We start from the raw sequence: 121896 nt of genomic DNA, 5'->3' as shown, positions 1-121896 counted from the left end.
TATTTTGAACTCACTACATTTTGGACATCATATCGTTTTCAAGTACCTACTAAACCAAATCATAATTATTATGTTTGAGTTGGGCGGAAGAAAGATGTCAACCATAACATATTAATCAGTAATGAACCGGTATCTCAATTTTCTTCTATTTAAATCATACGATTATCAAAAGTTCAATATTGATTTTACAAAAATAGGCATGTACTACACACTATAGGTGTATATTATTTAATATATATTTTACAAATATCGGTACATCATAGATCTGTCATAGTACGAGGGACTTATAAATAATACAACATACAGTACCTTAGGTTAGGTTAGCCTTCGGCTTGTAATCTTTGGAAAACTGGTAACACGTTTAGTCTGAATGGAAGCGATAAGGTTCTTCATCGCAAGTAGGTACTCTTTTTATACTCATTTTCGGTAATGTTGTCGCAGTGCTCAACACTGCGAACGGTGACATGAAAACGGTTTGATCGAGAATGTATTCTATTCAGACCTCCAATTTTGGTTTTAAGTCTTAAAACTTAATATAACATTTACTTTTTAAATTTTTTGTTTCTAAACTATAATCTGATATCTATGTAAAATAATATAAATCTCAAACCTATATAGGTTGTATACTAAATACAATTATCACGACAGAGATAAAGGTATAAGTCTGCAGTTTATTGTTCATAGTGATATCCTAATAGATGCTGGGTAAAGATTATAATATCAATTATGGATTAATTTCACTGATAAGACTGATACCATGTATAAAAGTTTGACTAAAGTATTTAATTCTTTAACACAAATTTATTCTCCAATTACGAACCTGTTGAATGTTAAAACAAATTCAGACTTAATGATTTACAGGATTTACTACATGTAAACATAAAATAATATATATATTTACATTAAAAAAAAAAAAAATTATAAAGGAAATTTCTGGGAAAAATATGTAACTATAAAGTACGATTAAAATCAATTTAAATTCAAGTCCATTCATTGAAATGAATAATGATGAGATTCACTAAGTTTTTTATTGTAAGGTCATGAAGTCAAAAAATCTACACTCAATTATGAAAACATTAAATGTACAATTTTTATTTAAAACATATTATATTATGTACATTACTTTCTTCTACAATATATTAATATATATATATATATTATAAATAGTATAAATAATTTGTATGCATGAATAATAATCTTACTTGTATATATGTTTATAATAATATTATCACTTAATTTACGTATACAGTTTGTTTTTCGTATAATATTGGGCAGTAAAAGACTAAAAGAGACAAAAAGTCTAGTATAAATAAAATGGCTTACAAATAATACGATTTATGTTTTTATCAAAAAAAAGTCATTGGAATAATATAATATATTGCACGAGTTTGGCGAACAACTCATATTTTTTTATATATTTTTTTTAAAAAAAAAAACATGAGTTAATTATAGTAATTTCGGATAACCGAATGTTGTCTTTTCCTTTTTACATTAATTACAGTATAAAAGGGTTCCTTAATGCTAACACAAAAACAAAAAAATACACAACTTAACTACTACGACTAGTATACGCTTCTTAAATTTAAAGTTATTTACAAAATGAAAATAATATAAATTGAAATTGAGTTGGGGAAAGCACCAGAAAATAAACCTAAGGCCGACAGGGTAGCTATACGTTTTTTGTTTCAATTACCTAGTCAACTCGTCAAACCAGTCGAAAACGTCATATCGGTAATTTGGTTTAACGACGGAGTTACATTATATATTTTACTATTTTTGGTGTGAACCACGTAGCTAGGTTACCTATTATAAGCAAAGAGACACGTCTATTTTCGATGCGATGTGTTCCCAATGCCGAGTCCGGGTTTTAAATGTGGTGGGCGGTTCGTCTGTTCGAGTAGAAAGTATATTTTACAGAAATAATAATAATAATAATAATAATAATAATAATATAATAATATAATAATAATAATAAAAGTACATAACGAGATCATATTTTATGCTTCTGATGGATCATTGGTTCGTCATCATTCCTCCTGCCCGACCCTTTAAAGAGGACCATAGTCGCTGAGCCCCGCGGTCGAGGGCATCATGTCCTCGGACGGGTCTGGTTGCTCGTAACTAAGGGCAGGAGTGGCGTACTGATGTCATACGTGGCTAAGCGGCGCCTGTTTGATGATGTGGTGGTGCAGGCTGGACGACGGGGCCAGGTGGTGGGACGAAGGCAGCGTACTGCCCGGAACGGACGGCGCCGGCATGTACTGTAGCTGCTTGCGTTGTTTGCCCGGGTTGACGAGCACCGGGTTGGGGCCGCCCTTGGACATGCGACCGCCGCCGTTTCCGCCACCAACGCCGCCGCCTCCAAACAGCCGACGGGACAGGCGTTTCCACGAGCCGACCGTCTTGCCAGACCATATCCACACGCCTGACGTGACGCCCATCACCAACGTCATGAAGTATTTGAGCATGAGCATGGTGTACACCGGCTTGGTGTCGAGGTTCGGTTCGGAGCACGGGCACGCCAAGTGAGCCACGCGGTCGGGCATGTACCGGGCCTCGTAGTAGTGGCACCCGATGACGACCGATGCTGGCACGGTGTACAGGACGCTGAACACGCCGATCCTGATCATGAGCTTCTCCAACTTGTCAGCCTTACTTCGGCCCACTTGTTGCTTGATGACATTCCGAATGCGGAACAGCGACACGAACCCGCCCAACAAGAACGATATGCCCAACGCTAGGTAGACGACGAGCGGTGCCAAGACGAACATTTTCAGGTTGTCCGGGTTCTGGTTGCCCACGTAGCACACGCCGGCGAACGCGTCCCCGTCGACGGCCGACATGACCAGCACCCCCAGCGACTTGACGGTGGGTATCAGCCAGGCGGCCAAGTGAAAGTATTGCGAGTAGGACGCGATCGCCTCGTTGCCCCACTTGAGACCGGCGGCCAGGAACCACGTGAACGCCAGTATGACCCACCAGATGGACGAGGCCATGCCGAAGAAGTAGAGCAACAGGAACACGAGCGTGCACGGCGTGGGCCCGGACGCGTTGTACTTGACGGAACCGTCGGGCTCGCAGGCGACCGCGTCGTGACCCGCGTACACTCGGATCAGGTACCCGAGGCTGACCATTAGGTAGCAACCGGACAGGAACACGATCGGCTTTTCCGGGTACTTGAACCGCTGCGTGTCGATGGTGTACGTGGTGAGCGTCATCAGCGTGGTGACGCAACATATGCTCGACCACAGCGCGATCCAGGTGGACGCGAAGTCCTTCTCGTCGTCGGTGAACATCACTCCCCGGCACGGCATCGCGCAGTTATCCACGCCGGCCACGGACACGCCACTGCGGTTGTACCGGACCGATTCCCTGTCGACGGGCACCAACGGCGGCCGGCACTTGCACTCGCACCCGTCTTCGTCGCCGACACCGCCGCCGCTGCCGTACGCGTATTTCTCGCATCCCTTGGCCCTGCTGCCCGGCTTGCACTTGTTCGCGGGTAACCCGGCCGGTTTCTTGGTCGGTTTCACCGATCCGTGCTGCTGTTGCTCGTACACGTCCTGGGCCATGCACAGCTCCGGGCCGCCGTGCACCGGCAGCTTATCGCACTGCATCTTCTCCGGCCACACGAACCCGTACCGCTGCATGACCGGCAGACAACCGTCGCGGGCCCGTTCGCACACGCTCCGACACGCCTGCAACGGCCGCTGGTACTCCTCGATGCAGATGGGCGTGTACACGGAACACAGGAAGAACTTGAGATCGGCCGAACAGTTGATCTCGACCAGCGGCCAAAACTGGTGCACCTCCATGCCGGCCTCCTCTTGCGTCTCGTGGTTTAGCTGGTTGGGCATCGACGTCATGTTGTACCCGATGCCCCGGCACATCGGTATGGTGATCTCTTCGCAGCGCCCCGAAACCGGGACGGCCGCCACGCCGGCCACAGCCCCGGCCGACGCTGCCGCCGTGTTGGTCACGGCCACCGGCTGCATGTTGCAGACGGCGGTGGCCGCGATCGCACACAACACGGCCACCACTAATGTCGGCGCCGCGCACATGTCTGCGGCACCTATCGGTACGGTAACGTCCGGCACTCGAGTCCGCAGTCGCAGTCGATTCCAACAAAAACGGATCCTTTTCACGCTCGAGTTCTGCGCAGAGACGACGATTCCGAGTGGTTACGAAACTTCATGACCGTAACTCGACACCTGAAACACACAGACGAAAAGACCATGAAATATTTTCATTTCGACAATATAATAATATTGTGACGCGGGCAGAGCTGGTATAGGTATGAGGCCCGTACTTGTAGAACACATTTTCGGAGGGTTTGAACTCTTTACCCTATCCCTTAGGCACGGCCTTGGTTAGAGGTATATTGCAAATAATATCGACCATCGCATATAGCTCGTGTGCCTACAGCCGGGTTTCTTCTATACCGTGTCGCGTAGAGATGAATATATTCAACTATATTGTAGACAACAACGTGTTAAATACGCTATATTAGATTACCCGTACAGGAAACACGACACGGTTTGGTTGAAAGTGACGGAAACCCGCGACTTAATCCTATGCGATTCGCTGGGTTCAGTAAATAATAATACAATCTACGCGCGGTGTATGGTTTGGAATATCCACGTAAATGATATACGTTTCGTGTCAGAGACGAAATGGGACGTTAACACGATATTCACAATATATACCTAGAACACGGTATCTACATTAATAATAATATAATATGATATCATCGTGTGTCATAGTCTATTACTGTATAGGAGAAATCACCAATCGGATCCAAATTATTTTTAAGTGAAAGTGAAGCATCTTATTCCAGTTTTTAAACGAGTTAAGTAAGAAAACCAAAGTAACTTGTCCTTAAGTTGAATAATTTTTGTCGGCCATCTACCTTTAAAATAAAACGTTTGTGATGGATTTAAAATTTTTCTAATCAATGAAATATCGACGATTTATTATTTATTTATTCAAATTATCAACGTAATATAACGTGCAGACAACTAGCCTTCGTATTCAAGCCCTCGTTCAACTATATCGCAAAACACGCGTTTTTCGTATTCGTAGTTGAAATATGCAATACTATACATTATACATAAGTTGTACAAAATCAAAATTCGTTGACAGCTATTAGTTTTGTTACCAACTATGTTTGTAAAAGGACGCTGCAAAATAAACATACCAATGCATATACGTGGTAGCCTTAGCGATCGCTATTTTATATTATTGTATTGTACACAATGATTACAATGTGTTGGATTCCACGAACGATCGGGTCTGAGAAAAATACACATGCCAGAGATTAGTATTTTAGCGCAGTGTTGTTGCGTACGTTTCACGCGCGGGTCAAACGTGTCAAAATACGAGATACCTCGGACCGTATCGAGAACAGATGTATGCATTCATATGATTTATTTTTGTTCAAAATGCGCGTACATGTTATATATTATGTATAGTGTATACATATATATATATATATATATATTATTGTGTGTACATTGAAGTGGACAGACAAACTCCAGAACGATTTCGGTGAACATTGTTATTTAAAATCTGCGACGTGAATGCATCATGTCGGTTTTCACTTTTTCACCCTATTCCGTTCTCGGGGGTAAACCGTAATACCGGTTGCAGAGCGTTGATTGCTATACGACAAGGGTAGTACGCGATGACGGCGAAATCGAATAATTTTATTCCTATATATATTGTGCCTAATACATATGCAGTATCTCGGCTGAATGCCGAAAACGAAACCAGAATAAGGGGCTCGGTAATTGCAGCGGAACCCAAACCCAAACGATTGAAAATGACGAGTCGTCGGGCTAACGAATTTAGTCACTATATATTCTAAAATGTATATATATATATATGATGACGAAACTTCGTTATCCTCTTCGCATCACCAACGACGACCGCGACGTCCGTAAACACACGCATATATGTATATATGTATCATTCGGAGACTCGTGAAATGCGTATAATCCCGTTTCTGAAATTACAAGCCAAATCCTATATTCGCGGTGAACAGCGAACAAATAACAACACTCTACCCCCAGTCATCCGCGCTATATATATATATATGCGTGTAATATGTTTAGTCGTGGGCGTCAAACACACACACACACACACACACAGGTACGACGTAAATTTCATTTCACCCTGTTTCGGAGGCAAACAAAACGCGTCGACAATAATGTAATAATGCGCGTATACGATATCTGCCGCCCGTCTGTCGTGTCTAACGACGTGGAATCGTCATATTATATAGCTTTTGTGTGTGAACGTCGGTGACGATGTCCTCTGCTGTTCATCACACGCGTTATAAAACGCTATAAATAATATTTCTATACGACTACGTGTGTATGAAAAGCCTACACCTATATACGATGACGACGACGTGTGCGCAGTGGAAATCACGAGTTTGGGCGAGTTTCACTGCGGTGCGGAGATTTTCGTCGTCGTATAATAGCTATAGTATAATACACACACACACACACACACACACACATACACACACACTGCAGTGTAAGATTATTATTACACCCGACATATACCCAAACGAATCGATTTTCGAAAAGAGAAAAAAAACCGTACACATACGCTTACGGTGTGTACATCATATTATTATTATTATATACCTTCGCGACGACGGACGACGGACGACGACCAGTACGTTCAACTCGACGTGTTTGAGACGTATATTGTACGTAATATTAAAGTAGATGAGGTATCGTGTGTTGTGTTGTGTGCGCTTATTAACAGTTCGCGTGACAAATCGTCAAGACTACACTGCATTACACACACACACACACACGTACGAGAGGGTACATAATAATGATATTATTTATATATATTATATAATATATAATAACGAAACACACGCGGCTCACAATAGACGAGAAAAATAGATCGAAAAGCGATTTCGATGTACTCTCGTACGTGTACACAGTACGCGCAGGCCGTGTCTTCGGCCAATATCGCTGGCTAGGAAATAATATAACAATAATTAACTCTCTCGTCGCTATATTATCCTTGTGTGTGCGTGTTGGGTACACGACGACGACACACTGCACACAACTGCAGTGTTGTAGCAGTTATTCATTGTCGTGCGCGCTCCTCCGGTGGTGTACAGGCGCGGGCCCGCGTGATACGGTCGAAATGTTTTATGTGTAGCGTACGAACGACCGACTCTATCGTTGGCGTCCCCCACGTATTATCTCTTCTAGACGATCTCGGGGTCTTTTTATTATTATTATTTCTTTTTAAATAAATCGACTTGTCCGACGTGTCCGTCCGGCCGGCGGGTTATCGGGTTCTTTGTATCTCACGTTTTCCACCCGCTGCGATCCACCACACACTCCCTGCAGCCGTCGCCGCGCCGTGTACGCGATGTGCACAGATTTAAAATTATTAAGGACGCGCGCGCGACGTACGATTTTAATAAAATACATCACATTTATTATTATTTAATCGACAGCCCGGCACTGGCAGTCGTCTACATCAGTCGTGGTATATCTAATATATCTATATCCCTCCCGAACACTCTTCGACTAAATTCAATATATTAATAATTTAAAACGGTTATACAACACGTGTATAGGTGTCTTTAACTCGGTTTAATTGGAATGCCGCTGCCATCACCAACGTCTACCCGATAATAAGGCACATAATATAATATTGTCTCGAATAGTACCGCCGTACAGTCCACAATATTGACTGGCTGGCGACCGTATGGCGTACATAAAAACGTCCGTTTATTTATTGTAATAATTATGTATACGCGTCCTTTTTGCTGCGACCTTAAGAATGTGATTAAATGTGCCGTAAACGAACGATCTGATTCATAGAATACAAGATCACAAGAGTGTATATTATAATAATATAAACGCTTCAATAAAAGACGACGAGAAAAAAAACCGTATTGGAATTATTTGTAAACCGAAAAAAATTACCTCCTGCGGGTAAGTAAACATCGGGTAAACTGAAATTTCACGGTTCCGTAGCATGGTACCCGTGTTTTAAGTCACACGTATCATCGGCTGTGTACTCGTGTGTATTCATCGCGAACAACTGAGTTTTAAATCGTAAAATCCAATTCGAATATTATATATTTCACCAATACCAAACAAAAAGTGGATTTTAATTTTCCTAACGATAAACAAATATCGTGTTTATCACTCGGAACGGACTCGCATTATTTTAAGTCTATTAATAAGTAGACAATTATTATTATTATTATTATTATTCGTTTCACTAAACACTACGTGCGGAATAACTTTGCGTGGGGCGAACAGAATTTTTCCACGTTCAACTGTTTTCAACCTTCGCCATGATTAGCATATTATATAAATCGAATATTTATATATACAAATAGGTACACCACTCGGGTTCGAAAGACTCGAATCGCGCCGGCCGTATTGTTTTTTATATTATTATTATTATTATTATTTGTTTACCCATTGTGGATGGAGAATATTATACGTCAACGTCGTCGTCGTCGTCGTGTATTACTTACGTACATAGCATATTATAGTAATAGGATTCTGAATATAAAATCGTGTATTGAACAGCAAAAAAAAAAAAAAGGAAAAGGAAAAGAAAAAAAAGAACATATTATAGGACGGTATATTTTATATACGATGCAGTCCGAAACGGGGACGACGTTTCATTCATGGAAACGACACATATAATATATTATACGCGTACTTGCGCGTCCGCCCGAGAAAGATAGAAATATTATAATAATATAAACCACCACGATTTGCTCCCGTCTGCTGTATTCAAATGCGGTTAGCCTCGCGACCGTCGAAAACCCGGTAACCGGTGTACGCGAAACTTCTGCATGATAATCTCGTTCGCTGTGCTATAATAACTTTACGTCTTCTCGCAGCATCTGTCGTCTCGCCGCGCATAATATATATCTGTGTACAATACACATTATATTGTAATGTACTTTCCGGTGTTGAAAACTATACAGCAACTTAAGACGGGGACAGCAATCGGCTGCAGGTTACGAAACCGCGGTCATCGGCACATCCCGCACGCGTGTTACATCGACAATATAAATATGACGTTATTATTATTTATGTCTCATACGACGTGCTCGCAGCACGAGTTTGCCCAAGTTCACCTCCCGATTATTTTAATACGATTTTATGTTATATTATAGTATTCGGCGATACACTTGTTACACAGTATTATATTATTATAACGTTTTCGTATTTTGAATCGCGAAGAATAAACTACGTGTTCGTACGAGTATTCGACGAAGACGCACTGCAAGTCAAAGTGAATCGGTTTCGCGGGACGAGTAATAACGCTTTTTCAGCTGGACGTGTTGTAATATGACGCGGGAACAGCTTGATGATATAATAATACGAGTAGTGAGTACTGTAGTAATACCGTAACGGGTACACGACGTCGACGCTGTAGAGTAGTATATCATACGAGTACATAAATGTCTAATTAACGTCCCGTCATAAGCCTTTTAATGTCGTTCGCGTGCCAACAACGGAGGGCGTTCGCAGAACAGACGGCTATCTACTCTCGATAATAAAATACGAGCGAACGTTTTTGAACTCTGCCAAAACGCCCCAAAACCATATAAAACAGTAGTATCGTTTGTTCGAAGACTGTCCGATTCACAGCAACGGACGTCCATATAACGTATGTTGGCATTTCGCATTCTGTATAACATATTTATTTTCATCGGGCACGGTCGTTTCGATTTCGTGTTTTGTTGGTTATAACCGAACGGCCGCAGCGTGACCAGTAGTACAGCGCGCGTATAATAAATAATAATATTCCACATTTCTACGCCAATGCGACGTCGGTTTTGCTCACGATATTATACTATAAGGCGCGAGGCTACCGGCTGATAATTGGTAACCTCTGTCGGTGCAGCACGATTGTTTAACACACACACACACGCGCGCGCGCACACACGATGCACCCGAGAGTGCAATACGGGACGGTCGCCGTCTGCCGCGGCCACGACGTGCATTTTTCTTTTTTATTATCTGATTCACGATGCGCAGGCAGTTTTTTCTTTCTGCCTATTGTCTGAACGGGGGTCACGCGCCCGTTTCGAGTTATTCAAATCGTTCATCGTTGGGCAGTAACTTTGTTTTTTCGTATTTATATGATAATAATATGTTGCGTAGGTATATACACTGCAGTGTATGCGTTGTTTTTTTGCCGCTCATCGGAACTATTCGATGACAGTCGATTTCTTTTGGGGCGATAAACATTTTTTTTTTTTCTCATAAAAAATAATATCATTATGCTTAGTGATTATTCATATATCTTGTATAATACGTATTATAATGGTGGCGGCGTTTTTCGATAGGGGAGGTGTCGCGAAAGACAATAATATTGCCCCGACCCGGCGGAGACGCGCTAAATATCATAATGGGCACGGGGTCCGCGTGTTTACGTTTCACCGAAACCGGTTCTCGTGTTATATTCCACGTCCCCGTGTGTTGGTTTAATAAATTAATCGCGCGCGAGCGAGGGTCGTCCGGACACAACGGGTGGCCCAAAACGCAGTCCTTCTATATATTATTATATCGTACATGGGTGTGCACCACGGAGCGGGGTAAGGCCACGTGTACCGTGCACGGTGCACAAGATTTTCATCCTTGAGAGGAATTTCGTACGGGGTTCGGAGATTTATCGATTCGCCAAGACACACCTGAGTATTATTATTGTTATTGTATAGGTAGGCACCAGCTTAACCGTACGCACACGCCCGCGCCAGACAACAGGACACACAATAATACGCATATAGGTTCCTGTGTATTTTGAGTGTGTGTGTACGTGCGTGAAATGTAAACATTTTTCACTACCTGTCCTGCGACGACGAGTGTGGGCTCGTATATACACGCCGAGGAGCGTCGTGGAAGACGCCATAGGGCGTTTTATTTCTTCTTCTTCTTCTTTTTTTTTTTTTGTATACATAATAATATTATAATAAAAGATAACGCGTTCATAATGTTACACTTACGATTTCTGAATCACAACAATATACGAATCGAGAAACTGACGGGGGAGTAGTGCAGAACCGGCCGTTCTCGGAACACTCGGAAACCACCACGGGCCACAGCTGTAATATTATAACAATAATATAAGACGGGTATACCGTATACCGTATACCTACGTACATTACATTTTAAACGTCGTTCGACTATTCAAGACGTCGTTAATATTTAAATGTGTGCGCGGAAGAGTAGAACGCGGGACGGCTCCCATTGTATGATACCGATAGATAAGGTTAAGTGATATAGGACGTCATAACAACAAACGTTTACAGCTGTCACGGGAATATAATACGGACGGAGAAGTTAAAAAATAAAAAAATAAAACACCATTATATATACAATAGCCATTAATCATCCTCGGACAGAGGTTTCATTTTATCTATATTCACGACGGTTATAACTCATAATAATGTATAATATATTAATGTATGGATATAATATTTGAGCAGACATTGGTCCGAACACACAAACGATATATTTTCTAGAATATAATAATGCAACAGTATCGGCGTCTCGAAAATCCCAGGGTAACGACAGAAGTGGGATTGTTTTTCATTTTTTGGCGTCATGCGTGACGGGGGAGGCCGGGGATGGTGGGACGACGGCGACAAATTTAATAACGACATAATATAATATATATAATATAAAAAGGAGTTTAAGTCCCCTCCACCCCCTCGCGTGAATGCGAGTGCATTCGGAATGTATACAGTGTGGCGCGGTTGTACCTTCGTCATTCCGAGGTGACAGCTGTCTAGGAATCATTTGTAAAACGGTTTTTTCTTTTATCTCCTCTTGTATACAACGAGTTTCTTACCTGTCACGTTTTTAAGGATTGGCATGTACGTGCATATATATACACTAGTTTTATTTTTTTCTCGTTCTAACACCAGTGATTGTGTTTGAGTTATTAGTGTGTATTTGTCAATTGTCATAAGTATAAGTGAACACAATCGACCGACGCTTAACAAGCTGGAGCTAGTTGTAGATAGGTAAAATGAATACGTAATTATCGTCCTATTCCCGCGTATCGTACGTACATATATAGGTATGTAGGTACCTAACCGGTAAACGAAAACAACCGCGTCGGTCCTGAAACACTTATTATCCGCAAACATGTATAATATATACGGAAGCTTAAGTGTGATTTTTGACGGCTATTTAATGTTATACGTCCCGAGAGCTGCAGTCCATGTATTATATTTTTAGTTTTCTAAATAAATAAATATTGTATTTGTAATTTAGTAAATTAAAAAAAAATTATAATTACAGTACTATATACGAAAAATATTAAAATATAATGAACCATGAATGGAATTTTCAAAAACGATATCAATACTGTATAATATATTACGTAAACCTATTATTTTGATATGTTGAAAATGTAATTAATACAAATGTATATTCAGCTAACCATCTCTTGTTCTAGTATACCATGGTAGTACTTTATTGTATATCTGCTATATCGTTATAAACTAAACAATTTATACTACAATAATATTGTTCGTTGACTCTGCATGATGTATAGTAAACTTGTATTGGTTTTTGGTTAATTAGTAGAACCCGAAGGCGCCTAAATAGACTATGTACGAATCATGAAAGAACAATGGTTACACGATTGTAAAACATTCAAAGACACATAATTAGATCGTTTATATTTTTAACTTTCTCGTGTAAGCGCGTGTTTTTTGTTAAAGAAACACTTCTAATTATAAAATAATAGAAGTAGATCGTTAGTACTTGTTTTTTAGTATCACAGACTACAGTAGTAGTAATATCTATTGACATTTTGAGTTATTATTGTTACGAAACCAAATAATATAGCCGTTAGTTAGTACAATATGCGTTTATATGGAAAGCTGTGGAGTCGTTTACTTAAAAATAAGCCTTATAATGTTATTGACTCATAGTAAATATGTTTAATCGACTATTCAGTATAAATTGACGGAAACAACAGTCCATTAATTTGATTAAGAGTTTAATATACTTATTTAATAAAAAAAAAAATTGTTTTGTTTAAACAGTTAACTATATTTAATATTTACAGGGATAAATTAAAAAAGGGTTGTCTTGGTATTTTGAATCAAAAACAGGAAGTGAAGATTGACAACTACTTTGAAAAACCCTAACGACATGTCATTTGGCAATTATACAAAGTCAGACGGGTGCCACAGACACAACTGTGTTATGTTGAACCAAAAACAGTTTAAGAACAATAATTTTCATTTAACCCATTATATATTATTATGTTTGAATACAAATTATGTTCATCAATGCAGTAATTTTTCCACTTTAACTAATGATTTCCACTTTAACATAATAAGTAATAACTATAAAAACGTATCATGAATAACCGTATGAAATGCAATAAACTTTATAAGTTCTTTTTCATAAAAACAGAAAAAACAATGGAGTTTAAAAAACTTAAAACGTATTTTTTAACCATTGTAGTAGAGGTAAAATTAATAGGTATTGCACAATTACAATTTATGGGTGTTTTCTGTACTTGAGTAAATATAAAGCACCTACCCCGTAAAGACGGAAAATAATAATTGTTTATCGCACAGTACTCGGTAAATCACACCAACGACTAAATAATTACAACAACTATAAACAATTCTATTATTATTAATTTGTTGAGATTTGTTTTAATAGTTTATAATAATTATATTATTTTTGCGCGTGTGCACATTAAAAAGAAACATATTTTCAGAAACTCAGTTTTTTGTTTTTCAACAAACAAAAATAAAAATAATTTTATGGCGACTTAATAGCAGAATTGATTTTATAGCAAAATATTAATACAAGGGTCAATAAAACATGTATACCACTATTAAATCGCAATAAATTCAATAACATTAAATAATATAATATAAGGTTTGCCCACCGCACCTGTACCTTATCATATAGCTACTATATGGTATTTTTCAATGATATTGCTAAAGTTTACTTTAGATTTTAATACACTTAATAAATTATTTTTTATCTTTAAACAAAAATATACAAGAGAGACGTAATTTTTTATTGACTTTTTACCTTTTCCTTAACAAGACCAATTAGCTACAATTTATTGTTTTGAAATAAACATTCACGCTATTATATATATAATATGGTATTATATGATGGTAAAATGAATATTGTTTCATATTTATTTTTATCATAAATAAAATAAACGGTTTTGATTACACTTCAGAAATTTGTTTCAAACTTATAAAATATAATATTTATTTCTCTTTGAAATGATAAAATAAGCATACAACTATGAGTTAATATTTAGCAAATTGCAAATAATAAAATCATATTTGTAATGCAAATATTTATTAAAGATATTCGAGAAAAAATAATACGAGCATTGACGGAGAAATAAAACAACCCAATTTTTTCCAACTCAACTTTGAAAATAGAATACATTTTGATTATATTATAGACGCTAATTTTTACTAACTAAATAACGTAGAGTTTTTAGTAGAACTGTTGTATTTTATAATGAAAGTAAACTGTCTAATCATTGATTATTTAGATTAAAATATTATAAAAACAAGTTTAGTAGGTATAATGTATGTACCCACTACCCACTACCCATAGTAATTAGTATAAATAATAAATATATTATTATAATATACAGTAGACAGTAGTCACTATAGTCAATAATAAAATGTTGAGAGTTCATCATATAGTTGTTTTAATAATATAGTTCGAAATGCGTGTTTGTATTTTTCACACACAATTCGTTAAAACTCGGAAGGTAAAACAAATAAACAAATCAGCATTTAAATGAAACATAAAACCACAGCGGAGCAATCTCGCCGACTGGTCAGTGATTTTTTGTTATTCTCAATTTTATTATTGCAATGTTGTTATTATTGGTTTTAAAATCCATTTCGTAGAATCTAGTTATTGTTGAGTTTATAACGTATTTCATCCGCTAATATATTACATAATTATGATGTAAAATACAAAATCAAAAAAACCAGTAAATTGAAGAGTCGTCGTAAAAACGACTTGCAATGTATATACTATTATTATTAAAAGTAAACAGAAAATTGATTTAAGAACAGCACAACGCATACAATTTTTAACTTTTAGTGTTGTATCTATATATATATATTATTATTTGATAATAGACAATAGTAAAATGTTATCGCGAGCGATATATGGGGCGTATCAAACATACTCGATGCACACGATATTATTATTTATAATATTTATAGTGCTTAACCGAGTAGGTACGTTTCACACGTGCGACTAGTGTGTATTCTAAACCACATAAGCATATTAGATATAGGTGTATTCGATTTGACTAGAAAATGTTTATAGTAATAAACCGGTTTGTGTGTGTTAAAAAACCCGAAAATCCCTCGTCTGGACGGCGACTCGAGAACAAGACCGTTCGAAACGATAGACACTCGGTACACAATGTATTATAATCATATCGGTTTGCAGTCATCGCACGATTGACACGCCACACGCAGTTTGCACGTCTACGACTACAATAATGCGTGTAAAGAGGTTCGCGTATATTATTATAATGTATCGTTTTGGTTTTCGGACGATAATCTATACATGGTTATTCACTCACCGGCGGTGGAAGGCTACAGCGACCACCGACCCTGTTGGACGGTGCAGAAGACGATCCTGCGGCGTCGTCCCGCCGCGTACACTCGAAACGAACTCATTTGTGGCGCAGAGAGTCGAATGATAACGATGCGTATTAAAAAAAAAAAAAAAAAATACAATAACAATAACAACTAAAACGACGACCACTGTGTCAACACGTAGTCGTATTAATAATATTATTTATCGTACAGATCGCACGCGGCGAAAAGTCAGAGGATCGGCAGTGTTAATTACTATAATATTTTGATAATATGATAAAATCGATTTAGATCGCGCGGGCTAAACACGGTTTCGAGCGACCGGATTCGACGCACTAACGCACGGCACGAACGACGTCGGACGACTGGTGCGCGCCGCGTATACATACAACAACAGCAGTCGTGGTCTCCGACCGGTCGTCTCCGATTATTACTACTATTACACCGCGTGCGTGCGTGTGAGGCACGTCGTTGTGTGTATATAATAGCGTAGTTGTTGTAGTGGTCCGCGCCGTCGCCGATATATTATTTCACCCGGTTAACGAGGCGATTCGAAATCGTTCGGGAAACGAGTCTGCCGCCGCATGAAAACGGTCAGGAGAACCTCTTGTGCGTGCGTGTGCGTGTCTGTGTGTGTGTGTGTATATATTATATTACTCGCGTACGCACATTGTTGTTTGGAATGACGTGGTGGACCAGCTGGCTGGGGTGTTCGCGGGAAGATCGGCGGAGGAGGGGGGGGGGAGACGTGAGGCTGTGCTCTACACGTAGAGCAGAGCGATCGTATGTGTGTGTGTGCCTCGGGCTCAGTGGGCGGCGGGGTGAAGGTGAGAGGTGAGAGGTGAACGGCGCAGATGGTTTTTTTTTTTTTTTTAGAAAAGAATAATAATATTATTTATATTTATATGTGTTTCGGATACGCGGGCGTCTTATTATTATCGTCTTTTGCCCGTGCTTGCTCCGTCGATCATGATGACGTATCGATCGGGTCGATCGGACTGCGCGGATCGACGACGACGAGACCACTGCGGCGGCGGTGTTAAATACGCGGGCGTGCGAGCGTAGTGTTTGGAATTTTTGACGTTTTTTTTTTACTATTCTTTTTTTTTTTTTATGCTGGCACTGTTTTACGCTCCGATTGATGAAATCGAATAGAAAAAAAAAAAAAAAATAAACACGCGCCGGCGTAAAAATACCTTAACGACGACGGGTCGCTGCGAACCGTCACTCAATTATACGATATTATTATTGTATATATTATAATGGATATAAATGTGTGTTTGTGCGCGCCCGTGTGTGCTCGTGTGTGTACCATTCGTGGCACGGATCGTGTACACAAATCGCCCACGAAAAACCATTTATCGGCGGACCGCGCGAGAGACTACAACTCCCGGGCCGGCCGTCGACGGATTTAGTCTCCAGCGTTTTCGCTGCTACCGTACGCTGAGACGGAGAGCGTATTGACGATGACGCGCGTGTGTGCAGTGTTTACTTACCATATAACCTATTACCGAGTTACGATGCGCGCCTGATAAACCCCGGCCCGTTATGGTGCCGTGTGATGTGTGGTGTGGACCGTGTGGTGCGTGCGCGTCAAGTGTAAACCGAAGAAAGTCTTATGGGTTTCTCGTTTTTGTTTTTATTTACTTTTTTTTTCTCATCCTCCCGGGTGTGGGGCGTTCCATGGGATTTCGGAGTACGATATATGATATTGTAATAATAGAAACAATAATATTATATTATAAGAAACAACTCAAGTATAACATTTGTTATTTTAATTTTTAAACGTATGCCTATATCTGTATAGGAACGATACTGATGCGTGTGAACGCTCGTCGAGGCATTGTCACGACGATTGGACATCGTTAAGGGCGCTCGCAGGATACGTGAGAAAAAGATTGCTATTTAATGTGTATAGTTATGTAATACAATAATATAAATATATATACTCGATACGATAATTTCGCATTTTTATAAATAATACGAATTGAGGAATGATATAATAGATATAGAGAGGTAAGTACTAAAATACTAAATGTAAATAAAATGTTTTATAACAAGATTAAATCTACACAACGCGGCCATACGTTAAGTGTCCGATGGAAACATTTTTGCCATACGATGGGTATTATTGCCTTAATGGTTGTTCTTTTGTAATGACGCATAAAAAATGAATAACATCGAAATCGGACACATTTAATGAATTACCTTGCATGCAGTGGTGGATTTTTCTTTTGTATATGTATACCTCATCGCTATATATTATTATCTGTCGTCTGCTTACAAAAATTGAAATCACACTGCCGTACCTGTATTTTAGGGTTATCTTGGCTAAGATATGAAACGGCAATAATTTATGACACGGGGAAACCTGACAGATTCATTAGTAATTTATGCAGACATGACGAAATAGATGAACGGCGGTGTTAATGAGCTCTTAGAATGAACCAAAAGATAAAGTTCTTTAACTTTATTTAAATACCTGCTTTATACTTGTTCGCTCGATATCGTAAACGTGTCGTAGACAATTAATATTGACATCACTTTAGGCGCCAATTTAATATGTAGTAGGTATAGGACAGTAAGTTGTTAGGTTTAAAAAATAAAGTATCCAGAATTTTGATGTTGTTATTCCGATAAGTGTGTAGTTATATAATAATTCGGAGGTGCGACGACGTGTATAAAATAAAATCGTCGGCTGATTACTAATGTCATTCGATTGAACAATAGTGTTATTAAGCTTAGTAATATTTTCACGATTTTTGAATATTATGTGTATGATGTTGTTCTGAATATTAGGTATTGGTGTACGTGTAAAATTTTGAATCTAAATAAATGGATTATTTATCAGGTACGAATACGATAACCAAAACTAAAATTTAAATATAACGTACTGTTGTGAAGTCGTCTGAAATTTTGTTCAAAAAAATGTACACGTGCAATGTGCATAAACAGTCGTATACGGATTACGTTCGTTTTCGTAGGCGAGTCGTTTGACGAAATCTTGTTAAAATTAAAACCATTAACAAACAAAATTATCTCAAAACATTAATCATTGTTCGAAGAACGTGTTTTGAATTCATTACTCCCACACAATATTATAATAATTATATAGTGGTATTATATAGTTGTGTGTGTATATATATATTATATACACAATATTCAACTCGTATAAATACTCGCGGATAAACAATGACGTGGCGTTTAAGCGGCATAGGTATACGACCATTGTTTAATTGATTCTGATAGGAATGTCGTTACTTGTTAACTCATTAGTAAACTGTACTATAAACAGTTGTACTAAACACTACATTACAATATTATGCTATTTTGATTGACGTGGTATTAGAGATCATAATTTCAATGATAACACTGATAACTACTATTATTTATTATTTATTGTCCTCATTATATGGAGTGTGATAGTGATTTTTGTGACATAATACATTTCCAAGTTCCGACCAGTGATTATTACAAGAAATAATGTCGTACATTGAAATCATAATGTAATATATTGTACGTATACAGTAGAAGTATTAATGCATTTTGGTTATTTAAATTTTAGTTTCTCTTTTTTACCTATTTTCACCTGACCAGTAACAATAACATGCACATAAATTTTCACGGAAGCTTTACGTTACACGTTATACGTGCACGCTGCGCATACTTAAGTTTTTAACTACAGTTTGGTTTACAGCTTAACGAAGTATTAATGTATAATATAATAATTTTTTTACTTGCGTTTTACTGCATTAACTGATGATTATCACAGTATAAATGTGGCGGGTAGTGTTTTAATTAAAAAAAAGAAATAAAAAGTATCCCGGGGGCCTATTTACCGAATAGTAGGTATTTAACCAGAGATTGTATTGTGTGTGAATAAAAACATCGACTACAATAATACGATAATATTTATCACTATTATTAATTGGTGAAAAAAAAAATCTTGAGTGCTAATTAAACTGTTATCATTTTTCTATTGTTCGAATCGCATTATAATTATATTACAATAACGCCGTGTGTATTGCTCTCTTCCCTATCACCATTGTATTTAATTAATCAAAGCTCGTTAGCTACTGAGGTATACATAATTTACCGTTAAAATTATATCGTGTAGAAAATATTATGTACCTCACATAATAATATTATTATAGCGATAAAAGTATTTGTTTAAATACTCCATTGAAATATTTTTATTATATTCTTATATTATTATAATAATAGTCTCGATCAAATACTCGAGTCCATCACCTATGCCATAATTATTTATAAATATTTTTTTATAATTATTATGTCCTAGAATAGCATTATACACATCTCGGAATAGTAAAGTCGTGTTTGTATATCAGATGATTCGTAAGCGCACAATCAATAACGTATAGTGTATATACGATTTACACGAATCGGAATATTATTTCCTCTGAAAAACAATTTTGAAATAAACTGTGTGACGTGGGTGTTTGCGCATCTGGTTCATAGTTCTATCGCGAGTTATCCTCAGAATAAATGGTGGACCTTTGTAAATAATAATAATTGATGGACGGAAATCACACAATAGTTAATTTTAATAGGCCGATTGTAATATACATAAATAGTCTGTTATTTTTAAAAACGATTTGCGACCAGTGAACATTGATTAATTAATTATATAAATTAGTCTCCCTTCTTTCGAGGAGACGTTTCGAAAAAAATAATGCTCTTACACGGGTACAAGTGGCTACAATAAAAATACTACTTGGACATTAATCATGGTTAACGGATCAAGTAAACGCAATTAAATAATATGTATTAAAATGTAATAATTTATTATAATAGTATAATATTATTTATACATTATACATTGACCTCCGTTCGTAAATAAAACCGTATAAATGTTTTTAAGCATCTTGGAAATCGACAAAGACATATCAGATTCCGTTTTTATTATTTTATTTTCTGTATAAACGTTTATGGCATACTTTTATTGCTTCCAAGTAGACAATAACTAAAAGGCAATAGCTATAATATATATATTATATGTCTATAATCTATATAGAAACTTATTTTATAGTAATTTTGTGGGCACAATAATATTATGCACAGCTGATATTATTGATACCATCGTCGTAGGAACCTTTAAGATGTTGCATAATTTATTGTATGAAATTATATGCCATAGGTACGATACAAATAAAATTATTAAAAATTAAGGTAATTGTACCGTGAACTATTGGTGAGTTTTAAAAACTGCAGTATACTTATAGATAACATATTTTATACGTTTTATTATATTGCTGATTTAATTTTTTTTTTTATGAATTAATATTATCTGTTGAATATTTTAATATGCTCGTGCTAAGTGCGCACAATTTGAAGTTGGATACGTTAATTTTTACTTAACATTCATAAAAAATAAGACGATTTTGTAAATATTTGTTGGATACATTTTCTACTTGTCATGAAATGTTTCATACGTGTCAGAGTTAATTATTTTATGAACGATGCTAATTTTTTTTATTAATTTGAAAAAAACAATTATGAAGAAGACGTTAAAATTGTTCTTATAATACCTACGTTTATTAATTGTACACAAAGCATATTACATAATATTATTACATCATATAAAATTGATCCTTTATAAGTATGTCTGTGTTTTAATAAACCGGAAAATGTATTATCAATATCTTTATATTTGAAATCAATTTAAATTTACTTGTATATATTATAGTATCGTAATATTTAGTATAGATAAATGTAATATTCTTTTAATTCAATTTTACGAAGAATTATTAGAAATGTAAAACTAAACATAGCATTAAAATGAAAAATTAAATTCACTATAATACAAACTATTTCATTGCGTTAAAATTATGAATAGTTGTTTTTTCGGTAAACTATTATTGTTTAAATTGTGTATTTTTAATCTACTGAATGACAAAATAATACAAAAAGAATTTTTGTAATTTTATATTTTTTCATTAAATTATTATTTAAAGGTTTATTTTACCGTAAATTTTTTTTTGTTTCTTGACACTTTATTTTTTGGCTCTTGGTTTTTAAGTGAACGTTTTTTGCAGCCAAAAAACTTTAGCGTGACTTTGTCTTCATTACTGGCCCAAAAGTACTGCCGCGAGTAAAGTAGTTTTAGTTTCTTTTCTTGTAGGTAGATACCAACGGTTTTTTAGACCTAACAATGACAATAATAAACGGCTTACTGGTGGCAGAACAATAGTTTTCTTTAGGGTCAGACTACTTGAAACTAAAAAAAAAAGTATATATTAAGTTAACTACATATAAATCTTTGTTTGTGCTTTATTGCTTTTTAAAAAATAACATCCATTTCAGACTAGAGTATTAATGTGTAATGTTAATAACTTTATGAACGAGTAGAACAAAAACTCAAATAATTAAAATTTATTTCTCAAGTTATAGTTTGTGTTATTTTCATTATGTAACCATTACATACACATTTTAATGAATACCTGCTGCAGTGATACCTAAGTTAGTAAGTGATTAATTACCTTCATTATTGAAAATTATTTTTAAATCTGCCTTACTTTTCTTGTCTAAACTTTTAATTATTATACCTAATTAATCATTTGACTTATTCTTATTTATTTTTTAAAAACTATTTTCTACTTAGATACAAAATTAAAAACAAAACAATATATAGTTACTGCTGAAAAAAAAAACTTAATTTAATTTCATCAGTCATAACTCAGTACATGCTAAACATTTATAATATACCTACTTATGTCTCATTGCTATATACATTTTTCTTATTACAATTTTCATCTTTCTTTTAGAAAAATAAAAAAGTTTTGACTGATTTTTAACAGTTTTTGTGAATAACTATTGATGTAATAAATAAAATTATTTATTGATTGCAGATTCTGACGAAGCGTAACTATAATGATATAACATATTGATTTTATTTTTTCACTGAATTATGTTTTTCAGGTAACGTGATTTTTTATATATATATATACATTTTGGTCGAGCATTTTCTGATATTTTGCTTTTAAAGTTAAATAAAAATTTAATTTGAAAACCTCATCTTCATTTATCTTAGTTTTTCTGTCTCTCTCTCTCTTTATACATATATGTATATATATATTATATATTATTTTTAAACATGTTTTTTAAACCATATTGTACTTAAATAACAATGCAAAATACACGCGTCTACTCGATATGATATATATGCCGATAAATCATTATTTCGAAATTGTCATTATAAGTATGTAACGAATAATCTTACAGTTAAACCAATATTATATGTGCTAGTTTAAATATTAGTATATATTTGGTAACTATTTTATCCAATGTTTGTACTACGCATTAATGTATACATACACATCTCGTAGAGTAACAAAACCATTCAACAATAAAATTTCGTTTTTCGTTTAATGAATGTTAAATAACAATTTAAAACGATGACTTATTCTCATGGTGTGTATTAACGTATACACAACAATTAAACGAGCATATTGTTATTATTATTATTATTATTATTTTTACTATTATATTCTTTTTATACTATACACATCAGGTATGTACCTACACAAGACCACATACTAATAAATCAGTAAGATATAATGCATATAATATATACATACGGTGAGACGAAAAAACAAATAATAATTATGTAAAATATAGCCGGTGGCCGGTTGGACCGGCCGTACGAAAAACTCAACTAATTGAACTCGATAACTATCGTATTCCGAGACTAGCATGGTTAAAAACGGCTAATTAAGTTTGATAAATACACCATGGTATGTTGGTAATCGGTATCTTGCAGTAATGTAATTTATTCTATTAACATAATTATACACGCGTACGTTCGCTATAGATAGGGGGAGGAGTTTGAGAGAGACGGAAATATTCACCTATAATATAAAAATGTGTGTGTTTTAGTAGTTGTTCGACAAATATTTCAAACAAATAATACATGTGTAAGAATATTTTACAACAAGAAAATATTTTTATTGCAGTCTCTATAGTTGTTAGTGTTGATGTTATGTAATTATAGTCAGTGTACTGGACACGATGACAGATGAATCGAGTTTAATTGCAACGCTCGAGTGCGGTGATCGACGGTAAACTAATGGATCACTTCATTTTTATTCAAAAAATTGTACAAATTAAGTAGGTATTGGTACTGTCTCAACAGTCAACCGTACACTAAAATAAACACCAATAGAAATAATTATTATTATCGAATGTAGTTTATTATAAATTTAAGAAATTTATACGAACTACGCACGCATGTTCGCTATGACATGATGGAGCGCTATACATAACAATTATATACACACGAATATCAATTTTATTTACTTCTAATTGTTAGATATAATAAGTTAGTTATAATAAAAAAATAATATTATATATTCCGTATTTTTGTAGTCAAGTTAGTAGGTTTTGCAATTGGGATCATTGTTTTCTTTGAGCATTCCTGGGGGTATTGTTTTGAAATTTAACACAGATCGTAATATACTCATACATTATCCATTAATAATTAAATTATAGCTCCCTTGTGTGCACTAAAAACTGATAGTAATTATTGTTCTACGCGATGCTATTCAGTTAAACGATTATTTATTAATTACAAGTGCCATATAAATGTATAATTCATAATACATAAGCATTTTGATATTGAGGTAAAGGTTGTTATAAACTTATAACTCCAATACAATTTGATTATAAGTTAAATAATGAAATTAGTTTTGATAACTTTTTCTCGCACAATTATTAATTATTATTATTTTTTCTTTATTTACCGATGTTGACAACAATTCATTAAATATTAGTATTATTTTTCTTATCTTAATGTTATAGATATAATATTATAGGTAGTAGGTACGTTGAACTGTTTAAGAACAATAATTTAGTAATTATTATGAAAACATAAAACGTTAAATTGTGTATAATTACTGCACAGTAATACAATATAGGTGTGTCAAAGTGCGTGTGTTTACTTAATCTAAATTTATAAACTATACCTTTTATGCATGAGTTTAAAAGTATATTATACTACGGTTATGATTTCACTATTCTGCCCGAAAAGCTTTTATGCTTATTTAATTTAAAACACGTGTATAATATTAATTATTAAGTGTCAAAGAAATACTATATACACTTCAAAAACGTATAACGTTATTGAATGTACTACACTCTTAGAGTGTTTAGAGATTAAATGCAAATAATGACTTTGGAGTACTTTAACATTGAATCATTAAATATTTATATTCTTGGTGTGAAAACTGAAAAGCAAAATTAGGTGACATTTTCTATGTTTCTCGACCTGGTATTAAATCGATTACATATAGGTAAATATATAAACTGACAGTTAGTTTTAATCGTTATCTAATGTCCCTAAATAAATACTTGTACGTACGTATAATATATAAAATGTATTAAATATTTATTAGATAAATTAAACAAAACAATTTATAAATCGGGTTAGAGTGTGATTACAATATTTAAATCAAAAATTTGATGCTACCTATAATAGGTTCACATATAAAGCAAAGACAATTAGAGCTAATACCTATAATGAATTGTTTAAAAAAATCAAAAAAAAATCTTATAATTATTAAAAATTAGGTTGTGTATAATTAAGATTCACATCTTATCATCGCATTATATATTACGCGTACCTATACAAGCATAAAGCGATGTTAACCGAAACTTAAGATGTACTGTGGGTGAAATTCGTTAGGCTTAGACGTTAAAATCGAATAAGACGCTCATTGTAGTCATTTCTGTATAATATTTATACGCGCTTGTATTGTATTATTTAATACCACCACCGTCATCGTGTATATATATATATATATATATATATACATACCACAAACTAATTGATTCTAACGCTGCAGCGCATACTAAGTTCGGCGAGTCCTCATCCATGAGTCAACTCCCCTTCACACACACGCACACGCACCCACACACACACTCTTCCTATCACAGCAATCCTATCCCTCATATCCCAACGCCAAGTGGCTCCTCCATTTTGACAGCGATTATTATGAACGGTACCCAGAAGGCATCGTGTTATATATATATATATATATATATATATATATATATATAATCATATATCCACCTGCACCCCTTACCCTTTACGATAGGGTTTTCCGCCCCTCGACGCGGCGAGCTTCCACGCACACCGCGTCATTGGTATATAATATTATCAGCTATAGTCGTGACTCGCGACGCTGAAACATCATATTCTAATGCGGTTTATGCACGCGCAACGCGCCTATATCCTTGCCAAATGCAATATTTCACGCGCGCGATCCTCATCTTGCATTCTCGCAAGACTGCTGTTTGCCACGAATCCCACCGCCGTCTGACGGTATTATATAAGAACACGCGTTCTTTGTCATTTGTATATTATTAGTATTGCCATTATTATTCTCGTGACCCCGCACTTCTCTGTTTTCCAGTCAGCTCAATCGTTTCGGTATATACTCTGCACTACTTTAGGGCCCCAAACATCCCCTGCCATGCCTACATAGAACTATACAATCGCAACATACGATCTATATGTAATATTGTATTAATCCAATAAGGTATCGTACAAAAAATCACAATAGTTTGGACTACGTAATAAAGTTGCTGTACGAAGACGAGTCGAGAATTGGCTATTTTGAAAGAAATTTAATGTAATATGCGCATTATAATAATATCGCTTAAAATGAAGAAACGCGAACAAAATTTACTATAAAATCGACTGACGACAATTTTTGGTTTCGAAACAAACATGTTTTCGAGTTTGCTATATATTGTTTCGTATCTTAAAACCAATAGAAAGTAACGGATTTTTGAGAACACAATCGACTGTGCGTATAATATTGTATATTTTATAGTTATTATTATATTACATTGCATTTATTATATAGCCGCATGTTACTGTACACGAGTCGGTTTCGTCCGATGGCGATGGCGGTCCTGGTCAACATCAAAAACTGTACGCTGAGAGAAAAGAAATAAAACAATAGACGGAAAAATATAATATAAACAACTATTAATGTGACTGCCACTGGCTATTTGGTTACTACTTATATAGTTATATTAGAATATTATTTAGACTATAACAAGTTTTGAGGTTAATTTTAATAATAATATATGTATATAATGTATACATATATTTTGCATGTGCAAGAATCAGTTATAGTCACGGCGGCATCCGGTTGAGAGTATTTTCACTATGCTATTTAAAAAAGTATTATGTACATGAAAACTTAGTTTGTATCTCGTAAAATTTTTGCTGCCGCACCTCAATTTAAAAACTCAATTTAGAATTGGACCAGATTCTCTTGAATCCGTTAAATACGATTTTTACATACAATTTGTATCTATTTACTGGTATTGCATCTTATTTAAATATATATATTTACTTTAATAGGCGATTTGGTGAAATAGTGCAATATGTATTTGTAATTAATACATAATATTATACATGTTTCTGTTTGTTGTGTCAATTGAATATACTATATAATATCTATGCGATATGAGATATCTGTTAATACTTTAACAAGCAATCGGACTTAGATATTTTAAATATTCATTTTTTGATAATCTGGAGGATATTTTAGTATAATACTGTGTTTTTATTCTTATGCATATTATCTACTTATTAATATTAAATATAATCTTGAACACCAAAGGCAAAGAAACAAAAATTTAAAAAAAATGATAACTTTCATATACTCACAAGTCAGTTGTAATCTAGATGTCGCGAAATTTCCCCGTAAAGAAAACCTGAAAAATCAAACAAAAGTTACAGTAAGTATATTTTAAAACGATAATATATAGTGTATTTTAAAAATTTCAATCTCAATTACATTATCACGTGGGATATTTCTAAAGACTATATTTTTTGTTTAAAATCACCTTTTTGAAACTTTAAAAAGTATTATTTATGTTGACTTCTGTTGATAATGTTGTATGCGTATTAAATAATAATATGTATATTACATAGGGTTATATAGGTCTCTCATGAGTCTTGAGTCTGGATTGAATGGTGTACGTCATAATGCATTGAGTATACAATAGTGTACAATAGTATGATATGTATGTTATGTATTTTTTACCCATTCTCTATAACTAGTGTATTACGATTGTTGTTCAGGTCTATATATATTATATTTGTATTTTGTACGCACAATAATAGTTACATTTATCTAAAATTCGTATAAAATATTACTGTGGTGGAGAATAAGTTACCTAAATGTTAATATAATTGTAAAAACATTTATTATTGTACACGTGAATTTTTATACTATTTATATTTATAATTTAATTTAAAGTACTGAACACTAAATACTAAAAACAATAAATTTTTGAGAAATTTAAAAATATGGTCAAATAAAATTGTATTTAAAACATTAATAAACAAATAATACAATTTTATTTAAAATCTGTTAAAATGTGTTTGTGAATATATATAATATATATTATATTATATAATATATATATTCATGACATTCTATTTATAATTTTCAAAAAGAGTCACTTAAAGTCTCAGTTCAATGAATGCTCAGCTATACCATGTATGTTTTAAAAATACTCGATGTCAACTAGAATATTTTGTATGAAATAAAATGAGGCTTTTAAATGGTATACACCGTGAAAATCATTTACGTTTAAAAACATAATATAATATATTATTCATACTTGAAGTCTATTTAGTATATATACATATATATATATCATATATATTACCCACATAATATAATGCGACTAAAAATGTATAAATTTAATAAAGAAATGTCAATGTATTTTTTTTTAAATATATAGTATTTAACTTAATTTATATATTATATACTTAGTAGTGACTAGTGATCATGTAACAATAAAAAAATATACTTATATACAAGTATCAAAATATCTATTCATCAAGTATGTAACATGAAATTATAGCTTTAAATTGTCCCAACAACCCCTATTTTTCATTTCATAAAATTATTAACTGCATAATGTTCCTACATGTTATATGAAATAATAACTATAAAACATAATCATTTTCATTTTTTTTTTTAAACGAAATTCTGAAAACTTATATGATACACTGAATTATATGCATTAGTTATATAAACTCAGTAGCTCACATAAGCATTTTTATATACCAAATTTAATATGTATACATAACAACAATTTATCGTATTATACAAAATGTCATTATAAATAAGTCATTGTTGGTGATACGTAAGTATAAAGTTATTACTAAAATAATGTGGTGGAAATATAAAAAGAATTACGCGTACCTTCCAAATAAAGCATTTTAAATATATAAATATAATACTATACTTATATACAACGTACCTATTTTATTATTCACATTTTTCAAGTAATAAATATTTACGCAATCAAAATTTCAAAGTAATAAACGTATATATTTCTTCCATCAAGCAAAATTTACATAATATTTTCTGCTATCTTTATTTTCTAATTTTGAAAAACACTAAACAATTTTTATTATAAAACATGCACTTTCTACGATTTTGTTATACGGGTTATAGAATTACATTTTCATAAAAAAAAAAAAATGTAATTAAAAACATACTTTTGTTTAAAATTGAATAAACCTAATATTCTTTTGTATATGTATTTATGGCAATTTGAAACTATGTATTATTTTTGTTTGTTTTTATATTCATTCTTATCAATATGTTTTTTATTAGGGTAGACAAAAGTAGGTAATTAATGATAAATTAAATTATATTATACATTTTCGATGTTCCGTTTATTTTAATCACTATTGTTATTTCGAAGTTTTATCTAAGAAAATAATATTATTTGAATGGTTTTGTGTATTTACTAAAAATAAAAATGATTAAATTTTTTGTGACTATAAGAGGAATTTGAATCGGTTTGTATAACTATTTGATTCATCGTAATTCATAAGTACATATACAAGACGTGTACAATATGACTTTTTTTTTTTAAGTACATTCTTTATTATGTAAAATCATATAATATAGAAAAGAGAAATGTAAGTTAGATCGATAGATTTTTAACCAATTATTCTCGGAAATTCTATGGTTTATGGTAATTTATTTATTTTTAAACAATTGATATAGGTATTTAATACTTAATTGCCATCTGAATTTAAATTACGACTATATTAAGTTATTTTTTAAACGGAATGTGGTGACGTGTAGTTTCTATAATAATTATGATTATATGAATAATATCATCAATGAGTACGGTTGTTAATGAAGTTAACACACGTTCAAAATAATTTTATATATATTTATATATTTTTGCCCTATACAAAACACAGACAACTTGCAATATGTGTAATAATAAAACAATAAGTAAATTTGATAACTTATAGTGTACTTAAGACGAAAAATTAATACTGAGCTTATAGATTGTAATGAAATCGTATCGGGTCGCATAATTTATTCAAATCACCTTGCAGTTTATTAGGTACGCATAACTCTTCGTTAAATTTAAATCTAAAGGATTTGAATATAAATTACGTTGTTTTTTATGCACCGAGAGAATAAATATATACAGAATATTTAGTGATAATCTTGCATTTAAGCCCGAAGTGAATGTAAATATACATAAAATATATACCATGTACCTATCTTCAACGACAGATCGATCGGTGAACTGTCATTGAGGATTATAATATTAACAGATAAAAGAACGTATGGACGACACACTAGTTAGTGTGCGCCCATATACACATGAATATGCGTGTATGTGGTCGCGTGGAATTTTATCTCCATCTAAAGCGTGTACCTTTTTTGGGGGGTTAGTTCTCTAAAAAGGAAAAAGGGATAATGGGATTTTGCGTCATTCCAGATAACGCGCTTGTGAGATATTACATTTTTTTTGTGTCACTATTCATAGTTATACTCTTCAGGTCCCTCTAAATGTTTCAGATTTCTTTTCCGCGATTAGAATTAAGCGTATTTGTACGACCGGGTTTATTATCTGACGTGTTTTAATCAATCTTCGGACTGAAGAATGTCTGAAGTCCCTCGTATAAATCGGATTAACCCGATCAGAGAGGACAAGAAAAAAAGCTTCTTTTTTTTTTTGTCCTGACGTGATATCATTGTGGAATAATACAATATGAAATTGCCTGGATTCAAAAGATAATCGAATACTTACCTTTATTTTGCTCAAAAATAACCTATCTCTTGCGCCTGTCCATTTTATGTTATCTAGAAGTTTCAATAATATAATATTTTGTGCAAGAGTAATATGTCGTTATTTAATTATAATATCAACGTATCGATATTTAACTGGGGAAAGAGCAGTTACGTTCTTAAGTTTTCAAATCTGCAGTATTTAATATATATATATATATATATATATATACGATATTGTCTGTCTAATAATTAGATAAAAATCAATTAAAAAAAAAATAAAATAAACATGTCGTGGACTGTTCTATTCCAATATCGTTAGTCAAAGTGACAGCATAATCTTACGACGAAGGAACGAAATACATGTTATAATACGCAATATGTACATTGTACATATACACGAAATGCGTATTAATACTATTTTATCCTGATGTCTATGTATATATATATACATATGAAGCACTAGTACAGCATATTTTCAAACGCTCAAATCCGACAGCTGATGTTTGATAAGTGCTTTTGACACAATAGTTGCCTGCGGTGTGATGGCTGCACATATATGGGGCGGTCAAAACGTTTCATGGGATTTCGTTAGTGAAAACGGTAGGAGACAGTACGACAAACGCAGAATAATAATATGACGATGATGATGATGAATCGTCGTCGTCGTCAATGACGGTGGTCCAGACGTAGAAGCTAAGGCGAAAATCGTATATCAAGGAGATACACGTGTTTGATATTGATAATAATATAATATAGTTATGAATAATAATACGCGTGTGGTAACCATTCCGATCGATCATAAGCTCGAATTTATCGATCTATACATAATAACATATATTTTATAGTAATAATAATAATAATATAAACGCGAGTCGGAGAGTTGTCGTTTCGGGGATTGTCCACTGATGGATGGATTGTCCCCGCGGCAGCATCGCATCAATCAAACCCTTCCGTTATGTCACCCGGCCGAAAAGTGAAGAGGATGAAGTGGGAGAAGTGTGAAGGGCGGGAGGAAGTGATCAATAAATGCGCACGCTGAACCACTGATGTGTGTGTACACGCGGAGAAAAAGAGACACACGAGAGAACGCACGCACGCAAACAGAGGGAGAGACAACGCGTTTTGTCGTCGAGCATGTACGAGTACTGCACAGTGTATTACTTATATTATAATGCCGCGTACGGTTTTGATTTTAAATTTCATAAAACTTAATTTTATTATGACCATAAAAACATATAACATAATAATATGACCCCATACGCGATGTAATCGTCCGAAAATTGTAAATGGTGCTTGTAAGCCTGTCGGTGTGATTATCAGTTGCATAGTATATGTATAACCATGGTAACCTTGAAGTGGTCGACAGGTTATGATATGTGGCTTTTACGTCTTGGATATAAACACGACTAAAAATGCGTCAAAACCACAAAGTCAAACATTTATCGTGATCATTACCCGCGATCGGGGTTTGTTCTTTTGTCAAAGCGCCATTGGCACTAATACTTGTATTATTATCACGTTGAATATAATACTCCTATACAAATATGATCAATTTATCACAATACGTATTGTTCATAGTAGGCAGTTCTATTGCAGACTTCACGTTATTCAATTCATCGCCTATGGCTAATGATTCGAATTAAACGCCACGGCGCCGTACACTGCAGACTATACCATATTACACGCTTTTATACGATTTGTAAGAAATATTATTGCTTTGTTGTGAAAAAAACGATATATTTTTCTAATTAATTAATAAATACTATACGCAATTAATTGTAGTTTAGCATACAGGCTATATGTTATTTAATTTCGAAATAAAATATTCTCTAATTTGTGCAAATGTAAAAAAAAACATACATGCGCGTTGTTCAGAATAAATGCGAAAAACGAATACATCACTATTCGATCGGATCGAGTGCAAAACACGATCATTTGTGGTTCTACGTAAAAAATAATGTTTTTCAATAATCAGACCAGCCGCAGTTGATTCTTAAGAGATCATTTTAAAATGTATTAAACTCCTCAAAGTCAATAACTATAATCTATATTGTATATTATACAAGTTTTTTTTTATTGCGAACAAATATTGCGTTAAGTCGTTCATGTTTGCTGCTGTGTCAATATAGAGTAGCTATTGGTTATTAACTTAGACGAAAGCACTATCTTAAATTAAATTTCGTCATGAGAAAAAAAAAAACGAAATAGGAATAAAAGAACATTTTCATTATATACGTTTATTTATATATATAATGACGTTGAGATGTTTAAAGATCGGACATCTCTCTAAATTTATATTAAATGAAAATAATAAAATAAAATACGTCGCAAATTGCGTTTTTAAGGCATGTAGTATATATACTATTTACACCTTAATACCTTACATTGTAGATAATCTTATGCGTATTTGTGTGCCGGAAAGCGCGTTAAACGTTTATCAAAAATCATTAAGTGCCTACTATTTTTTTATTTTTATTTTCGACGCCACTAAAATATTATGTTATAATGTCATCTATTTACACGTCTCAACTTAACGTGTACACACCGTGCAGAATGTGGCCCGACAACTTTGATGTTTGGCCAAGGAATCGTGACTGTCTGTCGACTGCTGTTACAGGAATTCTTCACCTATGCAGTGTTTCATTTATAATACGCGTCGGGTCACTGTTATATACTGTTATATTTATGGCTGACAAGTAAAATATTGTATAATGTACGCATGGTATACCTTTAAGTTATTGTGTAGAAAGAGTTATCGCAAGTAGTATAATAATATATATATATATATATATGTATGCCATGAAATTATGAACGGTTCGCGGAGTAAAGGATAAGTGCATATACCTACCTACTATTGATATATTGTCACACGAGAAGTGAATATTGCCGAAGACGGACGACCGCGTCGCAATATAATAATTTATGTCCGGTTAATATTTTTTTCGGACACGGTCGACGATAAACAATGAATCGCGCGCACTGTATAATACGCATGGGCAAATTGAAAAAAAAATGCATAGAAAATACTCTATAAGCACACAGTGATTTATGTAAAGCTATTACAGCATAAATAGTATGTGTACAGCGTAGTATGAAGATTGAGGGGTATTACACAGTGTGCGAAAAAACAGGACGCATCTCACTGTCGCGATAATTATGCCATTGAGTATGTATAATGGTAATGAAAGAAAAGTAAAACAAAATAATTACACAGCGATCCTCCATAGCATAACGATTTTATGTTAAACGCGATTGTGTATGTGTCATTGTATGTAAATAATAACATCCAAAAGAAATAATAGTAAACATAGTATTCGCGGTTTAAAGGTCGGAAACTCGTAACATTAAATAATAAGTCGTGTCTCGTTAGCATTTCCCGGAATCATATTACCCAATGTCTTATTGGGTTTTATTTGATTCGATTTCAAGTTGTATAGTAGGTACTCTTATTCTGCATGTACATACAGTTATCTACGAAAAGGTATCATTTTTCAACATTGTTTACTCGAAAGATATTATTTTGTAATTAGATATCCGAATTAATAATTCGAGACATATAATTCCTTTTTTCTGTTACTATCTGAATAAGCAATCGGTGTTCGAATATAATATTTTGTAACACAAAACTGATGAGAAACGATATGCTGTGTCTATTGGAATTTAATTTTGTTTAAAGTGATTTTTAAGTTTGAAAATACATATTTTCTCGTTTGATTCGGTATTTTGATGTCGAATAAAGGTTTTTATCGGCGTAATGATATAGTAAATAAATTTTTAATCATAAAACACAGACAACTAAATAAACTATTAAATAGGAACTTCAGATTACTAGAACAATATTAGTATAGTAATTTATTTTTAAAATGTAGGTATATCGAAAAAAGAGTCCGTTTGACAAAAGATTAATTCATAGGAAAGTTGACGTATACGAGATCAGTTGTGGCTAAGTTTAATATCAAGTCTAGTAGTAATCTCACATAGTCACATTAGTCTAGTATAATTATTTTGTGTCTTAAAATTGGATTTAAGTATCCTGTAAAACACTATCACTCAATTAATTTTCATTTGAAAACTAACACCATCAAATTTTAAAACTAGTTAAGGTTATAGGATATTGTCGGTGAAATATTTTAGACTTTATTACTTTAAAGTTATTTGTTGTAAGATTTTTTTTTTCTTTCATTTATTATTTCAAATTGTATATACCTCATATATATTTTATGCCTAAACTTTCAATAGATAAAATTTTATGCGACACAAAAACATATAATCAAATATCTACTGGTTGTCTATAGATATCTATAAAAGTACATTTTATTTAGTGTTCAGTTCACATACAGCACTTTATTAATGTGGACTAAATTTGTAAACTTTTATAAGAACCACGCGGTGGATAGGTAATAAGTATATATAATTAGATACCGTAATGTATTACGTTATATAAATATCGTGTACCTTTAGTACACAAATGTTTTTAACGGCATATTGGTCATTTAATTTTATATACATGGGGTACGATAAAATCGCCAATTACGGTCATACGTATATCACTGGGGTGATAATATTATTGTACAGTATATTACGACATTACGTATATAGCGGAAATTAATATTAAATTTCAAAAGGACCCAATGTCCTTAGTCTCTTATTGTTGTAGTTAAACGTACTTACATGTAGTGCAATTTAATAGATTAATTATTTTTCACGCGGAGATTCTCTCATACCGCCGAGGAGTAGATAAACAATATTTTAATAGAATAAATGGCGTATACCCATAATATACTGTGTTATTTTCCTCGAGACCGTAAAACAAGGTATAAATATATCGCAGTCAACGCGAGGTCGTATAAATATGTAATATTATGGTAAAGTAGGCGTTGGCGACGACGGCGGTATATTTTCTTTGGTTTATGTTTTAAATTATATCGTTTAGTGGTCTAAATCGTAGCGTAAGCCTACACGTGACGTACATAAACGTAGGTCAAAATCGCATATTTTATAATATATACATTCAGTGTTACTCAACCTTTTCTGTGCAGAATAAAATTGATATGATGTATATAATAATTAGTAAAGTATATCATATAATTACTTAATACATAGCGATCTTGTAAATATAATGTGAAATAAAATAATTTTTTTTTGCTTTTAAAACATTTTGGTTTTACGGTCAAAAAGATAACGAAATGTTTTGTACATAAGCTACTATATCGACAAGTGGTAAATTTTTTTATGACGCCAGAAAGTTTTCTATTAACCCCCCCCCCCCCCAGGTTAAGAACCACTAACAATAATAATTGTACGCAGAGGTGGAACCTACTACGGAATTACAGTTTTACCCTTTTTGCCGTAGACACTATAATATACACGTCAATAAAACATTTTATTATACCATTTTCGCCATGTCGGACGTTGGCAAAACGCGTGTACGTAGTACGGGTGCAGTATAATAATATAATAATAACATAATAATATTCGCGTGCCGGTCGACGGGATAATAAGACGCGCATAAATAATTGATCCGTTTATCGTGTGTACCCGTAGTATTTTACCCACACATTATATATATATATATATATCACTATACCTGCTTACCAGCCTTCTGTCTGGCCATCTGGCTATATCTCGAATCACCACCGACTATTTTTTTTTATATATTATGATATGTGAATCGACTGTACGACGTATAATTGAGTAAACATTTTGAATTTTCCCGGTCGCGTTCTAAGGTATAAATTTATAATGATATTGTCCTGTGCGTGTTTAACTGTGTATATATATATATATATATTATGCACTATGCACTGTGCAGTAAAAGCGACTCACATACAGACCGCCGTCGTCGACAGCAATAACAATATAACAGTGATACTGTAATGGTACTTTTCGCGTTTAATTAAAAATTTCTAGCAGTCCGTTTAACCTTTTTAATGTGTTTAACAGACCCTCCGCCGAACGCCGCAACTATAAACAATCGAATATCCCACACGCCGGAAGACTCGACGTGTACAAATGTTGTGGGTACAACAACAACAACAACAATATGTGTATTATGTGTGATGTTGTAAGTCTTGGCGTGTATATTAATATGCGGTATGTTTCGTAATATTATGTATGAAGCGGTAATAAGACTTGAAAGTCGGAATCGATGTATGCAATGGTCGGTCCGTCGCATTGCAAAAGCGCGCGGCCGTTATAATATTAATGGGTGAAAATAGGAATTATTTTAATAGGCGATAATAATGAAAAAAACGACAAGACGTGCGTGTAGGTGAGTCGGATGACTAAATATTAAAAGCGGTCCTTTTATTTATCATAATAATATATAATGTTGTATTATGCGCGATAGATATCCGATAAATTAGCAGTCGTTTTCGTCGGATAAAAATAAAATATCTCTGCACACGCGCAACCCACGTCGTACGTAAATCTAGATACCACCTACCTACCTACCTAAAATATAATATTATAATATTATTACGGTCGTCGAATCTCCGAGGCAGGAATCTTTCGTGAGCAGTGTGTGTGTGTGTGTCGTATATTCGGGTTTTTTTTTTCTCCGGGTGGGCGTGTACCCGAGGCTTTATTTACTCAAGTAACTGAAATATAATGATTCAACGGTAATATATAATATACAATATATATATATTATGCTATACGAACACACACAAGTACGTGTACGCGGGTGTTGAAGGCGATCGAGGCGGAGGTGCAGGTTTATCCTCCTTAGTCTGGTTAGATATGTGCATTGCTGGTGGCATTTTTAATTTACATCCAAAGAGGTTTATTTTGTGCTCGTGTGTGTGTGTGTGTGTGTGCGCGCGTAAACGGTCGTTATAATAATATTATGTACCGCGATCATTAAAATACAAATAATAACGATAATAATAAAACGGAAAAAACAAACATAACATAATACTATGAACTCGCGTCGCACTATACTACGCGATGGTTACGTGTGGTTGTATAGCGGGGCAGTCGTCGTGGTAGGGGCTATAGCAAATTCGAGGCGTAAGTCCAAACGAACAGTTTCATCTGTTGTACTGGTGATAGTATTTTCAGTTTTGTATAGTGTTGCATTTTATGATATAACTTAGATTATTCGGTAGTTGTCGCCGTCGTCGTACGAGTTGACACATATTATGCGATACCGTGCGATCATCGTAAAGCACCTACTATCCGTATGATATACTCCTGGTAGTTTAGTGTTTAAATATTATACACTCATATCTCTAATAATACGTTAAGAAAAACAATTATAACAATATTATTTGAGCTCGTTGTTCTGGCCTAGTGCCTTTATAGTGTTGTGCATATGGGTTGTATACGGCGTGAATGCGCCCTCGTCGGTTACAAAATTATTAATTAATAGACATGCGGGCCAGTAAACCTAGCGGATCAAAGCGTTTTGATCGATTGATACACGATTTTTTGTAAAGCTATCTTGATCAATGATAGCATTTTAATTAAACGTAGTTTGCAATTACCTAGGCGTATATATTTATATTGTTTTTTTTATTGATATATAAACATTATTAAAATATAGGTGAATAACATCGCAATAACACACCGTCGATGGTCATCGCACAACAGTGGAGTAACGAAAATACGGTTTATACTCGGATATCTATTCAGTTAGCTCCTCGTATTTTCTCGTCCCGATTTGAAATCCAATTTTAGAAATAAAACAGAAACCAATTTTAAATCCGCGTAGGTATTACTGTATTATTAGTGTATATGCCACGGAAAACGCCGACTTATTCCAATTATGTTCGTGGGTAAATGGGTTGTTTTTGATAGCTGATTAGCGGTTACTGTTGAGCTTATTTGTACGAATACAAGAAAAGAACAAAAGTCGATACGCATCGTGATTCAATTTCAAACGGTTGCTGCAGTATTCGAAACCTCAAAAGTTTCACATTTATCAGATGAGCGCAAAGGTTAGGATATACAGTAATATCGACATTATTTTTATTGAACTTAAAACGATTAGAGATTTTGTACTTATCCTTCGAAATTGAATTATAATACGTTGGTAGTATAGCGTTTTAAGAAACAACAGGTGTGCACATGCGCGTGGTGCTTGTAGTATATGTAAGTTGTAAATATGTTATTAAGAAAATATATATTTGTATCAATTTTCGTGTTTTTTTTTTTATTTTAATTATTTTTCTCGTGTATTGTCTGTGTTCAAGTATCGATGCCGCACTTCAATAAGCTTAATAATTATTAGTAGAATTTTACAAATTACACACTTGTTGAATTAATATCTTTACGTTGCTAGGTAATAATATTATCGTAATTGAAAACACACGATCTTCGCCGATAAGATTATAATATTTAATATTTATTATTCATTATAAACAGGCTTGATGTGCACAACTTAAACTTTAGGTAGATTATACATTTACTTATATTATACAAGTATATTTTTCAAGTAAGTATATTTGCTTTAACAGTGCTGTTTAACTCGTGTTCACTGAGAGACAAATGAGGTTAATTTGAAGGAAATACACAGTTTATCAGGGAACCTAAATTGATCATACTCTCAAAAGTTAAAATTGTTGTTGGTATATAGTTTACAATACCGAAGTTTACATCTATTCAAAGTTAACAATAACAGTTTCCTATAGCTGTAATTCAGTTATAATTTATAGTTTCGATAATCTACCCTGTATAGTAAATGTTTGTTACATAAAGTTTGTGTGTCTTCGAAGAATTTTCATACAAGGGGCACGTATTTGTTGTGAACTCAACTTAACCAAATACTTTATAGACTTGATATAAAACTTAAAATAACATGAATAGTAAAATCGTGTGTTTGAAAGTAGTTTCCTCGTGTATGAAACCCACTTTAAGTGCAGTAAATTTTCAAAACAACTGTCGAAATTACATGGATAAAAGGCACAAATCTAAATAATGAGTTATGCACGTTACAGGTAACTTCTGCATGACGTCACTAGATAAAACTTAGTCCGTTCAGTAAAGTAATTTTAAAACTTGCTGAAAGTTTCGTTCGGAATTTCCAACGGCCACCGGAGACATTAATGTACACTTTATGCGAGTGTAACTATCCTCATTAATGGTTAACGCCCACAGATGTCTTAATACAGTAATATAGACTATATAGATATAATTGTATTGTACGATATATTCTCTATAATACTTGCTAATCCAAACACATTTTATCATGTTTAAGTTAGTAGTAAACTATAATCGTTGGTCAACCAAAATTAACAATGTTTTGTGGTTTGAAATAAATTACAAGAGTTAAACTGATAAACTGCGGTGTAGATGGATTATAACAGATAAAATCCCAGAGAGTTATTTTATGGTTATTGAAAGTTAGTTTCCAATCAATTAAACTTTTTGATTAATTCAAAAAATTCTAAATCACCAAATTTACACTGGTGTATAAATTATATAAATGTATAACAACGATTCACGTATATTTAAATACCAATTTATTGTAGCAGATAAAATAGTTATATATTATTATGACAGTAAAATAATAATAAAATAATCTTGTCCAATGAAAATACATATGTATGTATGAATAAATGCATCGAATAATAAAATACATAATACGCCATTGGTGTTTGTCGTTCAAATACTATTTAGTGGTTTATTCTACAATGATATGGCACGGATTTGCATAGTGGTGTTTCGAATCGCGATGACCCACGTGGGTACACCTCAATTGATATGTAACAAGAATGTGTCAGAACCATCTCTTTTATATACAATGTATATTTAGAAGAATAAGAATAACAGGAAATAGTGCAATATAAAATTCGCCACGAACACAATGAGGAAAATATTTTTGAAAAGGCCAAACGATTTAATATTTTGTACGAAAAACGTGGTTTGGAGTACAATAGAAACGGAACGGAGTGACGAATTCGAGTGGATCTGAAGTGACCAGACATTTATTGTGCTCATAATGCTCACATAGAAATATATAACACATGTAAAAGAAAACAAGGATTCGAACTATTCTTTGAACCTCTTGATGACATTCAATTTCATCGACTACAACCCGTCATACTGTGGTGTAAAATTGAAGATTTATATATATATATATATTTTAAACGAATGACCCCTCAGTTGCAGTATACTGCACGTTATGTTGTGCTTCGTCGAGGATTATTGAAACATTTTATTTTACTCTGTAGTGTATTTCACCACTACGGCACTACCATACATTTGGATTTAGACAGATTTTAACGTCAAAACGAGAAATTATGTCGAAGGTCAACCCAGACGAAAAGTGAAACGTAGGGGGCGTAATATTTGTGTTTTATTTCAGAAGATTTTTTTCAGTATAAAAATTTGTTTTTATTTTTTCTTCTCGCAATTCAATACGGACATTAGAACATAAGACTTGTGCACTGTTCATAATGGAGTTGTTCTCAAGATAATAATTACGATAAGGCATTTTGTTAGAAACATTTAAAAAAAAAACCACATTCGTTATGCTTGGCGAACTTATATTGTGCATTTCTGTATGCGTGCGTTGGTTAGTTTTAATTTTCAAGCGTTACAAACAAATTGCCGAACGGTGGCGGTGGCATGATATATATGTATGAATAAACTTACAAAACTTTGCGTGCACGGAAAACATTGGAATATAAACACAAAAAAGTTACAGTGTGTGCTATACATGCTATATACACACAATGTTTGCAACGCGATGCGTTTTACTATGCGAATTCGAAGTTATATTATATTATAATGATACTACAATATAATTATTAATTATGTATAATAACAATCCACTGGTCACGCGTGCATATTTATGAAAAATACATCGGTTATTGCCTCGGAATGTGTTTTTATCATAAAAAATATTAAAGTTTTGTTATGTATCAGAATTTTGAAAATGTATATTATCCTCATGTTTTTGGAATCGAAAGGTTGGAAAAAGAAGAGAAAAATATGAAATTTTTTCACGAGTAAAGAAATTATGTTCGTTCGAAGATATAATTATAAGTCCACAGTCGTTTACAGACTGTAGAAAATATGTAGACTATAATAATATTATATAACGCGCGTCTACACGTCAGGGTTTATTCGATATAACGGTAATACGTACTTGTGTATGTTTGCGAGAAGCAATATTCTGAATTCCTAGTTAAATTCTCTTCATGGCCGATTAAACACGCGCTGTGACTAAACAATATATTAAATATTTTATTTTTCCTTCAAGTACATATGTAATATTATAACAATAACAAAACGTAACGATATAAGTACCCTATACACGAAATAATAATAACGTATTATATTGGTACATTCTTAAATTAATATTGTATTGTTTTGTAACGAGTGGTTTGCAACGTAATATGTAAATATTATATAGTAATATTATATTATTTTGTACTTACGGAATGCACATAATACATATACCTAATAAGTAATAGTATTATTATTTATATAATAATATATTACGACGTCAACGCTGAGTAAGACCATTTTTATACATTTTATATATTATTATATTACACTAAAACGTATAACGTAGGTACCATTGAAATGTTGATGGATTCAAAGTAAACAATTGTAACTGATATTGGCCGTATGAGACGCAGTAAAGAATTTTCGGTAAAAGGTGTACACATTATAATATTATGATATTCTACAGTCATAAAACCATAGCACCGCCGGAGAGCGAATTTTCAAGTAAAACAATATGAGTAAATATCGCAAGCAATATTCGCCGCTAGCACGGTGTTAAGGATGAGTACGTTCAAAAATATAGGTAACACCGGAAAAATAAAACGCAGCACGTTATATAATATGTACAGGTCGTAATATATAGGTGTTATGAAAACGGGGTAACGACGCTGTACATAATATTATTATAACGATTCGCACAATACGCAATAATAACATCTTGAAAAAATATTGTCGAGGAAAATGATATCAATAGATAATATTTGGAAGCACTGTGTTTAATATTTCGTCAATACGAGATTCCTTTGATTGGATCCTCTGATGAGTTCGATGCGGTTTCTTTTTAGAAGTGACTCTAAGCAGGTGATATTGAAGACTGAACCCAATCATTGCCGTATTATATTATATCAAAGCCACAAAAAAAATAAAATAAAAAACAATCGTGTGTAAATAATATTATGGATTAACATAATATAAACAATAGGAATAATAACAATAATTATAAATAGGATTTTTTTGTTGAGCAGAAATATTCCCAGTCAGCTATAAAGGCATAAACTTATGTTGCATATATAGGTAACGTTTATTATACACCGACTTACATAATATAATTGTTGAAATAAATTATTTTCGATTTATTAAAACAAAATTCATCCATCCTAATATTTCATTCTTCAAATTTGATGATATATTTATCAATTTATTTTTGTCAAGTAATGTATAAGGACTTGTTTTATTTTCATAGCAATTATTTTTACCTTTGTTATTTTTATGTTTTGTAAAAAAACTGGCCACTCAAAACGTTAAAAAAAAAAATAATAAATAAATAAAAACAAGCGTTTATATCGTTAAAAACGAATGTCTTTATTTTATATACCTCAACTACTCCCCGAAAATTTAACTATTAAACAGGTGCAGCGGAAATTGAATTTCTCGAGGGCCAAAAAATCTAAGAGGGGAAGAATTGGAAATAGGTCGTTGTTAAAGAGCAATTTGCCGATTTGTGCTGTGGGCTGTACACGTACCAATATAATATGGTAATATCGCAATGACGTGACCCCAGCAATTAAAAGTGAACTGACAATTTTGTAAATTAAAAAAATGTCGTGCGTGGTTTAAGCGGATACGTACATTAATGTGCAATAATAATATTACGGAATAATTTATCACTTCAAATGTATATAAATAAAAATCTTTGAAAAACCCAACAAGGCGACCGCCGAGCGCATGTGTCGTGTCGTTGGTAATATTATTCAAACAATAAAATAATAATATTATTATCGTAATAATTATTCGCGACGTGTATTTAATATTTATAGTTTTATTTTTTATTCGGTTTTCGTACACGCACACACGACATCGGCATGGGGTTTGCGCTACATGTGTCCTCCCGTAGTCCACGGAGGTGGTGTACGTTACGTATATATATATATATATATATATAGTATATACCTATGGGTGTAGTATTAATATGGCGTATGTCCGTGACATTTGAATGTATACACTATAAATAACTATATTATATAGTCATCACAACTGTGTGATATAGTTGTATAATAATATACAATGCGAGACGTTCCGTGTGATTTGAAAATTGTAAGTATATACAAACCTATCAATGTTATAATCGTATGATAGAAAGAATATCATACTATATAGTATAAGATCCACTAATAATTACTGCTATACGATTTTTCCCACGCACGTGTATATTTATCACTTTTTTCCGTCTTATGTGCGACGAAATAATAATATTTTATATTTCAAATTGAAAACGGCACTCGACGATTTTTTTCTATAAATTGCGCGCCGTGATGGTGTTTTTGTTTTTATCATAATGTACGCGATTTGAGAGATTTCGTGCGAAAGGCCGTAAACGGGATATTCGGTAAAGCCCCGTGAGGATAGAACGTCTTTTTTTTCACTTTGGAGTGCACAATAATATTATATTATTGTACATACAGGGTGATCCTTCTATCGCCAATCAAGCAATAGTTCAGGATATATTAAGAACTGTTGATTTTCTTAACGTTCAAGATCATACACATATTATTTTTATTTTTCTATAGTTAAACAGTTTTTTTTATTAAATTTTAAAAACTTAAAAATATACAACATAATATTATCAGGTTTTCGATAAATGAATCACACTATATGTACACGGGTAGGTGTATATCCACTATTCAGTACATACGCCACCGTATGTCAGCAATGCAGCTATATTCAGGGACGTATTTAGGTGGTGAACGGTACCGTTGCCTCGGGTGGCAAATTATTTAGGGATTTAGGTATGACAACATATTCTGTGTGTAAAACCTACAGCCATCGTCCATTGTAATTCGCTTAATAGAAAATTGTTTAATCATATTGTAATTTTATGTAAAAATCAAAATTATAATTTTATTTTTGTCGTGGTAAAATATTGTTGAACATTGTCATAATGCCACCGATGATACTATATTATTTATATAATGTTATAGCTGATGTATCGCTTGAGAATTGAAATAATTTAGATAATTTATGAGATATTTTGTTGGTAAATTAAATAGATATACCTAATCACTTATCGATTGCATTATTTTATTTAATATTATTAATATATAATTGTTTTTGTTTTTTGTGTTTTATGATTTATAATAATTATAACTGTTCATAGTTTTAGACTTTGGCTGATATAATCTATTCGATTGTAATTTTTATAATAATAAAAATAATGGTATATTATAATGAATGATGACTAACGACTAACGAGTTGCTAAGTAGTGCAGTTTTCAGAAAATTTTCCAGAAAAAAATTGCATAAATAAACTTATTATTTACAAAGTTTCTAAATAAGACAATTATTTTATGATGGAAGAAACTTAACGATTTGACATGTACTTATGTTATGCTGAGTAATGCAAGGTTCTTATAAACTTTATATAGCAAAATAATTGGTGGTGAATCATTTTTTTTAAGGTTGAGAAGAGATAATAGAGGCGATATAAAATCCATATATTATATTCTATGGTGTTAAATCTGAAAATACGTCTCTGGTTATAATGTAATAGTAGACATTTTATTTATTTTATTAACATTCGATTAAACAAAATCGTCGACAAAGTGAAATTGAATACTTAAATTTATATTGAATATTAGTACACACTATGTCATACTTTTGAATAAAAATGCGTACGATAATCGAATAATATTATAATACCTATTTGACATCGTCGATGGCGATGTAGGTGTGTAATGTTTATCATTATTGTTATAAGCATTAATGCGCTGACCCATATAAAGACTAAAAAAGGCGTTATAGCGGCTTTGTGCGTACAATAATATTATATATGTGTGTACGAATAATATTCGATTATATTGTGATTTAAACGTTTAAAACGGCAGCGGAGGTGAGAAGAAATAAATAATAATGTGGGATAAAATGTTTTGTAAAAAAAAAAAATATACTGTCCCCGCGCGTTATTATTACTGTTCTTTTATTATTATTATTATTATTATGCATTCGTGTCGGGGGCCCCGGTGGAATTTCATCCTGCAAAATAAATAAACGAATAACAATCAATTATATCATATTATTCGTAGGTACCTATATGCGCGCATTCGGTGCGATAATAACAATCATAATAACCAGCCGTTGGAGTTTTAAACAGAATTTTTTTCAAGAAAAGAACCGCCACGCATTGTTGGCGGTGGACGATTGTGCCAGCGTACAAAACACACACGCACACACGCGCTTTCACATATCGGGGTCTTTTTATTGTGTATTGACTGGAGGTACGAAAAACGTCAAATCGGCACGAACGCTTATTATAAATACCGTGCAGATTTTTATTTTTATTTTTGTCACCCCCCTCAACCGCGAAGAAATCGTTTGGAAGTAAACAGTCGTGGTGCTTATTATAATACATGTATATTATTGTTATATGCTGTATTATTCGTGGATATTATATTTAATAAGCGTGTGACGGATCTAAAGAAAAATAAATAATACATTAGGTTAGGTAGGTATGGAATATATATAATACAAAATATTATCTCAATAACGATTAGGATATATTAAATTTTGGCATGACACCGGTGCGACGGGTTGTTCACTACGCCCTAAAAATCGTTGTAAAACGTTATAATATAATATAACATAGACTTCCGTGTGTACCCATAATAAATAATAACTATAATATTATACCTTTTGCGCACTACGACGTTTCTAATGGGTTTGCTGCAGTGTCGGTGCATCTGATTACACGCAGCGTTTTACTCGTTCTAACCTATACGTTATATCCGTAAGCAGTTATAACATAATATTATATACTTTATACTTAAAATATTATACAGCTGTGTGACATGATTTGTACGAATTTTGGAATGAGTTGCATCGAACTGAAACTGTGGCAGAATATATTATTATTATTATATGTTTGTTGCGTTTAATCGTCCACGTATTATTGTTGTTGTAATAATATAGTAGTTCCGACGATGGTGTTTTTTCAAACATATTGTTTTAAACCGACAGCGGTGCTTATGCAAATAAGTGAGCATTTTATTCCCAAACCACTTTATATTTCGTATTTATAATAATATAAAGCTGTATTATCCGACTTCCGAACGGGAAAAAACGAACAAATGTAAAATACGATTGTCGGTGTATTTCAGTTCAAGTTTACCTCAGTTCACGGGTAAGTCGTTGCCTGTTGCTTATGTACTCGATTTGTAGACTAATTCGAACTAGATGATCAATTTACACGTGGTAGACAAGGCCGTAACTGGAAATTAATTTCGGGAGAGGTTTTAATCTAAAAAATTGTATACTAATTTGTATTATAATATTCAAATATTGTATAGGTTATTTTACTACCACTTAATATAACACGAAAAAAGTTTCAGAGGAGTGGTTGATACCCCTCCTAGGTATGGCCTTGGTGGTAGATATAACTGATATAGGCATATAGCGTTTGACTTGATGTATTTCGATGTGATAAATTCATAAGAAAATTGTGTTAGTTGTATTTCAACCAGTGAAAATGAACAACAAATGGAAATATACCGATTTATAACACGACCAAGTGAGTAATATTGTCATATAGACAATTTTTTTAAAAAGTTGATTTAAAGTCCGGACAGATGGCGCCATGGGAATATTCCTATTTTATCTTTAAAACCATGACTATAAAAAATAATATATTTACTCCAAGTATTCTCTATAGTATAGAGTACAAAATATATTTTTTTTTGATACTGTTTTCCACACACAGTGGCGCCGAACACGTACTTTTATGTGGCTGTTCACCCCTGTATTTTAAAGAAAGTATTTCATTTTTTATGAAAAACACTTATTGACAAAATTTGAAAAAAACAATCAAGCAAAAATCAAGTGTTAAAAATACTAAAAATGTAAGTTTAATAGTAATACTTGTAGGCTGTAGCCCTGTAGCATTGATATGTTATATGTATCAGTGTTGAGGGTTGAGGTATGAATGTATGATAAAGTGATAAATTAGAAATATATATAATCATAAGAGAGTAAGAAACAGTTACTTGTGAATAGGTAAAAATTTACTAATGGGAATATTTAAGAAATAATAGCTATAAAGTAGTATCTACTAATTATCACCTATAATGGTTAATATTAATAGGAGTAAAAAATCGCGAGCGGAACTTGCGTCTTTGTGATCGTTGTATTTACAATAAAATAATGTATTTGATCATTATTTTGCTCTAAATTAGTAGTGGTGGTGGTAACTAATTTTTAAACTTCTCCCTTTGGCAAACCAAATAAAATACAAGTCGGCGCCACTGTCCACACATAGTACAGAACATATTTCAAATATTATATTTGATTTATTTTTATGATGTATTTGGAGATTATGGTGGCTGTTAACAATAATATTCGCGATAACACAATAATAATTATTAACTGATATTTAAGTTTTTTATGGCTCTCAAAAACTTTTTTTCAAATTATCTGGGCCGTTATTGAATTTAATTGCCGAACCCTGCTCGATAATTTAATAAAAACTGCTTGGTGACTGGATAAGTGATTCTTGAACCAATTTATGATACAAATATTTATCTCAGTTTTAAATATATAATTAATAAATTAATTTTTGTATCATATTCACTTTAATACCATTTTCAATTCTTCAGGGATTAATTTTCAAAATCTACTAAACGCATTTTATATTTTTTTCCAAACTAATTTAAACACCATTTAACAGTTTAAAACCTATTTGGAGTTGAATTTTCAAAAATTCCTTCTTCTTGAAGAAAAAACTTGCTAATATTATATGAGGAACTTCTGTGAAAAATTTCAACTTTCTATACACATTGGTTAAGCATTTATATATCTCTCAGTCAGTTTTTTGTTTTATATATATTAGGTATTATATTATACAAATATATTATTTAGATGCTATTATTATTGTGTACAGTTATATATATTGTTTATAATAATATATTATGCCATAACAAATAGGATTGTTAGTACGGGTGGTGTGTTTGTAACAATACATTTGATGTAGTACACTAATAATAGAGAAAAGAGGCAGAATGTAGTAAATCATCGAAAAACTATATAAAAAAAATTGTCTCTCTTACAAGATAAAAAAAAAAGAAAAGAAAAGTTTAGTTATTTTTTCCATAATGGAAAAAGCTATATATTACATACACGCTTAAGTTATCTACTTTTTTTTTTTTACACTCCTCAATAATCTCGAGATATTATGTTCCGCGAGGGTGACAAATGTACAGTAGAATTGTTGTTATAAATCTTACATTTATATATATACAGTGTTTTATACAAGGATAGATGAGAAAAAAATCGTTTTATCATCTATGCGTGGGGTGTTATATACCTACGTACTCTATATTATAATTTGTAGTATCAAGTTTCTCTAAATAGCTTTTTTTTTTTTAATTTCAACCGTTGACGGTTTGCATCTTTTGTTAAAGCCATAGAAGCCGCACATATTATAATTTATAAGATATTTTACACTTTATTTGTATAACAACTATTAAGTGTGTGATGAAATTATATAATTTTTTGTTCTTCATCTCCAATCATTTAAATTATAGTAAATGTAATATCCAAACTCTTTCCTTCCGACGTATTGTTGCCGACCAGTGATTCATTGCTTCTCTCTTATATGGCTTTCTGGATGCTCCTGAATCCTGATATTCTTGAAATAATAAATTTTAGAGTTACTTTTTACCCACTCAACATCATATGGTCATAATCACCCATTATATCGCATGCTCGGAACTTATAACCCCTAAATGATTTTTCTGTGTCTATTTGTTATAATAATTGTATTTAGTTTTATCTTATAGTTTACTATGCTATGTTTACTTTATTATATCATATAACTTTTTACTTTATATTCTCTTGTTACTGTTGTTTTATGCGTCATTATGCTACCCTATTATGCTTATAATCTATTTTTTTTGTTTCTACTATAGTTAAAATTCCTGCTATGACATTACCATTGTAATAGCTGATTGGCATTTATTTTATAAATAAATAATAAGATGTGATGTTGAACTATATATAAATTAGACTGGAGCCTGAAACTCACTGAAAACTGTTAGATATAATTTACATATTATATTTGTAATATTTATTGTAATTTTATAAAATAAGTTTTTAATTTTTAGTATTTTTACTTTATCGAAATAATGCCACAAAAATTCACATGGTGTGCAACACTGAACATATAAACTGAATTATTGCAGGTCGAATACGGTAAGCTATTTCTTATATAATTGTAATTACAATTGGAGCAATATGAATTCCTCTTGGCATGCCAATCATTAAAACTGTCACATAAACCGAAAACTATTGTACGCCTACAGTAATTGCAGTTGACGTGATTTGAATCGTAACGTGTGCGTCACCGTGCACACACCGACCTTATTATATACTTATTAATATACTTTTTTATCACCATATATATATATATATATATAGTATTGTAGCGATCGAAGTGATTTGGAATAATACAGTCGAATTGATTTTAAATATCTAACTATTGAAAAGATTGAAGAGTGGTTGATGAATGATGAGCAAACATAGTAGAGTAGTGCTTCCTAGTACATATATATATATATAAATTATTATTAGTTAATATTTTACACAGTGATGATAAAAAAAAAAAAATACGTCGTGCAAAGTATTGATGCATGCGACGCGAATCATTGACGTTTTCGATACTGTCATAACACATTATAGGAATATGCGCAAACAAGTATAATAATAATATATTATATTATATACAATAATTGGACACGCGTTGTTGATGGTTTTCAAAGGAATCAAAATTCTCGATTGATACGATTAAACTATGCAATTATAACGATAGAACAATGCTTGAAAAGGTATATAAACGGGTTAGTTTTATTATGCTTACGCAATGTACTAAAAATGTTTCAACGAATCACGCATGATATTCTCTACTGTAGTAAAATTAAATAATTCACTATTTTAAATTTAAATATACACAGGATAATTAAAAAAAAAATGTCTTCATCTTTATTTTATTCTTTAATATTTTATAACTGTATTATGCACTTCTTCAAATTCTTATTTTTGAATTTTTCACTTTGTCTCAAATATATTAAAAATTCATCCATAATTAACAATTTAATGTAAAAAAAGGACGCTCTTACACAAAGAAAATATGTCACTACAGGATACTCTTTTAATAGCGTACAATTTCAAGCATTTAAAAATATGGTCTTTTAATATTAGTACGAGATTTGTATCTAAAAGTTCTTAAAATTAGATTCTTGATAAACGCATAATTTTAAGGATAAAATCGGAATAGATAGGCTCAGTGAATACTCTTGTGCACTGTAGGTACATACGCGTATTATTGTTACCACCATTGCTCAGCTAGTACTGTTCTACATGTCCTACCTGACCTCGAATGTCGAACCTTTCTCTGGTGCTCAGCCAGACGCGTATGTAACAATATAATATTTTATATATATATATATGAGAAAATAATAAAGGCCCGGGACGCGCATGAAGTGCCTCTTGTCATGCCCGGAATCTCGAGCACTCTGCTGCAGCAGACTTTATTATATATACAACAATAATTATATAATATAATATATATACTATCTCTGCAGTTCGTGCCAAATTTAATTGATTATCATCATTCATGACATAGGTATAAATAGTACATAATAATTATAAATCGTATACCATCTAAAACAAAACCTGCAAAAACCATTCAAAATTAATAGTTTTGAGAAAAATTTACCATTAGATTAAAACATCTATATTTCTGTATGTATATTTCCGTATGGTTTTATATGTAGTTAAACGGTTATATAAATTACATAGTTATCCCTCCAAAATGTATAGCTGAATAGTTTAAATGTTTTTTTGCTATAAATATAAATATTGTTTATTACGATGTAATTCTCAAAAAAACATATTTAAATTGGTGCCATGGTTTACGATACCTAAAGTGAAACGTAAATGCTGAATTAAGTATCTAATATCTGCAAATAGTAATAGACTAAAATAAAAGTTTTACATCAAACATATGGATCATGCTTTTATGTTTTATACATTGAAATGTTGACCGTAAAAAGTATGTCTGTATCACATGTTTAAGTATTATGAAAAAATAAATTTATAAAAAACATCATGAAATAAAATGACAATTATGGATCTCAACCTGCTATTCGAAAAAATGATAATATGAAAATTATGTAATCGAAATAAAGCATATAGGTAAATGTTTTAGATTAATATTGTAATAGTGTGATATCACTACAACACACACTATGAATGCGTTGCTTTAAAAGTTTTGTATAAATTACAAAATTCAACACTAACCTATAATTTTGTACTTCAGTGACCAATTGAAAAGTAATACGACATACGTTTTATAGAGCTTTTGTGTTTGCTTTTAACGTATTATTGGCTAAGAATCTGCTACGTTAATCTTATAGAATTTGCCACCATCAGGTTTTTTTAGATATTTAAAATAATATAATAAATGTGAGTTGATATCGTTTTTCTAATTTTTCAACCGGAAATGTATAGTTTGAACGCAGTCAATAATTCGATATCGTCATTATTGGTCGTAAATTATAATTTTATAAGTACATATGTATGTGTGTATGTACAGTGCAATGTGTAAACGACGTACTAAGCACTTCACATTCTTATTTAATGTTGAAGTGATTATAAATTATAATTTATTCAAAACAACTATATAAATTCATTATTCCATTAAGGAGAGTTGTAAAATAAAAATATTATTTAGTGAATAAAAATATACAAAACCAACAAAACGTTTTCACGCATTTCGCTCCGACAGACACATACATTTTGTTTGTATAATATAATATTATATGGTTAGCGCGCGGTCGTTTGTTGGCTTATAATTTTATCGCGTCAAAATCGGCAATAATTGTATGCATTTAATATTCTATACACTATAAGTATCTATATATATATTATTCTGTTATTTTATAAATTGTAAATTACACAGAAGAATTAAGCAGTGGCGTAGGTCGTGTATAATTAAAATTGAAGAATTCTTTTTTTAATTTCTGCAGAACAAATGATTTCCATATTATAATATAACCGTATTGTAGTGACATTCCTCTTACTTTTTTCTTTTAGATTCATCGTTTATTATGTATGTATATAAAGTCTATGATATAGACAAACAATAAACTGGTACTCGCGGAACAGTATGATGTACAATGACATTTCCTGAAAAGTTACCTATACCACGTAAGTGTTTTTCTGCAGCAGTTACGTAGAATGTGTATTTATTATAATATTTTTTTCTGTAAAAACGCAATTTTTATTGCAAAAGTCATTGAATGCATTCTATAATAATAATATATACATAATATATATGTGTCTATATTATATACACAAATGCAGTCAACTTCTTTACAATTCGCCCATTGAAAGTTATTAAAACTTTTTTTTAATCCTTTCTCGGGATGTACATACAGGAACAACACTCTTTTAAATAACGATAAAATTTACGATTTAGTTATAAAGAATATTGCATATTGTATCGAACGAGGAGAAAAGAAACAAAACAAAAAGGGTCGCTGATCTGTTCTTCTACAATACTCTTGTAGTCTTGTTTAATGTATTGTTATATAGTATTTACTTTCATATTTTATCTTTTTTTAAGATAATTCATGATAAAATCATTGATCGCTAAATTATAATATATCCTTTTATAATTAAAATAAAACATGTTTTTACAAAATTATCATTCTCCATACGGTTATGTTGAAAAAACACGAATGCATCGTATTGTTGTATAACTTTAAGGTGTTACACTATTAAAGTTAAAGTGATTAACTTCAAATATCAATAATGTCAATCGAACACCAATAACAATATTGTGATGTAAATATTTTCTTACCTTTTGAAAGTGCGAAAAACTATTGTTTGGTTGATAATGTTTTTTCGTATCTGAAAACATAATAATATAACAATAATTTATTGGCATATAATAATACTTTTGACGTGTATAGGCTTAATAACAATAATAATAATAGTTATAATAATAAATCATATAATTATATTTGTATACCATAATACATTTTGTATATTATATACGAAAGAATCGAGTAACATAATAGTGTACTTATTACATAGGCTATACACGATGGTGAACCGAGACGGAATCTTGTTGGTATATAATAGTAAAGTACAGCACTACCATAATATTATAATGACAAAAAAAAAAAAAAAAAACGGTTTAGTGGCAAACACGTAAACTGACAAGATAATAAATAGTTCTCTATCCGATGCGTCGAATATGAAGAAAAAAAAACATTTCTCGCGACTGCAGTACGCGCGTTACTACTAATACGACCGACGAACATAATATACGTCGCTGTAAAACGATATCGATGGAAAAATTAGTTTTAAAACCGATTAATACGCGTATAACTAATTATTATTATCATAATAACACAGCTGGGGCTCGCGCAATTCGTGTCGTGTAATATTATATTATTATTATCAAGTATATACGGTCTGTGCGTTATGTCGTTTTATGTTTAGAATAGTGTATAATCGTAATGTATATTTTACACGAACGACACCTATGGCCGGGGAAACGGCCGATGCTGTGGAACAGGACCGTCGTGCGTTTGGTCGCAGTATTTTTCGTACCGTTTAATATTATTAATCATTTTTTTTTGTTCACGTCGTCTCGTTTATACTGTACTTAATAATGATAATTTTATACACTACACTTATTACCTATAATATTTTCCGGTCAACCTCTCGCGTTCGCGCGTGGGAATGATTGGTGTTCGTCGTACAGCACAATATATTATGTATAAAGTGTCTAGACTCCATAGAGCATATGACGTGTTCCTGTACGCGCATGTGTTTATTATATTGTATATACGACACAGCGGTCGTGTTCACGCGACGACGAAATCATTTGCATTTTGCATACGCCAGGTTTGTCGTGTTTATTTCTTCCTTGCCTTCTCCGCGGTCACCTCTTTCGACTGACTGTATAGGTACCTACGTCGTGCTACAGCCGTCTCTTAAACTCCTCGGCGTACTTTTTCCCTTCCTCTCCTCACAATACTTTCGACCCGGTTAAGTTATACACGTCTTATTATACTGTACCATTTATAACAACATACTTAGTATTATAGATGTATATATACTGTTATAATTTATTATATTATATTATTGTTGTAATTTATAGCATGGCGACCGTGACGTGAAAAATGTTACGGCAGTACGCCATAAAATATCTCGCGTGGTGATGATATACATTAAATTATATTATGTTAATTAATCGAAAAGTCAGCATAACTCTAATTTAAAATTTAGTGCGAATATTTTGGTGCAGTTTGTATACGAAATATTTAACATTTTTCTTTATTATGTATTCTCCAATATCATTTTTACGCTAAATAAAAAACAAGTAAATAATTGCATAAAATTGCTTTGGATTATTTTTTTGAAAATACTCTCCTTTTTATATAGATTTACTTATTTATTGGTAATATATATATATATATGTATAACTTTAAAAAAAATGTATTAAATTAAATTTATTTTTAGTTCACGTATTTTTTCGTTTTAAACACCATTTGATACTTTATACATTTATTATTAGTAATAAATTATTTACAATCTATGAATTATTTAACGATAAAAAACGTAAACTAAAAAAAAAAAAATTTAATGTAATATATTTTTTTTTAAATTATACCTAGCTCTAACTGTTTAGAATACATGCTGATAGATCAAAATTGCTTGAAAAAAATTGATCAATTTGAAAATGACATTAAAAATGTATGGGTTGTTATTAAAAAAAAAATGAATTGTTGCGTATGCGCAAAATACTCGAGTTAAAAAAATTGTAAGTCATAGGAATTTATAATTAATTTGTCAAGTTTAACGTCCCACAAACAGAATTGAAAAATATTTAAAGGGTAATGAGTGATAAAGTGTACGCTGTTTTCTGAGACATACGTTATAGTACTTGTATAAACATTTTAAATCCATTAAATTTTAAATGAATGAGATTAATTAATTAATATTTTAAAAAATACGAGTATAATAAATTGTACAATTTAACTAGTTTTAAACTTATGTATATATGGGTGGAGCTAATCCAATAATCCAGTGTTTCCCAACCTAAGGGTTGTGACTCAAAATTGGGTTGCAATATAGTTTTGATACCTAGGTATTGTTTAGTGTTCATAAACTAATTACAAGGAAAATACAGATTAATTTAAACATAACGATAATCTTTATATTTAATAGAATTAAGTATTCATTATTCCATATTGCATTATATTAGAATAAAGTAAATTAAGACTGCTTATGTTTAAATAAGATTATCAATAAGCGAAAATTCTGTTTACATTTAATGTTTTAAATGTTATCGGTGTATTATAATGCAGACGCGTAAATGTGTTTAAATAATTTCATTTGACATAAGTTATGATCTGAATTTGTTTCACCTTATTCACTTAGTAAATAATGAATATTTTAAATTTACTACCCCAAGGAGTTGGTGAATAAGAATAGTATTAAAAAATAAAAGTAAAATATTACAAAACATATCAACGGGGTTACTTGGGGCCGTTTACGAACTCGCGTGTTTTAAACAAAAAAAATTTCAAATGACGCAATTTACGATATAGAAATAATACACACTTTACAATAATATTCGGTATATTATATTATATTGTCGCCTCCTCCAGGAAACGTCCCGCGATTTCGAAATGGGGGGTCGGCGCGCTGTTGCATAATATTATTATCTTCGTACACGACAGTGAGCAAACGCTCTCTCGGAACAAGTACAATGATGTAGGTACATTATATTATGTGCGATTCCATGTGCAGTGTGTATAGAAATCGATTGTTCCTGGATACAGTATAATATTATTTGTCGTGTATGACGTGTGTGTGCGCGCTGTGTGTCCCGTCGCGTCGACCATTTCACGCGATTCGTAAAGGTGCAGGATGTATAGTAATACGGTAGTAGCGCCGTGACAATGGGTACGAAATCCTAAGTAAACACACACGCACACACACACACACACACACACACGCACGCACGCAGAAATATTTGGTCTGCGGGGGGGCGCACAGACGACTTTTCTCGTGATTTACCGATTAACCTCTCTCCGAATTCTTTTTTCGGGCTACATGTCCCTATTCTATTATTATTATTTAAAATATAATATTATACGTAGTAGGTAGGGATATTACACTAAGTCGATTCTGTCGAGAATTATTTATCGCCGCCTTTATTATTATATTGCTACCACCAACGTTACGCGTGGGCACTGGCCGTGCTCGTTCTTATTAATATATTGATCGTCAACGTTTTGTCTATTTCATGATTTGTAATATTATATTATACGAGTAATGGAATTAATGTGGCATTTCTGTAACATCGTGCGTGTGTTAGAATTTCAATACATTTCAGTCACATTTTTCTCGCGTTGCATTAGGGAACCGATTCGAAGAACTTTCACCTCAAAAATTGTCTTGTTCCTATCGCCAGTATCTGCTTGATTTTTTATAGTTATTATTTATGTCAGACATAGTCTATATCAATTTTATAACCGTATAAATTATGCCAAGGAAAACTAAATTTCACTCAATATGTGAAATACTTCCAAACTGATTTTGGTGCGAGATGTTAATATGATAAATTTAAATGTTTCCTCGTTATAAGTGTATTCGTTTTAAATTATATAATCTTTGCGCTTGTCGTTCTTATATATTTAATTAAATAATTTACATTTAATATACAATGGGTAGTTAATACTTACTACTAGTTATTAAATTAAACGTAACTGGCACGCACATGCAATTATTTTATGTTTTCAAAGTATACAAATTCCCTTCATTTGGAAAACGAAATTAAATTAAGTGTTATAAGTTTAGTACATGGTATAAAATTTAAAGAAATAGAAAAATAGAAATGAATTTGATATTAGATTTAAATTGTGTATTTTTTACGTTTTATTCTATAGTTTATCAATCTCTATGGCATGTTTATAATTTTTTTTTCAGATTTTTATTGGTCATACCTAACATTTCTATTCAAATTTGTATCTATACTATTTTATTTTAGTTTTCAATGACCTCTATACTGTCACAATAACAAATATTTTATATTATAGCCTATAGGCACTCGTACCTTTTTACTACTCATGAAAAGATATTTTTGTGTGAACATTCCTACTTCAGTTCCGACTATCGTCAGTCAAACTTACCGCTAATCGTGAATATTTATATAAAATGCCTTGTAATTTTTATTGTATGCTTTTAGTCATACGATATTTTATATCATATTGTAGCGCATATTCATACGTTTTCAAGTGCTTACTCCAGTTTATAAGTATTTAACGTTTAGACGATCGAAGAAGTAGCATGTGGCACAGGACACCTTTATGTGCCTATAAAATGGTGTAATATTCACTTTGATAATCTTTACTAACCGACCACCGTTTAAAAATCACTCGGATAATTGCTGATCCGCGTTAAAACTTCATGTGTTTCACCCTGTACACGTTGGAAAAAATGTGCAGTAGTCTGACGTTGCAAAGTGTATGACTTGACTGAAACATCCTGTTTGCGCTTGAATCGTGTCAGTGGACAATGAAGTACACATATATGATATCGATATATATATGTATATATACCTATATCACGTGACCTATTTTATGATATTTTTACATTATTTTATTCATTTTGTTAAGAGTCATCACAATATCTGCATAATATTATTATAATATTATACGTATAATCACATAGCGTCCTCTCATCTGTTTAAAAATAAACACATCTTTATGAGAAATCATTTGTGAAATCTCATGAAATCGATTTGTTTTTGAAGTACACGTATTACACAACTCATTGTCTAACTTGTATTAGTGCATATTAAATATATTAAACGAAAATTATCTGCAATTGCAGAAGAATATTCCGATTTCGCAATTTTGAGTCATTTATATAATGTATATGCACCAGGTAAACCATCGCATGGGCGTTGCTTTGACCGATTGTAAGAACTAAGTACACTCAGAATGTTATTACCATTATGTTTTTATTTTCAATATTGTTATTTAAACGGTCGTAAGTAATAACTTATACTAGGTAATAAGTGTACTTATATTATTATTACTATTAGTTGAGTGTGAAAATTGCATGATTTTAGTCTTTGACTAAGCGTGATGATTTGGAAACCACGTCACGTACTTGCAAAACCTTTTATCCTCATTCGAGACACACACATACACTATTGGTGATTATAATATGTCATATTTTGATATATCGGTGGAATTCGATTTCCAAAACACATTCCATGGCGACAATTCTTTCGCCGCAATGGCGTATTGTTATATATTAAATGCCACTCAAAATGGTTTCTATTATATTATTCTTTACATTATTTCTGTATATTATGAGTATTCTATAAATATAGTAGACTGAGTGATTCACCAAGTGAATCTCCCTATTTTTATTGTTTATTAATGCATTTATTCAAATTTTGATTTATGACGTTTTTAAGTATACTTAAAGATCATATTTTTAAATATTTAGATTATTTTTACTAATCAAGGAGTGTCATGTGTTATAATTAAAAGGGGATTTATCCCGAAAATTAGATTTTCAATAAAATATTCATTATCAAAAGGAAAATGAGCGTTTTTAGTAAATTCTCCCGCTGTATATAATATACGTACTACAGTTTACGTAAAAAAACATTCCACCGAAAAAAACAATTCCGTACACGCGTGATATATTTACAATAAAATCATTAGAGAAAATACCTTTGAACCACTTTCTTAGGACTGCACAAAGAATTCAGTTATTTCGAACGAAAACATTAAGTACTAAGTAGGTACAAGTGTTTGTATTTGCTTGTTATAGGGTACCCTTTAATGAACCTCCTAATTTCGTCAATTTGGTCACTGTGCTTTTTGATGACTAGGAACTTTTATTGCACATAATGAACCTTCCATACTATCGTCCGATGCTAAATCGTAAGAATGTGTTCAGTAATAGCTTTTTGATGTGTACCATTAGCTGATTTTGCACGCGTTGTTTATTTTTAAAACACAATTAACGATGAGTATACTTTTGTTTTATTTCTGTTTTCCGAAGCGATTTGTTTGTGATTTGGGTCAAGATTAAAAAACACATATTTTGTCATTAAATCATCATAGTATGAAAGTACATACGTACATAAAAATAATATGCTACATAAAGTATTTTTTTATTATCGTTTTTATGGTAGGTATTCATTATACCACAGTAGAGTGGGTAAATTATTATTAAAAATATTTACGTGGAATATGTAATGTTTCGGTGAAAAAGTAGGAAAAACTATAATAATATTAAATATGTTTATTGTATGTGTCTACTTATTAACACGAATTTCAGCAGTGTGAAACACGTTATCTATAATATGCTATGTATTATACTAATCATTTAATATAATACACCAAGTGATGAAACGAAACCACAGGAAATAAGCATAGACAACGACCTTGGAGGTTGTTTGTCTACATTTTAGGTGAAACTACTACAGCACATGTGTATGATATATACATAATGGTATGAATAACTCGAAAAGTGTTATAGTATTCATTGCAGGGTACGTACGCGCATAAGTTGTTAACTTTAACATTTCTTTAATATATTAAAGTACAGTATGGATTTGAGTCTCGATGGGTAATCTATCTTCAGGGTCGAGTCAATGACCCACGTTGCTGGTAAATTATATTAGAACTTTCGAGTTTATGACAACGAGACACGGAAATCTCTCCACAGTAATATATATATATATATATAAAGTATACACTATGCATATTATATATTATATGTGTGCGTGTGTTGTCTTTTGTTGGATATAAGGAATTTGCAGTGCTTGTCTAATATTACTATTATTTATCTTTCGTCTCGCAACGACTTTTTTGCATAACGAGGGACGGAAAAAGGCAAAATAGGAAATTAAGTACATTGTAACATTTGTTTTTACATCAAGAGTATTTCTACAACTCTTTCGTTTTTTGTTTTTTTTGTTTTTGTATTGTGCTTATTTTAAAACATAATAATTATTATAAAATAAACAAATCGAGCATAAGAATAAAATCTTTCGCGTACGCGCTCATATAACATGATAAAAAGCGGAAATGAATAATTATATCGGATTTATTTTGATTAGAAATAGTTATTTTTGCTATGTTTTTAGCATAATTAACCTACACTTTTCGGCATGGAAAAATGTGAGACGAAATAAAAAAAAAATGTACTATTACGCGACACCGGCGAAAGAAATGTCGTTGCCTGTCAACCACACTCGCAATGATGTTAAACATTCACGCATTTGTGTATGTATATGTTTGTACAAATGTTTGTAGTATATATATATATATATATATATTATACATAATACACATAACCATACGATCGACATTTCCGAGCGATTTATTTGTGATTTTTTTATTCACTATGTTTAGTGAACCATATTCGCATGTAAACCATATTTGATTTTATTAATAATGCTCCCCCGCAAACCACGATGCATCGACGATTTTCGGTATTACTATTATCGTAATTATTTTTTTTATTATTATTTTGCTCGTATAGTTATATTATATTATATATTACTGTAAAAGTCGAAACGACATTTGTGAATCTCGTGTGTATTGTCTCGCCTACACATCCTCCAAATATCATGGTGTCTAAATAAATAAATAAAATCGAGAGATAAAATTATTATGAAAGATAAAACGTTATGGTTACTACTACTACTACTACTATTATTATTACATTCGTCGCAGGCAACAAACAGTATTCTAATGAGGCGCGATTTCTTCTCGGGTACATGCACGTACATATATAATTTATATATGCCAATGTATAAAATAACTGCAACGATATCGTACCACATGTATATAAAACGTATTATTATAAAGAAATGTGTTTTATAGTATAAATTAAACAGTTTATGCGTAGTAACTTGTGACTCTTACGATGAGCCAACGACGTTATTATAATAATAATCGTTGTCCGAATGTGATTTTTTTTTTGATTGTTTATGATTTACGTCGACTGCGAAGATATTACATAACTGTTGGAGCACTTCGGTGATGATATAAATGTTTTTAAGACCGAACTGGTTTTTGCCCGTCATTCGGAGACGACCCCAGACAAGCGTATATTACGACTCGTCGAAACGTTCGTATCAAAATAAAAGACAAAATGATAATAACGACTGCCCACAGACTGTTTGAATATTAACGTTGTATCAAAACCATTATGTACATCGTTTTAAGTGTAATACGTAAAATACAACGCGTCATCACGTCGAGTATTAGAGGTGCCTACGATTTTTTCCCGTCATTCGAATAATTTTTGAATACATTATAATGTAAAAATACGACGACAATGATATTAAAATATTATTTATTTTCTCGAAAATACCGTTTAATATACAGCGCCGAAGAACTTGCAGTCCGGCCCCCGTCGTACAACAATCGTTCATAAATCATCATATATTACTAGTGCGGTAGTGCGGTTAATGTAGTATAATAATATTAAAACTGTTTTGGGCTCTTGAAAAAGTATATTAATTGTTTTTGTATTCTAAAAGCGTGCGATAGTATTCGATAATTTGCGGTTATTACGAAATCGATATCATATAATACATTGCATATACCTGTTCATACAAATGGTCAAAGATACGACTACACGATATAGAGAGCAATCATTTTAACGCACGTTTCTCGTCATTATTTCATACTTTTTCTTTAAATGTATCAGAATTTTCACATTATTGATGCATTGTAGAGATTACTCAGACCTATTGTGAAAAGCGTATGGCTGTGGGGTTTGTCATACACACAATATAATTATTATAAAAACAAAAAAATATATATCCTCCAATGGATATAAATAGTCGACAGATAACTACAATAATGTTACATTTTGTGGTATCGATTTAATAATATTAATAATATTTGGTGTGATGTACGTGTCATAATAAAAAATAACGACTGTGTGCGATAATCTACGGAAATTAAATACGCAGGTACTAATGGTACTATATAATTTTATAAAAATTAGTAGTAACTCATAATAATAACGTTTGACATAGGAAACCACTTAACTCGAACGTATACAAACTCACATACACGAGTATAAATAATAAATTCGCATAATGCTTATAGTACGTATTGTGCGATACAAAGCTCATATTATAATATTGTCGTAAAAAAATATGCGTGTGCGTGACATCGCGAAGGGCTAGCGGCGATGTGTGATTTTTCTAACTTCCGAACGATTTATTATCAAAACCACTAAATTAATTATTATAATTATTTTTTATTTTATTTACTCAAGGTTAGGCATACATAGCTAATGATAATCGAGATACACGCATACTAATATATTAAATTATTCTGTCGTAGACGTATTATATATATTTATAATAATGTAAATTGAAATAAAAATAAACGGGCGACGTTATTAAGAGAGTTATTAGCGCATGGTTAATCATTTATATGGTTTTTTGTTTTTTTTTTCGTATTTTATGAATATACCGAAGTGCATTGAAACAAGAATTCTGTGGAAAGATGGCCATTGCCCATTTTAGATAAAAACCATAACGTATGATATATTATATATTATAACTCGTTTTATGTTCAACATTTTATAAAACGAAAATTGATTTAGTTCATATTTTGTTTGAAATTTATTTTCATTTTTTCGAAGAACTTCAACTTTATTCTGAAAGTTAAGTTTGCATCAATATCTATTAATAACTTTCTAAAACTACTATACGATAAGATAAATTAATATCAAATTCCAATAATGTGTTTAATAGGAAAAGTAATAAATAATAAATTAAAATTTGTTATTTTAATATAAGAATTTTCTTATCGATATTTATCGAATAAGTATTCTTGTTAATTCAAATACCAATAAACCAATATTAGCATAATACAAAATGCATTAGAATTATTGAGATGAAGGATTTACTATAGTGATTTTTTTAAACATAAATTAAGTATAACTTCAATTAAGAGAAAGTTACCTTGTTTATTCGCTCAATTTGATTCTTATGAGATGCTATTTAAGATTTGGTTTCAATTTAATATTGTCTATTGAAATTAATATTATAATATTATGTTGTCCTCGTTCGTGGACGAAATATGAGCGGGTGTTTAATAATAATAATGTATTCAACGGCCAAGAAGACGGAAATCGAAGAGTACCGGGTACTACATGTACCTATATAAGTTAGGTAAGTACTCCTGTTACTATGACCCTTTTGTGGTACAGGAAACGGACGTCTCGTCAGCCAGATGACTCCTGCCGAAACACTCTGTGGCATATTCGTTCATAATATTGGTACCTATACTAAGACTTTTTCACAAAGACTACACAAGTACGTCGGCACAGTGATATTGCGAATCGGCCGAAGGTAAGCAAATCAAATACCATATACGTCATAGATATTCACAGAAGTCGAGACGTTTCACGTTTAAGGGAATGAGGTCTCCGAGGTATTGCCGTATAGTACGCTATTTGTATCCGACAGTACTCATATAAATTGTATGTGTGTGTGTGGGTTATATAATAATACACAGTTTTAGTATTTTCTGCAATCGTATCGCGTGGCTATGGCGTACAATACATATGCATCTCTTGTTTATACTCTATAGTATATAGTCTTTCAAAACGTACATGTACGCACGCCAAATCGTTTCTGCTCACCAATACGGATCGAACGGCGTATAATAATATCGTATAATATTATATTATTATAAGATATAAGGGGAACAAAAAAAAAATCCACAGTGTAGCAGTTTTACTTTTCTTTCGATTTTCTCTCCATCTCTTTCCGATAACAGCACCGACTCCCCCTCGCCAATCGAGAGCGTTGTTGCTGCAGTGTAACGCAGAGTCGTCTTCGCCTCTCCTGTTCGTACACGCACACACGCACGCATACATATATATATATATCCAGCCGCGTCCTTATATCACGATCGGGTTTCAGCCGTGACTTCCCTCTACACGCGCGTATATCCTCGCGTTCCCCAACCTGCACCGCCGCCACCGACGTTACTGCAGCCTCCGCTGTCCCGAGGTGGTCTCCTACCCCGGTCCCGCCGACCTTACACATAAATTTCCATTTAACCATGATTTACGATATCGAACCAGATAGATATATATTATACGCACGCGACGAGTGTGTATATGAGTATAGGTATGTGTGCGACGTATAGTAGCGAACCGCTCTCGCGGTGTGTTCGGACGGGGTTTACATTGTAATATTGTCTCAACACATATTTTTTTTCAGCATGCTCAATTTTTTTTCACGCTCTTATTGTACACGCATACACTTATATACACAGTCACCGCCGTGTTGCGTATGACGTACACGACGACTATATATACGCGATATTAATAAAACGCACCTTGCCGCGCCACCGGGCGAAAACCTCAACGCCGGCATACTCTCATTATATCCTCGCGAAAGTTTTGAATTCGTTCACAGGTATTTATATATATATATATGTGTGTATACTTATTTATATACATATTATGCTACGTTTACTTTTCGTCTCACGTTTTTTCACGACTCGCAAATTTTCCACACAAAGGGTTGCGTACACGCAATATTCGTGCGCAATTATTCACACGTTAAGGACTCGACGCATACACACGTCATATTATTATAGGTATATATATATTTCAGTAACGAACATGTTTTGTTACAGTGTATTTGTCTGCGTACAAGTTGGATGAGATATGTCCGACAAAAGACGAGACGTAAAAAAAAAATGTGCCACGGCGTTTGTTAACGCAGATAGGTAGTAGATGTACATTAGTTATTACTTTTTAGTTCTGTTAATGCATTAAATTAAAAATCGTTTTTTACGAATTCCCATTCGTGTAGTACCTAAACGCTGTAGCAAAAAAAAAAAATCCCATCATATTGTTAACCCATATAAACTTTTTTTAAGAATCATTTTGAGTAGTTTATTAATAATAAATTCATTATTATTTATAGTTATACCCGATTGCTTTTTATTATCATATTTTATAGTCGGTCTTAAAATTTAAGTATTTAAAAACATTATTGAATCTAGAGGCATCTGAAATTTGAATATTTAACTAACAAACCAGCTTGTCAAAGTTTCAAAAATTAGTAATCATTTAATTTTTAATTTAATTTCTATTATGAGTTAAATTATTTTTTCAGTCATAAAAGTAATTTTAATTATATCCCGTTTCAAAGGTTTTTACAATTCTTTATTCAAGTTTCTATAAGATGAATACCGTTTTATTTATGTTTCTATATTAAATTTATGTATATCTTTTGATAGAGTAAAATATATGATCATGTTTTATAAATATGATCTGACACAACAAGCTGATAAATTTTCAGAATAGAATCTTGATATATTTTGTTTTATAGAAAAAAAAACTCAATGTTGATTCCCACCCATGAAGTTCAAAACAGCAGGATATTTTATTAAAAAATAAAAACAACATACTAATAAAATTAAAGTTTTATATTTTTGATACATTAATAGAATGTCTAAATATTTGTAATAACGGTAAAAACAAAACATGTTTATTAATTTACTTTGAACGCGAAAATCGATAATCATTAATTAATAATCATTTTACGTCTTATACGTGCCTTTTAGTTACATTAAATTAGTTATTAAATATAAATATATATATATATATAATTACATAACTGAATTAAAATTTGGCGTTTTTAATTATTTGGCGTACAATAATATTATTTTCTTTTTTTATACTCCGATAATTTATCCATAAAGCTATTAGCGTCTATTGCCTATTCATCTGTAAATAATATGTATCTGAATGTTAATGAATTTTGATTAAACTATTCATTTAATAATTTAAATCTATATATAGAACATAATAATACATATAATAAATGTATGACAGTGACTTTTTGATTAAAATTTTTAAAACATATTTTTTAATAATTATAAGTAATAACTGCTGTTTTATATAAGTGCTAAGTAGTTTAATTTTTTTTTTCAGTGTCACAGTAATTGTTTATATTATAAAAATTAATAATTTATAGTAGTTAATACAAAAGTATAAATGATGAACATTTATTATTTAATATAACAAACGTTAAAAGGTTTTATTTGTTTTCACGGTTGTTAAGATTCTACGGACAATAACAGAGATGACAAAAACTTAAAAATAAACGAATCAAAAGTTATTGTACATTGTTAGTGAAAAGCAGATATACATTGTGTATTATGTACTCGAAGACCCAACGATCAATAGAATATTTTATCCCGCGGAGACCGAAACATTTTTCAAAAGCTCGCAGCTTTATTTGGAACATTTTTGGAACAGGATTTTATGCATGGCAATGTGACTTTAAAATCCTAAAGTAATTTTTGGTGGAACAGAAGATATATTTTAATAATAACTACTATTACCTTTCCTTTATCCACTCTTCCTTTTTCTATAAAATGGAGAAGCGAGAAAAGTAAGGACTTTAAAAATGTTTTATATAAAAAAAATATCATAATATATTAAAAAACTTGAGTATTTCTAGAGAAAATTGAATAACATAACATAATTGAGATAAGAAACTTTTTATTTAAATTACTTGAATGGGTAATTTATTTTTATTATCGACATCTCAAAAGCTTATCACTATTAATAAATCATTAAATGTAAACATAATCATTTAATCTATACTATATTTAATCACTGCAATGTTCAGTGTTTTAAATTATTTACTTTAAAATCATTGCAAATTAATTAATACAAGATAAGAATTAAATATTAATGTATATATACGAATTTCTAGTTTTGGTTCGGTGGTCATGGCGAGAGTTATCGGTTAAAATGTTTCCATAAACACAGAATTCAATGAAATCGATTGAGTTGGTTAAAATGTAAACAACTAAATACAATATTTTTTTAGTTTAAGATTGTGTTAGTTATTTATTTTATATTTTTCATTACTAGTATGTGGCGAAAGTGTTGTGTGTTATTAAATCTTGTATCTAAAAATAGATATAAAAATTAATATTTATAAAAATAAACACGGTTGCGTGGGATTTTGATTTTATTCTATTAAAAAAAGGAGCTTAAGATTGTTAATACTGAATATAAGTTTAAGATTTTTTTAAATTGTTTATTGAAAACTATAGAACTGTGTATGACTAATTGCATATTATGCTATAAATATAACTGATACTCAGGATGAGCGTGTGGTGACTATACGCACATTGTGCAAAGTGGAAAATTGTCGTTTAATCGGATCGTGTACCGGCGTGGCGTCTAAATAACAATAACATAACTATAACTTAAAAACTACGTTATCAGCGTGTGTACACGTGAGATAAGCCAAATTTAAATAATGTTTATAATATGTTCAAGAAGAAACTATCTTATTCGCGTTATTTTCAAAACAAAATAACAATAAGCAAAATAAAAAAAAACACGCAACTTTAAAAATCACTTAAAAATTAAAATATAAAAAAAAAATTAATTATAACGTATAGTATATTATAATATATTCGTTGAATTGTAATCGACGTGTCTTACCTAAGTGAAACGGCGACGTGGATTCGTAGCTTTTGTCGCAGGAGATGGATTTTTACCTTGATTGTAGACGATATTTACATCGACGACATTATGCAGCGATCATACAAGCCGTATGACATTCTATTATGATATTACTTAATATATTGTTTTATGTATGAATATGAAAAAAAAAAACTCTCTCCGTTGCGTCTCTATATAGAAACGAAAGCGGAAATTACAAACGACTTTCGACGGACACGATGATGACGACGACGACAACGACTGTACTCGACGAGAGCTTTCCGGCGTATGCAAAGCGGCACGGCACACAGGCAGCAGCAGCGGCGTCAGCGTAGGCAGTAGCGGTAGTGGTATAGTGTGTACATACAGTGGTAGAAACGTGGTAGTAATGGTATAGTGGTAACTGGTAGTAGTGTAGCCGCCGCTGTCGTCGGGGTAAAAACGTTCCGAGCGTTTTTCGCTACCCCTCGGCCGCCGCCATCGCCACCGCTGCCGCCTCGTCGATCGATAGTGCACCGCGCCAGCGGCGGAACCCTTTGTATATCGCACACCCGGTGCTCTACACCCTCCACCCGAGTCCCGCCGCTCCCCGTCCACCGACTACTATTATAATACCCCATTATATCATATCCTAGATCCCGACTTCTACGACTATACCACTTCCGAAGACTATACGGGTGTGCGTGTGTGTGTGTGTGTGTGCCGCTGCCCGCTTGCCATTGTGTTTGGGCTTTTTTATGTCGAAATCGCACCGATCGCGCGCGACACGTGGACAGTAATTTTACATTTATTATAAAATTACGGTGTTAAGTTTTCGCCCGTGCGGTATTGTTACACTGCTATAAAGTTTCCATTTACGCATATCATATCGTTATTATTATATTATATTTGTATATCACATTTTGGTTTTATATTATGTATTACGTTGAATTCTTTTCGCCACCGAATATTTCACTTCCGGTAACGTATGCCACCCCGACTATCGCCCATTGCGATATACGCACACGTGAAACAACGGAAACGACGATTAGGGGTGTATAATATTATTATTATTATGTTGTGTGCAAAACGGTTTATCGGCCGACACCTCGTCGTAGTTTATTATTACAACAATGAACCCCGCGCCGACGCCTTATATGTACCGGTCTATAATATATTCACATACGAGTATTACCATCGCGCAGTTTGTTTCGGTCCGGTTGACCGATTCCGGAACGATTTGGAAAGCACATATTGAAAAGGGACAAATTTCACGTAGTTACTCGTTTACAACACAATTAAATCCAACGATTATTTTTTACGAGCCCGATTATTTGTTTTTTTTTTTTTTTACAATTATTATTATTATTATTATTACGAGAACTTGAAATATTGTAATACATCAATGCAACACGAGACTAATCATTGTATTTTTAAACACGTGTTATAGTTGAGTAAGTACATTAAGCCGCGACTCCAAATACTCATAATTCCTGTAATATTACAGTCGAACGAGTACAGTATATATTATTATATCCCATTATCACGAATGGCTATGTATAGTATAGGTGCGGTACCGCGGTATTATCGTAGTAGAATTCGTGTGAATATTATTTTTTCTTCGCTGTGAAATTTATTGTAATGAATGTATGGCAATGAAGTGGTAAACCGTGCCGCAGTCAAAATGCCATTGTATCTCTTGAATAAATTATTCTTGCAAACATGCGAGACGGACGATTTACATTCAAAGTGTTAATAGAAAAATGACAGAATTATAGGACGATGGGCGTAGAGATACTTATGATTCCGGCTTAAAGCGTTATATACACAACATTATTGTGTATACGAAAACGGAGGAAAACAAAAACTTTATTCTTCTATGAATTTATCATTTAAGACGAGCCATTATTAATTCAAACATACATTAGCTACGTACTGATTGCACGTGCATCATCTCCGAAAAGTGGTTGATAAAATATTATTATATTCTTAAAGTTGTATACTTTAAACATAATATATAGTAGATATCTACGACTTACCTATATATATATATATATATATATATATATATACATACACGAGACCGTATATAATCAGAGTACTTAAAGCTTTAGGCCTACAACTAAATATTTTATACTTTAAGTGTTTTTGAATATGTATATATAGTATTGTTAAATTCAGTTTTTAGATTTATATAACGTATGAAAACAAAATATATTTATTATAATAGTGTTCTATAAACAGTGAGACCAGCGAGTACTTCATTCACTATTATAATAATAAATAGTATACATAACTGTATATATATAGTATTGTGAGTTTTCTCAAAACAAAAAATAATATCTACGATAAAGTACGACTTTCATAAATAATAAAATAAGCGTTGAACAAAATAGGAATATAGTTTTTAGAGAAAAATATTAAACATGAAAATAAACATTTTTGATTATATTTTTACACGACGCAAATGATTTTGATAAAAATTTAAAATTATTGTATTATAGTACCATTTAATTGATTATTAAACACATATATATATATATATATATATTTAGAGGATAATATTAAAAAAAGTTTACCTATATAGCAATAATAAAGATATTTATTTGACTTATAAGACCTTTTTTGTTGTTGTTGTTATTATTGAAATAACAAAAAATGTGTAAACATTAAACAGATAACTCAATCTCTCCGTTTGCATTAATCGAGCATAGTGGTTAGTAAATAATAATGACTCTATGCAATAACCATCACGGTTAGAGAAGTGCAGGGAATATTTATTGATGGATATAATCCCTTGATTTTGTACTTTTATTTAACATTAAAATTATTGTTTATTCGTCTATTAAGTGATTCGTTTTAAATGTGTTTAATTATGTCTATTCGCCCGCCATGTATTCGATTTATATTATAAACACATATCTAATTGATATCATAAGTATAATATTATCGTTTAAAACTGATGTTTGAATAGACGAAAAAACACGTGTCACTATTGATGTTATAAATAGGAAAACTAAATACCTACTATAGAGTCAATATTGGGCCTCTGCTATTATAACGGAATTGTACATCAGTTTATAGCCAATTAGAACGCTGTACTTTGCTGTTTGATGAACAAACTAATAGTGATAATGATGTATGTACTATTCGTACATTATATATGTGACTTTGTTGTTTATGTTTAAGACGGGAGGGGTAATGATGTAAAGCGCTCGATCATTTTAAATCAGTCACCCGGAACGGTCAACCAGCAGTTATATTCCTATTTTCATTTGAAGATATAATATAGGTACGTATAAAATGAACTTGCGTAACATTTAATATGTAACGGGAACCGTTGTCGGGTAAAAAATAACGTACCTATACCTAGAGTATCACATTTAAATACTTCTAAATATTTGTGTTTTTAATGTAGGAAATTAAGCTTTATTCAGTTGCTCTTCGCTATAAATTATGGCATTCTGTAGCCCAACTTTGTAGGTGAACTACAAACTTACCAACTCTTTCCCCTATGGACACCCGGTGCTACTCTGAAGTATTCATGTACTTACATATATGACTATATACATAATATATATTTATAGCACAAGCAGTATGGCTGCCAATTGAAATTTAAAATATATTCCTTGAGGATATTATAATATACCTATATAATATATCATTTTTACTGATGTATGTATGAAGTATCATCATATATTACTCGTAAACTTAAAATGTTTAATTAACTGTATTATACGAAAAAGTAAAACATTTTAAGTTTACCAACAGTTTTAACAATGTAAATAGTAAAACATAAAGAAACTAAGTTTTTTTTTTAAAAAGTATTGAGATATTTTAGTAACAACTAACAATACGATTAAATTTATGTTAAACATTATTTTCAAACATCACAATTTTCTGAGTGGAAAATGACTTTAATTAACTGAAATAATTAGTATTATTTCATATTTATTTAAATATTCACCGTGTTAAAACTTAACACTCTATATAATATATTTCAACTCTTATCGAGGTTAGAGCTAGTATAATAACTCACTAATTATATTGTGATGAGGGTGTAAAATGTATGGCTTTTTATCGGCTGGGATAAATTTTCGCTAATTGATAATTATGATTGTAGTACCTGATGGAATATATAATATTATGATTTATGACCTATATTAATAAATTTTGTATTATTAAAAATTCCGTTTTAAAATTTTCATACTGAAAACTATTATTATTTGAAATTATTTAAATATCACAATTATGATTAAAATCATTTAATTGGTACCTAATACCTATCAAACGTGCTAAACAAATCAAAGTAAAGTACTAATTCCAATAATTATTAAATAGTTTGCTAAAAACAATGTTACTTTCCGATTAAACAGAAAGTATTATGCATATTGATATGTTAATTTATTTTTATAATATATAATTTATAAATAATAATAAAATGAAAAATAAATCATTTCTCATGATACATTTTTGAAGATATAATATTATTACATTTTATTATTATTAATATCAATACCGTATAACGGTCATCCAAAAGCGTTTTTTTTGTTTTTTTTTTATGTAAAACGAAACAATAACATTACTATAAATTTAAATACAATAAAAATAAAATATTACATATTCGGATACACATAAAGTATAATATAGGTATGTATAGGTTATACGTTTATGTAATGATATGTTATATGGAATATTTTCGTTGATCATACCATTAAGGACGACGCGTCGTCGAATGTTTTACGCATTAATCAACAATCGTATAATATGTAATATAGAGCTTCCTTCTTTATCTCTCTGACAATAACGAACACCTAAATAAGATTAACGTTATCCGTATATATAAAAAAAAAAAACTTTAGAAAGCGTTCGACGGGTTTCTCAAGCTCGCGAACGCTCGGACGGACTTGATGGAGTGCCGTATCATTAATAAAAACATCGTATATTGAATGACGGGGCGGAAGGTTAGGTCCGCGGCCAAGACGCGTTATTAGAAGCAATCTGCACGATACCGCAATATACGTATACATCACGGGGGAGCAGTATCCGTGTGCGTACACCATATTTGATTCATAGTGGCAAGACGATGTTGTGAACATTATGCGCATTGTATATACACTATGCCACGCGGATGTGTACAACAGCGTTGCAGATAGCTGCAAAGGCCCGGTAACATCGGGACGTGCGTAGATAAGAAATGTGAGAAACGGTCGAAAGAAGCTGAATGGAACGCGAGTATATTCGTGTCTGTGCTCGGAACGGCGGCCGACCGAGGCGAATCGTTATAAATCTATTTAACACTGCGCTCAGGTTACCACCACCGTGCTGCATCCTATCAACTCAGTGCGCGGATTCTAATTGAATAGCAACAATTAATGTAGATCGTGTACCATCCGTTGTTCCATTTTATATGAATGTATATCAATGGTTGTGGGAATGTCGTATTATTTTTACTCGAGTTGCGCGCACCTACTCGATAATGATAATAATAATATCATGATAAATATTCTATAAATGTTGCGATTTCTGTTATAAAATTGTAATGCATCTATCTTAGCTTACTGTTACGTCTTATATATAAGTACCGACCGGGAGGATTATTAGATTATCAGGCTCGTCTCACTTTATTATACGATACGTCATTCGCGTACGCGGTCGACTATGTGGACGAATATGCGAATATACAATAATAATGTTGTGTCGTGATTTTCACATCAAGGCGTGCCTAATTCAGCGAGACTTGTTGACACAAAATTACACCGAGAACACATAATATAGGGTTACACGGTATAACTTCAACTATTAATATATACGACTATTATCATAATACATATGTAATCATCGCTGTGACGCTGTCTTTTTTTGTTTATTCTGCAACCTCCAAAAGTGTAATTGGAGAAGAAAAGTTTTTAAAAACGGACGGCCATACCTATAAATAATAATACATATAACACACAAAAATATATCAATTGCGTAAAAACGATATTAAATTCCGTCCGAATAAACTTTTAATTAATTTCTCGGAGAATTCGTCGCACCCTCAAAATACACACGAGTTGATAGATGTTTTATTTTTGGCGACGCAGACAACGTTATTGCTTTTTCGAGTGCGGTTTTTATTTCGAACCGACACCGTATCTGCGGGCGGCCGGGCAGTTTTATATTATTTTCGAGATAACAAAAATGTATAGATAATAATAAGCGGAATATAAGTTGTAATGTATTCGCTGTACAATGGTTACGGTGTATTTTTCGTGCATTCAAGCAGATGATACATAAATAATTATATTTGATAAGTATATTGCTTTTTCGGAAATTCTAAATGCGATAATAATATTGATGGTAAGAAAATCATGCGCTGCAATAATAGCGTAAACCATTAAGAAATGATTTATTACACGCAGCCGATATGCCGAACCATTTCTAACGCAATTTCTAAGTAAAAAAAAAAATTATCTCACTGATATATACACGTGACATGTAAAATATCTGTTTCACCAGTTAATTCATGTAGTTGCAAACTTTCAAATTGCAGTGCAATCTACCGCTAAATAGAAAAAATGTAAAAACGATAAAAAAATAAAAACGTTTCTTCAATTTTAAATCGTATATGGTAAAGTACATTTTGATATTTGGATGTGCGAGAGCGATTTGAAAACGAGGAAGTTATAAATAACATGCTGTTACTCCTCTACATAACAAATATTAGTATGGATGTATACTAGTAATAAATAATTTATATTGACTTTAGTTATTCCAAAATGCAATCTCGTTATAAAATTGTGTTAACTGTTATAATTTTCAATACATTTCTGAAATATAAATCGCAGATTTGTTTCTATGTTAAAGCCAACGTACAATTAAGAAATTCACACATTTGTAGAATCTTAGCAAAAATCACAGTTACATACATTTTAATATACCTATAAAATATCGTTTTTTATTTATTAATTATTATACACTTCCATCTCTGCTAATCTTAGCGAAACGGATGGATTACATCGAAATAATTTTACTCTTTTAATACAGCTAGTTATATGTATTCAAAAGTATTTAAAAATTATTTTTTTACGAATCAATGTCAATGGGTTTTATTTATCAGACGCATTCTACAAAAAAAAACACCCATACGGGTTTTAGTGATAATCGCATTAATGTGAAAAAAAAGTTAGTAATTTATTATAAATTTATTATTGAATGCAATACATAAATAAATATATATATATATATCATTATGTACCTATACCACGAGACCCGGTGTATATATTTAATAATAAACCCCCTGCAGCAACGCGCGTTTATCTATATGTACGATGAGTGAATGTCTGTTAAATTTTACGTTACTACAGCACATTTGTATATTATACTTATATACGAATAAACTTATTTCGGTTTCGAAGCGCGGATAATGAGCTGCAATGAAGGGAAATAAAAACTTACGAAATCCAAAAGTATATTTTATGTATATATACGTACGCATAAGAAACCGCCGACGAGCAATAAATCGCGAACTGCACGCACACAAAGAGACGGGGGACAAAAGGCTATACAAGGACAAAAGAAAAAATTTATTGATGATACAAAATCGATCTATATACACGAGAAGAGCTGTGTATTATCGTTATTATTCTGGCTTTGGATTAAAATAACAACTACAATGCTATAAAAATATATAAAGCCGTAGAACGATATTGTGTTATCGACTTTTTCCGAAACCATCGTCAGGCCGTTAAATATACATGTCGTACGGCGTATAAAAAAGTATTATATACATCAATGAAGTCATACATGACACACCCCCAAGGTGGTTATTATATTATAATAATATTCTGTATGATGTAAATGCGATACACCTTATATTGTCTATATACACTCAATCGTTATCATTCCACGATTTTACTCTGAAACCGCAGCAGTAGTTTACAAAATATATATGTATACATAGATATGTGACGCAAGAAGTCAGTCACTCGTGTTCCGACAGTGGAAAAACTGGATAACATAATATGACGTATAATATATTTATATGCGGGGGTTGTTCAATAAGTAATAGCTCCTCTATTCATCAGTACAATAAAAACCTAAATGAACCAAAGTTGAAAAAAAAAATGTTGATGCATTTTCAGTTATATTGTCACCGATATTTCTGTGTAGCCACGATGGTAACTTCAGCATCACTTCTAAACGATTTTCCTCCCAGAGAAGTTTTTAATGCCGGTAAAAGACCAACTTTTGTTAAGTTTTTATTTTTTTGTCATAAAAACTTTTATTTTATTTTATATGAGAAAACGGGTGGCGACCCGAGTATAGATAACATATAAATGGAAGATATACAATTTATAATATATATGTGTATATGAAAATATATATTAATTGAAAAGAAATGACGGATTTTCGTTGGTAATGCGCATTATCTTAAAGATAGGTGGGTTATGAGAATAATTAGTGTAATTAGTGGTGCTGTGTTTAATGGAAAAACGATAAGGTGATCAGGACTGGGATTAAGGTGTTTTAAAACAGACTTAGCTGAGAAACGTATTGTAGAACAATCAACCGTTCCATTGATACACTTTTGTAGGAACATCTGTTTAGTCATTACCCACCTCTTAGTCAGTGGTTATAAACCTAATATATTCAACATCGTATAAACGCGGCTGGTAGTTAATATTCAATAAATAAGCTGCAAAACTTAAAAATTTGTATTATACCTTTTCAATTTGATTTCGGTTGTCTTGTGCATGTGGTTTTCAAATAACAATACCAGATTATGCTATAGAATACTCGTAGATCTAACAAGTGCACAATAAAAAGTTTTTAGAGGAGTTACTAATTTAAATTCATCGCAGAATTTTAAAAATCTTACAGCAATATACTTCAATATGAACCCGGATGATCAATTTTTGATCGTAGGGAGTTCTTAGATTAACCAGAACGGTAAGAAGTAAATAAATATACTAGATAGAAAGTAAGTGAATTCCAGATGAACACTGCTTCTATAAAAGGACACTGAGTGTCATTAAATAATAATTCAATATTATCAAATCAAGAACCACAGCATTTATATCACTTTTATAAAAGGAAAATGGTTCAAAACAAACTAAAATCATCTTCGAGTATACAACTGGTTCTACACATATTGCTTACCTTTTTATTAAAGAATTTTAGTTCGAAGAAACGTGCGCTATGTTACCGAAAACACGTAGAAAAAAAATAGAGTGGTTGTTTAAAAAAATAGCTTATACCCTGCTGTTATAATAAATACATTTTTTTTCAATTTTTGTGCTTTTTTATTTTTTTCTGGCATAAGGAAACATATTTTTTTGGATATTCTTTGTACAATAAACGAAATAAGGACGATGTGTGGAGGGTGTGTGAGGGAAAATAGCGACTATATTATATATTTATATAGTCGCCATATATATACTGTACGTATACATCAAACGTTTCGATCTACGTTTTAAATTGTTTTCATCAAACATTATGTCTTTGTACGAATGTTATACATTATTCAGCTCCAACAACTCTGCTACGAAAATTTGCAGAAAGCTCAAAACGAAATATAATGGAACATTCACTATTCGACATCTGTGGATTTGGCGTTCATTAATTTTGTTTTGTAGCACATCCTGCTACTTATGTTTACACACACAGATCTCCTTTACTCATAGTTATTACGATATAAAAAACTTAAAAATGTCTCACTATAACTATTGGAACCCAAATATTGGGCATATTGACGAATCGTAAATGACGATTCTGTGCAAGTTAATATAGTGGATTATGGTGGATTCATGTATAGCTTTAGACTATTAACATAATTATTTTAAAACATGAAATCAGTTCCTTACTAAATGGCATGATGATTTTTTAATATGATTTTATATTTAGCTTTATTTATTCAAAAACGGTCAAACCTATTCTAGTTGGTGGGAGTTGGCCAATATAAGACGGTATACACTATATTCTAACACTTACTGGGTATTTTCGCTTTTATATGATTTTATAGAAAAGTGTGAAAAAAATTGGAAAATAACTTTTTAAACGTACTGATTTGTTTTCAATTTTTAATCAAGATAGGTGATTTATGAACATTTTGTAGCTTTTTTACTATCCCTAAAACTGTTAAATGAAAAAACACCCGTAAAAAACAACTACGGTGAAACCAAAAATCGATTGCGTCAACAGAGTCTGTAAAAGAGAACGCTTATAATATTATTAGGTATGATAATAGTTTATTATATATTCAAAGTTGTTTAGTTATCCTCAGGAATTTCGCTATGTTTCAAGTCCTGCAATGTACTAAAACGATTAATCATGTGTTGGTGTCATTGGTGCTAAAATAAAAAATTAAAAAATAAATTCCAAACGTTAGGTCTTAATGTAATACTATATAAATCCTTTTTATCCGTGGAAGGTAAATCGAAACATATATACATACATACATTAACTGCAGAAACAGCACACTCATTTATATAAAATACAAGTATGAAGTCCCCGTCGGTCAGTGGGTGCGGTCACAACACCTTTATAATGGCGTAACGCGTATATATACCTAACATTTAATGCGCTTCTTTTTTTTTTCTTTTTTTTTGCTCTTGCACATTATAAGTATCGCCATTGCCGGCGGTCGCGTATAGGGCGTCATCTGAGTGGAGATCGTTAAAAGTACGAACAGAAAACGTCATTGTCACACGCTCACACATATGTGCAACACACGCACACGCGAGGTTTTATCTCTTTACGTGTCAAAAGCTACGACGATTCTTCGCGATATAATTATATAATAATGCTGAGGAATCGCCTTTTTTCACGCACCCCTCTGCTGCTGAAAATGTATATACTGTATACGCGTGAAGACTAAAAGGGGATTGCCGCCCGTCTTCCCGTAAGGTATATTATTATTGTTATTTTTATTTTTTTGTTCGCCGAAAAATCACGAAAACCTATCGAAATCATTATATAGTAGTACCTATACTGCGATATATGACAAATACGCGACTAAATATGTCGTTCATTGAATAATATGACAATATTACACGTTCGGAAAAAAAAAAATAAAAAACGTTAATTCCGGCAAAAAGTACGAGAGATTTTCTCGCGTCGTACATACACATTCGCGGGATGCTGCGCAGTCATGATAACGAAACGAAAAACAAAAAACGCGCCAGTAACGACCATATATAGTCGGTTTACGACTCGTCTCGAGAGAGTTTTCCGGCGGACCGGAATACATTATATTGTACATATTTATATACACCCGAAATATAATAATATAATATACCAACGCAAACATTTGGAAGGAAAAACACGTAGTGTACGTAAAACGACTGCACCTCGCGTCTCCCGCGGATGTCGGGTCATACTCGCGGGTGCCGCCGTCGCCGCCACTGCCGTCGAGTAGTAATTTTCAACCCGAAGGGTCATCGCGAATATATTATTATACTCGCCTTATTACAAATATATATATGCATATAGCGCGAGAGCACTATCTTATGTACGCGAATATACACTGGAGCCATAATCGTACATATATATATATATATATATACATGCGGTGTTTAATGCCACTTGTAAGGACCGTTGAACGTCAGATTTTATCGGCCGACGTACGTGATAATTGGCGAAAATTTGCTCGTAACGCGCGCGCGTTTCGCTAGGATGTCTCCATGTACCACATAAATATAAATACCTCGGCGTGTATATATATATATATATGTGTACCGCAATATAAATTCCGTTGCAAATATCGTGTACACATATAAAAACATTTTATCGTGTACACATCGGTTCTTTTATATTTTATTTTTCCTTCCACTCCGATTAATATGTAATATCGTTTTTTTTTTTTTTTTTTTATTGCCGCCCACTATTTTGTGCACTATACGACACACAATAATATATATTATTATACTATTATACATATATATATATATATATAGCATATAATATATTTGTATTACACTAATATACTATAGCTATATATAGTAGCTGTTGTTATCGTCGTCATCATCGCGGCCACCACTGCCGCGCGTCTATACTGATTGAATCGATACACGTATATATATATGTACAGGGTGTCCCGCGAGAATTTACCCATTGCGATATCTCCTGAAATAACGGAGATATCATAATTCTCGTTTTTTTTTTTTTAATAAGACTCACAGGATCAAGAACTACAAATATTTCATGTTTTGGTAAAAAAAAATTGAAGATAGCCATTTTGTAGATTTTTTTTTTTTTCCGAAAATATTGACGTTTTAACATTTTAATTTCATCAATTTCCTGATTTTTAATATTTTTTTCTAGTTTCGTAAAAGACTGCGAATTATTTAATACGATAGAGCCATAGTGCGATAGTGGTATCATTGTATCAAACATGTGGTCCGCGTGCTCGTACGGCTGACCAACGGGTTTTTTCGAAACTAGAAAAAAATATTAAAAATCAGGAAATTGATGAAATTAAAATGTTAAAACGTCAATATTTTCAGAAAAAACAAAAACTCTACAAAATGGCTATCTTCAATTTTTTTTGAAATAATTAAATAAATAAAAATACATTTTTTAACTTTTTTACCAAAACATAAAAACAAATTAAAACATGAAATATTTGTAGTTCTTGTTCCTGTGAATTTTATTAAAAAAACCAGAATTATGATATCTCCATTATTTCAGGAGATATCGCAATGGGTAAATCCTCGCAGGACACCCTGTATATAGTTGCGTCAAACTCGTATTACTATATAATAATGCATCACATTGTGTGGGGCCGCAGAAGTTTTAATCGCCAGTCGTGAAATTTATATTCGTATAAAATTATTATATTATTATTTGGGTATGATTTTTTTTTTTTCAACGATTGATACTTATTCAATAAAAATATTTTCGCGAAACGGTTCATCACTAAAAATATAACAACTACTGTCGTGGAAACGTGGAATGAAACATCGCAAAAGAAAATCGTCGTAAATAGTAACCTAGATTTACACTACAATATATTACACACCCATATACATTAGGTACACGATATCTATTTTTGTACTCCACTCACTCTTTTATTTTTTTTTTTTTACCTATTTAACGTCACACGATACGCGTGACGTCGACGAGGAGGATTTTAAAATTACTACTTTATTAATATTTTACGATTTAAGGATAGCGAGAAGTTGAGTTACACATTTTAATGCCACATTCATAAAAAAATAAGAACCAATAGTTTACGTGTACCACAATGTGAGCGTTTTTTATAACGGAACTAATTCCGTTATAATTATTTCGGTTATTGCTTTTATTTTTTTTTTCATGCAACCTTACCGCGAAAAAATGAATTTTCAATTATAAATAGGTAATTTATATTCTATCGATTTATGTTCAATAATAAATTATAAGCCACGAATACTCTTATAGCAGGATAATAGAAAAAAATATTATTGTAGATAAGTATTTATAATTAATCAATATCCTGGTATATGTAATGATAAAAATAATATATTTATAAAAATGTTGTATATTTTTCGTATTTTTTGTTTTATTCAGCGTCACGAAGAGTCGAGATTATGCGATTATTTATTTATGTTTTTGATAAATTTCATTATTTATTCGTAATTTATTCAAATTAAAAATGTCGAGACTTTGCAAAAATTATATTAAGTACCATGCGCGCATATATGAAACGTCTGTGAACCGTTTAATCTCTTTCGAATAAAACTTTAAATCCTTTCGGAATTTTAATACAAGGCGCTTTTTAGGACTATATTATTGGGTATAAATGTATAATATAATTACTTTTTTGCCTTTTGATAATACTGCGGTACATAAATGTTATTATCTATAAACGAGTATCGCGGTAAATTATTGATATCATATTATGTACACATAAGTATGTCTACATTATACTGTGTATAATATATAGGTACTTGGCCTTTAAATAACACTATGACGTGTGATATTTTCAAATGTGTATAGTATCAAACTAAATATAATATTAAGAATTCCGCTTGTGAAATACATCGACATAAATTATTCAAAATGTTAGTACACGGAGTATAAAAATTGTTTTTCATGTACACTCGATGTGTATAAATTGTCGAATTCGTACACTTTCGTTTAAAGTTTGATCTTTTCTTGAACATTCTAAACTCATATACTACACGAAAAATATGCTGTTTACGTGTACGAACGAAGAGTAAAATAGCTTTAGGGTTTTTTTTTTTCGTATCGAGGTCGGAGCGGATGGAAAATAGAATCAAACACATAAAAATGGTTTTACAGTATTTCGATTGAAACACAAAATGTGTTGGATGCTAATAAATTATAATACCAGTATTAAACAATTATTTTTATTAAACGACAATCGCGTGTAAGTCATACTATTGTTTTAATCGTGTTAAAACTTTAAAAGTGATTTATTCTTCTAAATAATAATAACAATAAAATATAAACCGTAGCATTATACTCGCGCGTGAACCGTTTGAAAATGAAAACAAATGTCATCACAATACCGGATGATACATTACACGTTTTTTTTATAACAATTCAAGGCTTCGAAATTTCGAGCTATAAATATTTGAGATTCGACTCTATACTTCATCACAGACTTCTAATTGAAAAATCTGTTAATAAATAGAACCGTATTGTATAGTATTAACGATTGTGATGTGCCGGTATGATTGAAATATCTTTAGGTTATATACGGTTACGAGCTGGTGCGTTGTCGCGAATAAAGTCACCGGAGTTGCGATAGAGTAGTAATATTGTATTAGTGTAAAATTTAAAAATTATAATGATGGCAGTATAATATAATAATATTATTATTATTATGAGGTCGATATGGGCGCGTGTAAATAAAATCGAAAAACGAGATTGTCGTTATATGTACGCGCGCGGACACTAATGGATTTCTTTTCGGAAACCATTAAGCTTTTAGCGTATAAGAATATACTATACAACAACAGCAGCTGTATATACAATATACATGAATATAATATATATATATATCATATGTGTGGGCGAGTGTGTGCGTAGGTATATAATATTATAGCTGTATTTATCGAAAAATATCAAATCGATATTTTCGCCGAAACAAAAGGAAAAAAGAAAAACAAAACTATGTCCTTTAAAGTCGTCGCGTTTATTATATAATAGTGTATAGTAATCATGGCTTGTCGGGCGACTAGAAGAAGAACGACAATTACCACCCCCCACACCGGAAGTGGATATTATGATAGTCAAAATAATTGTTTCATCGTTATATATATTTTCGTTTTCGTATGATAACATAACACAAATAAACATACGATGCTTTACTGTGTACCGAAATTTGAACTCTCACCACCCCATCGTATATTTTATTATTAAAAGAAAGAGAGAGAGAGACGTAATATTGCGATAATTGCGTTTGAGCGTCTCTTCTCGTACTATAATATGTAATATGCGGAAAAAAAACTTAATAATAATAAAGAAAGGGGGTGAGCCATGAGCGTTCGCGACACTGTCGAATATAATGACGGATAAGTAATACATATATAATACACTGGATGGTGGCGGCGGCAACAGTGTCCCGCTTGTGTTTTATACGAACACAATTATTTTTCAATACGACCGTGTCTCCGTCGCACCCTATTCGCGATGTTTTGGGGGGGTGACGACCGACCTGAAATCACTACTGTGCCGTAGGGGTGTCGGTTATTATAATACAGACTCCCGTATTAATACTGTATAGTGTATTATAAAACACCGCACACGCGCGTATAATGAACTCGCGATCGTTTTATTTTTTTTTTCGGATCGCAATAAAATCGCTCACTACACATATTACATGCATTTCATATTATTATATATTGTTAGCCGTTCGTGAATATAACAATATATTGTATAATAGTCTGTCGTACTCTATATATTATAATAATAAACCATATGACCATATAATAAACGATTCTCGTTTGTTGATGTCGTATATTATATTATTTATATTATATGCTTACGAGTTACGGTGTAGGCACTACAGCGAAATTGTCGTTATTGACGAGAAATGACCGATTGCATAATAATATATTAATATATTATTACATGGTAAACGATGTACTATGTTAATAGTTTTATTAAAATACCGGTATATTGTGTTCGAAAAACAACAAATTACACTATCGTATAATATTAATATTATGCTTATAATATATTATGTATACCATCTCTATTTATCAAGTTTGTTATTATTTTGTTTACCATTCGTTATTGATTTCATACTTGAGTATAAACTAGTTGTATATTGTTATAGACTTAACTATTTTGAATTGAAATAATATATACTGTGGTCTGTGAGTATTCATGCACCTATTCTTATAAAACACCATTTCTAATTGAATAATTTAATAATTTAATTGTTTTAAATCTAATGATGCCTTTATGTTTTTAGTTAACAATTTTATCTTTAATTTTTACAGTTATCGATTTTCATTGAAAAGGAATAATGTTTTTTATATTATGACGAATACTACCTGATGTTAGTATGGATGATACACATATACGACTGCGTATTCTATTTAGAAGAGTTGTTTTAGACCTATAATTAATGTTTAAGGTGTGTAAGTATATCTGTATATATAAAATTAATACCAAAAACACTATAAGCACCTTCATATTATTAAACATATATTTGCATCAATCCGATTTAAATGTTCAAACCATTGCCTTTGTGTGCCGGTGTCCTGTTACGGCGAAATGTGTTCAATATTCAAATGTCAATGTTGCAATATGAATACGTTATGGTTCTATATGCTTATTGCTTATGTTTAATTTTCAACGCCATATGTGAATGATTGGCCATTTGGTTTATCGTTGTGTACGATAAACACTATTGAGTGTGTCTTAAGAGGATGTCTGTGCATTATATATGCTGTCTCTATATATCCAGTACACACTAATATAATGTAATTATAGTAACTTCACATTTCTCATTTAAAATTACCAAACTTTTTCATTTATATTAAATATTTTCGTAAATTATTCATCGACAAAATCATATAAAACAGTAATTGATAAAAGATGCATATTGATTTTATCTAAAGTTAGTGATATGCGCTACTGAGGGTTTGACTACGATGATATTATATACTGTTCACATTATAATATAATAGATATTTTCTATTATTTTCATATAAAAATAAACATATTTTTTAATTATTGTGTTTTCCTAATTTTATAAATGTTATATAATATTTAGAAGTTATTCCAATTCTTGTTAAAACACCACCGTCATCGCCTGCAGGACTAATATTTGTTTGAAAGATTGTCTTTACAATTTTTTATTTATAAAAATAAAGGGGCTATGGTATTTTGATAATATATTTGACATAATATGTCATTCCACTAAAAAAAAGAAAGAGTAATTTCAGGCTTTCAGAAATTAAGATACAGCTAAAAACATTGATAATTCAGTATACGAACCAGATGCATTTGCATACAACATACAAATAATATACAGTGATGCGTAGTACGCGGTTTAAAAATGTATTATTGATGTTCTTTCAAACTTGGCGAGTATACCATCATCAAAATGTGTTCGACCTCACGTGGTCGCATTTTATACTACTGATTATTTTTATTTATTCGTAAAAAATGCCGGTTTTTTAATTTTTTATTTTCTAGGATTTCGGAAAAATAGGATGATAAACAACTTTGGCCGTACACAAGATCGCCGTGTCCATCTGCACGAATGAGTTCGAAATTCTAAAACCAATTGAGTACTGATATACACAAACATTAAGCACTTATTCCAACCATGCAAATCATCAGTATTTTCCAGCCAATCCAAACACGCTGTTGATTGAGCTACTACACCAACTGTTTATTATACGCCATATAAACATCATTATATAAATAAGTATTAGTATAGCCACTAGCCAGGCGCCAGTGTCCATCTCTATCTATATATATATATACGACAACGTATTTTTAATGATATTTTATAGGTAGCTTTTAATTCGTAATATTTATTGGTTACGATTTAACTAAAATTCAATTCAATTCAATTTGGTAACGAATTTTTTTACTGCCCCAATTTGATGTTCTCCCGGATATTTTTCTATGTATGCCCCTGCTAGTACTTTCTAGTATTCGTAATATCTATTATATATAATCTATATACTTTGTTTCGCGCATTGAATTAATATTGCCCCTTGCCTTCTCCACTGTCTATTTATATGTCATCGAACCCGATGACCATCCCTTACGAGCTTTCTGCTCCTTTCAAAATTGGACACAGTTAGAGACTATGGGCGCATTTCTATTATTTACCTACACAAAATATTACACCTCTCGACCGTTTATTATATTGACTTCAATTACGTGCTATTATATTATTACATTAAATTACGTTATATTTTCGTGTTATTGTTCGTTGTGAATAAATTTAATTTTTGTTATTTCTGTTCGTGATTTGAATTTGGAATTCTTATTTTATGATTTCATTGTTATATTATTACGTAATAATTATAATTGTCAATTTATATTTTCTGCGTGTGAATTGGGGTTTGTAAAGAGTTTCTATTTAAATAAAAATTGATTCATATTATTATTATTATAAGTCGATTTGAACTTTTATCCTTATAATTTGAGTTTTATTGTTATTCACTTATAATATGTCATTAAACAATATAGTTTTTCTTTGTTCGTGAACTTCTATACAGGATTGTTATTATAATATACTCTGTTAAAAGCACCGTATTTAATCACAGTATAAACGCATTGTAAGTTTAAAATATGATATATTCTGTAGTATAATATTGATACATCAGACGTCCGGTCACTACTCACTGGCTAGTGGCTGCAACCACTCCGTGCAGGCCAATATTACGCACACATCGTATGTTTTCCTGCGTACGGTGCGTAGTAGTGTAAGAACCGAACAAAATAGTAAATACATTGTTTACACTAATTAGCAATTACAGTTTATTATACATGACGTGTACATAGTATTATACGTATTGTGTTTAGTTCAGTGGGTGTAAGCAACTTAATCAGCAGCATTGTTCGACATTGCCGGGCTAATGCTGATAAGTTATTTGGGTCAATTTATTGTGTGTGTATAATTTATGTAAGCCGTGCATTTTTGATATTTTTTCTTTTATAGCAATTTACAGTTTGTTATAATAAATATAATTCACAAATAAATATTTAGCATAGCATTCCGGGTTCAGCACATATTTTTGATGAAATACATGAATAAAAAATAATATACAATTTACAACGCACTTGTGTGAATATAATTATAATAATAAATTGTTCAACTATTTGAACCGATCTAATGATAAAGCTAATATTAAAGTTTGGTTATTAGAGTCATAGCAATACTTTATGTGCTTTTCAGTTACTATATTCAATAGTTCAATACAAACACAAATAAACAACATGTACCTACTCGTATTATTAGCTATTTGAGTCACCACACTGTGCATTAGAATTTATTGCATTTATTAATTTATCGTATAAATTATAAATGACTATTAGAGTGGAATTCATGATAGAACAATGGAAATAATTGATATCGACGTTATATATAGACGGAAAATTCGCAATTATTAAAATTAATTAGAATTATGAGTGTTTGTAGTGTTGTACTGGTGTGTACTGATTGGTGATCATCGTCCTGGTTCATCTTGTATTAAACAGAGTGACGAAATGTAGGACAATTTATTATAATACACACAAGTCTCACACTGACAGTAATTATAATAATAATGTATATATATAGTTATAATTGAACATCGATATCAGCACAAACGCTACATGCCTACGAAGGCCGCAGAGCAATGCGTATACAATATATTATGTTGTGATTTGAAAATGTTAGTTGTATTATATTGAATAATAACATTTTACTTATTAAATGTCAAGCAGAATAGAATAATGAAATTATGAAATGTAAATTACCTATATTATATTTCAATCAATTAGCGTATCTCAAAGTTACACAACCGCCCTAGACCCTACTAGAGTTATTGTCTATCTCTATTGGTATACCTATATTTACTATTTGTATACTACAATATGAACATTTTAAAGTGGGAGTAATTTTAATTTGCCAAAAATTCTGATATACAACAGAAAATAATTTTGAAAAAATACATTTTAAAAGCACCTAAACAAAATTAAAATTCTAAAAGACTTTTGAGCAACTATGCATTTATTACAATTTATCACGATTAGGTATATTGTACTATTTAAATAATAGTAACAGGTTAAACGCATAAGTCACTTTTTTCTTGATTTTTCATATTCCATATTCGTTTTGAAATAATAGACATTTCCGGTACTGCAGATGATCGTCGTACCTTATTGATCTATTATATACATGCACTACAGCACTATAGCATTCATTATACAGTTGCGGTACTACATATTATTTTCGAATCCAACCGAGCAATTAAATCAAATAAATCGAGCTTTTAATCATATGGATGTTTACTATGGATTAGTATATTCAAAGGTATTAAACTACTATAAGCTTTAATGGGATCGAATTATTTGAAGTCGTCTTTTCGATTTAAAATTTGGTCTTTACAGACGAAAATGTAAAAAACCAAAATAAGTGTGTTATATTTATATATATTATATAATATGTGCCAGTGAAATACCTATGAAGTCATATTTTATGGTATGTAATGTAACTATTTTTTTATTATCATACATAGGTAGTAGATAGGCACCTATTACAACTGTGTAACAGGTGCGTATATAATATTATAACAAGGGGTGTATAATAATAGTTAATAACTTTCTACACAAACAATATACATGGCTCATTATAATAATAATAATTACAATGAGTATTCGTGTTAACATAATATTTTACGATTATGACACGGTCCACTGACATTGGTTGGGTAATTTTCGGTTCGTTATTGCACTATCGTAACTATATTATATATTATTACGTTTATACGATTATAATTAATTGTGCACCGTCCATCGCTATCCACTGCAGCCTGTCATTATATTATTATTATGTAGACCGGCTGACATTCAATTGGCATAATAATAAATTGATTAATTTTGCTCAAGTGGTATAGTCTCGAACCCTAAACAATAATTACAAGTGTCTGTCCTTTGTAGAATTCATTATATATAAATATAATAAAAGTGTACAATATTTACGCGGCTTTGTACGTCAAAAATATTTCGTCTGCATTCGCCCACACACGCAAAACTACACAAGTACGCGCGCGTTACGTATATAATATATTATATTTTATATAAATATACATCACAGTGTTGAAGATATGATTTAATAAAATTTTCGTTAATCAAGTTAAGAGCTCGGCAAAAGGTCGATGTTTATATTTTATATTTCATCTTTAAAAATTCATTCTCTCGTATTTTCCTACCGCCACGCCGCCGCCATTCTTGCACAACAGATTTAACGTCTAGGTCGCGTGGTGAGGGATCCCCCGAGAAAAACGGCGAGGACGAATTTAATTTTACGAAACTATTCGGTGAGAGTATGAAACGGGATAGAAATAATAATAATAATACGTCAAATCGAATGATTTTCATAAATTTCCATCACTCTTTTTTTGTTATATAATTTTTCTCTCGGCGAACGGGACGCAGTAGTGACTTATGATTGCAGACCCACTCATAGACGTCCCGAATGGATTTATATTCGTTTTAAAATTATTCACGATTTCACATCCGGACGAAAAATTTTCTCTAACGTATTTCCGGACGTGTTGTGTACAACCGTCAGAGCGTGCATATAATATGTGTACACTAGTATATTATGTTATATATATATACATAATACAAACATATAAATACAGTACACACAAGAAGTGCACGTAATGTTTAGTACGGTCTATATGTACAAATAGCTCATACAATATGCATTATAACTTTATAAGTAAATCGAGTGTATGTAATATGCGTACGAAGATGTTTTCAAAGCCGGTTGTAATATATTGACAACCTTTGCAAACGACAAGAAAATCGATAGTCTACACACTATACAGTAGCACCCAATGTGTATATATTTATATAAACGAAAATTTAAGTATTTTTTAGTAAAGGAGTACATGTTTAATGTATATATATATATATACCTTTGTATTGCATAAGTGTTTTATTTTATTAGACGTTTATGTAATCATGTAAGAGATCAAAATTTAATGGAAAAAAGTCGTTAAAATGGATTTTTACAAAATCTATATTATCTTTGATTGCCTACTCCGATTTTCTCAGTGTTTATTAAATAAAAATAAGGGCATATTGATCTCTGTATCATTATCATATAATATAATATTATTATTGGCACCCGATCAAGAAAACTTCAACAAAATCATAACCTTCTTAAAAATAATAAAACTGTATAACCTTATCTAATTCTTTTTATTGTTACTCATTTAAGTCATTTTAATTTAATAACAATATTGTAAATTTAAGCCAATAACCTCAGTTGTTGAGGCTTTAAATTAATAATAATAATAATAATAAAAAATAATATTATTATTATTTGTACTCGTTGGCTGTTTAAAAATTACATAGTAATAGGTGCACCACACAAACTAAACCTAATTTCTGAATTTGTGTTCGAAATTTTACAATATTCTTTAGGCTAATGTTAGTTCCTACATCAGATATAGCAGGTACAAAAATTTCATGTGTTAGTTCTTATACGATAGACTAAGGTACATATTTAAGTTCTTATTATACACAGTAAAAAATAGGTACATAATAAGTAAGTTCTAATATCAGTTAATCATATGGTACTATCGTACATTTTAATATAATTATTATCATTCATATAATTGTAAAAACAATATACTTCATTCTATACATACATAATTTATAAGTTATCAATATAATACACGAATGTTTCGAACAATACTAACATAATTATTATTATCCAATGTGACAATGAACATTATTTTGTGTGGTTTTTCGTATAATTTTTATCAGTAATGAAAAGTCGTAAATATCTTTTGTCTCAAAAAATCAAATTTATATAAATCATCTTGTCAGGATTATTGATAAACTATCGTTATAACCTATCTTTGTAAATTCTATCCCTCTATAGGATTTATTATTGTTATTTATATTATTTTTAACAATTTTTTGTTTAATAAAATAAAACCACAAACAATTTTTTTGAAACTTATGAGGAGTTCAGAATTACAATTTTTAATACAGGTAACTGAGGTAACATCATCTATATATATATATATATATCCGGTATTCTTAAAAATTATTTTATTGATTTGAAATTTTCACAAAATGAGGTTTCTAATTTTTAACCAAATCTAACTACATTTTCGATATTTTGTATGTATACCTTTTTTAATACTTGACAAGATTAAAAAATATAATATTGCTATTTGCCAGTGTAACATAGCTCGTCATAATGTCGTATTTTATTTGTATTCAATGGGTTGCGTATATTTATGTTTTTAGATCCCTAAAATTGTTTCTTAAACGATTGTATTGATGTACTTCCCTAACCTGTATAATGTCATAGTTACAATAGTCACATAAGTTATAGAATAGGTGCTGCGTTATTATATCACTACTTATTATTATTTTTACCAGAATATTATCCACCCATAACAATTTGTTCCCATGAAGTGTATAATAATATTATAATCATATTGATACATGAACATTGATAACACGGCGTAAATAAATAAAGTTTATGTTATAAACTTGGACCACGTGGGTACAAACAGATTTGCTGTGATGGGATAATACCTGTATACTATACTTTTATATTATGTATGTGTTCAAATGTTGACACTTAGATTATATGTTTTGTGAATGTTTCCATTCTTACTGGTAATTTTATTCTTATGATTTATGAACGAGTTTTTTTTTTCGTTTTATTTTAATCGTATTATTCGTATACCCTTCATTAAATAAAACCACTTGCAAATAAATTTAAATAAACGCTCACATTCGCATAGGTTAGTAATTTAATTTTTGAATTCGTGCCACAAATGTCCTTTTTTAAGAGAAAAAGCTTATTTCTATACAGTTTTACTATGCTATATTGTATATACGTATATAGTTTTATAGTCACATTTTGAAAAATTATTGCGGTCGTGTTATTACTGAACTGAATCTAAAACATTTTTGAAAATATTTTTATCACTCCAGTATAAAATTAATATTATTATTATTAAGTATAAAATACTTGAATTGCAAACTTCTAAAACATGAAAGAAATATTGAATATTAGATTGGCAGGTCATATAAAACTTATTAAACCTGATTTTAATTTGCTTAGGTAAAAATGTACAGGTTTCTAATATATTTTTTTTTAGGACTTTTATTGTTTATAAATTTTCAACTATCTTAATAATAATAATATCAATTTATTCTATCAAACAAAACAGTAATAAATACAAAAATAAAATTTTAATAAACAATTTGACCACTTCGAAAGTCGAGGAAAGAAAGAGATTCAAAACTATCTAAAAAGCTAAAACTAATTTAAATTACCATAATAGGTATTAAGCTAATATTAATTTAATCTATTGCGTAAAGATTAGTTAAACTAATTTAAATTAACACATATTTAAAGTTGAGCTTTACTTTGACGAATTCTGCACCGTGCCAAGTATATATTTTAAACTATTTGCTGTTAAGTGTTCAAACATTTAGGATTTATTATTTGTATATTTACTGAATTCTAATTAGTCACTACATTTTAGGCTCTTATTTCTTCAATAGTTCTCCCTATCTTTGAGTATGGCTCTATTATTTGGTATAGTTCTACCACTGTTCGTAGTATAATCAAAAGATTGCCCAGAAAATGTCTACTTCATGCTGTACAAAAACTACAATCCAAAAAATATAATCACTAGTTTTACCTATTATTTTCATGGAAAGTCTTACGGATCATAGACGCTCTGTAAATATTTCATTTCTAATCAACCTATTCTCTCCTGTAAGAGTAAGATAGACTGTCCTGAATTAATACATCTTGTAAATTTAAATGTTTCTTGTTGTGCATATCGTAACTACTTGTTTTCTGTCCTTTTCCACACAGCTTTCTCTTTGTCTATTTAAATTCTCATCACTAATTATTTGTCTTGAATCCATTGAAAATACTAGTTATTCATTTTCTATCCCACATCAATCAGCTAAGTTTTTGTATCCACTGTAATACAATATAACTATATCATTGTACTTATACTATTTATTTTATAAAATATGGGACTTGCCCAGTTTAAATATAAACCAAATTAGGAGATTTAAATAAATCATGGTACAAGAACATTTATAAAAGTGTATAAACATTGAAATATCTTATAAATAAAAATGTCACAAAAAAAAGGTAATGGAAAAGAATACTAGTAAACATAATAGTATTATGATTTTTGGAATGACTTCGACCAGTGTTGTAAAAAAGTAAAATAAAATAAAATTTAAAAAATGTTTTTTCAACAAATTCAATTGAATTGTAAACTATAATATTATACTATGAAAACATAGGTATTCAGCCATTCGTTTTAAATTATAATTATTTGATGATTTATTTGTTATTGAGTATTGAACAAAAATCGTAAATATTGCGAATATATTAAATCATAAAAATATACACATATAATACCTGTACTATTAGCTCCAATATTGCGTATGTCTAAATATGATTTATTTAGTGGCAATCGTGCTTATAATTCGAAATAAATTTATAATTTTATCGGTAAAACCAAGTAAAAGAAAAACTTTTCGAATAATTCTACAAAAGTCGATTACTTTTTACGATTATTTTTATTGAGGTCATTGTTTATAAAGTATACTTATAACTGTGGTAGTAGGGTAGTATTATATAAATGAAAAAACTAAAGTATAGCGTGTGTGTGTGTGTGTTTTTTGAAATTTTCATAAGCCATATGCAATAACGCCTTTAGACCCATGTTTTTTATCATTATAAAAGCGATTCTGCTGCTGCAACATTTTCCTAATAATTATCTCCGAAATGATAACGCAAATTATGAATAATAGTAGATGTATGCGTGACACTGCGGTGGTCTTGGTAAACGTTATAGTGAAACTACGTGTAGACTTGGACTATAAATGTTTATCTAAGTGCACCCTAGACGTTTGTCTAAAACTTCCTAAATTATCATACTTAACCGACGCTAATGCGTGTGGTTGAAAACGCGTTACGCCGGTGGCAGTGCGAGTGTTACGAACGAGCGGCGCGCGTTAGCGGCGGCGGTTTATCAAACATTTATAGGCCGTGAATGGAGACACTAGAGGTTCGTCTCGGGTTGAGCATTACGAAAATTGTTTGTCGGTAAAATTCAATTCCGAAACGAAAACGGTCTTCAATGAGATGTGCGTCTCGAAATCGTTTTTCGTGTGCACGGTAAAATACAATATTTATAATCATATTATAATGTGTTATTAAAAACATGCGTATTTATGTATAATTTTTTATAACAAGGTAGATACTATTTCCTACGCAATGGCACGGTGTGTGTAGATACATGAACCCAACTTATGTTACAGTTTTTGTGTATGCTATTTGATATCCGGTCCCAACACGCCTATCAACTCTCAAAGGTATTATAGAACGAGTAAAAATATTATACTAATAAGTATATATAAAACATAAATACTACATAGGAGGATCAAAATTTATGTTACAACCATTTTATTATATAAATATTCAAAATAGATAAAAATGAAAAAAAAAACTAAAGGTTTTTATTTAGTAACATCCTAAATGGTAAATTTTATATTTTTTTACAATATTTTGTGCGAGGGGGTGGCGATCAAATTTAGAAATTAAAATGGGAATCTATACTATTTTGTCGTAATCATAATATGAAGACATTCTTTTATATATTTTAGTAATTAATTTATGCAAAACATTAATCTTCAGAACAATTTAAAATTTTTAGAAATTTAATTACATTTTAACTACACACATATCAAGTAGCTCGTGGCATCACTCACTACACTCATAAAACTCCGATTAATCCATCTCCCCCATCCTAAAATATTGTGTAAAAAGTTTAAAATGTATAAATAATTTTAGATTTTAAATAAAAAAAAATTTCGTACTATAAATTTTTTCTATTTTGAATAATTATTTGATACAATTACCGTAAGATAAATTTGTACTCACCCTGTATGCTATAATCGTAAGTATTACATAATTTTAATGTATCATGTATATTATAATAAAAAAATATTATAACTTATTAGTTATGTCCCATCTTGTTTTTTTCCATATAGTTGTACTTTAACATTGTATACTACCTATTTGTTAAAATTATATTTTACGTTTTCGTAAATAATTCCATATTACGTTGGGAAACATTTTTTTTTTAATTTTTAATTTGATATTATGATAATAATATAGTGATTATAATAGTATACTTAATGTATCTCACGATATTCTTTATAACGGCGTGTCCATTTAATGACCACCAGTGATAACGATTTGGAATTTCCTTTCCGTAGTTGTTGTAGCTAACTTGTCGTCTACTCATTAACATTGTTGATATTTTATTTACCTTTTCGTGTTTTGTGTTCGATTACAATATAGTTTCGTTTTTCTGTTATCCTCTGCAGTTGGATGCCTACTATACAGACAGACAATAAATTGTTGGTTAAAAAAAAAAAATTCTTAAACCATGATAATGTATAATATATTGTCTTTGTTCAGGTATCAACACTGAAAACCTTACATTAATTAAAGTCTGAATGATGCAGTCTAATTATAAAATTTACATTCAATCGCGGGAAACGGCGGAAGGCGGACTTTCTTCCCGACATTTGTCGGTCTGCGGAAAAATCCCGTACATCCGCGTGTTTGGCTATACCCGAATCCGTTGAAATATTATTAAAAAGTTGAGTTTGCGGACGGCAGCGCGTATAATATAATAATATATCATAGCTGCGTGCATAAATATACCTGCACTGAAATCAAACGCAAAACTCCAACTAGTATTATACACTCGAACAAGTATTTTCTGACAGTTCTACAGCGTATTTGCGCTCCAACGGCTGACTATACGTTATACCGCCGGGGAACGCATAATTATCATCTATATACGTATGTATATAATATACCGTTTGACGCGCACAACAGGTTAGGTCATCAATCAAGTGCGCTTTTTATTCGTTCTCTATAATATATATATATATATATACACCAGTGAATTGTTACGATATCATGATAATATGCGGTGCTGTGAACACAATTAATTTCTCACCAGCCTGACAGTCGGTAGTTACACAATAATAGTTTTAATGTGCCGTGCGCCATAGTTTTGAAGGGTACTGGGCAGGCACCTCTATCTATTACCAATTTTATACTACTTACACACGACTTATATTAATAATGTACTCTATCGCAACGGACTAATGAAATCACTACTCCTCGCGCACTCGACCGTCGTTTTCGGTTAAATTCCCGCTTAAAACTTTGTTTGCGAAAAAACTTTGATGCGATATAATAAACGTGTATTTTTTTTTTTTTTTTTTTTTTTAGTTGACAATAGTTGACGTGTACTTATTCGCCGTTGTACGGCCCATTTTAATATATAATTATACTACAGTGACAATGTAAAGAAAAAAAAAATCTAGTCTGATGGTATATTTGAAGGTAAGAGATAATCACGCACTTTCAGTCATATTTTATCACGGTCTTCAGAATAAATTATTATGATTTTTGAATTACATTTTTTTTTTAGTTAGTAAAGTTTTCACTCATTTCAAAATTTTTATTTGGTTTATGATTTGTGAAACGAAATATACCATCTTTTTGTCTGTGAATTTATATCATCATGAAGTTTTATCATACATCACGCGCGCCGCGTATACTACTGTTTTTGTGTATTATGTAAGTGTGTACGTATAAAGTTAACCAAATCATATAATTCGTTAAGTTTGTTTGTATAGACACTTGACCGTGTTTTATAAAACGCAATATTTACTGATTTTTCAACCGAATAAAAATCGATAGATATATTTAATTTCAGTACTTCATTTTAGTATAAGTAATTATTTTATTATTTTTTTTTTTTAATAAAATGACACCATTTGTTTATGCGTGAATATGATTAAATAAAAATATATCATTACGTAGAATATTATAGTGCTATAGTAGTGTTTATATAATTATACGTATTATATGAAACAAATCTAGAAGTAATAACCAATGATTAATAAATAATCACAATTATACTATGAATTGCAATTTTTGTGTATAATGAACGGATACCTTTCATAAAAAATAAAAACATTTTTTATAATCACACCACAGTGTTAATAATAATTATTATTATATAGAAATTCAAATTATATTTTTAATTTAATTTTTCACCATGCTCATTACGAATAAACACGGCTATATAAAAAATGAATATCAAAAATAATAATTACTAAATAACATTTTTTATTTCAGTAATAATAATAATTGGAGAACGACGGTAGTAATTATAAGAACTAAATTATATATTGGTTTATATGATACATATTTTTTAAATTAATAAACATTTTATGGGTCTTATTTTCTGTCGAACATTTTAATCACATGTCGATTTCTATACACCCCTTCATAATTATGACAGTTGAGTATTCCTTTAACCTATATTTATGTTTATTTGAACTTAATTTTAAACACGTACGATCTGTAGATTTATTGTTTGTATATCATTTATAAAAAGCATATTATTATGTAAAATTATAATTTGATATGAGTATTATATGACTTATTATAATATAATATATACAAAGGTAGTTGATTTAATATTATATGCGTTTTAAACAATATTTGTAATGATGTACGTGGTATATTGTATATAGTATGATCACGATTTCAGGTACTACTAAAATATCTCAATCGGATAATCTTGTATTGAAATGGAGATTTCAGGAAATGAAAAGGAGTATTGAAATACACATTTTCAAATAAGTTTTAAATTTTAAACTCTTTTAGCATGCGAATATACGAAATACAACTTACTTTTTTTTTTTAATGAAAACACAAGTTTTTTTAAAACAATTATTGAATAAAACGTTTTTCTCTAATTAAATATTGGAAAATATATTTATAGAACTAACGACGATATTTAATATTTACGAATTAATCTGTTTTTAATGAAGTTTTAACTATGTTTAACTTATACTAAAATCGATATAATATCCCCGATATTGTTAAATAACTGTTTGTAGACATAAGATATATTTTATATTTCTTCTATGAACATTGTATTAATAATTAATTAATTTTGTAATAATTCGGTGTTACACTGGTTGAGGGATTCAGATTTTGCATTAAATGTTAGAAAACTCGATTTTCCGCTTTTTCTATTAATTTACATATAGTATTTTGTTTGGCTATCATAAGTGGCGTTTTATAGATTTTTTATAAAGCAACATACAACGATATTGTTTTGGTAAAGTAGGAATTGTTTAAAGTTACTATTTCATAAACCATTAATTCGTCATTTTTATTGTTGTTTTTGATAGTATAGTTAATAGAATTCGAAAACAAAAATTGTGTTAGTCAATCCCACATCTGGCTCATCTTGTCAATTTTTATTTTAATATATAACTTATTTCAAGTTTTTGTAATAATACATCTCAAAGACGTGTTAATTGCTATATGCTAGTTGTATTTGAATAATCGGCTCAGTCGAAAGATTGTCGATAAATATAGTTATTGATTCGGGCGTCCGGGAATCGGACCTACATTAAATTTTAAATTTTTGTTAAATTATATTTAATATAAGTTTTATTGGGAGTTCAATTAAAAGCTTATATCAAAATTAGAAGCATAGGAACATTAAAAGCTAGGAAACGGAGTTTAATTGGAAAAAATTATTTCATAAATATAATTAAAAAATACGAGGAAGGGAAAAAAGACAGATTTGAATTTGTTGAAACTGTATCATATTATTTTAAAAAATAATTGGAATTTTTAAGTATTAAAAAAAATTAGTTAATAAACGTTATATACTTGTATATTGTGTTATACATTCATAGCCCAATCTCCGAGTACACTTTAAAAATATAGATTTAGAATGTGGCCCAATTACCAACCGCCCGTTGATTCATTATTTTAACATTTTAATTTTTCAAAAGATATTTTGTGTTTTTTTATGTTTGTCGTATTTAGAAGATACGATACAATTTAAATTTCGATATACACTTAATGATTTCAATGTTTTTATACATCGAATCCGCTATTCGTATTAAACAATAAATTATGGTATCCTACAGTAAAGCATAAACCATAAAATATATCATCGGCCCATGATAGTAAAAAAGGTTTCCCCGGTGGCTTAACCGCTTTCGGTTTCTTAATAAAAGATTAAATACTATTCAATTATATTGAAATAATATTCCAAGGGGAACGTTACTAAATCACGTGTAAACAATATTTACAAAAGCAGCGTAAACTGATATAATATACTTACTCAACTTGCTAAATCGATTTGGTAATATTATCTGAATGTAAATATTATTGGGAATTATCGTCGGTCGTCGTGATTACGTCTTTTATTCGCGTATAACGATAAAACGTAATAATATGTTATTGTTAAAACATTGCTATTGTTTTCGTATACCAATCGAGCGATAAATTATTTTCGAGTAATATATATATACATATATATGTGGCATGTACAAACATAATATGTTTGGGTATCGTTTCAAACACGATTCGCATCGTGAAATAAATACTGTGTGATTAATTAAATACGCCCGTCTTCTTAGTTCAAACACTATATTTATTCGAGTCAGACTTTGTACACTGTATCCACATATTAAGTTCAGTAGTAGAGTTCTCCCCAAAACCGTCATTTGATCCCTCGTAGAATGAAGTACATTTAGGTTAGTGTATACAAGTCACGGGATACTGTACGGGCTTAATAACGTTACTTTATATAATACATATACGTATACAGATACTAACTCGCTTTAACTCATCACACAAAACTGCTGATGGTTTGATCGGTATATTTTCTAAACGAATGTTTTTATTTTATTTAAAATTATAGAAATCGTATAATATTACAAACTATAGACAATTCGAATTAATTATTGTTATTAAGTTGATAAAAATTGAAGCGAGTTAATAAATAAGCTGAGTTTCAACGACCATTATTGTAAATTATTTTGTACGATTTTGTTTAAAAATGCTAGTAAAAAATTTAAATTTAAGCGAAAAATATTTAATTTAGTTTTTTTAGAAAGAACGTATATATATATATATATACAAGAATATTAATCATTTAATAATTTTTATTCTTCTGTTTCAAAAATAAATAACAAATATCCTTGCATAAATTATGATTTATGTAATGTTTGATTGAGACATACTGAATAATTAAAATTATTTATTTAGGTAAGACATATTCGTTTAAGATTTTTTTAATGAATATTTACAAAAATAGAAAAATTTCCAAAAGAAATTTAAAATAACAGGACGAAGAATTTTTTAACATTAATGAGTGCACTCATTACCTCGACTAACTAAAAAAATACAAAACGTATCTATGTAAAAATTATTTTTTTACGTTATTTTAAGTCATTATAAAACAAGATTTTTATTTTAAAAGACAACATATTATGTTTTATGTTCAAATATAGAATATTTTTAAAAATGCAATTTGAATGTAAAGTTATTATAATCAATTAAAACGTATAAGTATTTAAAGTTTAGATGGCTTGGATGGGGCAGGATTAATTACCTCACAAAGTCACATCATATTGGCCCACTAATTGGCTCGTTTAAACTTTAAATATATTTTTTTAAATATCGATGATTAAATTATATTTATTCGAAATCAAAATGCACAGAAAAATATTCAGTTTTAGAATATGAAATTAAAAACGTATGTTGTTCAAAAAGAAAAAAAATTAATACATATAATTAATTATAATATCGAAAAAGGTTTTTAAACTATGGCAGTGATTCGATTTATGCAGAATTTAAAAAAAAATAACAATAACCATAATTATTATTATTATTATATTTTTTTTTTATTGATTCGCAATGAATACAAATTATGTACTTAAACAAAATATTTTCAAAAATTATAAGTACTTATATTCTAATGTGTGTTTACTGTTAATATAATCACCTAGCAGTCACTATAATAGGTACCAGTGGTATATCATTTTTGTATGATGAAACAATGCGTCTTACTGTATCTTTGATAAAAAAAAAAAATACTCACCTTTAGTTCAGACGAATAATATTAATTATTTCATTCTGAAATATTATAAATTTTGAAATATTACGCATTTTATGAACGCTTCTATAGCTTTGACCAGGAGACAAGTTATAAAGATTATGGCAGAATATTAAAAATTCCACCTTATTCTTTTTTCCCGATTTTACTACAACAATATATTGTTAATACTGCTACGATAATAGTGTTACAGCATATTCGTTGTGGTTGGTTTGTGAAATTGAATTTTCACGTTCGGAGGAATAATCGTAAAACCACAAGAATAATAAAAATTTGATTGCCGGCAGGGTGAATTGTGTATCACGAACCCAGCAATGGCGCTGATTGATGCGTATTGTCAATCACGCGCGTACATTATAATGATAATAATATTAATATACGTATCATAATACACACTTTGAGAGGCGTGCAACAGCGAGACGTATCGGACGCGATTTTTATTCCGTCGGGTTTTGTGTGGAGAAAAAGCGAAATCGCATTACCATAATATAATATCCGGGGTGCGACTGTTTCTTAGGAATTATAGGTTGGGTTCAACATCCCCGCCGGTGGGGTCGGGTCTCTCGTGGGGCATGTCTTTAAATTGTTCACTTGTATCTATCGAAATCACACACACATTGTGTTGGCAAAATTTCATCAACGGCACTTTTGAATGACATAATAATTATCGTGCCTACGTGAAGCATTATGTGGCCGGCCACGCCGAACGTTTTCGTTACTATCGACATTTTAATGTTCTTTCGTGTGTCTATTTAAATAATTATACCGTTTTTTAATTGTATGCCCATAAGATTAAAAACAACGATTTTTGTTAATAAATCGTTGTAGTAGCCTATATATATATATATATATATATATATATTTATTATCACTGTAAATTATTTTAACAGTAAATATTCGTTATTTTGAAATAATAATATATCTAACTTTTTCAAAAATTCGATCATTTATGATTCTGTGGTTTTAATCACTTCTGGAGCACTAAAAATATTGCAATAATAAGCTTCAAAGGTTGGTTTATAGTTAGTAGAAAGTTTGATCTAGTTGTCAGCCAATACTATGTGTATAAGAGGGCAAGTTAACATTTTCAGTAATTAAAAAATTGAATTAAAAAAAAAAAGTAAGTATTCAACAAAATTTATTTTGTTATTTCGATGAAATTCAAAATAAATAATTGTTGATACTTAGAATTGCTGTCTCTAAATATTTATAAATATTAAAATTTTCTATATGAAATCACTATCCATACCTATATTTTGTGTTATTTTTAAACATAATTAATTATTAAACATATTTTATACGTTTCATTTGATTATTTTAATTTGTAGGTAAAAATATAACAAAAAACAAAGAACCGAAAAGTACATTTAATACATTGTTCTTCTACCTTGTCATAATTTTACAAAATCTAGAAAATATGTAAATTATTTTTCAGTCAAAAATTCCTTAAATTATTTATTTTAATATTCAAGACTTGGCACTTTAATACAAGACAATCGATACATTTTATTTTACTGAGAATTAGAAAATACCGTTGTCTGACTGTAAAGCAATATTCTTTTTAACTTTTGATTCAATATCAATAATAGTACCTATACCATATTACTCTGCCGTACCAGAATAATATATTACGTTATTATGAAAAAACAAATATCAGACTAGTAATCAATCATAATAATATATTATATAATATACTAAATAGCTATATATATAAAGTATATGTTTAAAATATGAATATAAAAAGTAAAAAATTCACAAGCACACAAAAAAACGACAGATTTTCATGTATTTAAAAATTCTCATTAAAAAAATGTTTATAAAAGTTAACACTTTTCGAGATAACGAGTGTTTGCTGTAAAAAAAAATCTGCTATAAACATGCACATAATATCCATATACTTACCATTACGTATTATGTTATTATGTACACCTCCGTAACATATAATACCCATGCGAAATAAATATATGTGAAAAAATAAAAACGGTCGTTCTTATGTGATCACAGAACAGCCGAGTCTTTGTTACTTGTAGTTTTACGACGACAAAAAGCCCGCGTACGACTCTAAACGGACCGGTCGCATGTCGCATATTGTAATAACTATTTTTCTCTTTACACGACGACGACAGAACTGTATTCGTTTGATGGGCGACAACAATATACGTAAACCACGCTTATTTTCGAATAACAAAAAAAATAAAAAATAATTATGACAATATAACGACGTAGCCGCGATCCGTATCCGCGGAAAACTATGTGGCGACAGAGGCATGCAGAAATATAATATATTATACAATATGAAGGTATTCAGTGGCGGATTCAGGGGGGGGGGGTGATCGGGGCGATCGTCCCCCCCGTTCTTTCAAAAAAAAAAATAGTTTGAAGTCCCAGATATTAGTTTTTGACGTCATTATACTTCAAGGCTAACAAAATTACAGTGATATATTTTTTTATTACTATTAGTATAAAAATATTTTTTTTTGTTCTGTACGAGACTGTGGAAAGTGTATGTACCTAAATAAATACTTTATCAAAATTAATGTGTGCCCTTTAAAAATCGCCCCCCCCCCCTGTTATCTTGGTCTGTATCCGCCCCTGCAGGTATTATCTGTAACCGCTCGGAGCGAAAACGTGAAACTTATCGAGACGAAAAACTAGCCGAAATTCGTATGCAAACGCAATACACAGTGTAATACGTATTATAATATCGTATTTACCTATATATACACGTTGATTATCGGAACCGATTTGTCCGTGTATAAATCGGGTCCGGTCTTGCGGGCGTGCGCCCCGTAAAGTTTTAATCGTATGCGTTTCCGGTTGTACGGACGAATGAGATAACACATTATCGATATTATTATAATCGTCCTCGACCCGTAGGTACGTCGGGATGCGTATTGTTGTAGTGTTTTGCCCGAGTCTGGTGCAAAGTTTTGGGCGATAAAAGTCCACGTCGCGGTGTGCGCCGACGCGATGACGGTGGCCGACAAATGAATGTTATTATCATTAATATATCATATAACGCAGTAATATTAATTTTATAAATTGGATTATCTACGCTGTCTGCGAGTATATACGCACAGTATTATGTGATGTAACGCGCGTAATACAATAATAGTCGTGCGCAATTAATTAAAACGGTTTCGTCGTCGTCTGCGGGCGCGCGCGCGAGAGACGTACTATATAATAATATTATATATTATTATTTTGTGCGTTTTGCGGTGCAGCGTCCCGTGAAATTGGTCTACGTCCGAAAGCGCGGTGCTCGCAGAATTGATGATAAGTAATAACAATGGGCGATGGCGCGGGATTCGGTGATATTGAAAGCAAAAAAATAAAAAAAAAAAACGAATTTCGCCGCATCGAAACCATTTTATACGTTTGAAAATTATGTATAGATAACTCTATTCGGTTTCCAGTTTTAATTTGTATAATATTACTTTCGACGCGACCGGATGCATTTACGAAAGGGTTTGTTCTCCACGTTTTTGGAAAAATCGCTTTTATGACGATTATACACACCCGTGGTTTATTTTGAAAACGAGTCGATCCGTACTCGTTACGTTTTGTTATAATATGGATATTTGTGAGTTTTTTGACCATACTTGTGTGAAATACGGTCGTCGTGAATTCGTTTTTTTAGATATTGGTTTTCGAAAATTGTTTTATTTTTTCACTTAATCTCTTTTGAACCGACGAATCAAAGATTTACGAATATCTACTGGCACGGTGAAAACTACACTCGCATTCAAATTAAAGTTATGTGTTTGTTGTTTTTAAACATATCGTTAAAACTATATTAGCCGGCTGAGTGCATAATTACCTCGTTTAAATTTATTGCTTCAAACGGAAGATAACGATATCTTGAAACAGCGACTGGATCTTGGTTTAAAACTCACGAAACCGTTTTATCGTTATTGCGATTTATAGCTATATTGCAACGCATTCCGGTCTCGCATGCAAAAATTGTATACCGCCACATGTCAATATTTTTCAATTTCGATATTGCTGCAGGCAACATACTTATATATTAAAACGTATGGTTATCGCGTGTCGCAGATTAACCATAAAAACATCATACACGTAACAGTTTTAAATAGGCAGGTCTATATTAAAAATGAATCGTTTTATTTTTCCCGCAAAAGCATACTTTTATACCGGTAAGACGACCGTCGCGGGGACTTTGCGCGAATAGTGACAGTAATATAAGCGAACATGCCTCGTGAATAAAATATGCGTATTTATTTTATACGAAACGGGCAGATAACTTTTTCGACGTCTGTTGGTGACAACAATAGATGTACACGGTGCTTTCCGGCGGTGACTGAAGCGGTGACAACGTAGTACACGAGATGAGAGTATAATATATAATATTATTATTATTATATATATATATATATATACACTTTATATTATTATTACCGCGGCCCCGATCGTCCCGAACGAGGGAGAGCGAAGAGTTCGTCGAAACGTGTAATCTCCCACTCGCCCCGTCGACGCTCCTGCAAACCTCACAACGCCTACGACCCCGTAAAAAAAAAAAAAAACTATTATTGTTCGCTTCGAACTGAAATGGTTTTTTCCCCTTCGTATTCCATTTCCACCTCACCTCGGCCGGTCAATCCGGTGACGGCCGCGTCAATCGCACGTCACCTCGCTTTTAGGCATGGTTCAAACAATAGAACGCCGGAAAGGGAATTGACGGGAATAAAAATGAAACTTTTTCGACAGTCGAGTCCTGAACAAACGTTTTCTTTTCACACGCTGTTCGAAAAGTTTTTATCCGTTCATACGCACAAACGTATTACGTATATCGAGAAAAAAATCGGCCGTACAGTATACCTATATAATATACAAACAGCCATTCAAAATACAAAATAAAATAAAGTAGGCAAGACTCTATACTTGTGTGGACACTTGACCGTTTACTCGGCTGAATGATTAAAATACCTATATGCTTACTGTTTAGTTTACATGTATATATATTTAAACGGTAATTTCTTTCGATCAAACATTATTCCAAAGAGTAAATATATAGAAAATATAGTAAATTATATTATTCATATTTTCCGACCATTTACGTTTGAAATATTTAGTTTATTCATCATGAAAGCTTATCATTTTACATCACCCTTATTTTTTTCATCGCTGGCCCTTGTGTTTATCTAAATCTTTTACTTTAAAATTTAAAAATGTTATTATTATACTTATATAGTAGTAAATGAAACATTTTTATTTTACAGATTATCATAAAATAATGATTTTTTTTTTATATAAATAATTATTCAACGTTTAGCGGATGGATATCGAATAGTACTACTTATTACTTAATTTTTCTAACATCTAAAATTGAAAGGTTAGAAATAAAAATGAAAACGATTTCACTAACGTAATAGGTACTTTTACATCGATATTTTTTCGAAAATAATTTTACTATTCAGATTATTAGTAATTAAAAATATATATCATCGTTTTTTAAAGTAGACAGTGATATTATAAAATGTGAATATTAAAAAACATAGTAGAGTTAACAAAAATCGATGAAATATGAAATGATAGATTTTCGTAATAGTGCATTATATATTTTTCAAAAATAAAATGTCGTAAAAAGTCAATATGCTTTTCGTGAAGACAAAATGTTAGAACAAGCACCTTAAATATTATATTTTTTTTCGAACCGATTTTTCAGCACATCGTCCCTGTTTGGAAAGCGTCGTCGTCATCAACGATGTAGGGTCGCTCGCGAACGGGACTGTTGAATTTCAATACTTCCACCCCGAGTTTATATTTATTTCCGTAAACAAACCGTTAACCTACATAACGATCGGAGGGTTTTATTTGGGTGCGCGCCCATCCAGCAGCGCTTAAATATCATATTATTTAGGTGCCTATATGACTATATGTACAATGTACATATAATATATTATATTGCACCCGGTGCCAACTGTGACCTCTGCAGTAACGTTTATAGTTTGTCAAAAACTGCACCAGCAGTATATTATCGTCTGATGATCGATGAGTTTCCTGTTCGGCGAATATAACGCGGCTGTACGTAATCGCGAAATAAACGTTAAATGATTTCCGTCTGCATATTTTATAGAGTCGCTTTTGAGTAACTAATATTTTCATTTATATAGTATAATACATTAATGTTTTTGCGGTGATTTTTTCGTTTAATAGACTGGGTCGAACTATGGGAGGAAGAGGCGAGGGTTGTAATGCAATAAAATCCGTTTCGTCTGCGTTCCACGGTCACTATACGTCGTTAAAATAACATTAATTTTTAACACTGATAATAATAATATAATGTATTTGTTTTGTTAATTATATTTTCGACACCTATACTATTTTACTGTTATCGTTTGTTAAATTCTTGTATTGCGTGCGCAGGAGTTCACCTACACGACGATATTTTGATATAATTTCATAACCAAAACATACTATTTCAAACGTTTGTGATGATATACGGTAGACAATAGCTATACTCTGTTTAGTTCGTTAATGAATCTTATTATTTTATATTTAAAAAATATAAATCATAACTACCTGTCACACGGGAAACGCGATAAATAGTGGTTCGTAGTATTTTTAAAACGTTTCTGGAATATTTTAGGAACATAATCGTTTCCAAATGCTATACTTGTGTCGGATATTATAATAAGCGAATATAATATTTACAGTAATTTTCACTTGTGATACGCAACGTTATGTAGATGATACTGGTCGATAAAACTCAATAAAAGATAATTTTTTTTTAATTATTATTATTATTTTTTTCATATTTTAATCTCCTTACCTATTTTTTTGTCGGAATAGTCAGTGCGCGCGTCGCACTGGCTGCTACATTATCTTATCGTTAATGACTTACGTTATTTATTAAAAACTTCTCATGATATTTAACGTAATCTCTCGAGGAATTCAACGAAATTATCAAATATACAATTACACGCGACTTTAAAACTAGAAGCTTATGATGCAACGTAAAAATATTATAACACTTTTTTTTCGTTCTCACGCGCGTAACTCGTTTGAAGATTACGTCTTAACGAGTCTGAACGAACTTTATATCTATACCGAATGACTAAATTCAATGCGTAAATAATACGTACCTAACATATTATAACACTCAAACGTATAATTACTGTTTTAGTAATGGAAAAAACAGATATTGATTTTCCTAATAAAATCGGATTAACTTTTTTACAAATCAAACTTGTATTGTTAGCGATTAAAATATAATTTCGAATGATAACATATACGTTATAAAATTATATTTACATACTTTTATAACACATACAGTTTAATCAATTAGAATGTAACTAAACATTAGTTGATAAATTTTATTATTGATAACACTATTTTTTACTTGTTAATGACTACAATTTGTATAAATATTATGCAATATTTATATTTATTATATATATATATATATATATATAAATTTATTAGTTAACTTGAATTTTTATTCATCATAAGTGAATGTATATAAAAGTTCATCGGCCATAGCCCATAGGCTATAATTTTAAAATTTATAAAGCTTAATTATAACCAATTTATAGTTAACTATAAGCCTTTTGTAGTCGGTAAATAGATTAATGGATAACCCATTCATATTATATAGTATTATATAGTAGATCAAAAATTGTATGCAAATTTTACTTTGAACTGAAACTCCTAAAGCTTTTAAAATGCAAAATTTAAATTACTTTCGGATAAAATCACAAAAAAATAATATTAAATTCCCTATAAATTATAATTCTTCACTATTTTGTAATTTTATTAGTATCCGTAAAACCATGTTGCACGAAACACAACAAATAAATGGTGTTTTACTTTGTAATTACATTTTCGTAAAAATATAATAATTAATAATGTGATACACAAAATAACAAAAATGAATGCACGCGTCAATGTGTCATATTGTGTAGTAGGTACATATTTTAATAAACAAATACGCCTGTAATAATTTAAACGAGAATGTCAACGATTCGGGCATACCAGATGTCAAAAACTTAGATTAAAAGACACCTTCTTGTTTTGTGTTCAGTGTGTATTTAAATAAAAGTGTAACGATGTAACCTGTCCATTTTAATCCACGGAATGCCTTGTTCGGATTACGTCGAATATTTTCATTTTTTTTTATTTACATCCTATTTTTTTTTTTTTTTTTTATAAATCTAACCATTTTAATTTCTAATTATTATTGAACATATATTTTTAATCTGACATATTAATCATATTTTTTTATTTGTAGTAAACAAAACAATATTTAGTAGTTGGTTAGTCATAATATTGAAACCTATATCGGTACATATATTGTACAGTTTGAAAAAAATAAAAAAATAATATTTCATAGTTTGATTAAATTTTTATTCTGTGATTTAGTAATGCTGATCTTTTTTCAGCTTATATATTAAATTAACTTAACCTCGAGGTACTCGATTAGAAATGTAGCTAAATTGAAACTTTAATAACGTAAAGTTTTAGCTTATTATTAGCAGTTAATCTGATGCATATAATAAAATACAGTATGAAGGAAAGGCTTGAAAAAGTTAAATTTGCGCATCCATTTTTAATGTTCTGTTTTAAATTATTTATTTATAGAAAAATTATTTAGACAAAATAAAAATATATAATACACTGCAGATGTTCATATAAGATTATCGTCTAAGATTTTTATATAAAAATACCCTTGAGATTCAAAAGTAACGGAATTTAATATATTAAGCTTATATAGTTTCTAGGACAAGTGATTTATTTAGTTTGTCTGAAGCGTTTTTATCGGGTTAGATGATTTATCATTCATTCTAAACTTAAAACATCAACATAGCTTCCTACATTTTACACTTGTCGTATAGATTATTATAATATATATTCCGTGTTCGATTTTAGATATCCAATTCACACGACATTTTTAGGTATACAGATTTTCATATTGGGTTTCTTAGCTGTTTAGTAAGCTAACATTCTACGTTACTATGCGGGTAACTCGTTTATATTATTATTCAACCAATATACTAATATAAGCAATAATCCATAAGGCGTATACTATATAAGTATAGTTACGCAACTATCTATGCTGTTAAAAATAAAATTAGTATTAAATATTAGTATAACCCAATACCAAAATAAAGTAAAAGTTAATTAAAACAAATGGTTAGGTATACCTACAACATGTAGTTTTTACGAATTGTAAACACGAAATTTGGCAGTCATTCTATTTTTTCATTTAATTTTTTCACCAATTAACTTTTCCATTTCAACTGTTTTTCTTGACTTTAAATATGCTTCTTTGTTTTAGACCTGTTTTAAATTTGGAGCTCTTTTTAAATTAATAAAAAATATTTGAGCTGGTAGAATACATTTTTTTTCAATGTTCGTGTATGTTTAAGTCAAAAATTAAAAAAGTAGTACCTAAATTATTAAATTGTAAATAGACTATACAGATTAAAGACAAATTTAATAGTTTTACGAAAATATTAATTAAAATATTATTTTTTAATTTAGTATTTTACTAGGGTATTTTTTTAAATAATTACACTTGAATATAAATTGATATTAGTATTATTATAATTTTCAAATTATCAAACTTATTATATGATCTTCCAAACCTATAATAATTATTCTTAAAAATCAAAGTTAAGTATTTAAAATCTATTTTTTGAATTTTGATTTAGATACATATTATTATCATAAAAGTTATTTGCTTTACAATGTACAATATAAAATAGGTAATCCTATTTGAAAAAAATTAAGATTGTACTATCGCAAGTATATAGGTAGAATATTTTACGAATATGATTTGCAAGTATGTTTACAAATAAAAAAAAAAAACAGAATTTTAATAAATTAATTATTTAATGAAAATGAGGCTGAGGTTGCTTGGTAGATCACTTGGTGAATTTTTCATAGCGTATTTTAGTAATATATAATTTTTTTCCGATAAGCCTAAATAATTTTTACTTTTTCGTGATATAAAAACGATTTTTTTTTTATATTATTATTACAAAGTGACATATTATTATAATCATGCGATATGATTTAAGGAACAATCAGGTAAAGCGATATTTGTACTTTGTAACATTCGTTGGATGTATACACAGGTGTAGAGTTAATATTATGTACACATAGATACATATATACATATTTACCTTAATACCTACATTTATATATATCTATATATTTATAAAAAATAGGATAAGATGATTTTTATTTTTTTATCCTCATGGCTTACAATATTCTTATACAAATACAACAATATAATATTATGTAGGAATTGATTCAACAAACATTTATTTACATCGTGAAAACATGCTCTTCCTCTCTATCTTTTTCTCTTTCTGACAGGTACCTACCGATCTTTATTTTATTATTTTTATGTTTTTTGTTCCGAGAGTAGTGGTTCATTTTTCCTGAGCGGTGTGGCGTGTGGACGATGTTTATCCTTAAGACAATTGCCCAACTGTTTTTTTCCTCTCAACATTTTATAAATAACCCGCCCAACGAGCGTAGATGCTGTTTGCATGTATATTAGATAACATTAGGCATACACACACACACACAAACGCATAATACACACGTCTACATATTATACTCAATAAGAGTACAAATATTTAATGACGGACTTAAAACAATTATGTTTTACGGTATATTGGAGTGTAAGATACATATTTGATTGTCAGCAGTTGTCGTTACCTATGCAAACCACGCATATATCTATGCTTCGTTGCAATGCAGTATGCATCTCCTGTATTTTGTATGTATTATTTTATTGATCTACGTGTACAACATGATGGTAATAGTAACTTCAAAGTAAACAAGAAAAAAAAAACTATTCCCGAGTTATTCGATCGATTGTTTTGACATCGAGGTCCGGCGAAATGGTTGACGAAAACAAGTGAAAATGATGAAGTTGATAATGTTTAATATATTGCGGAGAGACATTAAGAGAGAGAGAGACAGAGACAGAGAGACAGAGAGCTATTATAAACACATTTGACGGTTCGCGAATTAAAGTTTATTTTAATCGTATTTCGGTTGTTACACGATATTTTCATTACGAATACGCGACGACATGCGTAGTTTTAAATACTTAAGTTTAAATAATTATTCATAACTTCTTATCTTAAATTAATTGTAAAAAAAAAAAATACAATATTGAAATAAATATTTACTAAACTATGATCTACGCACAGTAAAATTTTTATTTCGTTTTACAAACAGAAAGACACCACAAACAATTTCTTTGACTGGTGATGACATAGATAATTTACATCAAACAATAAATTAATATTACAAACAATTTAAAAATTTTTGGCTTAAACTAAAAATTATTGCTAAAGTTATGAGTAATATATTTTTTTTTTTTTTATCGTTTAGTGAATAAATATAGTAAGTATGTATTTTTTAATTTAATTGAAAAAAATCATAAACTGTATCTTTTTCAATATTTCACTAGCATTCACATTAAACTATATTAAACTATGTGTGTGCTTAACCTCTTCATACACATATTTTTATATTTTACACAAAAAAATGTATGTATATATTATAAAATTACACAAAAATAATTGAAAGAATATTAAAAAGTTTTTGTGCTATAAAATGATACCACTGTGTATACTGAAACTAAATATCCTATTTATTTATTTTTTTTTTTTAATAATAAATATCATAAATGTTATTGCATGAAAAATTAATATTTACTTATGTATTATGATAATTTTATAGTTGTATATTAATAAAACATATTTATATATATATAAACAAAACGCAAACTTAAATTTTTAATATTATAAAAACACATAGATAATATTACGAGTACAATACCAAACACCCAACACCAATAAAAAATAAAAATAACTAATTTTATAAAAACGAATCAGTCTCTTGTGGAAATAATACTCATCGCTTTAATGCAAATTATAAAACAAAACAAAGCTTTTAAATCATCATCTTTTAATCCAAAAATAATATCGTATTATTTAGAAGAATTAAAAACAAAATTCTCGATCACTCGTTTAAACATAACATAACAAACTATAAAATAAAATATGATTAAAATTAATGGAATGTAAAATAATTTAAATACATGTCTGACGATGAATATATTGTACGGTCGCGCTTAATGGTTGTGTTTATTAGCGTCTGATTTATATTTACACACTCGTGCACAGCGAGCACAAACGCGGCTTTAATATTTCTGCTTACGATAGAACAAAACACGGCGTGAAACTTTAGTCTGTTGTGTACGCGACGACGAGTACATTTTTGCAGTGCGAGTGTTCGTCGTAGTGTTTGTATTAATTGCAACAAAAGCGTATATTTAATGAAAAAAAAAAAAAAAAACATCATTGGTATTACGACAATGACAGATATAATACTCGATAAAAATGTCCACGATTTCGTCATCATTACCTGTATAGCGTCTATAGCGTCGATTTATGAAAAGAATTTGATCGGACTTTTTTTAATACAATACGTATTGATCTATGTGTGTATACATTTTCGCATAACGTTATCGTCGTCCCCAGACAGTACATTATTATTATTAAATATTAATAAAATGACTGCCGCCTGTAAATTTAATAATAATTCATCATTATTATGATATAAATATATATATTTTTGATAAGTTTAAAATCTCAAAAATGTCATAATAATATAAAATATAAAACCGATATTTTTATTAATTCCCATTTAATTATAAACTTATATAAAAATAAATGAAAATATTATAAGACCGTGTATTTGAAAATCAATTTTAAAACTTAAAAGTATCCACAAACACGCTGTAAAATAATATGCAATACAAGATTAAAAAATTAACTGAAACGATTCGTCAAGATACGATAAAAGATAATTTAAAGTAACTTTTCAATTTTCGTGCTAGAAAACTATAAGTCACATATGAGTTACACGGTCAAAAAAATGATTAAAAAATTATATGTAAACATAGTTTAGACTACAAGTACACAGCCAATGTATTACTCAGTCACTATTGATTATTATTGCAATTTTAAATTATTTAAATTTTAAATATTCACGAGCGAGATACAAACTATTGGTAGCCGTAACTTTATCTCAGGCCGTTATAATATATCTATTATAAACGGTTAGTCGGCCGTCAGCTCGAAGGATCGACGAATTCAATTATTTGGCAGGGTCTGATGAAATTCTATTTGTCGTCGCTTGCAAAACGGAACTCGTATGGGAGGGGCGGGTGTATCGGTTATCACCGAATAAGTTTAGAAATCTTCGAGGCCTGGTGTAAATAATATTATTATACTGACGACTGTTACTTGCGTAATACGCGCTTAAATTTTGGAATTGAAAATAAAAACGGGAATACGATGATTAAATATATAATTATTGCCAGAGACGGTCAAATAGAAACACGCTATATAAATCATAGATATTGTCCGTGAAAATCATTCTCATTGAACGTTTTTCAAATAATATTGTATTACGTTATTAAATTTTTAGACAATGCTCGGCAATCGAATATGTTAATTAATTAATAATTATAATATTAATGAGGTTTTCTATTATTTTTCTACTATCGTCGATATGCAATGTATACAATTAAACTCTTATGTAATAACTCATAAGCCATAAGTCACAACTATCCTGGTTATTTGTGTTTTGTAAATTTTGATTGAAAACAATAAAATTACTTTCTCGATTCAAATAATAATTATTATTTTTATTTATTTATAATTATAACTATATTTACAATCTATACAAAAAAACACAATAAGTAAATCGGACAATATAATAATAATAATGTCTTGAAAAATTATCATAAAAGTATAAATAGGCTTTGTTAGGAAATCCGTTTAATTTACATATTGTTATGACTCACTGAACGTTTAATATCAACAATACTATTATACGAGTAAATATCAAAATAATTTTCTCCATAATTTAATTTGATATCGTAATTATTAATATCTCGATAAGATTTATATTTTATTTTACTTAACAATTAATAAAACAAAGTAATTATAATAAAGAAATGTATTACACTCGTTTCGTGATGTTTACATATAATTTTAATAATTTAATTTAAGTACTTGGTTTAAATATTATAACTTTAGGTTAGAATAGGTTAGATTTTAAAATATTTAAACATACACTAAAAAATATCAAAGTATGCCTTTGCATAAAGGCCTCATTTTATACCCTGCAAATTTCTTGCCCTTAAGGCTTAAACTATTCATATTAATTAAATCATAATATCTTATAGACGGGTATTTTCAAATACGTCACGGATCTTTTACTTCAAATATAGCAATAATTAACACAGGAGTCCCTCAAGGAAGTATCTTTCCACTTACCTATGCATTGTTCAATATACATGCTTCTAATCAACCCTTTGCTCAAAGTACTCTTGTCGTTAACCATGCCGATGGTAAATTAATTTTATCATTACACAATGAATCAATAATTGTTACAGATAATCTACAATCGTATTAAAAAATATTCTTTGAATGGTACGAAAAATAGCAAATTCTTTTGAACCAAAATAAATTAATTTATTCGAAATTTAGATTAAGATTACGTAGACTTTGTCATTATATAACCGTAAATAATTTTCCTAACCACCTTACTCTTACCTCAACACTGTTATGTACTTAGGTTTCAACCTCGATAATAGTCTAACTTGACAAATTCCTATTCAATTAGACGATTAATACTCAATACTCGTTTCCGCTCTCTAGAAATCTAGATATCTATTTAAAAAAAGTATACTTTAAAACAATAAAATATGGTTAATAACTAAATTATTTTAATAATGTATTATAATATGTTTTTATTATTTTTATTATAATCAAAAATATTAAATGTTTTTTAATTTTTAAGAATTTAAATGTTATAATAAATGTCTATAACTAACAAAATATAATCTAAAATAAAATATAAAACTTATTCATTGCAAACTAAAAATATTAATTAATCATTAAATTGGCCCGATATTTAGTATAATATAATATTTAATATATAATTGCTTCAACGACATCATACTATATAAACTATTTTATGGTATGACAAACAATTTGTATTATTATTATTATTATTTTTTAAATTTGAATTAAACTGTGGTATCTAAGGTTATTGGCAACATTTGTATTATTAAAATTAAATATAATATAAAAATTTCATTTATTTCCAAATTCTATATTATAACAATTTAAATTATATTATATTTATTTAAATGAAAACGAAATCTTCTATCACTGGTTGTAGTTATTTTATTTTAATTAAAGTGGATTATTAGTTTATTAATTCGTTTTTTTTAAATTAATGTTTGGAGAACAATATATTTTTTAATAAATTCCATTAAGTAAATATTAGGTATTTGAAACAATCGAGGGATTTATGTGATATAATATTTTGAAATAATATAAGTTGTTAAAAATTATAATATTGTTTCACGTAAGTTTATTATTTTAACTATTTATTTTTAATTTAATTTTTATTGTGGTATACGGTAATATCTTAAATACCTTAAATTAAACTTTAAAGTAAACCAAAATATCACGTGGTGTATAAATTTAATGTCTGGTTATATTTTATAATATTATAACTATTAATCTATTTCTATGTTATTTTAAATTTTAATATTATTGACGATCGATTAAGATTTACTCAATAGACGTTATTTCTACTAGATTTTCACTTAATTTTCATCAAATTTGCCACCATAAGAAACATTTTCCCATATCTCATAAGTATATTTTTCAATTTGTTAAAATGTATGCAATAATAGTTTATCATAAGCCATATAAATAAACATTAATGTTATCTTTAACAGGGCGTCTTGAGTAGGCAAAATAGGTACACGTCTACACGGTACAATCGTGTTTTTTTTTTGTGTCCCACTGGAATAGCTGTCTTCAATAACTTCACTTCGACCACCCAACTTTACATTCCACAAAAAACAAAACTCAAACATGCATGAAGAGCATTGCATTCAAAACACAGACAGAAAATGTTGAATTCGGTTCTCTAGAAAATATTTGAGTGAAAAGTTCGTCTCTCAACAAACAACAATACTGAATAAACGAAACGAGGCGTACACCCAAACGGTTATGCATTCTCAATGTCAGTCGGACGAAATCATAAGTAACTTATCAGCCCTATAAAATACTATCTTAATTAAATATTTATTTATAAGTCACATTTATTTTTACCAACAAGACGTGAAAACGACGTTTAAAAGTAATTTATTATAATGACGAACCGAATGTTTCGATTTTATTATTGTAAAATGTAACTACAAAATATTTATTTCATCGTTATCGTTAGTAAAAATATTATCTGTGCTTTTTTACTCGTCGTGCGATCAACGCGGTAATACTATAATGTTCTATATGAAGTGCTATAAGAGTAGTTTTATTTAGCACAGAAATAGATTACGAATAATGTTAATCGGTTGATAATGTTTTATGCGAAAAACTGATCGGTTAACTTCTCATATGTATATTAACGAATTCATGTATACAATAATAATTAAGGAACACACATACACACACCAAAAGTTAACACAGATTGGCGAGGACATTCGACGGCTAAAAGCCATTTTGTACAAGTCACATGAATTGCGCCTTGATTTGTGATTTAACGGGAACTTCATCATGGCGGTGATGGAGGTGGCGTTGAGGTCATACCGTAATAATACGAGCGTGGCATAATCACCGTGGTAAACCACTCACCTAGAAAGGTGTACTTCTGTCCTACATAATGTATCTATCGGCATCTCCTACATAATACTTCGTATTAAACGTTGTGGTGTGATTTCGTTTGCAGGAAGTTTTCTTGGTCGTTGGCATTTAAAAGTTAACAGATCATTTTATCAAATTACAAATAATTGCATAGTTTTCACAGAAGTTAGTATAAAAGTATTTTGATTTGCAATCATCATTAAATTGTTTTCAAGTTATAAAAGGTAAATTACGTAACATTGTATTAAACACTATTCATGAAATCGTATATATGTTTTACCTCCAAAGTCAGTGCAGATTTACCGATTGAAACATATATTTTGTTTAATCAATTATCTATTTCTATTCAGTTTTACCAAATTTTGAGAAAACTATTAGTTTTATCACCTTACAATGTTATATATGTACTAAATTGTACAAAATAATACGCTGATGAATCTAATAAATTTTCATGTATGTTAATTAAATAAGTGTTAAGAAAAATGTTAAATATTTTTCTGTATTATGTGATTCCGCTGTGAACTAAAAATACATTTATTTCCACAATCGCTCAGACGCTGATAACGAAGTCCGAAACCATTGTCTTATCTCGTATTTGTTGATTAAACTAAAAGAGTTTTTTAACGTCTGCCGTGTCTAAACATTTAAAATTAACGACTGTGCCGCATACCGTTTTTACAATCTCATTCAAAGTATAAAAAATGACTCAAATAATATGCTTTAATTCAATGGTCAAAGATTTCAAGTCGCATAAGAAAATAAATAATGATGGATAACGGAAGCGACCAAAGCACTACGGGTTGTGCATTTCAAAGAACATTTTAAAGTCGATAAGTCCACCGGTACCGCCGAATTTGAAAAGTGGTATCTCTCAATAGTCTGCATAACTTAATTTTCTTTTTTTTAAAGAAACGAATCCTGCAACATTTTGAAAATAATTTATATAAGCATTTTATTACCACGTCATATGTGTATGTGTGTGTGTGTGTATGTGTGTGTGTGTGTGTGTGTGTGTGTGTGTGATGTATATTTATATAGCAGCGCATTTATCCGCACTGCAGCGGTATTTGCGATCGAGCTTAAACACGTGCTCGTGGATCGCGTGTCGATCGGTCGAACGATAAAAACTCGATTGGAGAGCAGAGTATAAAAATATATCACTGTCAGTTTTAAACGAACCTGTAGATTCGTGTGTCACGCACAATCGCCTCGCGCCGAATGCTATAGTAAATGTTTATAATATATTATTATAGTATGTAATAACAATAACAATTAATAAGCGTTTGGAAATATTATACACTACCCAACTATAAAACATAACATTTGTAAGACAAAACAAAAATACAAGTTATAAAATGATTTAATAACGTATTCACGATTCTAAAATAAAAACGTATGGTCAATTTAACAATAGTATATAATATATATAACGAATATACATCACAACAATGATATTGCTTCGTCGTTCATTTTTCGACTTAAATCTAAATTTTGTTGATTACCATAATAATTAAATTTTTTAATTTCTATAAAAGAAAAACTTGTTGACTTGCATTTATCGGAAAAAAATATTCAGCAAATACAATAGTATCTATTACAGTTTTGGTAATGGTTTTAATTAAATAAATCACGACGTCAGTTGTAGTGTGAGAAAAATAAACAGGAGGGGTTCAGCCGGTTCAGGCAACGCTGTTATCGTAGCTATTAATTTTCCAATACATGAAACATAATAAAAATCACAATATTAAAAATTAGGCTATGACCATATCACTGCTATTCGAAAAGCAAAAGTTAATTATAATGTTCTATGTAATGAACACCGATAGAAGATAAAATAAACATCAAAATTAGTAATAATAATTAATATTTTACTCACGGCCGTAGGCAAGGGGGTTTAGAGTTCAGATCCTTCTCCCTCGAAATGTTTTCTTGAAATCAGATTTCATATTTTATTGCATAGTATATAATTTATACTCTTCCCCCCCCCAAAAAAAAAAAACAAAAAATATTTTTCTGGCTACGGCTTTGATTTTACTTAAACTAAAACACATGTATAAGTATGAAAGGTGAATAACAATGTAATTACTGTGGTTACGAGATATACATGACATACACATAGGTAATACTATAATTCGATGGTAACCACAATGTGTATTTGGTCACTTTTACATAAAAGTAAGCTTATGACCCTGTCACAAACATACATAATCGCGCGATTTACATATTTTACAACAAAAATTATAATATGATGAAATATTAATATTTATTTATTTATGTTATTTCTCTATAATATGCTATTATATTGCAATCTTATATGACTAATTATATTTTCAACAAACAATAATAATAATTATAATATCAATAACATCGACCACCATACATAATTGATATGATTCTGGGGAAAAAAAAAACGTAGAGATCAAACAGTATTTTTATTACGTCAACAGTATTATATAGGTATTGCAAGTAACCATGGTAACGAAAACTGTGACAGACCCGACGGGAAATATGATATGAGGTATTATAGTGTCGTGATGGTAGTATGTGTGTATATAATGTAATAAATATTATAAACCTAAAAACTATACACAAAAAAGAATATAAAAAACGACGGAGCGTACAGTAAATGCAATAAAAAGAGCGATTAGTTGAAAAATGTTTTAACTTATTGCGTTTTTTACAGGTTTTTCCGTTTTGATGCCTAGTAGTTATATTGTGATATATTTATCGAATAAAAAATGTAAGAAAATAAAGTGGCTTCTTGTCAGGTGTGTACCGTACGTTAACGCGTGTTGTTAATACGATAATACCACCTACTATCAATCCATTTATACGGTTTTGGAGGGCCTTTTCAACACTGCGTTCGTTTTGAATGCACTAAGAAAACAAAAACTTATTTACTATCCCGTGGCAATTACAGACTTCTGTTTTCAAACGAGAACTTGCTTTTTTTTTCTGAAGATTTTTTGGGAAATTATTTTTTTTGAAAATTTTGATTAACTTAATTCAAAATTCAAATGTACAATTTTTAAGTTATTCAACGGTAATAATATAATTATATTATATTATATAAATGGTTTTAAATAAATATAAAATGTATATAGTATCGGATCTAGTGTTTATTACGAGTATACTTGGACCAAACTAAAATAAATGCCTGTAAATTAATCTAAATTACTATATTAAAAATTTAAATAAATAAAAAACTAGTCGTTCAAATTTGATTTTGACACGTAAACGTTTTCAGAAAAATTATCTGTTAAATTATCAGTAGAAAAGTAGATCACAGAAGTTTGTTAATCCACGGGAAACTCATTAAGTAGTAAAAAAAATCTTAAGAACTTGAATACACGATCTTTGAAGTTTGAATAAATTTAAAATTCCAAAAATCAAAATTTGATTAACGGCGTTATTAGAAAGATATATGGTAGTGGGCATGCGTCGTA

General features: G+C 30.7%; 1 protein-coding gene across 2 annotated transcripts; it reads right to left on the bottom strand.

The window, feature by feature from the left end:
- Positions 1-1219: 1219 nt before the first annotated feature.
- On the bottom strand, positions 1220-68835 carry LOC113548014 (frizzled-5). Of its 2 annotated transcripts, XM_026948647.1 has the most exons (4): positions 68539-68835; positions 53828-53877; positions 27348-27394; positions 1220-4211 (listed from the first exon to the last, which is right to left on the bottom strand). In XM_026948647.1, the coding sequence occupies exon 4, from the start codon at positions 4059-4061 to the stop codon at positions 2148-2150; it is 1914 nt and encodes a 637-aa protein (XP_026804448.1). In that variant the 5' UTR covers positions 4062-4211; positions 27348-27394; positions 53828-53877; positions 68539-68835; the 3' UTR covers positions 1220-2147. The 2 variants fall into 2 exon arrangements, with proteins under 2 accessions (XP_026804448.1, XP_026804449.1); XM_026948648.1 differs by lacking the exons at positions 27348-27394; positions 53828-53877; positions 68539-68835 and adding an exon at positions 15631-16067.
- Positions 68836-121896: the final 53061 nt, after the last annotated feature.

The sequence above is a fragment of the Rhopalosiphum maidis genome, chromosome 1 (assembly GCF_003676215.2).
Source record: "Rhopalosiphum maidis isolate BTI-1 chromosome 1, ASM367621v3, whole genome shotgun sequence".
NCBI classification, from domain to species: Eukaryota; Metazoa; Arthropoda; class Insecta; order Hemiptera; family Aphididae; genus Rhopalosiphum; species Rhopalosiphum maidis.
The sequence above is the reverse complement of the archived record's forward strand: the minus strand, read 5'-3'. Positions and strand labels throughout refer to the sequence as shown.

What these genes read in the sequence shown, in the direction of transcription:
- LOC113548014 (XM_026948647.1), bottom strand. Translation starts at nt 4,061, where the DNA reads ATGTGCGCGGCGCCGACATTAGTGGTGGCCGTGTTGTGTGCGATCGCG.